Source organism: Ranitomeya variabilis, chromosome 5 (genome assembly GCF_051348905.1).
Source record: "Ranitomeya variabilis isolate aRanVar5 chromosome 5, aRanVar5.hap1, whole genome shotgun sequence".
In the NCBI taxonomy this organism is placed as follows: domain Eukaryota; kingdom Metazoa; phylum Chordata; class Amphibia; order Anura; family Dendrobatidae; genus Ranitomeya; species Ranitomeya variabilis.
This window is the reverse complement of record NC_135236.1, coordinates 655,215,551-655,359,729: the sequence shown is the minus strand read 5'-3', so window position 1 is coordinate 655,359,729 and position 144,179 is coordinate 655,215,551. Positions and strand designations below refer to the sequence as shown.

General features: G+C 45.2%; 3 protein-coding genes across 7 annotated transcripts; 2 read left to right on the top strand and 1 right to left on the bottom strand.

Annotated features, from left to right (window-relative positions):
* The first annotated feature begins 1,130 nt into the window (after window positions 1-1,130).
* IL12B (interleukin 12B) lies at window positions 1,131-17,818 on the top strand. 2 transcript variants are annotated; one of them, XM_077261299.1, is made up of 8 exons: window positions 1,131-1,215; window positions 3,815-3,899; window positions 4,500-4,760; window positions 7,971-8,082; window positions 8,385-8,578; window positions 13,254-13,408; window positions 14,284-14,409; window positions 16,731-17,818. In XM_077261299.1, exons 2-7 carry the CDS (start codon window positions 3,815-3,817, stop codon window positions 14,407-14,409), a joined length of 933 nt encoding a protein of 310 aa, XP_077117414.1. In that variant the 5' UTR covers window positions 1,131-1,215; the 3' UTR covers window positions 16,731-17,818. The 2 variants fall into 2 exon arrangements, with proteins under 2 accessions (XP_077117414.1, XP_077117413.1); XM_077261298.1 differs by having other exon boundaries at window positions 14,284-14,405; window positions 16,731-16,954.
* Window positions 17,819-56,425: 38,607 nt separating this feature from the next.
* Window positions 56,426-111,652, top strand: LOC143776737 (matrix metalloproteinase-21-like). 4 transcript variants are annotated; one of them, XM_077266438.1, is made up of 9 exons: window positions 56,426-56,442; window positions 59,076-59,171; window positions 96,274-96,569; window positions 101,880-102,528; window positions 105,771-105,910; window positions 106,102-106,243; window positions 106,523-106,780; window positions 108,450-108,622; window positions 109,679-111,652. In XM_077266438.1, the coding sequence occupies exons 3-9, from the start codon at window positions 96,399-96,401 to the stop codon at window positions 109,982-109,984; spliced, it is 1,839 nt and encodes a 612-aa protein (XP_077122553.1). In that variant the 5' UTR covers window positions 56,426-56,442; window positions 59,076-59,171; window positions 96,274-96,398; the 3' UTR covers window positions 109,985-111,652. The 4 variants fall into 4 exon arrangements, with proteins under 4 accessions (XP_077122553.1, XP_077122552.1, XP_077122554.1 ...); XM_077266439.1 differs by lacking the exon at window positions 56,426-56,442 and adding an exon at window positions 65,782-65,908; XM_077266437.1 differs by lacking the exon at window positions 56,426-56,442 and having other exon boundaries at window positions 58,864-59,171.
* A 2,425-nt stretch (window positions 111,653-114,077) lies between these two features.
* Window positions 114,078-134,647, bottom strand: UBLCP1 (ubiquitin like domain containing CTD phosphatase 1). The gene is made up of 10 exons (XM_077266435.1): window positions 134,292-134,647; window positions 131,292-131,383; window positions 130,275-130,360; window positions 126,789-126,904; window positions 126,437-126,535; window positions 125,319-125,356; window positions 123,578-123,676; window positions 116,554-116,670; window positions 114,845-114,972; window positions 114,078-114,571 (listed from the first exon to the last, which is right to left on the bottom strand). Exons 1-10 carry the CDS (start codon window positions 134,473-134,475, stop codon window positions 114,541-114,543), a joined length of 990 nt encoding a protein of 329 aa, XP_077122550.1. The 5' UTR covers window positions 134,476-134,647; the 3' UTR covers window positions 114,078-114,540.
* Window positions 134,648-144,179: the final 9,532 nt, after the last annotated feature.

The following is a 144,179-nucleotide window of genomic DNA, read 5'->3' as shown; positions in this document are numbered from 1 at the left end:
TAAGACTCTAGCATTAACTCATAACACCAGAGTGGCAATTTCCGCTCACAAGAGCTTTCCAGACACAGTAACGAAACAGCAGCTGTGAACAGGAACAAAATGCAAAAACACACAAGGACAAAAGTCCAACTTAGCTGGGAGTTGTCTAGTAGCAGGAACATGCACAGAAAGGCTTCTGATTACATTGTTGACCGGCATGAAACTGACAGAGGAGCAAGGTTATATAGCGACTCCCACATCCTGATAGGAGCAGGTGAACAGAGGGGATGATGCACACAAGTACAATTCCACAAGTGGCCACCGGGGGAGCCCAGAATCCAATTTCACAACAGTGACTATATGGTGGTATTAGTGCACTAAATGATGGTAATATTTGGTCATGATATGATGATATTAAAGAGTCACTGTTTGGTGGTATTGGTCATGAAATTGAGGTACTTTTTACAGTCACTGAATGACAGTACTGTATGGTGGTATTAGCAATGCACTCAATGGCGGTAATATTTGGTCACATGGTGGCATTTATCAGTCTCTTTGCGGAAATGTCATTGTGCATGAAATGGTGGTATTTTTCTGTAGTCAGTGAACGGCTTTATTAATACTACACCAAATGATGGTAATATTTGTTAATGGGCTTATGGAATTAATCACTGTATGGTAGTATTGATTTGTCACTGTTTTTCAGTATTATTCGTCAGGATCTGGTCTTATGTATTTTTCAGTGAATGTTGGTATCCCTATATGATGGCAATCTGTTGTCCTTGTATAGAGGTATTATTCAGGCACTGTATGTATGATTAATTAATGTTATACTAGTATGTATACAATGTCCTAGAAAGTCCCTAGTACAGAATATGACGTTTTATTCTAGGATGAAAAATGGAGGAGAATATTTAGTAAATCTACATGGGGCAGAAAGGTAATTCAGGTTTTTTTCCGGGCACACTCTAATATTCCAGCAAAAGTGTCAGCAAGAGGGTGAATGTCATTGCCTAGGTGAGGGTGTATTTGGTATCAGTGCCTTGGACTCATTGATCTTTCAAGAGGGCCTTAAAGAGGAAACAAAAAAAAAAGGGAATGCACTGTGACGTCAGTGTTACTATATAAACCAGAATACTTTACTGTCAAAAGCAGCGAGACCTCACCAAGAATACCCGCGAGTTACACAGGCGCTGTAATTGGAGGAAGTGCTCCAGGCTACGGACATAGGGAGAAGTAAGATACCGAGTGCCTTATTTATTACATATGCATGTCCTATGCAAAGTCAGTGAGAATCATTGCCCTGCGAAACGCCATAGACAGGTTACACACTGCGCTCTGCCTCATCCGAGCTCAGCTCTGCCACATCACAACCCATTCATTCAGTATAGCGCTTATATTTTATTTATAGTGCAACGTTCATTGCAGAGTTCTCCAAAGTACACTGAAAGGGAACTAGGATATGTGCCGTGTCCCATTCATTTGCTTTTAGCACCTGGCACCAAGTGCATATGCCTCGGGGGCTTTTAAAAGCACTCACTTTATGGTGCTATTATTTAGTAGCCACTCTATGGCGGTATTATTTATTAATCACTGTATGGTGGTATTATTAGTCATTGTTGTGGTATTATTTAGTACTCACTGCATGGTACTGTTATTGTTTACTCATTGCATGGTGGTATTATTGAGTAGTCACTCTATGGCGGTATTATTTAGTACTCACTGTATGGTGGTATTATTTATTAGTCATTGTTGTGTTATTATTTAGCATTCACTGTATGGTACTATTATTATTTACTCATTGCATGGTGGTATTATTGAGTAGTCACTCTATGACAGCATTATTTAGTACTCATTGTGTGGTGGTATTATTTATTAGTCACTGTTGTGGTATTATATTTAGTACCCACTGTATGGTACTATTATTGTGTACTCATTGTATGGTGGTATTATTTAGTAGTCACTATATAACAGTATTATTTAGTACTCACTGTATGGTGGTATTTTTTAGTAGTCACTATTGTGGTATTATGTAGTACATACTGTATGGTACTATTATTGTGTACTCATTGTATGGTGGTATTATTTAGTAGTCACTCTATGACAGTATTATTTACTAGTCACTGTATGGTACTATTATTGTGTACTCATTGTATGGTGGTATTATTTAGTAGTCACTCTATGATGGTATTATTTAGTTGTCACTCTATTGTGGTATTAATAGTACTCACTGTATGGTACTATTATTGTGTACTCATTGTATGGTGGTATTTAGTAGTCACTTTATGACAGTATTATTTAGGACTCACTGTATGGTGATATTATTTAATACTCACTATATGGTACTGTCATTGTGTTCTCATTGTATGGTGGTATTATTTAGTAGTCACTCTATTACAGTATTATTTAAGACTCACTGGTTATATTATTGAGAAATCGCTATTACGGTATTATCATATACTCACTGTATGGTGGTATTATTTCATTAAACCTCTATAATGGTATTATTGTTTACTCAATGTAAGTGGAATTATTTCGTAGTCACTATATGGTGGTATAATTTACTAGTCATTATGCAGTATGACGATATGATAGTGTACTCACTGTGTGACTGTATTATTTAGTCACTAGTTACTGTATTTTTTTTGTGCAGTTACTCTGTGTTGATGTTATCATGTACTCAGTGTATTGTGGTTTTATTTAGCAGTCACTCTAAGGTGGTATTATCATATACATTATTTAATAGTCACTCTATGATGGTAATATTGTGAACTCACTGTAGATGGTATTATTTAGTAGTCACTGTATGTTAGCATTATTTAATACTCACTGAATGGTGGTATGGTGGTATTATTGTTTACTCCTGGTAACACAGTGTACTCACTGTGTGTTGGTATTATTTATTTACTAGTCAGTGTATGGTGGTTTTTGTGTATTTACTCTGTGTTGATATTATCATGTACTCATTGTATGGTGGTATTATTTAGTAGTCACTCTATGACAGTATTATTTAGGACTCACTCTATAATTTACTAGTCATTAGACAGTATGATGATATGATAGTGTACTCACTGTATGACCGTATTATTTAGTCACTAGTTACTGTATGGTGGTTTTTGTGTAGTTACTCTGTGTAGATGTTATTATGTACTCATTGTATGGTGGTATTATTTAGTAGTCCTTCTAAGGTTGTATTAGCATATACTCACTATATGGTAGCATTATTCAATTGTCACTATATGGTGGTAATATTGTGAAATCACTGTAGGTGGTATTATTTAGTAGTCACTGTATGGTAGCAATATTTATTAGTCACTCTATGGTGGTGTTATTGTGTACTCACCATATAGTGATATTAATCATTTATTAATTGGGGAATCATTTTTTTTTGTTTGGCGGTAATACTTAGTTACTGCTTGGAAGTAATATTGATCAGGATATAATGTCATTATTAATATTTCAGTGTATGTTCAGTCACCTGTTGCGCTTGTAAAATGTTTTTTCTTTATATTTTCATTATCAATAAACTAATTCACTAATTTCAGCTTTCAATATAGCTAGGAAAGAGCTGGCAGGGCACGAAATCTTGGTGCATGGTGGCACCTGCAAGGCGATCTGTTGTGGCCAGAGTATATGGACACAGGGCTGGGACAGGGGGACAGCAGAGTGTAAGGTGTGGATGTATGGCCTGGCTATACCCTATACCCTTCTAATGGATAGATAGTCAGTCGAGCTCAGAGAATGTATACTATAATGTGGTCATCTAATTTAGATGCTGACAATTATTGTACCCCCTTACAATTTACTATACCTGGTCTCCTTATCTTCTTTGCAGATGGGGCACCTTTTACCAACACTCCTTTTACTTATATGTACAGATCTTCTACAGGCATCCAAGTATTTTCACTTAAAGGAAAAAAGTAAGTATATTGCAATATTTTTTATATTTTAATAACTTTAAGGACTTTCTTTACTTATATGCATGTATTTTGGGCTAAAAATCGTTTCTTGCAATTGCAAATATTTGCCTTCTACAGCCTCTGTGTTGCACTGTCTATTGTTGGCTGCAGAATGAGTTAACTGAGAATGTGTCAGTGAGTTCACTTTGAACCAGAAAATTATTACAGTTCCACATCTTTTGTTATACACATGTTTAATTCCTTTGTGTGCGCCTTTCCAAAATTGTGGGTGAATAACTTTGTTTCAAGCATGTGATGCCCGTTCAAAACTCACTAGTGGCAAGTAACAGGTGTGGGCAATATGAAAATCACACCTAAAACCAGGTAAAAAGGGGAGAAGCTGACTCAATCGTTCATAGAGAACTGTCTGAGGACTTGAGAAGCAAAATTGTTGAACAATATCAACAATCTCAAGGTTACAAGTCCATCTCCAGAATAATTGTTGGGGTGGGGGAGGAAGGGTGTGAAGATGCAGTTCCACATAAGTTCTTCTTTAGCTCTATATACTGTACACGGAGGGAGATTATGGATGATGGTACTACTCATTACTTTATTCCTCAGCTTTGATTGTAGAGGTTCAAAATTATAAAGGGGAAACTGTGACCCTGGAGTGCAATACTACTGCTTATACCAGTGCTGAACTCGACAGCAAAAAAATACACTGGAGCAGAAGAGGCCACACGGGCAAAACCCTGACTGTAGAAGTGAGCGAAAAGCCGGATGCAAAAAACTATACGTGCAAGCTGGAAAATGGTGGGATCATTGACTACACGCACATTGTGATACATCACCTGGATCACAGTTTTTACAAGAAAAGTCTCAGTAAGTGTGAAAGCCTTTCATGTTCCCATTCATTTACTGTATATGCATCATTATTAATGCACTGGAGAACTTACACTACTTTATGCAGGGGTGGAAAATTCGGATGGGCACAATCAGGAGGCAGGTGGGAAAACTTGGATGAGACACAGATAATAGGGGGCTGGTACTACCACATTCCCACCGACAGGAAATGTGTCGTCAGAATATGACCCTTTGTTGAGATCATCTTTTTAAATTAAATGTATTATTATTATTATTATTTGTTCAAATTTTGATAATTTTTTTTTTCAATTTTCATATATATAAAAAAAAATCTGAAATCTTTCAGTTTTTTCACTGGTGACTAGACCATATGCTATACTCATATTTCCTGCTCTGTACAGAAGACTTTTCAGCAGTCTCAATATCATTACAGACAGGATTACAATGACTGATAAGGCCTCTATATTAAGTAGATAACAGAGGATCCACCATTCACAATAGGTGATGTCACAGCTAACCTCCTGCCCCTGTACAATGACTGATAACACCTCTAAATACAGCAGATAACGCAGGATCCACCATTCACAATAGGTGATGTCACAGCTCACCTCCTCCTCCTGTATAATGACTGATAACACCTCTATATACAGTAGATAACACAGGATCCACCATTCACAATAGGTGATGTCACAGCTCACCTCCTGCCCCTGTACAATGACTGATAACACCTCTAAATACAGCAGATAACGCAGGATCCACTATTCACAATAGGTGATGTCACAGCTCACCTCCTCCTCCTGTACAATGACTGATAACACCTCTATATACAGGAGATAACACAGGATCCACCATTCACAATAGGTGATATCACAGCTCACCTCCTCCTCCTGTTCAATGACTGATAGCACCTCTATATACAGTAAATAACACAGGATCCACCATTCACAATAGGTGATATCACAGCTCACCTCCTCCCTCTGTACAATGACTGATAACACCTCTATATACAGTAAATAACACAGGATCCACCATTCACAATAGGTGATGTCACAGCTCACCTCCTCCTCCTGTACAATGACTGATAACACCTCTATATACAGTAAATAACACAGGATCCACCATTCACAATAGGTGATGTTACAGTTCACCTCCTCCTCCTGTACAATGACTGATATCACCTCTATATACAGTAGATAACGCAGGATCCACCATTCACAATAGGTGATGTCACAGCTCTCCTCCTCCTCCTGTACAATGACTGAAAACTCCTCTATATACAGTAAATAACACAGGATCCACCATTCGCAATAGGTGATGTCACAGCTCACCTTCTCCTCCTGTACAATGACTGATAACACCTCTATATACAGTAGATAACACAGGATCCACCATTCACAATAGGTGATGTCACAGCTCACCTCCTCCTCCTCCTGTACAATGACTGATAACACCTCTATATACAGTAGATAACACAGGATCCACCATTCACAATAGGTGATGTCACAGCTCACCTCCTCCTCCTGTACAATGACTGATAACACCTCTATATACAGTAGATAACACAGGATTCACCATTCACAATAGGTGATATCACAGCTCACCTCCTCCTCCTGTACAATGACTGATAACACCTCTATATACAGGAGATAACACAGGATCCACCATTCACAATAGGTGATATCACAGCTCACCTCCTCCTCCTGTACAATGACTGATAACACCTCCATATACAGTAGATAACACAGGATCCACCATTCACAATAGATGATGTCACAGCTCACCTCCTCCTGTACAATGACTGATAACACCTCTATATACAGTAGATAACACAGGATCCACCATTCACAATAGGTGATGTCACAGCTCACCTCCTCATCCTGTACAATGACTGATAACACCTCCATATACAGTAGATAACACAGGATCCACCATTCACAATAGGTGATGTCACAGCTCACCTCCTCCTCCTGTACAATGACTGATAACACCTCCATATACAGTAGATAACACAGGATCCACCATTCACAATAGGTGATATCACAGCTCACCTCCTCCTCCTGTACAATGACTGATAACACCTCCATATACAGTAGATAACACAGGATCCACCATTCACAATAGGTGATATCACAGCTCACCTCCTCCTCCTGTACAATGACTGATAACACCTCCATATACAGTAGATAACACAGGATCCACCATTCACAATAGGTGATGTCACAGCTCACCTCCTCCTCCTGTACAATGACTGATAACACCTCTATATACAGTAGATAACACAGGATCCACCATTCACAATAGGTGATATCACAGCTCACCTCCTCCTCCTGTACAATGACTGATAACACCTCCATATACAGTAGATAACACAGGATCCACCATTCACAATAGGTGATATCACAGCTCACCTCCTCCTCCTGTACAATGACTGATAACACCTCCATATACAGTAGATAACACAGGATCCACCATTCACAATAGGTGATGTCACAGCTCACCTCCTCCTCCTGTACAATGACTGATAACACCTCTATATACAGAAGATAACACAGGATCCACCATTCACAATAGGTGATGTCACAGCTCACCTCCTCCTCCTGTACAATGACTGATAACACCTCTATATACAGTAGATAACACAGGATCCACCATTCACAATAGGTGATGTCACAGCTCACCTCCTCCTCCTGTACAATGACTGATAACACCTCTATATACAGTAGATAACACAGGATCCACCATTCACAATAGGTGATGTCACAGCTCACCTCCCCCTCCTCCTGTACAATGACCTTTGCCAGATTAGAATATTTTATACTGAGGTGCAAGGAGGTTTTATTTTCATGGATTTCACAAGAATCGGTAAGAAATAACCTGTGACACGTCCCATTGTGTGCCATAATGAAGAGGTGTATTATTAACATACCTGCCAGTGCATCAAATGTGTCCAATAAAGGGGCCTGGCCCAGCAAAACCACTGCCGAAAGTGGACAATTTGGGGCTGTGTCTGTAGGGGTCCTGTGTGCCACATGCTGGAGCCGTGCACATAGCTTGCACTGTTTGCTGAGCCATATAATAAAAAAGGAGGTACATTTGTTATAACTGCGGACCCCAGAACCCTATAGATATCCTTCAGAGTGAGCTAAAAGCTTTGGGGTCTCTTAAGCACTTCCAGTCCCATGATGGTTCTGTAAGTTTAATTATTTTTAACTTTGTTTTTTTACCCAGAAGTGAAAAATCCAATAAGTTGTATCATGAAAAACTACAGCGGCCACTTCACCTGCTCATGGAATGGGACCAACGATCCGAATATTGAGTTCTTCTTTGAAGCCTTGAACAAGTAAGTTTGGAAAATATCCCCTATCTGGGGGATAGAGGACAACCTTACGATTGCGAGGGGTCCAATCGCTGGGATCTCTACTGATCCCAAGGACATACCGGCCCTAGTTTGCATTGTGACTGACCAGAGCAGTATTAAAGTTGTGGCGGCACATAGCACTATGTGGCGGCACTCTATGTGCCGTCATACATGCTTCCATAAACGACCCTGCCCTGTGCATGTAGTCTTGTAGGGGTTCCCTGCTTTTTTTCCCCCATTTTTGATCCCTTTTATGACATTTTATGACTTTCTTTGATTATTAGTGACAGCACAGTTGCCTGTGGGAGCATCGAGAAGCATACCACCGAGGGAAACCTGGTCCCCAGCTACACGGTGACATGCCATGACACTCACATATGCCGTTACTCAGAGGATCCCGGGTATTCTGTAACGCTGCACGTCTTGAATGTGACCACATATGAGCAATACAACCATTTCTTCACCTTGAGGAACATCAGTAAGTCCATTCACCTGGCCGATAACTTCACGGACCCACTGTAATGAAACTATAAACCGGGCGCTGAAGTTAGGAAAAAGGCAATTATTTTTACAAATACAGTCTCATAGTTTTCCATGGACCATGTCTGGTTTTGCAGCTCACTTGACTGTGGTTGGGTTGCAATACCAGGCAAAACCTTTGCAAAACAATGGCGCTGTTTCTAAAAACACGAATAAACAAGTCAGGGGGTGCCCTTCCTTAAAGCTGCCAACCAGAGAGTGCCCCTATTAACAGTACAGGATGAAGACTGCCTTTATTAACAGAAAGTGCTCCCATCAATTGTACATATTAGAGAGCCCCTCTATTAACAGTACACAGGAGACTGCGCCTACAAAAAATAAAAGCCAGAGAGTGTCCCTCTTAATAGTACAGATTTGCGAGCGCCCCTGTTAATATTACATATTAAAGAGTGTCCCTATTAAAAGTATATATGAGAGTGCCCTTATTAGTAGTGATGAGCGAATATACTCGTTACTCGAGATTTCTCGAGGGGGTCCTCCGAATATTTTTTAGTGCTCGGAGATTTCGTTTTTCTTGCCGGAGCTATAATTTACATCTGTTAGCCAGCATAAGTACATGTGGGGATTCCCTAGCAACCAGGCAACCCCCACATGTACTTATGCTGGCTAACAGATGTAAATCATTCAGCTGCCACAATGAAAACTAAATCTCCGAGCACAAAAAAATACTCGGAGGACCCCCTCGAGAAATCTCGAGTAATGAGTATATTCGCTCATCACTACTTATTAACAGTACATATTAGAGAGTGCCCCTATTATTAATATATATGAGAGAGTGCCCCTAGTAATAGTACAGTGGGGGAAATAAGTATTTGACCCCTTGCTGATTTTGTAAGTTCGCCCACTGACAAAGACTTGAACAATCTATAATTTTAAGGGTAGGTTAATTTTAACATTGAGAAATAGAATATCAAAAATAAAATCCAGAAAATCACATTGTATAAATTATATAAATTTATTAGCATTTTGCAGTGAGAAATAAGTATTTGATACCCTACCAACCATTAAGAGTTCTGGCTCCTACAGACCAGTTAGACGCTCCTAATCAACTCGTTACCTGCATTAAAGACTGCTTTCTTACATAGTCACCTTTATAAAAGACTCCTGTCCACAGACTCAATTAATCAGTCAGACTCTAACCTCTACAACATGGGCAAGACCAAATAGCTTAATGAGGATGTCAGGGACAAGATCACAGACCTGCACAAAGCTGGAATGGGCTACAAAACCATAAGTAAGACGCTGGGTGAGAAGGAGACAACTGCTGGTGCCATAGTAAGAAAATGGAAGAATTACAAAATGACTGTCAATTGACATCAATCTGGGGCACCATAAAAAATCTCACCTCGTGGGGTATCCTTCATCATGATGAAGGTGAGAGATCAGCCTAAAACTACACGGGGGAACTTGTTAATGATCTCAAGGCAGCTGGGACCACAGTCACCAAGAAAACCATTGGTAACACATTACACCGTAAGGGCTCATACTTACTTGTGCAAAATTCGGATGAGTCTCGCATGTTAATACCCGGCTGCTGGCACTCAGGTCGGAGTGTATGGCCGCATAGGAATACATGCAATATTCAACCTTTCCCTCACTTCCGGTATTTTTCCCTCCTCATTTAAGCATGCCATCATACATCCACTACTTAAAAAGCCCTCCCTCGATCAAAATTGTGCCGCTAATTATAGACCTGTCTCTAATCTTCCCTTCATCTCTAAACTCCTGGAACGCCTGGTCCACTCCCGTCTTACCCGCTATCTCTCAGATAATTCTCTTCTCGACCCTCTTCAATCTGGTTTCCGCTCTTTACACTCTACTGAAACTGCCCTCACTAAAGTCTCTAATGACCTACTAACAGCTAAATCTAATGGTCCCTACTCCATGCTAATTCTCTTGGATCTCTCTGCAGCATTTGACACTGTGGATCATCAGCTCCTCCTCACTATGCTCCGCTCCATCGGCCTCAAGGACACCGTTCTCTCTTGGTTCTCCTCCTATCTCTCTGGCCGATCCTTCACTGTTTGTTTTGCTGGTTCCTCCTCCTCTCACCTTCCCCTTACTGTTGGGGTTCCTCAAGGATCAGTCCTAGGCCCCCTCCTCTTCTCTTTGTATACTGCCCCTATTGGACAAACAATCAGTAGATTTGGTTTCCAGTACCATCTCTATGCTGACGACACCCAATTATATACCTCTTCTCCTGTTATCACGCCGACCTTTTTAGAAAACACCAGTGATTGTCTTACCGCTGTCTCTAACATCATGTCCTCCCTCTATCTGAAACTGAACCTGTCAAAAACTGAACTCCTCGTGTTCTCTCCCTCTACAAACCTACCTTTGCCTGACATTGCCATCTCTGTGTGCGGTTCCACCATTACTCCAAAGCAACATGCCCGCTGCCTTGGAGTCATCCTTGATTCCGAGCTTTCATTCACCCCCCACATCCGATCACTGGCTCGCTCTTCTTATCTGCATCTCAAAAACATTTCCAGAATTCGCCCTTTTCTTACTTTCGACTCTGCAAAAACTCTTACTGTCTCACTTATTCATTCTCGTCTGGACTATTGTAACTCTCTACTAATTGGCCTACCTTTTACCAGACTCTCCCCGCTCCAATCTGTCCTGAATGCTGCTGCCAGGATCATATTCCTCGCCAACCGTTACACCGATGCCTCTACCTTGTGCCAGTCATTACACTGGCTACCCATCCACTCCAGAATCCAGTACAAAACTACTACCCTCATCCACAAAGCACTCCATGGCTCAGCACCACCCTACATCTCCTCTCTGGTCTCAGTCTACCAACCTACCCGTGCCCTCCGCTCTGCTAATGACCTCAGGTTAGCATCCTCAATAATCAGAACCTCCCACTCCCGTCTCCAAGACTTTACACGTGCGGCGCCGATTCTTTGGAATGCACTACCTAGGTTAATACAATTAATCCCCAATCCCCACAGTTTTAAGCGTGCCCTAAAAACTCATTTGTTCAGATTGGCCTACCGCCTCAACGCATTAACCTAATTATCCCTGTGTGGCCTATTAATAAAAAAAAAACAAAAAAAAAAACATAATCACGTTCCTCCATCATGTTCTCATACACTTTATGCAGTTAATAGCCTCTGTGTCTGTACTGTTACATACTTAGGCAGTTAACTGGTTCATGCAGCTTTACATGAACACCCGAGCCTTACACTATGGCTGGTCCAAATAACTAAAGCAATTGTTACCATCCACCTCTCGTGTCTCCCCTTTTCCTCATAGATTGTAAGCTTGCGAGCAGGGCCCTCATTCCTACTGGTATCTGTTTTGAACTGTGATTTCTGTTATGCTGTAATGTCTATTGTCTGTATAAGTCCCCTCTATAAGTTGTAAAGCGCTGCGGAATATGTTGGCGCTATATAAATAAAATTATTATTATTATTATTATTACATGCAGCCGCACGCTCCGCTCCTCTGTGCCAGGTGCATTGCCGGGGTATTGCCGTGCGAGACTCATCCGAGTTTTGTGCAAGTGAGTATGAGCCCTAAAGGTTTAAAATCCTGCAGCACCCGCAAGGTGACCCTGCTCAAGAAGGCACATGCGCAGGCCTGTATGAAGTTTGCCAGTGAACACCTGGATGATTCTGTGAGTGATTGGGAGAAGGTGCTGTGGTCAGATGAGACAAAAAATGTGGTCATTGGCATTAACTCAACGCGCCATGTTTGGAGGAAGAGAAATGCTGCCTATGACCCAAAGAACACCATCCCCACTGTCAAGCATGGAGGTGGAAACATTATGTTTTGGAGGTGTTTCTCTGCTAAGGCCACAGGACTACTTCACCACATCAATGGGAGAATGGATGGAGCCATGTACCGTACAATCCTGAGTGACAACCTCCTTCCCTCCGCCAGGACATTAAAAATGGGTTGTGGCTGGGTCTTCCAGCAAGGCAATGACCCAAAACATACAGCGAAGGCAACAAAGGAGTGGCTAAAAAAGAAGCACTTTAAGGTCATGGAGTGGCCTAGCCAGTCTCCAGACTTTTATCCCATAGAAAACTTATGGAGAGAGATGAAGCTCCCAGTTGCAAAGCAACAGCCTCAAAATCTTAATGATTTAGAGATGATCTGCAAAGAGGAGTGGAGCAAAATTCCTCCTGACATGTGCGCAAACCTCATCATCAACTACAAAAAAACGTCTGACTGCTGTGCTTGCCAACAAGGGTTTTGCCACCAAGTATTAAGTCTTGTTTGCCAGAGGGAACAAATACTTTTTTCTCACGGCAAAATGCAAATAAATTTATACAATTTATACATTGTGATTTTCTGGATTTCATTTTTAATATTCTATCTCTCAATGTTAAAATTAACCTACCCCTAAAATTATAGACTGTTCATGTCTTTGTCAGTGGGCAAACTTACAAAATCCTTAAATACTTATTTCCCCCACTGTACATATTAGAGAGAGCCTTTAATAATAGTATATATTAGACAGTGTCCTATAAATTAGTGTCTACCAAAAAGTGACCACATCAGAGGCTGACACCAGACAGTGCCCTCATGAAACACTGCTGTCCAGACGCCGCTCTCCTTCTCCATAAATCACATTTACTTATTTGCTTTTTATCTTCTAGTAAAACCGGATCCGCCACAAAATCTCCACATCAATAAGACGGACAACAGCCTTTCCTTACAATGGAAGTATCCCAAAACTTGGTGCAACGCCCATTTATTCTATCCCCTCATTTTTAATGTCAAGGTGGAAAGAAAGGGCCCACATCAGGAAGAGGTAAGGCGAAAGTAGAGAAGGGCTTGTCCAGGATTACAAAAAAAGAGTTGTTGTTTTTTTATTTTCTTAGAATAGCGCCCCCTTGTCTATAGGTTGTGCCTGGTATTGCAGCTTGATATTAGGAGTAGTAAAAGTTACCTTTTATTTCCAGCTTTTATTTAGCTCCCAGAGTGAATAAATATTATACTTATACTGAATAATATTCTTCTTTTACTAACTTATCCATAAGTATAATAATAAAAGTATATATTTTCTACCTATCATTAGGATAGGTCATCAATATCTAATGGGTGAGAGTTTGATACCTTCGAACCCCACCGATCTGCTGTTTGCTGCTCTCACGGTGACCGGTTGTATAGTACTGTATGTGTATGGCACTGGGCTGAAATACCAGACACAACCACTACTAAAAGTGTGGCGCTGTACCATACAGCGTGTAATCATCGGGGGGTGTCCTGAACTTCCAGAAAGCCCTGGACTCTCCAAACAGCTGATCAGCGTGGTAACCAGAGTCAGAACCCAACAGATCTAAGTATAAGCCATTTCGACCAATATTACACTTGCCATTCTAAAAAAAGGGTTTTCCACCAGGTGTTTAAAAGACTTGAATAAGGCGGGGGTCACAGCTGTGAGATCCCCGCCATTAAGACATTCTTGGCATATCCTACCGATAGGCATTGATGAGTTTTTGGAGCAAAAACTATCCAAAATCCTCATCAAAAGCTCAGAACTCCTCAAAAACTTGGAGTTCCGCTCCAAAAACTTAACAAAAGGACTCAATGGAAAGACATCCTTAAAGATGGACTGTCTGGTGGATATTTTAGGCTCCATCTTTGATGAATTCCTAAACAATTTTATTCTGAATTACTCCTTAGAACTACCTGAATGTCCACCAGGAGGTCCTGCCCGTGGACTACAAGGACATTACACAGTTCTGTGTCCAAGCCAGGGACATGTTCCACGTTCACTCGTACTGGAGCAACTGGTCATGTTCCAAGTAGGTAAGACGTCTTCTGTATCCACGTCTGTGACTGCCAAAATCACTTCTTGAGCTGCTTTTCTTTTCAGTTGTTAAACTTCCATGTTTTAAGCTTTTGTGGGACAAGAAGATGCTTGAATTTTGCAGAGTTTTTTGGGGGAGTTTTAATAGCTGAAACTAAGAGGAAACTCTCCAAATCCTCTTCCAAATCTCAAAACTCCTCAAAACCCTTGGGTTTCTGCTCAGTTTCTGCTCCGAAAACTTGTAGAAATAAATTGAGTTTTCGAAGCAGTTTTGGGCTACATGCACACGACGTCTTTTCCAGGCATGCGCTTTAAAAAGTTCCTCATAAAATGAACATCTCAAAACTTCTCAAAAGCTTTGGGTTTCTGCTCCAAAAACTCATAGAAATAAATTGAGTTTGCGAAAAGTTTTCGAAGCAGTTTTGGGCTACATGCACACAACATAATGCACATGTCCCGACCTATGTTACGTCTTTTAACGTTTCGTGGTTTGAAAATACTGAATCAGCTAAAAGAAGAAATGTTCATTCTAAAGCCATAAAAGTCGTAACCGTTTTTTTTCTTAAAAAGGCTTCGACGGGGAAAATACATTGTGTGCACATAGTCTTGAGGAAGATTTTGGGTGCATTTACGCTGAGCCTTTTTGTTGACTTTTTGGAGAGGATTTGGAGAGCTTTGCTCCAAAAACCCAGCAAAAAAGACTCACCCAAAATCCTCCTGAAGGCTATGTGCACATGGCATATGTTAGAAGACTCTGAAATGTTTTAAAATTCTTTAAATAATTCAGTGTGGACTCTACTTTATGGTAGATCCTTTACTAATCCTCATTCTGGAAATGCTTGAATAAATTGAAACGTTGGTGTTACCATTTGATGAGCTGTGTCCCTCAGTGGTGACAATACCTGAGTAGGAACACACCAGTTTGACAAAAGGATGGTACCACCTATCTGTCAACGTATTCTTGTTTTTCCCGGAGGAGAAAGTGATAAGAAAAATGTTGCAGTACAAAGCTGCACTATTTCTTTTTTTACTATGTACGTAAGAACTAACAGGTAGTAAGTTGCTACCTATATGCCTGTTGTGCCCGGAGCCGATCTCTGCCGGCACAGAGTGGTCACTGCCAGCAATTCAGCAGCTTCTGCTGACATCATGTCGACAGACCAGCAATTTCTCTTCTGGGGTGACTGTTGACGTCATGCTGATTGACAGCCGGCTACCCTCTTCCTGACTGCGGGGAACCGGCTGTCAATCAGCATGATGTTGAGAGTCATGCTCTATCGACAGAGCAGCTCTGATGAGGAAGAGCTACTCTGTGGACGTGGAGCAGCTGAATCGCCGACAAGAGCTGTTGGTGACCACTTAGAGCTGGCCTGGGTAGATCAAGCAGATAGCTAACAACTACCTGCCTGTTTTTAGGCCAATAGTAAAAAGGTTTGTTATTCCAACTTATAGATGGGTTCCCAAGTGGGTCCTTAAACATCAGTTGGCCATATAGACAGGGGTTGTTCTTGTGAGGAACTTCTTTAATAAGTAGGTATTTTTACACTCAGACTGCATTACATTATGTCCATCCCAGAAAGGCTTGGACTGGCCCACGAGAGAGCAGGAGAATCCTCTGGTGGGCCGCTGTGCAGTAGTTGGCCACCATTCTCTTATATGATCAGTACTTGGCACTATATATATGAATCACTATGTACAAAGGTGGCATCTCATTCACTTACCAATCTACCCAGATCATTGTTATATAAATTTGTGATTGAGGATATTTTTACATTTGCATGTAGCTTAAAAGCGGAGCCCCGGAGTTGGTTACTGGTGGGCCCTTAGCACTCCAGTGTGAGATGGGACTGTAATACTGAAAGGTGGACCCCTGGAGTTGGTTACTGGTGGGCACTTGGCACCCCAGTGCGAGACGGGACTGTGATACTGAAAGGTGGGGCCCTAGAGTTGATTACTGGTGGGCACTTGGAACCCCAGTGCGAGACGGGACTGTGATACTGAAAAGTGGGCCCCTGGAGTTGGTACCCCAGTGCGAGACGGGACTGTGATATTGAATGGTGGGGTCCTGGAGTTGGTTACTGGTGGGCCTTTGGCACCCCAGTGCGAGATGGGACTGTAATACCGAAAAGTGGGGCCCTAGAGTTGATTACTGGTGGGCCCTTGGCACCTTAGTCTCACGCTGGTCACACATATGTTATATGGAGAGGGGGCATTAGAATACAACAGTTATTTGTATATATGTATCTGTGGGTTTAGCTTGTATATTTGCAGAGCGAGTACTAAAGCCGACTGTTTCATCTACTCTACCTTTAAATTATAGAAAGGAAGAAAACACCGGGAAGCAAAATAAGGAGAAGGATAAGAAGAACAAAAAGAAGAAAAAGAGCAAGAAGAAGCAAAATGCATCATAAACAACAATAACATAATAACCTAAAATCGAATGCGCACAAACTGCTTCATAACGTCCACCCATGACCTCGACACGTGTGACAGCACGTTGTTACAGGGACGTTCTGTTCTTCAAACTGTCTTCATATATTTTCACTATTTATTACTAATTTATATTAGAGGCGTTATTCCATAAACTACTTTATCCACGGGGTAGATGATAAATATATGATCACAGGTGGTTTGGCTGCTGATACCCCCAACAATACAGAGAGACCAAAGTCCCGTGTGTGAATGATGTGTTAGTGAGCATGTGCGATCACCTCTCACTACCGCACATGCTCAGTACCGTTCAATTTACACAGGAGACTCTGAGAGTCCCATTCACATGATTGGAGAGCGATCATACATTTATCCTACAGACAGGTGATGTATGCAATGGACAATCCTTTAAAGTTTCGCCTTTAATTTTCAATTCCAACTTTTTACTTTTAGGCCTCATTCACACATGAACAAATTGAATCAATAGAGCACAAAAAATACAACCAGTTTGCAACTAAAAATTCCTGGAACCGATGCAAAATCTATTCAAGTGCCCCCAAAGGTTTCTTTTTTATATATGGCAGTGATAGCTTTGTGTTTCCACCAGCACCAAGGGGCATCAAGGACTGGGTGCCCTTATAGCTTCACCCCTGCCTTCCCTTATTACTAAAATTACCAACATCTTATATGAAGAAGTAAAGTTATTATTTATAATCATTTTTTTTCTTAAATATTGGATTATCTGATTTAAGTCGTATTTTATATGTAATTTATGTGAAAGACATCTAAAGCTGAGCTGTGCTCTATAATTTTGTAAGGATATTCAGAATACTTTTCTACAGATTTTAGAAACTATTTATACACAATTTTGCTCTGGTTTAGCAAACATTCATGAAAAATTTAACAATTTAATAAAAAATAAAAAAAGGTTTTGTGCTATATAATTGTTTTTGTTGTATCAATAAAATGTAATTTAGCAACTTTTCTGTTTGGTGATTTATATTTTGCATAATACATATAAACGTACATGTTAGATCATACATATGGCGATTTTAATTCTACTATTGGGATAGTGAAATCCATTAATCATAGATGGCCAGTTGGTGCCATGAAACAGCTCACCCCGAAATTCTCCCAAAAAACAGATCAAACTGGTAGAAACTATACTAGTCCGATTTATTGCTTCTCCCTATAGTAACTGATAGTTGCTTCTCTACTTTGTCATGGATGGTCTGCTGAGCTCCCCATCAATCTTAAGAATGGAGCTCTGAATGAATGAAGGACTTCACTGTTTAACCACTACACAGTGATCCGAACTAATAACGGGGCCCTCTTGGTTGGGTCCACGGAGTGGCTGCAAGCCAGAAGTGAGAGCCTGAGGCAGGGATTGTCAAAAATAAACTGGGTTAGTGTTAGAAGGGTCAAAACTAGAGCAGAATCATAAGACAAAAGCATTGTCATTGGATTAAATACTAGAAGGATAAACAAAAAACAATGTCAGACAAGCCAGTATAGAAATCAGCAGGGATTAAAGTTCAGACGAGGTCCGAATCAGAGGCGGCACGTGTGCGTCATGGGACTGCTTACCACTGCATTTTAGAGGCCTGTTCTTGGGATTGGTGGTGGTCCAACCGCTGCATTTTAGAGTCCTGTTCTTGGGATTGGTGATGGTCCAACCGCTACATTTTAGAGTCCTGTTCTTGGGATTGGTGGTGGTCTAACCACTGCATTTTAGAGTCCTGTTCTTGGGATTGGTGGTGGTCCAGCCGCTGCATTTTAGAGTCCTGTTCTTGGGATTGGTGGTGGTCCAACCGCTGCATTTTAGAGTCCTGTTCTTGGGATTGGTGGTGGTCTAACCGCTGCATTTTAGAGCCCTGTTTTCGGGATTGGTGGTGGTCCAACCGTTACATTTTAGAGTCCTGTTCTTGGGATTGGTGGTGGTCTAACCGCTGCATTTTAGAGCCCTGTTCTTGGGATTGGTGGTGGTCCCACAATTAGATCCTCAACAATCCGGAAGTTACCACCTATTTTTTTATTTTTGATAACTTTAGATGTTGTGAATAACCCTATAAATCTATTGCTGGCTTTTATATAAAGCTTTTGACAGAACAACTCATTCCCATGAATTAATTCACCCTTCAGTGATTTTCTTGGAGACAAGCCAATGTTCTCCCGTAAACTTTACACGTGTGGCAGAACATAGGAGTTTGGATTACACAATTATGAATGAAATATGGCTGGAGTTGAAAACAGGAAGTGGAAAATTGGGAAATATTTCTATAATAAAGTCATACTGTCATATCTCTCTACTTCCTCCTTTGATGGCAGTCAAACAATGCGGCGGTGTAAAATAAATATTCATATATTGACACGTTGTATATTTACAATATACAACTATGGCCAATTCAGCTTTCATAGAAGTTAAAGAGACTGGAAAACCCCAATCTGCATAACTAAATTACATTATAGTCAGGGACTGGAGGGCAGAGGTATCTATGTAACCAAACAGGTCCTCCTACATATGTCAGACTTGCATGCCATCAAGGTGACCTCTCTTTATGCTCATTCGTATACCACAAAGAATAAACATAACATTAAAAATAAACATTATGATAGGTTGAATATTTTAATTGTTCTTTATATATTTATATGGTTAGCATGTTTTTTTTTTCTATACAGTACCAAATGAATAGGCAGGTGTACCAAAGCTGAATCCTATCCCAAATCTTACAAATATGCATAAAAAGGTGTGTTACCTTAAAGGAACACTAAAAAGACTCTAAAACTCAGACTTGATGATAACTTGTATAGCTTGTATGCTGTGGGCACTTACGGAGCCATTTATGATTGGCCGGCGGAGCATGTGACCCGGCCTGTCACTCTGCCCTCTCCGCCTGTGGGAGTACTGTCCTTTAAGCTGCTATGTGTACTCTGCACCCTCCCCTGTTTGAGTACTGTGTTTTAGGCCACTGTGTGTACTCTGCACCCCATGCCTGTGGGAGTACTGTCCTTTAAGCTTCTGTGTGTATGTAGAAATCGCAGGAACGTGGGATGTCATCATGGACAGGAGGCAGATTAAGAGTTAACAGGTTTATTTAACAATAAATGCTCTCCACGCAGGGAGTAGTGGGTTGCAGGGTGATGGTAGGAAATGGGGCAGAACGGGGAGAGTGGCAAGGTAGGTGAGGGACGAACGATAGTTCAGAAGTAAAGAGGTGAAACTTATCAGACTGTAATCTTCAGGTGCGCAGCGTCTCAGGGTTCAAACGGTGGCACCGACAACAGTGGCACGTGGCATCTTGGCGAAGTCTGTAGCAGGTGGGAATCCAACGGTGGCACTGATAACAGCGGTACGTGATGTCTCGGCAAAGTCTGTAGGAAGCAGGTAGATTTCCCGTGCTTACGGGTGTCTAGCATGGTACTGTGTCCAGTGTGGGGAACCGCCGGAATGACACTTCGCTCCGCGATGTGCGCAAGTCCTTGGTAGTGAGGCCCAGAAGCTCTCAAACTATAACCCCTGGAGAAGTCAGATCACACGTGTCTGGGCCGCTATTAACTAACACAGTCAAGGTGTAACTGATGGCCATGACTACCGGTCCCTTTCAAGCAGCACGCGCACGGCACTCTCCTTCCTGGAGCATCTGGCAACTGACTTTATGGGGGTAACCAGGCACGCACTGTACCTCTCCTTTTCTCTTGTCCCCGCTACACAGCTCTCTGCAGGCGACGGGCTCTCTCTCTATGTGGCCTGTCTCAGCGCCAGTACTCTCTGAGGGAAGGGGAGGCAGAGCATGCCGCTCGGCGCTCTGCGCGCTGCTCTGCATTCATGACAAACTTTCTTACAGCGCGCTTTCTGCTCTTATACCTTTGCTGCTGCACGCACTTTTCCCCACTCAGTCTCTGCTCCCCTTTGTCAGCAGGAAGCTCCGTTTTAGTAATGCTTCCCTCATGCAGCACAGGAAGGTCTGCCTCTCTCAGGCTTCCCAGCCCTTTCAGTTCCAGACCCAGCATGCAGGTACCCGCGGTCCGATCTATCTCTTTACATGTACTCTGTCCCCTCCACATGTGGGAGTACTGTCCATTAAGCTGCTATGTGTACTCTGCACCCTACCCTGTTTGAGTACTGTCTTTTAAGCCAATGTGTGTAATCTGCACCCTCGCCTGTGGGAGTACTGTCCTTTAAGCTGCTGTGTGTACTCTGCACCCTCCCCTGTGGGAGTACTGTCCTTTAAGCTGCTGTGTGTACTCTGCACCTTTCCCTGTGAGACTACTGTCCTTTAAGCTGCTGTGTGCACTCTGCACTCTCCCCTGTGGAAGTACTGTTCTTTCAGCTGCTGTGTGTAATCTGCACCCTCCACCTTTGGGGTACTGTTCTTTAAGTCGCTGTGTGTAAGCTGCACCCTCTGCCTATGGGAGTACTGTCCTTTAAGCCGCTGTGTGTACTCTGTTCCCTCCACCTGTGAGAGGACTGTCCTTTAAGCTGCTGTGTGTAATCTGCACCCTCCCTTGTGGGAGTACTATCCTTTAAGCTGCTGTGTGTAATCTGCACCCTCCCCTGTGGGAATACTGTTCTTTAAGCCGCTGTGTGTAATCTGCACCCTCCACCTTTGGGGTACTGTCCTTTAAGCCACTGTGTGTACTCTGCACCCTCCCCTGTGGGAGTACTGTCCTTTAAGCTGCTGTGTGTACTCTGCTCTCTCCGCCTGTGAGAGGACTGTCCTTTAAGCTGCTGTGTGTAATCTGCACCCTCCCCTGTGGGAGTACTATCCTTTAAGCCGCTGTTTGTAATCTGCACCCTCCCCTGTGGGAATACTGTCCTTTAAGCTGCTGTGTGTACTCTGCACCCTCCACCTGTGGGAGTACTATTCTTTAAGCCACTGAGTGTAATCTGCACCCCCGTCTGTGGGTGTACTGTGCCTTTAAGCTGCTGTGTGTACTTTGCCCCACCGCCTGTGGGAGTACTGTTACTTTAAGCCACTGTGTGTTTTATAGTAGTCTGAGCAATAAATAATTGGCATCGGTCATCTCATTGCTATTAGTGGGCCCCAAAAATACTTTTTCAGGCCTTGTGTGTTTTTTTGTACTAATTTTTTAAGTCAATATATAGCATCAGCTGTCTCATTGCCATTTCTAGGCCCCAAGAAGAATTTTTCTGAACTGGTGTGCATTTTTTTAGTAGCCTGGGAAATACAAATTTGGCATCAGTTGTCTCATTGCCATTTCTAGACACAAAAATAATATTTAGGATTGGAGTGTTTTCTAGTAGTCTGAGAAATAAATAGTTTCATTCTATCACTGTGTATATACGAATAGTTATTCAAAAAAGTTACTCTACTCTGTAGCTGTCTTCTTGTTAACAGTGTGTCTAAAAAAAAATTTCACTATACCTCTGTATTTGTAAGAGTTATAGCTATGCCTTTAAAAAAAACTTTGCATTTAAGCCTCTGCAACCCTGCCTCTGAGAATACTGTGCCAAAAAGCCTCTGTGTGAACTGTGCCAAAAAGCATTTAGGAGTACCGCCACAAAGCCTCTCTGTGTACTGTGTCAAAAAGCCTCTGGGAGTACTGTGTCAAAAAGCCTCTGGGAGTACTGTGCCAAAAAGCCTCTGGGAGTACTGTGCCTAAAAGCCTCTGAGAGTACTTTGTAAAAAATCCGCTAGGAGTAGTGTGCCAAAAAGTCTCTGGGAGTACTGTGTCAAAAAGCCACTGGGAGTGCTGTGTCAAAAAGCCTCTTGGAGTACGGTGCCAAAAAGCCTCTGGGAGTACTGTGCCTAAACGTCTCTGGGAGTACTGTGCCTAAAAGCCTCTGGGAGTACACTACCAAAAAGCTTCTCTGTGTTCTCTGCAGCTGTGTGTGTGAGAGTAGTGTGTCTAAAAAATAATCATACTCTGCCTCTGTGTCTGTACATATTGGGTGCCTAAAAAATAGTTGGGAGTGCTGTGCGTAAAAACAAATTTTTCTACTATGCAACCGTGTCTGTGGGAATACTGTGTGCGGCTGGTATATTTCTATATTCAGCCAAAGGTACGGACAAGTCCTGTGGGATCCAAAAATGGCTAATTCTAACATGAGCTTGCCCATGTTAGCTGTGGACAGGCGCATGCACCTGTCTGGGATCACACCTCTTGCCCTGCTAAAAACACATGTTCCAACAGTACACAGCAGGGCAGGCCAGCACCTCCAAGGCATAAAGGGCAAGCTGAGGCCATGTGTCCAATTTGGAGACCCAAAAGTTAAATGAGCCAGACCCATTAATCAGTATGTGGAGTCATATGGACACATACATATTCACCCAGCTGTTGAAACTGTCATGCTCATGGTTTCGATCCCATGTGCTTTTATTTTGTGGTCGGCTTTTCTTTCTGCCGAGCCACAGGAGGCACACCTTTTCTCTAAGTGTTTGGGTTCTGTTTTCTGGCTGAAGTCTTTCTAGCTTAACAGGTGTTTTCCTTTGACCACCTATCTCCTTTTGGGTGCAGCTCTATATTCTGTCACCCAGGGAGCATTTCCTGCTGGTGATAGATTCATTTAGATGTTCTGACATTGTATTGATGTTTTGAGACAGTCTGTGAGTTTTAAGCTAAGGATTTTCATATTGTTGTTTCCATGCTATACTTTAAATCTCTCTTCTGTTTTACTTTAGTAAGTAAGCTGTATATGCAGCGCCCCAGAGTCCTGGTCGTTGCAGTACTGTGGCTCCGCCGCTAAGGGGGGCTATGGTACGTCTGATGGCACTGAAGGAGTTCATCTGACCAGGTATCACATACACCAATACATTTCACAGTCTGGCCTCCAGGGGGAGCTAAGGGTACTATTCATTAGGCCACTCCTCACAGTCTGGTAAAACTGGGGGTTAGGCAGGAAGTTAGAGAGAACGCTGACTGGGTTGGAACCAGGCAACACCTTGTGGCAGAGGGTGTTGTAGGGGAAGATTCGGTAGGGTCCCTGTCAGGGGTGGGATCCTGACAGAGGCCTGGCAATCAGAGAGAAAGTTACGGGACCGCGCCTGCACTTGATAGCGGCGGTGCCCTAAGAAAGGACAAGAAGCGAGATTTATTGTGCTGAGTGAGAAACGAGATCAACGCAACAGGGAGAAATACCAGTAGGAGTCGTGCTGTTAGACCGAGGCAACATCCTACTGAGGCGTAAATAACCGGTGGCCGGAACGCCGAGGAAGTACAGAGCTCTAGGCATTACTTCAAACCAACGGCAGGACAGAGAGCTATAGGCTGGCTGTCTCACCTACATCACCTACGCAGACATAGGGGGCAACCTTTGGAGAGGGGCGACTCTAGGGTCCCGGAAGAGCTCCGAGCCTTCCCGTCATACGGGTGCGTCCTACCATAAAATCTGGGGGACGAGATTCAGAAGAACATCAGAATCGAGTTGTTGTGAGGGAACACGAGGAACAGACACAACAGTTGTGGGGACTATCCCGTAAGCACAGCAGGGGAGGACCACAACACACAAGCGCTAGAAGGAAGGCACAGATTTCCACCTGCAACGGGAACTCTGGAGGTGCCATCAGACCGGCCGGTCTCAAACAGCCCGGTTAACCGTATTCCGGATTGAGGATCCAGAATCCTTCAGTAAAGAGGTAAAGAGAATGCAACCTGGTGTCCTCGTTATTAACTGCGACCGGCACTACACCGCACCACTACCACCATCCACACCTATTATTTGGGCGCCCCTCAGCAGGGTCACGGACCGGGTCTAGCCACCGTGACAACCCCAGAACAGAGACTCAGAGGCCCGGTACCGGGTACCCCTCGGCCCTGCGGCAGTGGGGGCGCTGCAAACTTGGCGTCACGAAACAGGATCTACTTAAGCCTGAAGAATCAGGTCATGTGTGCCTTGGAACTGTGATTTATTATACTTGGACTGTGACTTATTGCAAAGACTGTGCTGTGCCACTTGCCGCCAAAATCTGCCGCCATTATAGCGCTGAGGAGAGCGCAGGAGAAGAAGAGGGGCGTGGAGTGGGCGTAGACAAGCTGGAGAGCGCGAAAGACAATGGCCGCCCAGTCTAAATATTGTTGCATCCTGAGGATGGGCCCGTCAACAGGGGAGATCCGCCTCCTGATCTTCTATGGCGGGCGGAGACCGAAGAAACGAAACTATGACTCAGATGAGGTGGGACTGGAGACCAGAGAAGGCCTGCAGAAAAGGATGGCCCCGCATCGACCCCCGTCACCAGAGGATTATTCTGATATGCCCCCGCTGGAGGATTTGGATCCGTGGGAGCAGTTGATGGGGCATCCTTTGCCTGCGCGGTCCCCAGCCCGTGTGCCTCCCCCAGGGGAATGGAGTGACGCCGGAGGAGTCACCCCAGGTAGGGGTACTGAGTGCCGCGACCCCCAGGGAGACCGCCTCACCTCTGCACCAGACCCGGCCGCCGCTGCGGCCACTGGTGCCCCAGCATTCCCGCCGCCTGGTCCTAAAGAACCAGGGGGGCCAGACATGGGGCCCTTCCCTTGGGGAGAATACAGGAGCCACCTGATTGCGGAGTTCCAGCGGGAAGTGGAGTGGGAGGCGCGTGGTGAGCTGCTGGAGGGCTCCCTGCCGAAGTGGGGCGTCGTAATTGTTTACCTGCCCCAGACAGGAAAAGGCTTCGTGCAGGAGATTGGAACAGCCCTGAGAGTCCGCATCACCCGGGATGAAGTGGAGCCCTGCCTGTGTGGAGACGGCGCCAAGTCCTTCCTGAAGCCGGGGGATGTGGTCACGTATCGCCGGCACCTAAAGGGGAGCAGCTGGTGGGCCCGGGATATGCAGCGCTGCACAGCCGTTCTGGCGGTATCCCGAACCGAGGGGGAGGAGCTTGCCGCTGAAGCCGCTGCTGCCGCCGCCGCCGCGAGCATCATCCATCGACCCACGCAGACACTCATCGCAGCGCACGACCTGGTCGTGCAGAAGACCCGAACCCACGGGGTACACCTGGCCGCGGGAGTAAACTTGGAGTCCAGCCTGTCCGGGCTGCAGAGGGCCACCTGCCAGGTAAAGCCTCGGTGGGGGCTGCCAGAAACTGAGTAATGAGTAAGCAAAAATGCTTTAATGATTGTAAATAAGTTAATTGTTTTCACCGTTTTGCTGCTAAAACCCGTCCAGGGTTAACTCTTAAAGGGATCCCTTTGTTGACCTGGGATCCCTATTGTTTTTGTCTATTTTCTAATTTTTGCACCAGTTATCAAGAACTGCTGAATCATGAACAATGCATGATACAAACTCCTTGTATATAGTTTGCACCTTCTTAAAGGTGCTCTCTACTGGTTTTATATAAAAGACGGACTCTTTGCGAAGATACAGTTCTTGGAACTTGCACTGGAGTCCTTGCTGCATACAGACTTGCGGCTTGAGAAGTTGCACTACCTTATAGAGACTTGGTCCCCTCTTAAAGGGGATGTTCACATCTTGCACTTATGTACAGTGTTGCCTTAAGATGGTTAGATGGCAATAATGTCTTGAAAGAAAAAGTAATGATGCTAATATGAAGAAGTTATATGTAGCCAACTAGTTGATTGTAAGAAATGTTTGATAATGTGTTAGAGAATGAGGACAGAAAGTGAACCCGTACGGGGTTAGTTAGTGAGTCCTCCTAGGAGCCATACAGAGATGGCTCAGTGATCTTAAACTGAAAGAAAAATGATATGTTCTATACTGTGTATAGTAGTGGAAGGACAGTAGGCCCGGGCGGAAAGGGGCGGTCCTGTAACAGAAAGGAGAGGCAGTAGGTCTGGAGCGGTTAGGACAGGCGGTCCTGCAGACTTAAAGTAGGAGAACGTAAAAATGTTCAGTAACCTTATAATGTGATTATAAGAAGGTCTTTAGTGGATTCAGCAGGTACGTCCTTAAAGGCAAAGTTGGATTAGTGTTCAAAATTTTGCACTTAGTAGAATACCCGGTTGGGTAAGAAAAGTTATTTATAGTAAAGTTATTTAAAAGTATTTAACCATGTTTGTAACGTTCAAGTGTCCTCACCTCCCATAAAGGGAAGCTCTGTTAAAAAGTTGACTTGTACTTGCATTTTCAAAATTGTATGTCTTTTTGCTGACATGTATTGTTGTTTTCTTCCCAGTCCAGGAGTACTGGATTTAACCGGGGGGGAGTGCAGCGCCCCAGAGTCCTGGTCGTTGCAGTACTGTGGCTCTGCCGCTAAGGGGGGCTATGGTACATCTGATGGCACTGAAGGAGTTCATCTGACCAGGTATCACATACACCAATACATTTCACAGTCTGGCCTCCAGGGGGAGCTAAGGGTACTATTCATTAGGCCACTCCTCACAGTCTGGTAAAACTGGGGGTTAGGCAGGAAGTTAGAGAGAACGCTGACTGGGTTGGAACCAGGCAACACCTTGTGGCAGAGGGTGTTGTAGGGGAAGATTCGGTAGGGTCCCTCTCAGGGGTGGGATCCTGACAGAGGCCTGGCAATCAGAGAGAAAGTTACGGGACCGCGCCTGCACTTGATAGCGGTGGTGCCCTAAGAAAGGACATGAAGCGAGATTTATTGTGCTGAGTGAGAAACGAGATCAACGCAACAGGGAGAAATACCAGTAGGAGTCGTGCTGTTAGACCGAGGCAACATCCTACTGAGGCGTAAATAACCGGTGGCCGGAATGCCGAGGAAGTACAGAGCTCTAGGCATTACTTCAAACCAATGGCAGGACAGAGAGCTATAGGCTGGCTGTCTCACCTACATCACCTACGCAGACATAGGGGGCAACCTTTGGAGAGGGGCGACTCTAGGGTCCCGGAAGAGCTCCGAGCCTTCCCGTCATACGGGTGCATCCTACCATAAAATCTGGGGGACGAGATTCAGAAGAACATCAGAATCAAGTTGTTGTGAGGGAACACGAGGAACAGACACAACAGTTGTGGGGACTATCCCGTAAGCACAGCAGGGGAGGACCACAACACACAAGCGCTAGAAGGAAGGCACAGATTTCCACCTGCAACGGGAACTCTGGAGGTGCCATCAGACCGGCCGGACTTGCGCAGCCCGGTTAACCGTATTCCGGACTGAGGACCCAGAAGCCTTCAGTAAAGAGGTAAAGAGACTGTAACCTTGTGTCCTCCTTATTAACTGCGACCGGCACTACACCGCACCACTACCACCATCCACACCTATTATTTGGGCGCCCCTCAGCAGGGTCACGGACCGGGTCTAGCCACCGTGACAACCCCAGAACAGAGACTCAGAGGCCCGGTACCGGGTACCCCTCGGCCCTGCGGCAGTGGGGGCGCTGCATATATTTGTTGAGAGCCAGGAAAAAAATGATTTGAATGCTTGATCTGATGACACTAGATGCCCAAATGGAAAATCTGACATCTGGACAATCTTAAACTTGTGCTCCCGTAATGGAACCCTTCCTGTCTGATCCTCCTCGGTACCATCGGGATCTGAAGTAGTGCTGTGGGTTCCTAGAACAGTGCATGCGGCACTTTGAAGTTTTCAGCCAGCAATTTTCCTGAGATCAGGCCAAGCTGGGAATCCTAACGCCCTACCTATCAGGAGATGCCCTGGCATGGCTCATTTTCCTGTGAGAGAAAGGCTCTCCTATCGCCTCGGACGGCAGGTCTTCCTGGTGGCCTTACGTATGGTCTTCGATGAGCTGAACCCAGAATATCCTGAAACAAACTTCCCTTTCCAGCTTCCAGGAACAGACCAGAAGGGTTGTGTGAGGAAGTCATCACGTCTGGTACTGTCCTGTCAAAGACCACCCATTCCCCAGCCTGTCGTGGCAGCTACCTTTGCAGAATCCGAAGGCCGACCATGTTTGGCAGGCTGAGCAGCAGCCAGAATTCAGTTGTAAGATGGGACTGCGGTATTGCTGAGGTTGTGCAGAACATCCTGAAGGTCTTTGTCCAGTGAAGCCTAAAAAACTCTTAAATCTTGCGCCAGTAGGAGAGGCTGCCCATTGCAGGAGTGTTCCCTCTCCACAAATTACTATGACTGTATCCATGGCAAGTGGAGTCCTCGGTTAGGTGGGAGAGTTCATGCTGCAAGCTGTGAATAGTCAGAGTCAGACTCCAGACCAGCAGATCCAGAATCCAGTGAGGATGATGTCAAGTGAAGGACGAGCTCCAAATAGTTGAGCTCCAAATAGGAGCGTTATACACAGAGATCGACTTCCATGTGCTGTCTGGTTTTACCATCCGTCATCAAGAGTCACTGTGTGCTGGTGTCTTCGAACAAAGAAAGTGGAGGCAATGTCCCCACACAGTTCTGGCAATTCTACCAATGATCTGCCCCCAGGAACCTCCCCGCCTCGTGGATGTGTCATCTTGTTGACCAGCCTGAATACTGATCCTATACAGGTATCTTCAGTCTCTAGTAGATCTGACGAAGAGACTGTCAAGGCGGTGGCATCTTTCAAGTCTCTTCAACCCACCAACCAGGCAGAGAAACTCTAGTCGGTCCTTGAATCCCCCGGGGTGGTAACTGATCTCAACGAAGGGAGAGAGACTTTCCAATGCCCAGTTGGTGAGAGATGTCACTTTTCTTTTAGTGTACAGAAAAAGTTGTGGTCTTGATGAGTAGTCGTGGGAGTCCGTGATGAGGTGTCGGCCTCCAACTCCTCCACAGAGAGTCCTTGCGGGTTTGAAGAAGAGGGGGCGTATCTTTAGTTCCCTGGTCCCGGTGTGGCCAGTCCTGTATCCAAACTCCCCTGCTCCCGGTGTGGCTAGTTCTGTATCTGAAGTCCCCTGGTCCCAGTGTGGCCAGTCCTGTATCCATCATCCTCTGGTCCTGCAGCGGCCAGTGCCTGAACTTGGTCCACCTGTCTGTGAGCGGCCAGTGCCTGAACATTGTCCCCCGGTCCTTCTGCGGCCAAACCCTGAACCAGTACCTTAGACCGGCGTGCCTGAACTAAGCCCTATATCAGTGTCAGCGTACCTGCAGTACCCTGCTCTGCCCAGATGTGTTACTTGGAGGCTACCTGTCGCACAAACCTGATCTCACCACTAGAGGCTCCAGTGAGCTACAAAGTAGCTGCTTAGTTACGCCTCTTTCTGGGTAGGCCTGGCCCTGTGGTACAGTGGGTCAACAAATCCACATGTGCCACGGTTGGGCAAAACACCCCACAATGCGATCAAGGAAATTTTATGGGTTATTTAGTTGTAGCCATGGGTCTTCGGGGAGACTCCAATTTGGACATTCACTATTAGGCCTCTGGATTTCTATAAAAAAAATCCTGTAGTGAGGTATTCACAGAAGTACATTAAAATGGCCACTCACTTGTTATACTGAGAGAAACCTGTCCCAGGAGCATGTAAGCAAGAGCAATAGGAAGTTCCACTGATGTGACCTGGAAACAGTTTGACAGAAAGTGGGACAGGTTATCTCCAAGTCACAGTAGTCACTCAGTATTCATAAATACAGAGTGGATAGCAGTGTGAGCAGCCTCTCCTTACCTCAGGACTCATGGTATCTCCAAAATTAGATCACAAAGACAGAGTAGACAGCAGTGAGCAGCCTCTTAGTACCAGCACTTCTGGTATCTCCAGTAATAGATCAGACAGATAGAGCGACAAGCAGTGTGAGCAGCCTCTTCTTACCTCAGCACCCACGGTATCTCCATAATGAGATCAGAAAGAGAGAGTGGATATTAGTGTGAGTCACCTCTTATTTTCTCAGCACCCATGATATCTCTAGAATTAGATCAGAAAAGAAGAGTGGACATCAGTATGAGAAGCCTCTTCAGCCTCAACATTCATGGTAACTCCAGCATTAGATCAGATAGACAGGGCGGACAGCAGTGTGAGCAGCCTCTTCTTACCTCAGAAACCTGGTACCTCCAAAATTCGATCAATAAAGACAGAGTGGACAGCAGTGTGAATGGCTTCCTTTTAACGGATCACCCATGCAGTGGCGTAACTACAAAGTTATGGGCCCCGGTGCGAACTTTCAAATGAGCCCATCCTCTCCATGCCAAAATATTTTCCACCCAAATTCACACTTTCCCTATTCATTTTGCACACTACAGCTTTGTTTCAATGTTGTATAGTCTGACCTCAGTGGCGTAACTATCCGGTGCCCCATCTTGGTATATATTTGTCTCCCGTACTGCCGTTGTTCTGTAACGTATAAAAGAAAATAAACCATTATACTCATCAGGGGCTTACATAGAAGTCATAGGGATCCATATAAGAAGTATAATGCACCCCCATAGTCCTCCATATAATATTATGAGAGTTGTGGGCCGATGCGGCCCACAGCCAGACCACCTATCTGGCATATTTCCAGATGACCAGTCTGATGTTGATTGAATGGAGCGGTGGTCATGGAATGAAGCAGCGGTCATTGAATGAAGCGGTGGTCTCTTGTGCACTACCGCTATACCAATGTCTATGGGACTGAATTAGGTAACCAATCACTCTCCATGGGCTGCCCTGTGTATGAGGACCCTTAGTCTAGAGATCAGTGGGAACCTTGCGATCCCACATATGTCACTGTGTGGAGGTCAGATACAGGTTACCATGGGCCCACCTTATTGAAACATCTAAAAGAGAATGAGTTACAATAAGTCATCCCCAGCCCAAGTGAGAAAGGTGGTGACGGTGGAAAGAGGAGCCTAGAACTCATCACCTACCACAAGACATAGAGCAATAGGGTCAGCATGCGCCAGGACCACCAGAGTGTGGCACACAGGGGCTTCATAAACATGGCATGAGGGCACCAGGCACTGGACCCAGGGGCTGCACTGCGCTGTGTGAGCAGCAGATGGCGCCCTCTCCGCTCTGTTCTCACCTGCCGAGTGTGGGAGCGTTAAGGTACCTTCACACTTAAAGGGAACCTGTCACCCCTAAAATGGCTGGTGAGGTAAGCTCACCGGCATCAGGGGCTTATCTACAGCATTCTGTAATGCTGTAGATAAGCCCCCGATGTTACCTGAAAGAGGAGAAAAAGACGTTAGATTATATTCATCCAGGGGCGGTCCCGGTGCGGTCAGGTCGGATGGGTGTCTCCGGTCCGCTCCGGCGCCTCCCATCTTCATTCCATGAAGTCCTCTTCGGGTCTTTACACCGCGGCTCCGGCGCAGGCGTACTTTGTCTGCCCTGTTGAGGGCAGAGCAAAGTACTGCAGTGCGCAGGCGCCGGAAAGGTCAGAGAGGCCCGGCGCCTGCGCACTGCAGTACTTTGCTGTGCCCTGAACAGGGCAGACAAAGTACGCCTGCGCCGGAGCCGCGGCGTAAAGACCCGAAGAGGACGTCATGGAATGAAGATGGGAGGTGCCGGAGCGGACCGGAGACACCCATTTGACCAGACCGCACCGGGACCGCCCCTGGGTGAGTATAATATAACCTCTTTTTCTCCTCTTTCAGGTAACATTGGGGGCTTATCTACAGCATTACAGAATGCTGTAGATAAGCCCCTGATGCCGGTGAGCTTACCTCACCAGCCATTTTGGGGGTGACAGGTTCCCTTTAACAACTTTCCAACGAGAACAACAGCGATCCGTGACGTTGCAGCGTCCTGGATAGCGATATCGTTGTGTTTGACACGCAGCAGCGATCTGGATCCCGCTGTGATATCGTTGGTCGGAGCTAGAAGGCCAGTACCTTATTACGTCGCTGCTCACCCGCTGTCATCGCTGGATCGGTGTGTGTGACACCGATCCAGTGATGTGTTCACTTGTAACCAGGGTAAACATCGGGTTACTAAGCGCAGGGCCGCGCTTAGTAACCCGTTATTTACCCTGGTTACCATTGTAAAAGTAAAAAAAAAACAGTACATGCTCACCTTCTGATGTCTGTCACGTCCCCCGGCGTCCACGCACTGCTGCAGGGAGCTTTCCCTGCACTGACTGTGTGAGCGCCTGCCGGCCGTAAAGCAGAGCACAGCGGTGACGTCACCGCTGTTACTGCCGGCGCCGCTGACACATTCAGTGCAGGGAAAGCTCTCTGCAGCAGCGCGTGGACGCCGGGGGACGTGACAGACTTCAGAAGGTGAGTATGTACTGGGTTTTTTTTTACTTTTACAATGGTAACCAGGGTAAATATCGGGTTACTAAGCGCGGCCCTGCACTTAGTAACCCGATGTTTACCCTGGTTACCCGGGTGCTGCAGGGGGACTTCGGCATCGTTGAAGACAGTTTCAACGATGCCAAAGTCTTTCCCCTGATCGTTGGTCACTGGAGAGAGCTGTCTGTGTGACAGCTCCCCAGCGAACACACAATGACTTACCAACGATCACGATCGCTGGTCGTGATCGTTGGTAAGTCGCTTAGTGTAATGGAACTTTTACACAACCTGTGTGTGCCCAGGAACAGAAACATTATAAGAGAAGTCACTGTAAGCCTGGACTCTTCATGTGCTGGAGGGCAGGTCTGTCTGTTGCCGTGCGGGAGGAAAAACCCGGACCGGCAACAGATTTTAACTTTTGCTGGGCTGGTGTTGGCATGCATCTGACCCGCCGGGCCCAGTCACAGTGGCAACCGTTGCGACTGTGATAGTTATGCCCTTGCACCCTTGGTAGCTCCAGTATTAGATCAGACAGATGTAGTGGAAATCCTATTCTTACCTCATCTGTTTTCTCCAGTAATAGATCAGATAGACAGGGTGAACAGCAGTGTGAGCAGCCTCTTCTTACCTCAGTACCCCATGTATCTCTAGTATTAGGTCAGATAGACAGGGAGGACAGCAGTGTGAGCAGCCTCTTCTTACCTCAGATCCCCTGGTATCTCCAGCATTAGATCAGGTAGACAGGGAGGACAGCAGTGTGAGAAGCCTCTTCTTACCTCAGTACCCCTGATATTTCCTGTATTGGATGAGGTGGACAAAGTGGACCACAGTGTTTGCAGCCTCTTCTTACCTCAGCTCCCCTGGTATCTCCAGTATTAGACCAGAAAGACAAGAAGGACAGCAGTGTGAGCAGCCGCTTCTTACCTCAGCAAGAAGAGGCTGTGTTGGATCAGATGGACATAGTAGACCCTTGATGTTTCAATGATGAAGAGGATGAACACAGATTTCCAGCATGGAGACAGGAAAAAGTTTACAGGAAGGCAGAGAAAATACGCTGTAGAACAGGAGGAAAGAACCTGAAGAATAAGAAGTAAGTTCTGGATAGAAGCTGTGCTGATCTACTGTATGAGCTATTGAAGGCAGCAGCACTCTGTATACACACAAGCCTGTATTACAGGGAGAGATACTCCGCTAATAGAAATATGTGAACCTCGGATCAGGTTGAAATTTTATAAGGTTAGCATTAATATATGTGAATCATTTTTTCAAGTCAAAGATGTCCGTCATAATCTTCAAGTTTTTCATTGAAAATTTATAGAAGTCTTGCAAACTCAAGAATTACCTATAGGTGGCAGCAAAACATGCTGACAAAAAAAAATCAGATTGTCTTGCTTTGTGTTCCCTACTCCAAGCGAAACAACTGTATGTATATAATTATTGGGATACAGGACGTCAGTTATGATTCATTGATTCTGTGAGGAGGTAGAAACAATAATTAAAACACTCTGACAAATTGACAAATAATGCATAAATTCAGATGCCATATTAATCCTTTAATTCTCTCCATATGTCAGTAGGAATGTTGCGCTTTGCTATGTAAGACATTTTAATATCTAATGTGCCTGCAAAAACGCAAGTACATTTCATACCTTATTGCAGGGAAAGCTGTGGAAATCTCATAAGTATGCTTGTCCTGATCACCCGTAATGTCACCAGCTTTATTGGCAGAGGTCTACCTTAACGGGGCTGTCCAGGGTTTAAATATTGACCTATCCTTAGGTTAAAATAAGCAATGATGCTAACCTGGGCTGCATTCCCTCTCTTCAGAGTGCCATGGGTGCTTCAAGAAAATTAAATATTTCCCCCAGAAAATTATTGCAATCACATATGTTTTGTTATACACATATTTATTTCCCTTGTGTGTATAGGAACAACACAAAAAAGAGGGGAAAAAAGGGAAAATTGAACACCATTTAAAAAATAGGCCGAATAAAATTGTTAGCTTAGCTTAATATTTGTTGCACACACTTTGGAATAAATAACTGCAATAAATCGCTTCGTATACCCATCAACGAGCTTCTTACACGTCTCAACTGGAATTTTAGATCACTCTTCTTTTGCAAACTGCTCCAGGTCTCACTTAGGTGAAGGCTCCTTCTCCCAACAGCAATTATAAGATCTCTCCACAGGTGATCAACGGGATTTAGATCCAGACTCATTGCTGCCACTTCAGAACTCTCCAGCGCTTTATTTTCATCCATTTTTGGGTGCTTCTTGAAGCATTGTCCTGCTGGAACACCCATGATCTAGGATGCAAAACCAGCTTTCTGACACTGAGCACTACATTGTTACCCAAAATCCTTTGGTAATCTTCAGATTTCATGATGCCTTACACACAGTCATGTCATCTAAAGGCATCCAGTGTCAGAGTCAGCAAAGCAACCTCAAAACATCTCTGAACTTCCACCATATTTGACTGTAGGTACTGTGTTCTTTTCTTTGTAGGCCTCATTCAATTTTCAGTAAACGGTAGAATGATGTGCTTTACCAAAAAGCTCTATCTTGATCTCATCTATTATGAGGCAGTGATGGATATTATATATAAGAGTTGTTACATGTCCCCCAGGATGTGTTTTGAAACATTCTGAACCTGATGGAGGGTGTTGTAATTACAGCCACAACTGTGGTTAGAATGCAAAATAAAAGTAACTAGGGGAATGGGTCAGGCTATATGACCAAGTCAGATTTAGGAAAACCTGACATGGGCTTTTATTTTTGGAGAGATCTGTAGAAAGGTAGTGGGACAGATGTCTCCTTCCAGTCCTGGGCTTGCAAATGTAAATGGCCACGATTCACATTTAAACCTGCAGGTAAGGGTTAGGTGCGTCAGTGTTAGATTTCAAGCAGCAGAGTGGTAGGTCCTGTGTAGGCCTGACTGTGTGAGATTGACCACAGACCAGAGCAAGAGACTAGAGCAAAGCCATTGCCTCACCCACGATTTATACGGTGATACCGGCGCCCACACAACAGACTGGATACGGACGTCCTGGCTGTGAACCGGATGATAAAGTTTTAATTTATTTTGTATGTTGCCAAACAAAGACGTTTACGTTGAACCTACTTAGGTCACTGTCTCATCATCATGCTGACATAAAAGCCGCTGCCTTGTCTACAAGACGCTTTCCTAGAAGGATTTTGGCTTACCCTTGTACACTTTGGCAAACTGCAGTCTAGCTTTTCTATGCCTCTGTGTTGTCAGTGGGGTCCTACACGCTGTGAGCGGTGATGTCAGCAAGGTTACTGCAACATCCGCTAGGGCCGTGGGGTATGGCTCTTAAATGGGTGGTCACGGCAGCGGTGACCCGGTCTGTGGCCCTGGGCGCGCAATTAAAGGGTTGGAGAAAAAAAAATGGATGATGGTGGAAATGGGAATAAAGTTTGTATAGGGAAAGGGGGATTGTACGTGACGCCACCTGAGGTGTTCGGCTGTAAATGGCTGACCCTGCTTAAGAAGACCACTGGGGCCGATGGTGATGCAGCTGGGATGGTTCTCCTCCCCACAGGTGGAGCGGGGCCTCAGGGCTACCGATGCAGTTCTGTAAGGGACTTGTGGGGTGCAGGACTGAGGGTCCAGGACTTAGGGTGCGGGAAAAACTAGAGGACACAAGGGATGCCGTTTCTTTACCTTTAATCCCAGGTTGAAGGTGCAGTCCAGGGCACAAGTCACAGCTGGTGATGGAGATCTGGGCAGCCTGGAAGTAATTCAGAGTCCCCTAGCCAGGTGGGGTTGGAGGCCTTCCTACTGCGCTGTTCTCTGGGTGCTTGGTGCTTTTAGCTCTCCTCAAGTCCCTCCCTCAGTCTGTCCACTAAGTGAAACACTACCTGCATGGCAGTCAGCTTGAGCCTGTTCCAGGTGTCACTCCCTCGTGGTGACTCCGGACTCTCGTATGCTGCTGTGCCTTTGAGTGTCAGCTGGGGCCAGGAGACCTGCAATCTCCTGTCCTCCAGATTTGATTGCGGGGTCTGAAGTTCCCACACAAACATGGACTCCGGTGTCCAGTCTTCTGCTCTTAGTCCTGGGCTGAGCTCAGTCGCAGCTCCAATCCCCCAGATTCTCCTCACTTCTTGCCTCTTCCTCCTTCACTGTCTGCTCTCTGACTGAAAACTGAAACTAAACTAACTAACTCCACCTCCAGGCCAGAATTTATAGAGAAGTTCCCCTGAAAACCGGGTTAGAGCTCCCCTTTCTGATCTGGAGTCAGGAAAGGTGTTGTATGCTGAAATTACCTGGAAAGGGGACTCCTCTTGCTTCCAGGCATGGCATCACCCCCCCTGAGGAAGGCAATGCCTGTTATGACCCCAATGGCGAGGGTCTCAGAAATATCAGCAAGTCTGCGAAGTACAAAAATCCAGCTCATAGGGCAGTGGTAACTGGGTTGACCATATATCTACTCCTAACGCCAACACTAGAAGTAGCCGGGGAACATGCCTACGTTGGTCGCTATATGTCTCGCGCCAGCCGGAGAGCTAACTACCCCTAGAAGAGGAAAACAAAGACCTCTCTTGCCTCCAGAGAAAGGACCCCAAAAGTAGGATACAAGCCCCCCACAAATAATAACGGTGAGGTAAGAGGAAATGACAAACACAGGGATGAACTAGGTTTAGCAAAGAGAGGCCCACTTACTAATAGCAGAATGTAGTAAGATAACTTATATGGTCAACAAAAACCCTATCAAAAATCCACACTGGAGATTCAAGAACCCCCGAACCGTCTAACGGCCCGGGGGGAGAACACCAGCCACCCTAGAGCTTCCAGCAAGGTCAGGATACAGATTATATACAAGCTGGACAGAAATGCAAACAAAAACAAAATAGCAAAAAGCAAGAAAGCGGACTTAGCTTAATCAAACAGGAACCAGGATCAGTAGACAAGAGCACTACAGATTAGCTCTGATATCAACGTTGCCAGGCATTGAACTGAAGGTCCAGGGAGCTTATATAGCAACACCCCTGACCTAACGACCCAGGTGAGCATACAAGGGATGAATGACATACCCAGAGTCAAATCACTAGTAGCCACTAGAGGGAGCCAAAAGGTAAATTCACAACAGTACCCCCCCCTTAGTGAGGGGTCACCGAACCCTCACCAAGACCACCAGGGCGATCAGGATGAGCGGCGTGAAAGGCACGAACTAAATCGGCCGCATGCACATCAGAGGCGACCACCCAGGAATTATCCTCCTGACCATAGCCCTTCCACTTGACCAGGTACTGAAGCCTCCGCCTGGAGAGACGAGAATCTAAGATCTTCTCCACCACGTACTCCAACTCGCCCTCAACCAACACCGGAGCAGGAGGCTCAGCAGAAGGAACCACAGGCACAACGTACCGCCGCAACAAGGACCTATGAAATACGTTGTGAATGGCAAACGACACCGGAAGATCCAGGCGAAAGGATACAGGATTAAGGATCTCCAATATCTTGTAAGGACCAATGAATCGAGGCTTAAATTTGGGAGAGGAGACCTTCATAGGAACAAATCGAGAAGACAGCCATACCAAATCCCCAACACGAAGTCGGGGACCCACACCGCGGCGGCGGTTGGCAAAACGCTGAGCCTTCTCCTGTGACAACTTCAGGTTGTCCACCACATGATTCCAGATCCGCTGCAACCTATCCACCACAGAATCCACTCCAGGACAGTCAGAAGGCTCCACATGTCCCGAGGAAAAACGAGGATGGAAACCAGAGTTGCAGAAAAATGGCGAAACCAAGGTGGCAGAACTAGCCCGATTATTAAGGGCAAATTCAGCCAACGGCAAGAAGGTCACCCAATCATCCTGATCAGAAGAGACAAAACACCTCAAATACGCCTCCAGAGTCTGATTAGTTCGTTCCGTTTGTCCGTTAGTCTGTGGATGAAAAGCGGACGAAAACGACAAATCAATGCCCATCCTACCACAAAAGGATCGCCAGAACCTGGAAACAAACTGGGATCCTCTGTCCGACACAATATTCTCAGGAATGCCGTGCAAACGAACCACGTTCTGGAAGAACACAGGAACCAGATCAGAAGAGGAAGGCAGCTTAGGCAAAGGAACCAGATGGACCATCTTGGAGAAACGATCACATATCACCCAGATGACAGACATGCCCTGAGACACCGGAAGATCCGAAATGAAATCCATAGAGATGTGTGTCCAAGGTCTCTTCGGGACAGGCAAGGGCAAGAGCAACCCGCTGGCACGAGAACAGCAAGGCTTAGCTCGAGCACAAGTACCACAGGACTGCACAAATGACCGCACATCCCTTGACAAGGAAGGCCACCAAAAGGACCTGGCCACCAGATCTCTGGTGCCAAAAATTCCCGGGTGCCCTGCCAACACTGAGGAATGAACCTCGGAAATGACTCTGCTGGTCCATTTAGCAGGCACAAACAATCTGTCAGGTGGACAAGAGTCAGGCCTACCAGCCTGAAATCTCTGCAACACACGTCGCAGATCTGGAGAAATAGCTGACAAGATAACTCCTTCCTTAAGAATACCCACAGGCTCAGCGACTCCAGGAGCATCAGGCACAAAGCTCCTAGACAGAGCATCGGCCTTCACATTCTTAGAACCTGGTAAATACGAGACCACAAAGTCAAAACGGGAGAAAAACAATGACCAGCGGGCCTGTCTAGGATTAAGGCGTTTAGCAGACTCGAGATACATCAGATTTTTGTGATCAGTCAAGACCACCACACGATGCTTAGCACCCTCGAGCCAATGACGCCACTCCTCAAATGCCCACTTCATGGCCAACAACTCCCGATTGCCCACATCATAATTTCGCTCTGCCGGCGAAAACTTCCTAGAGAAAAAGGCACAAGGTCTCATAGTAGAGCAACCAGGGCCTCTCTGCGACAAAACGGCCCCTGCCCCAATCTCCGAAGCATCCACCTCAACCTGAAAGGGAAGTGAGACGTCAGGCTGGCACAAAACAGGCGCCGAAGTAAACCGGCGTTTCAACTCCTGGAAAGCCTCCACGGCAGCAGGAGCCCAGTTAGCTACATCAGAGCCTTTCTTGGTCATATCCGTCAGCGGTTTAACAACGCTAGAGAAATTTGCGATAAAACGACGGTAGAAGTTAGCAAAACCCAAGAACTTCTGAAGACTCTTAACTGACGAGGGTTGAGTCCAATCATGAATAGCTCGGACCTTGACTGGATCCATCTCCACAGCAGAAGGGGAAAAAATGAACCCCAAAAAGGGAACCTTCTGTACACCAAAGAGACACTTTGAGCCTTTTACAAACAAAGAATTTTCACGCAAAATCTCAAAAACCATCCTGACCTGCTCCACATGCGAGTCCCAATCATCAGAAAAAAACAGAATATCATCCAGATAAACAATCAAAAATTTATCCAGATACTTCCGGAAAATGTCATGCATGAAGGACTGAAAAACTGAAGGTGCATTAGAGAGCCCAAATGGCATCACCAAGTACTCAAAATGACCTTCGGGCGTATTGAATGCGGTTTTCCATTCATCGCCCTGCCTAATGCGCACAAGGTTGTACGCACCATGAAGGTCTATCTTGGTGAACCACTTGGCACCTTTAATCCGGGCAAACAAGTCAGACAACAGCGGCAAAGGATACTGAAATTTGACAGTGATCTTATTTAAAAGCCGATAGTCAATACAAGGCCTCAAAGATCCGTCCTTTTTGGCCACAAAAAAGAATCCCGCACCAAGAGGGGAAGAAGAAGGACGGATATGCCCCTTCTCAAGAGACTCCTTGATATATGAACGCATCGCAGTATGTTCAGGTACCGACAGATTAAACAGTCTCCCCTTAGGAAACTTACTGCCAGGAATCAGATCAATTGCACAGTCACATTCTCTATGAGGAGGCAGTGCACTGGACTTAGACTCGCTGAAGACATCCTGATAATCAGACAAATACGCCGGAACTTCCGAAGGCGTAGAAGAAGCAATAGACAAGGGCAGGGAATCTCCATGAATTCCATGGCAGCCCCAACTAGACACTGACATAGCCTTCCAGTCCAAGACTGGATTATGGGTCTGTAACCATGGCAAACCCAAAACAACCAAATCATGCATTTTATGCAAAACAAGAAAACGTATTACCTCCCGATGTTCGGGAGTCATGCACATGGTAACCTGTGTCCAAAACTGCGGTTTATTTTTTGCCAATGGCGTAGAATCAATACCCCTAAGAGGGATAGGATTTTCCAATGGCTCAAGAACAAATCCGCAGCGCTTGGCAAATGACAGATCCATAAGGCTCAGGGCAGCACCTGAGTCCACAAACGCCATGACAGGATACGATGACAGTGAGCAAATCAAAGTTACAGATAGAATAAATTTAGGTTGCAAATTACCAATGGCGACCGGACTAACAACCTTAGTAAGACGTTTAGAGCATGCTGAGATAACATGTGTAGAATCACCACAGTAGTAACACAAGCCATTCTGGCGTCTATGAATTTTCCGCTCACTTCTAGTCAGGATTCTATCACATTGCATTAAATCAGGTGCCTGTTCAGACAACACCATGAGGGAATTTGCGGTTTTGCGCTCCCGCAACCGCCGGTCAATTTGAATTGCCAGGGCCATGGAATCATTCAGACCTGTGGGAATGGGAAAACCCACCATCACATTCTTAATGGCTTCAGAAAGGCCATTTCTAAAATTTGCAGCCAATGCACACTCGTTCCACTGGGTCAGCACGGACCATTTCCGAAATTTTTGGCAATACACTTCAGCCTCGTCCTGGCCCTGAGACATAGCCAGCAAGGCTTTTTCTGCCTGAATCTCAAGATTGGGTTCCTCATAAAGCAAACCGAGCGCCAGAAAAAACGCATCAATATCAGCCAATGCCGGATCTCCTGGCGCCAGCGAGAAAGCCCAATCCTGAGGGTCGCCCCGTAAAAAAGAAATAACAATTTTCACTTGCTGAGCAGAGTCTCCAGAGGAACAGGGTCTCAGGGACAAAAACAATTTACAATTATTCCTGAAATTTCTAAACTTAAATCGGTCCCCGGAAAACAGTTCAGGAATCGGTATCTTAGGTTCTGACATAGGATTTCTGGTAACATAATCTTGTATGCCCTGCACACGAGCAGCAAGCTGGTCCACACTTGTAATCAAGGTCTGGACATTCATGTCTGCAGCAATCACAAGCCACTCAGAGGTAAAGGGGAAAAGAAAAAAAAAATGAGAGAGAGAAAAAAAAAAACTCAGAACTTTCTTTCTTATAATCCCGCTTCTGCAATGCATTTAACATTTAATACTGGCCTGGCAAACTGTTATGACCCCAATGGCGAGGGTCTCAGAAATATCAGCAAGTCTGCGAAGTACAAAAATCCAGCTCATAGGGCAGTGGTAACTGGGTTGACCATATATCTACTCCTAACGCCAACACTAGAAGTAGCCGGGGAACATGCCTACGTTGGTCGCTATATGTCTCGCGCCAGCCGGAGAGCTAACTACCCCTAGAAGAGGAAAACAAAGACCTCTCTTGCCTCCAGAGAAAGGACCCCAAAAGTAGGATACAAGCCCCCCACAAATAATAACGGTGAGGTAAGAGGAAATGACAAACACAGGGATGAACTAGGTTTAGCAAAGAGAGGCCCACTTACTAATAGCAGAATGTAGTAAGATAACTTATATGGTCAACAAAAACCCTATCAAAAATCCACACTGGAGATTCAAGAACCCCCGAACCGTCTAACGGCCCGGGGGGAGAACACCAGCCACCCTAGAGCTTCCAGCAAGGTCAGGATACAGATTATATACAAGCTGGACAGAAATGCAAACAAAAACAAAATAGCAAAAAGCAAGAAAGCGGACTTAGCTTAATCAAACAGGAACCAGGATCAGTAGACAAGAGCACTACAGATTAGCTCTGATATCAACGTTGCCAGGCATTGAACTGAAGGTCCAGGGAGCTTATATAGCAACACCCCTGACCTAACGACCCAGGTGAGCATACAAGGGATGAATGACATACCCAGAGTCAAATCACTAGTAGCCACTAGAGGGAGCCAAAAGGTAAATTCACAACAAATGCCACTGTGGCAACCGGACTACTGGGGTGCCACATTACCACAGTTCATCGGCTATGAATTGCGATAACCTGAATGACATCAACGCTCATTGAAGCACAAGGATTCATATGCTACTGTCAATGGAAATATTAAAGTATTCAACCCATTCAGTGAAACATTGTAAATCCAAAATCTCCGTTTTTCAGTCACCGTGCCTCTTCAAAGAAATACAATAAAAAGCAAACGAGACGTTGTTTGCACTCCAGAATCATTGTAATGAAAATGTCAGCTCACCATGAAAAAGGTGCACCCTCACTCAGCTCCATCAATAAAAAATATTAAAAAGTTACAGGTCTTGGAAAATGATGACACAAGTCAAATTTTTCTATTTTTTTTTAGTTCAGAATTTTTTTCCACCATTTAAATAAAAAAAACTCTACAAAAATGGTAATGCTGTAATTGTACTGACCTGAAAAATTAAAAATAAAAGCAAACCCTAAACAATGAAGGCGGAATTGCATTTTTTCCACCGCACTTGGATTTTTTTCCTCATTTTTCAGAACATTATATGGTAAAATAAATGGTATTATTCAAAACTCGTCCAGTAAAAAACAAGCCTTCGTACGGCCATGTAGATGGAAAGATAAAAAAAGTTATGGCTTTTGGAAGAAAGGGGAGAAAAATTGTTGAGAAGGGATAAAAACCATCAATTTTATTTGCTCACCTGTAAGAGTGCCCTAGACCGCTGCCTAATGTACCTACCTTGACTTTAAGGTCTAAAAGGCCACAATGTGCTACAAGCTCTGGCAATCTTTATTGGAGTTGATGCATCGACACAAATTTAGCGGAAGTTACTGATAATGGTATGCATGTGGTGAGTGTCAGACTGGGGTGCCAAGGACCCACCAGTAACCAACTCCAGGGCCCCACAAATTTATATACCATTGAACTGGGTAGATTGATAAATGAATTAGATGCCGCCTTTGTCTGTACATAGTAATTCAAGTATATTGAGCCAAGTACTGCTCATATAAGAGGGTGGTGGCCGACTCATGCACAGCGGCCCACCGGAGGATTCTCCTGTTCTCCTGTGGTCCAGTCCAAGCATGCATTTGGTTCTCCACTTACGGAAAAACTCCCAACATGTCCTATCAGCCTTTGTGCCTACCCAGCAGTAGCAAAGCTACAACCCATAGAATATGGCTCCTCATCTGCATGCTAAGGGTGAGAGATGTCATTTTCAACACCTGTTTGGGGCACACTGCTTTATATAAAACCAGCTGTGCTGTATCCAAGCTCTTTTCGGTAGAGGTGAGCAAACCCAAACTTTTAGGTTCGTTCTGGACAGTCATTGCCTGGTGCTAAATGCTGAAAACGGACTTCTCCGGAAGTCCGTTGCAATGTTAGGATTTCTGGGGGAAGTCAAGAGAGAGAAGTTTCCAGCTCAAAAGTTTAGGTCCACATTGTTTTCAATGGGGATCGGGTTCTGGTTCAAGTTCGATAGTGAAATAATTATGAAATAAAGATCGGGTTAGGTTCTAGAACCCAAACATCCACGGGACCGCTCATCCCTACTTATCAGTTGTTATTAGCATATGAGTATATTTGTAGGAAATATCATATAAACTTTATAGACGAGAAGAGCGGCGTCATTTATTTTACATCTTTTATTCTGAAGATATGAGAAAGTTTTTTAATAAATGATTCCTAATAGCTATTTCCCGGCAGCAGGGATCTTATAAGCTGAAAAAAGGGAGTAAGTAAATATATGAGAAAATGGCTTTTTTTTTGCAATTTTTTAACGTAGTGGTGCAGTTCACAAAGAACATCTGGAATCATTTATATTATCACAATGAGTTACCATAGCAAACAGTAATCAATCAGAATCAAGACGTCACCCTGTCACTGAAAGACATTTATAAAGAGCAGGCTCCCTGAAAAATGAAAGTTTTAGAATGGATGTGCACATATTCCATGTAATGCAGAGCAAACATGGGGTCAGCTCTTAGAACTTGGACCTGGATCAATAGATACATGATTCAGGCCTTGATTCATTATTTGTGCTTTTTAAGTGACTTTTTTTTCTCTTGTCTTGTGGTATTGGTTGACATTTTTGCGTCATAGTCTTCAAAAGGATGCATGGCGGTTGATGATTTTGATCAAAACCAATGTTTTTTCTTCTTTTTTTTTTGCCTTTTTTTGTCATTTTGCTCTTTTTTTGCTTTTTTTGCCTTCATGCTCTTTTTTTGTAAAGAAAAAGGTCACGTGACCCTTTAACATGTTGTGTGTTAATCTTCAACTGAGAAAAAAGAGGAAAAAAAAGATTTTGAACTTCAATATAGTAGTGGAATCTGATTGCGCAAAAGTTTTGTGACATTTTACAAATTCACATTTTATGAATAAGGCTAAAACATCTGGATAAAGAAAACTATGGGAAAATAGAAACTTACCATCTCACCTTCATGTGGCTCTTGTAAGTCCTGCATACAGTAGTGTGGTGTGACAAAAACGATGAGGAAATGTTGCAACATTTTTTTTTTGATCATTCCAAGTACAAACATAGTCCCCAAGGTAGTGATCCATCATGTTTCTTTTTGGGCTAGTATCGTTATAAGGTCTCCTCTCTAATGCCCCCATGCCACGTATTGACAGCAATTTCACATTCATGGAAAATTTTAAAATGGTGTGGTAGTGTCTTTAAAGTTGAAACATCGGCCAATGTCATGGCCGCGCCAATGTCTTTCACATGGTCTCTGACTCTAATTCTGACTACCTTAGCGACTATAGTCCTCCAGGGGAAAAAAGAAACAATCAGGTTTGCGCCTTTCCTGTACCACCCGCCACTTGCCTTTTGTCTTTCTTTTCCCTTGTATATAATATGAAATATTTTTCTTTCTTAATGTTTTATTTTTTGTTGATAATTGTGTATTTTTTTTTATTTTTTTTTACTGGTTTCCCTTCTCCCTGACAGCTTACCCTGTTTAGATGTCATTTGGAAATAGCCATTTATTTGAAATCAGGGAAGACGTGGGATTTTGGTGAAAATACTATTGAATGCTGCATTGTTTGATGTAAACTGCACAATGGGGGAAGATAAAGAATACTAAAAATAATGTGACACCGGGAAGAATTTTCTTAATGCTAAATGACTAATATGGACTTTGTATGTGTCTCACCTTGCGTTATAATTCTCTGTATATGTGCCATACCACTGTAATATCTATTTCTTCTATAATGATTTCTGAACATTCGAACCATTATTTCTGTCTAAGTGCCTGTGACTATGATGTGCGCATGCCTTCATTGTTGAATGGCTGCTCCCACAGGTTATTGTCAGTTATCTTTGGAGGACAGGGATGCAGGGTCATTGAACAATTGATGTTAGCTAATATGTTGATTACCCATGTCTATGCATCTTGTTGTCCTGCAAAACAGTGGAGGGCAAACTATGCAGATTGATTACATACTCAAACAATGAGAGTTAATCTTATCCCACTTCCCCCCTGATCTGTTGATGATGACCTGAACCACAGATGTGGGTATAAAATAGGATTTCTATCCTTCTGCAAAAAGAGAAGAGTCTCTACAGAACAACAGCCAAGGCACCATGGCACTATCAAGAGGAACACAGTTCCCCCATGGAAGTGTTCAGAGAAGCCAGGTTGGGACCCTCCGGTCACCTAGACCTATGGAGATGTTCGAAGAAGCCAAGTTGGGACCCTCCGGTCACCTAGCTACGTGCCTCAATGGATTGTCAGCTTCCTAAGCTTGTCATTACCTCCTCTCTGTGGGTGTCTGCCTAAAGTGGGGTGCCAGTGGTGGGGATATTTGGCCCTGGAAGCCCCGAAGTCACAGCTGCTCTATTGTGAGAGAGTCAGCCAAAGGGTGAGATTCTAATTTGAACCATCTTGGGTAGTTGCTTGGACTGTGCTTTATGTTATTGTTTGTTGGTGGTTCAATAAACTATTGCCACGCTGTTTTGCCCACACCCTGTGTTGTCTGAGCAGTATTCTGCCCACAGAAAGAAGAGCATGGGGAATTTCAATGGGATGAGCCCTGGTCCATGCAGGGTCGGGCCAACGGGAAAGATTCCCCATTAACCCACATGTCTCCTCACAGTGAGACATTCACTACTCTAAAAAGAAAGAAAAAGTCTCTTGGCGCAGTCTCTGATCCGCAGCAATACTGATCAGACCACTGCAGCAATGGGAAGACCACGGATGCTCAGCGCAGGACGCTGCACACACGAAGATAGCACAAAAAAGTGAGCAACAAATTCACTTGGGAGTGGGAGATTGGAGGACTGGAATAGGGATTGGGGAACTGCTGCTGCTGATGTGATCACAGATCAGTCACACAGCAGCCGGCACACAACACAGCAGGAGTTCGCAGCACAGGAGGTAGATTGCAGCACCAGGAGGCACAGACCAGGAGATGGCAGGAGGCACAGCACAGGAGATGGCAGGAGGCACAGCACAGGAGATGGCAGGAGGCACAGCACAGGAGATGGAAGGAGGCACAGCACAGGAGATGGCAGCAGGCACAGCACAGGAGATGGCAGGAGGCACAGCACAGAAGATGGCAGGAGGCACAGCACAGGAGATGGCAGGAGGCACAGCACAGGAGTTGACAGGAGGCACAGCACAGGAGATAGCAGGAGGCACACTGCAGAAGAAGGCAAGAGGCACAGCACAGGAGATGGCAGGAGGCACAGCACAGGAGATGGCAGGAGGCACAGCACAGGAGATGGCTGGAGGCACAGCACAGGAGAAGGCAGGAGGCACAGCTCAGGAGATGGCAGCACCAGGAGGCACAGCACACGAGTTGGCAGGAGGCACAGCAGAGGAGATGGCAGGAGGCACAGCACAGGAGATGGCAGCACCAGGAGGCACAGCACAGGAGATGGCAGGAGGCACAGCACAGGAGATGGAAGGAGGCACAGCACAGGAGATGGCAGGAGGCACAGCACAGGAGATGGCTGGAGGCACAGCACAGGAGATGGCAGGAGGCACAGCTCAGGAGATGGCAGCACCAGGAGGCACAGCACACGAGTTGGCAGGAGGCACAGCAGAGGAGATGGCAGGAGGAACAGCACAGGAGATGGCAGGAGGCACAGCATAGGAGATGGCAGGAGGCACACCGCAGGAGATGGCAGGAGGCACAGCACAGGAGATGACAGGAGGCACAGAATAGGAGGTTGCAGGAGGCACAGCACAGGAGATTGCGGGAGGCACAGCACAGGAGATGGCAGGAGGCACAGCACAGGAGATGGCAGGAGACACAGCACAGGAGATGGCAGGAGACACAGCACAGGAGATGGCAGGAGGCACAGCACAGGAGATGGCAGGAGGCACAGCACAGGAGATGGCAGGAAGCACAGCAGAGGAGATGGCTGGAAACAGCACAGGAGATGGCAGGAGGCACAGCACAGGAGATGGTAGGAGGCAAAGCACAGGAGATGGCAGGAGGCACAGCACAGGAGATGGCAGGAGGCACAGCACAGGAGATGGCAGGAAGCACAGCACAGGAGATGGCAGGAGGCACAGCACAGGAGATGGCAGCACCAGGAGGCACAGCACAGGTGATGGCAGGAGGCACAGCAGAGGAGATGGCAGGAGGCACAGCACAGGAGATTGGAGCACCAGGAGGCACAGCACAGGTGATGGCAGGAGGCACAGCACAGGAGATGGCAGGAGGCACACCACAGGGGATGGCAGGAGGCACAGCACAGGAGATTGCAGCACCAGGAGGCACAGCACAGGAGATGGCAGGAGGCACAGCACAGGAGATGGCAGGAGGCACAGCACAGGAGATGGCAAGAGGCACAGCACAGGAGATGGCAGGAGGCACAGCACAGGAGATGGCAGGAGGCACAGCACAGGAGATGACAGGAGGCACAGCACAGGAAATGGCAGGAGGCACAGCACAGGAGATGGCAGGAGGCAGAGCACAGGAGATGGCAGGAGGCACAGCACAGGAGATGGCAGGAGGCACAGCACAGGAGATGGCAGGAGGCACAGCACAGGAGATGGCTGGAAACACAGCACAGGAGATGGCAGGAGGCACAGCACAGGAGATGGCAGGAGGCACAGCACAGGAGATGGTAGGAGGCACAGCACAGGAGATGGCAGGAGGCACAGCACAGTAGATTGCAGCACCAGGAGGCACAGCAGAGGAGATGGCAGGAGGCTCAGCAGAGGAGATGGCAGGAGGCACAGCACAGGAGATGGCAGGAGGCACAGCACAGGAGATGGCAGGAGGCACAGCACAGGAGATAGCAGGAGGCACAGCACAGGAGATGGTCAGAGACACAGATTGCAGGAGGATCACACTGGCCACCAATGATGCTCTCTCAGGGTAACACAGAGGTGTTTCACAACCACTCTGCACGCCAACTCTGAGTAAAAGATGGCGTACAGAGTAGGGAACGATATTTTAGATTAACCCCTTTAGCGCTGAAGAGTCAGAAACTATTGTTCAGCCAATCAGCCCCAAAGGGGTTAAACAGGAGTGGTGAAGTCGAGATCACCCCACCCATTGTGACTGCTGTGATTGGTGCTGTGTCAGACAGCACCGATAACACCATGTCACGTTTGTTTTTTTAAAAAAACTTTATTGTCACCTTGCTGTGGTTGGCTGGTCAGAATTGACCTCGATGCAGCACGGTGACCGGATATAGCGGCGTCGTATATATACGGCGCTTTGCGGGAATGCAGCTCCTGCAGAGCAGTATATATACGACGCATGTCAGGAAAGGGCTAAATAATTTTTATTCCTTGACTTCTAGAGTTCCCCACTTGTATAAAGAGATTAGGCGATTGTTAGGTGTTATACCATGTATTATTTCCAATATTAATTATTTCTTGAATATTCATTCAATTTTACTGTAGTTATATAAGCAGTAAATATGTATGTGAAGATAAGGGATTACTCTGCATCTCCATAGAGGTTCCAGTGTGTATAACACCAGCAGTGTAGAGGTCAGCAGTAATGGAGTGAGTTGTAAACTGTCCGCGTGTTTTCTCCCACCTGGATAGATGAACTCCCTGGTGAGATTATAAATCTGGAACCCCCCTCTTTTTCGCCTCAGAGAGCGGCTCCTGTCACAGAAACATTACAGTAAATTATAGCCATTGGGAGAGGTCCACCCTCCCTGCTCACGAGCTGGCAGCTGTATCATAGGAATTCTAGGATGCTGCTGAGAGGGATGTAAACTCCGGGCGGCAGGTTCATCTGCGTTATATCAAAATCAGAAATACTACATTTCGTGATTTGATAGCACAGTGCATAACCTGTCGCAAATATTACCCTTGGCTAAATCATGGCATAATAATGTAAAAGTAGAATTTTCCCAATATATGCGACGTGGTTTGATCCCTCAGTCCATGGTGTCCAGTGCTTTATTTTCGGCTTTCCTGGTATCCAGTGCTTTTTTTCTCCCAGTTCCTGCTTTATTTTCTCACTTCTTGGTGTCCAGTGCTTTATTTTCTCACTTCATGGTGTCCAGTGCTTTATTTTCTCACTTCTTGGTGTCCAGTGCTTTATTTTCTCACTTCTTGGTGTCCAGTGCTTTATTTTCTCACTTCTTCGTGTACAGTGCTTTAATCTCACAGTCCCTTGTGTGACTGTCTAGTGTTTTATTCTCCCAGTTCCTGGTGTCTATTGCTTTATTTACCTAGTCCAATGCTTTATTCTTCCAGTACCTTGCATCCAGTGCTGTAGTGTCACAGTCCTTGGTGTCAAGTGCTTTATCTTCCCAGTTCCAGGTGTCCAGAGCTTCAATCTTCCAGCTTCTGGTGTGCAGTACTTTAATCTCACAGTCCCTAGTGCACAGTGCTTTGTTTTCCCAGTCCATGGTGTCCAGTTATTAATTCTTCCAGTCCCTGGTGTCCAGTGCTTTATTCTTACCCCTCTGGTGTCTAAGGCTTTCTTCTTCCAGTCTCTTGGGATGCTTTCATCCAATGCTTTTATTTCGTAGTCCCTGGTATATAGTCCTGATGTCCAGTGTTGTATTCTCCTAATCCCTGGAACCCAGTGCTTTAACCTTCCAGTCCCTGGTGTCCAGTGTTTTATTCTCGTCATAACTGATGTTCATTGCTTTATTGTCCTGGTCCCTGGTGTTCAGAGCTTTCTTCTCATAGTCCTTGGTATCAATGCTTTCATTTCCCAGTCCCTGATATCCATAACCTTTTTCAGCAGAGAATAGAAAAGAATGCGGCAACACTCACCGGACCTGTGATTCAGACTTTTCCTTTTATTGAAGAAACTGTGAACACATCTTCACGGCACGGGGGAGACAACAAACAAGTGAGGTGAGCGGGGAGAGGACGACGGCCGTTTCACGCCAACACCGGCGCTTCCACGGGTCCACACTGGGAGGAAGTGACGCCAGGAGAGGTAAGTGTGAAACACCACCCCCCCACAGCGCCAGTCACAATCAGCGTGAGCAACATCAGGTGCTAGTTAAAATACGATTAAAAGCATAAATATAAACATAAAACAGGGGCAAATACATTAAACATAGTATACCTTCACCCCTGAAGTAACGAAATGGAAATCCAATGGAATATAGATATCACAAACGAATAATCATTTCAATTAACACTGAGATTGTCCGATATGCATATTTACAAACAAAAAATATTTTTTCAAACGACATCTACAGGTATTCGGGCAAATTTCAATATGGTAACGCCAAAAGAACTATAATTAAACCCCATTCCTCTATCCATTTATCCGTATATGCAGCTAGCTGACAAAAAATAAATAAATAAAACCGGACTATTATCTCATATATAGGCTTGCTCTCTGTTAATAACAAATCGAAATAACAATATTATGGCGATTGCTTTTACCCATGTCTTTCACAAGAACACTGACATATCAGTTTTCTCATTCAAGCCAGCCGGTCCTGTAGCTTTAGTCCTCATAATCCATTTGGCTTCCCGCTGTAGCAACAATTTCTGCAAGTCTCCTCCCTGTTTAGGCAGGAAGACTTTTTCAATACCTTCAAAAGTTAGTACATTGGGATTACCTCCATGACATTCTTGGATATGCTGGATCAACCTAGGAACGCCTTTTCCCGAATAAATGGACTTATAGTGTTCCCTGAAACGAACATAAAGTTTCCTTATTGTTCTCCCAATGTAGAACCTCTTGCAGGGACAGAAAACTACATATACTACATAGTCTGTTTTACATGTAATCAATTGTTTAACACTATGTGTACAGGGGCCAATATTCAATACAGCATCCTGAACATGGAAACCACAAAACCGGCATTGTCCACATCGGTAATTCCCCTTTGGAGTCATCCGTTCCAACCAAGTGGCTTTGTTGTCAGTTATACGATTTCTGACAAGCACATCCCTCCCTCTTTTACTCCGTCTATTGCAAATAAGGGGTCCGCCAGCAGCTATGTCGGCCAGATCCCTATCTCTTTCCAAAATATGCCAATGTTTCCTTATTACAGATCTAATTTCTCTGTCCATAGAGCTATATTGGAAACAAAAGTTGAAACGTCGAGGCGGGCTATGACTAGCATGTGTAGTATTAGAGTGGGTATTGACCTGTTCTATAGCATTCATTAAGATGTGCTCCGGATATCCTCTGTCACGAAACCGTTGACACAATTCTTTTGACTGTTCGTGAAAGCCTTTAGAGGTGTTATTTACTCTTTTTGTCCTCAGTAGCTGACTATAAGGCAATGACCTTTTAACATGGGGGGGATGGAAACTGTCAAAGTGTAAAAGTGAGTTAATAGCAGTTGGTTTTCGGAAAACGGACGCACACAACTTGTCCTCCTGAATATTGATGGCTACGTCCAAGAATTCTAGTCTTTCACCGCCAAAATTGGAAGTGAAAGACATGCCCATAATATTTTTTGTATTCAAAAAATCGACAAATTGAACAAATTCAGCCTCAGTTCCGTCCCAAATCAAGAACACATCATCGACATATCTTAAATATACTCTGATGTGCTCTAGAAAGGTATTCAGACTAGAATACACATAGTCCTCCTCAAACACCGCCATGAAGAGATTGGCGAAAGTACATGCAGCCGGGGTCCAATCTCTTCACGGATGCGGTATCTTAAGAAAGGATAAGAAGCGAGGTTTATTGTGGAGAAGTGAGAAACGAGATCACAGCACAAAGGCGAAAGAACCAGTAGGAGTCGTGCCCCGAGATCGGCAACATCCTACTGAGGCGCGTAGCCGTTGGCCGGAATGCCGAGGAAGTGTTGGGCTCCACGCATTACTTCAAACCAACGGCAGGGCAATTAATTATAGGTTGGCTGCCTCACCTAAATCACCTAATGAAGACAACGGAGGCAATTGTGGGAGAGGGGCGTCTCTAGGGTCCCTATAAAATAACTCCAGGCCTACCCCGTCATACGGGTGCGTCCTATCCATATCATCTGGGGGACGGGGAGAAAGAACAAAAACATACACGACAGTTGTGAGGACTATCCCGTGGTGCTCAGCAGGGAAGTACTACAACACCCAGGCGCTAGTAGGTAGGCACTGATTTCCACCTGCAAAGGGAACTCTGGATGTGCCTTCGGACCGGCCGGTCTCAGCCAGCCCAGTTAACAGTGCTCTGGATTGCGGATACCGAAGCCTTCAGTAAAGAGGTAAAGAGACTGCAACCCTGTGTCCTCATTATTTACTGCGACCTACACCACCACCTACACCTTTTATTGGGCGCCCCTTAGCAGGACCACGGACCGGGTCAGGCCACCGTGACATCCTCAGAACTGATAGACCCGGTACCGAGTACCCCGCCGTCCTGCGTCTGGGGGCCGCTCCAACTACCCTGGGCAAGGACTTCTCTCCTCCACTGATTCTGTCGGTAGCCATTTTCTACGACAACATACGTTTCATTGAACCGGCCTACCTGGACTATGACAACATACGTTTCATTGAATTGGCCTACCTGGACTTTGGTTTTGCAGGAAATTTTATTCAACAGGCTGTTGTGAAGCGGTATCAGATCCCCATCCAACGTCTACAGGATCCATTGGTGGTATCATCCGTGGATGGGAGACCTCTAGCCGGGGCCATGCTTTTCGTTTCTGGAACTTCAGATAGGAATGTTGCTCTTGTTGAGGATCTCTCTTTATGTACTTTCTGGTCTTTCCCATCCCTTGCTCCTGGGCCTGCCAAGGCTACGTAAACACTAGCTTGTCTTGGACTGGAGATCCAGAGAAGTACTCTGTTGGGGCCAGGCCTGTCATGAGATGTTTTGTCCCCATTCGATCTGCCTGACATGTTACTCCATCAAATCTACCTGTCTTGCCTCCCACTTATTGGACTTACATTGATGTCTTCAATAAAAAGAAGCATAGACATTACCACCGCACAGGCCGTACGATTGAACAATTAATCTCCTTCCTGGTTCTACTCCTCCTCGAAGTCGTATCTACCCTTTGTCCCAGGCTTAGACTAGAGCCATGTCCGAGTATATCAAAGGGAATCTGGAGATATGATTTATCCAGATGTCATCCTCTCCGGCTGTAGCAGGATTCTTCTTTGTAAAGAAAAAGGATGGCTCACTTCGTCCCTGTATAGACTATAGGGGTCTCAATCAGATTACGGTAAAAAATAGGAATCCTCTGCCTCTTATATCGGAGCTGTTTGATCGTCTCATAGGTTCCAGAGTCTTCACTAAACTTGCCCTGCAAGGAGCATATAACTAGATCTGAATACGAAAGGGGGACGAATGGAAGACCGCCTATAACAACTGGGATGGCCATTATGAGTATCATGTAATTCCCTTTGGAGTGGTGAATGATATCATTCGGTACCTTCTCTACTTGTGCGTGGTGGTGTGCATGGAAGATATATTAGTGTTCTCACCCGACTTGCCCATACACAGGACGGATGTTCGCCGGGTTCTGCAGAGACTGAGGAAGAACTGTTTATATGTCAAGTTTGAAAAATGTGTCCTCGAGCAAACTTCTCTTACGTTCCTTGGTGGCATCATTTCTGAGACGGGTTTAAGGATGGATCCCGAGAAGGTATTCACCGTCCTGAAGTGGCCTTGTCCTGACGTTCTGAAGGCAATCCAGTGGTTCCTTGGATTCTCTAACTAATACTGCCAGTTCTTTCCACATTTCTCCTCTCATACTGCTCCAATCTCTGCCTTGACCCACAAAGGAGGTAATCCCAGGGTGCGGAAAGTTCCTTTGTCTCCTTAATACAGGCTTTCGCCTCCGCTCCAGTACTGCACTGACCGGACCACAATAAGCAATTCTTCTTGGAGGTGGATGCCTCTTCCTCCAGTGCCGGAATCGTCCTCACCCAGAAGTCTCCTACCGGTCGTATGGTTACCTGCGGCTTCTTATCTAAAGCCTTCTCAGCTAAAGAAAGTAACTACTCAGTAGGTGATCAAGAACTATTGGCGATAAAACTGACTCTGGAGGAGTGGCGCTATTTGCTTGAAGGAGCAATGCATCCAGTAATTATCTACACTGATAATAACCTAGTCTATTTGCAATCTACACAGTGACTAAATCTGCATCAAGCCAGGTAGTCACTGTTCTTTGCCCGTTTTGATTTTATTCTTAATTTTCGTCCGGCAGACGAGAACATCAAGGTGGATGCACTCTCTAGGTTTTTTCTGTCTTCTGACCAGGAGGAAGAACTTCAGCATATCAATGAGTCTTCCAAATAGTCACTGTCGCTCTGGAGAACCTGTGCTGGGATCCATCTAGAAAAACTTTTGTCGTAGAATTAGACAGGAAATGGGTCCTTCAGTGGGGTCACTCCTCCAAATTGGCTAGTCACACCAGTCAGAAAAAAACAGCTCTTCTCATTTGATGGCATTATTGGTGGCCTTCCATGCTCAAGGATATTGCGGATTTTGTTTTGGCCTGTCCCTCCTGTGCTCAGAATAAGACTCCAAAGCAACTTCCGACTGGCCAATTACTTCCTCTCCTTTTACCATCAGTTCCCTAACAGCACATCGCGAGGTATTTCTTTACCGATCTTCCAGTATCGGCTGGATTACCCGTCATTGGGGGGGTGGTGAATCACTTCTATAAAAAACCCCATTTTACTCCCCTGGCCGGCCTCCTGTCTGCTCTGGTGCTTGCTGAGAAGGTCATTCAACAGATCTTCCATCTCCATGGTTTTCCTCTACAAATAGTCTCTGACAGATGCGTCCAGTTTACATCTCGCTTCTGGAGGGCTACCTGTAAACTACTAAATGTCACCTTGGGCTTCTTTTCAGCCTATCACCCACAATCCAATGGCCAGGTAGAATGGGTCAACCAGATCCTGACCCACTATCTGCGGCACTTCATCAATGTTCACCATAGTGATAGGGCCAAACAACTGCCTTGGGCCAAATTCTCTTATAACAATCATCAAATGAAAGGTTTCCGTTCTGCTAGATGAACTGAGATGTATATTCTGGTGTAATGATTGAAAAGGTAGTGGTATATTCAACGCGTTTCAAAGTACAAAATTACTTCTTCCTCAGGATTGACCACATATCATTTCATTTGATGTCTAATGGTCACTGACTGACCCGTGGATCCGCTGCAGCTGATGCTCACATTCCATGCTTTTTTAACAGATACATCAGGTTAGTTTAATCTAAGTAATACCTATTTTGTATATGGGATAAGACCCTATTTGCTCTGATTTCTCCTACAGTCCTTTGATCATATAACAATCATGTGAGTGAATCCTCAGTCAAATTCACATTTTACGTGGTGCATGGTCAATACCCCAATTTTCCATTCCATGTCTACTTCCACCTATATTCCAGCTGCTGAAACTCTCCTCAAAGACTTCTCTAAGATCTGGGAAGACACTAAAGGCTGAGTCACACATAACGATATCGTTAACGATATTGTTGCAACGTCACGCTTTTGGTGACGTAGCAATGATCCCGCTAACGATCTTGTTATGTGTGACAGCGACCAACGATCAGGCCCCTGCTGAGAGATCGTTGGTCATTGGGGAATGATCAGGACCATTTTTTGGTCGCTGATCACCCGCTGTCATCGCTGGATCGGCATGTGTGATGCCGATCCAGCGATGTGTTCACTTGTAACCAGGGTAAATATCGGGTTACTAAGCGCAGGGCCGCGCTTAGTAACCCGATATTTACCCTGGTTACCATTGTAAATGTTAAAAAAAACCAGTACATACTCACATTCTGATGTGTGCCACGTCCCCCGGCGTCCACAGGGTTAAAACTGCTTTCGGCAGGAGCGCTGCTAATGCACGCGCTGCTGCCGAGAGCTTCCCTGCACTGACTGTGTCAGCGCCGGCCGTAAAGCAGAGCACTGACGGCGCTGACACATTAAGTGCAGGGAAGCTCTCAACAGCAGCGCGTGCATTAGCAGCGCTCTTGCCGAAAGCAGTTTTAACCCTGTGGACGCCGGCGGGGGACGTGACAGACATCAGAATGTGAGTATGTAGTGTTTTTTTTTTTTACTTTTACAATGGTAACCAAGGTAAATATCAGGTTACTAAGCGTGGCCCTGCACTTAGTAACCCAATGTTTACCCTGGTTACCCGGGTGCTGCAGGGGGACTTCGGCATCGTTGAAGACAGTTTCAACGATGCCGAAGTCGTTCCCCTGATCGTTTTTCGCTGGAGAGAGCTGTCTGCGTGACAGCTCCCCAGCGACCACACAACGACTTACCAACGATCACGGCCAGGTCGTATCACTGGTCGTGATCGTTGGTAAGTCGTTTAGTGTGACTCCAGCTTAAGACTTCCTTAACAGAGATCTTCCGAATGGATGAAGAGACACGTTGTCAAGAGACATCTGGACCCGCCTCTCTTTCATCCTGGGGATAAAGTTTGGCTCTCTTCTAAGTATATCCATCTCAAGATCTCCTCGTGTAAATTAGGTTCTCGCTTTATCTGTCTGTTCGAAGTTCTCAAACAGATAAATCTGATGGGAGGTGCCTGAGCAATGTGATTAGTTTGTTCCCAGCATGCTTGCTAGCTCTGTGGTCCCCAGTACCTACCAGAATCCGCTAGTTCCGCTAGTATCTGCACGTATCTATCCGTACAAAGTTATTTTTGCCTTGTTCTTGCCTGACCTTGCTTGTGAGGTCCAGTGTACCTGCCTGTGCCCACCTGTACACTATATGTACCCGCCTGCACCCACCAGTATACCAGCCATACCAGTCTGCTCCTGCCTGTGCTCACCTGTATAACAGTCATACCCATCAGCACCAGCATGTGCCCACCTGTATTCAAGCCATGCCTGCCTTCCCTTGCCTGTGCCCACCTTTATACCAGCCATACCAGCCTGCACCTGCCTGTGTCCACCTGTATTCCTGCTTTCCCTGCCTGCACCACCCAGTGTATGCCTGTCTACCAGCCGTGCCCGCCAGCACCTGCCGCTCCAGAGTTCATGCCGTGCCTGCCTGTACCAGCTGAGTTTCCCTTCTTGGACATTCTAGCGTCCTGTCTTTTGGAGACCAGCTACCATGCATCCAAGGTCAGTCCTGCTGTAGCACCTAGTTATGCCCCTCAAGGCTTTCCTCGGAGCATGACACAGTGGTTCCACCACTCCCGCTACATTAACAGGATCTTCTATGTTGAATCGAATGGAACTGACCTGGCGCTACCTGTAGATAGGTGCGGTGCTGTTTTTGGCACAAAACAGCCATGTTTTTCTAATTCTGAATAACCCCTAATTAACAAAAAAAAGAAGGAACTAATAAAAATATATGAAACTCTGATACTTGGTTTGAGTGATTGACGGTGGTCTCAGATTCTCGCCCCTGAAAAAATGTACTTAAACTAAGTATATAAGATATCAAAAAGTATTTAAAAAAATATCCTTAAACTAGCTTTTTAAATACAATGAAAAAAAGTGCTTTATATATAAATAATAATAATATTTCAAATGAGTAATATAAAAATTACGATAAGTGAATCTAACAAAAAAAGTTTTTTAAATACAATGAAAAAATGTGGCTTGAATAATAATAATAATATTTCAAATGAGCAATAAAAAAAATATAATAAGTGAATCCAACGAAAAAAAAGATAAAAATACAACCATTGACCTAATCAAACACCCAGTTTAAGTAAACTGTTCTTGGCTACATTCCCGCATATTACGGCAAGGAAGAAAAAGTAGGTTTGAAAAAACAAAAATAAACCCACATGATTTAAAAATGGCTGAGTGTGGGAGGAGCAGAAGAGACACAGCTGTTGGGAGTTCAAGATTCTTTTATTTTCCAGCACGGTCGTCATTATCGCTACATAGACTACGTGAAGCTTAGCCGTCTCATTGTCTACAAAGCAGAGGAAATAGTATAAACAAGCCACAACGAAAAGGTAATTTATTTCTATAAATCACACATATTAGACCAAATCTGTCCCGATCTCTTGGCAACTAACTGTAAAACTTCAGCTAAGAACTTTTATAGAAGTTGGTAATTTTCTAATTTACATTGTGAAATCCATTGTGAAAAATGAAAAACTTGAATTTTTTTTTTCTCTTAAAATTCGTGAACAATATTTGTAAAGACTGTTCCGTTCTGTAGAACTGCATGCTAGGAGAGGCTGCTAAAGAAAATATTTAAAAAATTAATTGACAGAATCGTAGCTCTGATCTGATCTACTCGTACATTCAATTATAATATATTAATTTCTAACCTATTTTTGTCTTCTTTTTTATAAATTAGTTTTGTACTGTATAACATTATGTGTTGTTTTAGTTTCTGACTTTGAATTATACAGATTAAATATCTTAATTACAAATGTTTTTTTCATAGATTTTAACAATGTCTTATTCTATATTTTAGATTTTTTCAATAGTTTTTTTTTTCAATTCATTGTTTTTCCAAATGTTCTTATTTCTTTCTAATTTTTTATTGGTTTTATTATCATTTTTAATTATTTCTTAGTTGATTATGTGCCTCTATGCTTTCAAAAATGTTGTTAAAAACTCTATTTTTTTTTGTTAAGCTAAAGCCATTGTCTGTTCGTGGAACAGATTAAAATGCATTAGGGAAAGAGAAAAAAATTCAAATCTTATATGCTATGTGTATAGGTTGTTTACCACCTAGAAAAGAGAAGAAATCTCTGAGTATTTGTATAGATATACAATTGGCTTAATGTTTTTTTTCTACTTTGGAAGATTATAGCTAGGAACTAGAAGGAGGTTGACTACTATGGCTGTCCCCATTCTTCAAGATCCCAGACCCTGATCTATATAATGTTGTCAGATCAGGGCATACCTTTAAGTGGAAGATCGTGGACCATAGTTATCATTCAAGAAACGTAACCACTGTCTTAGGCTATAAACATCACAAAGACATTTCACAGTCAGTCTGAGACGTCTTAGAGTTTAGCTAAAGTTTTATTCCAGAAGAGAGACATTCTGGGAGAAAACAGAGACTTATTAAAATTCTAAAATTTCCAGGATACAAGGATATTTACATAAAGGGACATTTGCCCAAAGTATACTACACAACTTGAGACATACAAGGAAACGTCCATGCATTTTAGTGGCCTGCACCAACCACTGAAAGAGTAGTGATGAGCGAATGTGCTCGGATAAGGTGTTCTTCGAGCATGCTCGGGTGCTCACCGAGTGACTTCGGTGTGTTCGAATACTATGTTCGGTTCCCCGCTGTTGCATGTCTCGCAGCTGTTCGACAGCTGCAACACATGCAGTGACTGCCTAACAAACAGGCAACGTCTGCATGTGTTGCGGCTGTCGAACAGCCGTGGGGACTCAAACATATTTTTCGAGCCTTGGTTAGCACCCGAGCATGGTGAAATAACTCCTTATCCGAGAAAGTCCACTCATCGCTAATAAAAAGTAATTGCACTTTCAAAAAACTTTTCAAATGTCGTAGTGAACTTTTGAATGATGAGATTCTGGGTGCTGAGGCCAACACCAATCTCTAAAAACAAAGATGCAGAAGCTCACCTTAACTGAAGGTGAACTAAGTAGAAAATCCATGAGTTTATCTCCATCTAACCCTATACAACCGGGGGCGGAATTGTGCCTCTTTATGTTCAGCATTTTGGTAAGGTATCATCACCAAGACCCCCAACGGTCATACCTTCTGACATATAGTTAGGACATGTCAAAACTTTTTGAAAGTACAGTTACTCTTTTAAGTTACCCAGTACTTTTGGCAATGCTAGAATACTACAAGGGTTGGAAATGATCGGCTTACCTCCATAGGAACACGTACTCTTTGTAGCTACTCTCTATGAGGGTTATTGACAAGAGTTGCTGCAAATCAGTTCATAGGAGCCGGTCCATTGATTTTGTCAATAATTTGTGGTCATTGTACGGCAGCCCTGAGAATTGTTTTCAACCAGACGGCATCCATGGCTCTCTTTTTTGTCGCAACGCCATCACACATCAACCCAGGCAGGCTGATCAAAAGAAGAGCCATGGATACCGTTAGGTAGAAGCCGGTTCTCAGAACTCCTGTCCAGCAGCCACAGATTACTGACCTGGGTCTTGTGCATTCATATCAATTGATACATCTGAAATGGGGATCCCATATGTCAAGCCAGATATCCCTAAAAAGACATTTGAAAATTGGATTTTCCATTAAGATAACCCCTTTAAATGATGTTCAATTTTTGCATTACATCAACTGAAGCTGTAGGAGATAGTTGCACCCTGGCAGTTTTTGGTCGGCTCGCAAGGTGTCATTCGATGCATGCCTATAGAGATAAATGCTAAGAGGCACAGTATTTGACATTTGTATTTGCTGAGCAGGTAGAAGTGAATCCGACCTTCAGTCTGAAAGTCAGAGGCAGGAAAATTGTCGAGAACTTGTCTACCTCAGCTGTTTAATGATAGACTTCAGTTGGCCATCAACCAGATCTTGGAATATACTTATAGGATGTGACAATGGTGTAGAAAGAATTTTCCGTGTCATTACCCTCAGTAAATACCATACTGGGATATTCCCATTTAAGTATTTCGCATAGAATACAATTTTCTAATACATTTTACTCATCAATATCCCATGGTGTTTGTTTCCATTCAATAAGAACCTTCATATTTTACTAAAAATCTGCCCTGGTTATGTGATGGACACACAACTTAATTGGTCATTTCACGACTCCACTCTGACACTATACCAGCCCTATGTCAGTGTGACCATCACTTGACCAGGACAGATCTATAGCTAGGTTTGATTGCAATTATGCCTTTACTGATGCCTTCTTGTGTGGCCTTTGTTAACCTTGGTACTCTTACAGTTACACGCAGGGGCGTACCGTACATACTATTTGGGCAACCTGTGCAACCACACAAGGGCCCGAGAGGTAAGGAGGCCAACGTGGAGCTTCAAAGCTGGTGGAATTTTTAATTCTGTTGAATTATTGGAAAAAGGGCCCATATAATTTTCCTGCACAAGGGCCATCTTCTGTATGTATCCACGAGTGGCTAGACCCCATATACTGGAGTGTTGCCCAAGGGATTTTTTACTGCCCTGATTTAGCTGCAGCTCGGAATGCCACAGTGGTAGTGGGAATCTTTTGTCATGGAAAGAATGGATCAGATAAGTCGCACCCCCTTGCAAACAAAAAAAATACAAAAGTGTAGCAAACGATCAAATCCTCTGCCAAGCCTTCTGTGTGGTTGTGCCAAGGACATGTTTGCCAACTCTGCTAGACTCCCAAAAGACTTGGCAATTATCCCAGGTGCAAAAGAAGTTTCACAGAGAACAGTTCCTTCAAAAGGTTTTCTCACATTAGTCGAAGATACTTTGCATTCAGATGGAGTCCAGCAGCACAAAACATATTCAGGAGTTATAAAGTAGGATTTGTGCCTGACCCGGTTGCTCAGTAGTCAGCAATGTTGCTCTGCAGCGCTGGGGTCCTGGGTTCAAATCCCACTAAGGACAACATCTGCCAGGAATATGTTCTTCCCTTGGGTTTCCTCCAGGTTCTCCTGTTTCCTCCCACACTCCAAAGACACACTGATAGGGAATTTAGATTGCAAACCTCAATGGGGACAGCGATGATAATGCGCTGCTGAATATGATAACGCTATATAAGCAATGGATAATAACATTAATAAATAAAAGGGCTCTACTTATGCAAAGAAGTCACAATTTATACATGTGCTTTAGGACCCTCTGACCTATATGTACAACCCTGATCTCTTCATTTCCTTCTAGCTTATTAGTTCATTGGCGTAGCATATGTAACATGGCCTTCGGCGGTAGCTGTGGGTGAGGTACTCGTCTTCCACACCCTGGCACACTACAGGAGAACGGAGGTCTTGGCTGGGTGTGTGGACTTTATCTGTGGTGCGTTAACTTCAGCTGACCAGGACCAGAGGTTGAGTTCAATGAGGGAGACCACCGCTCAAAAATAAACAGTCTTTTATAAAAAAAAACAAACTTATGAGGAAGTATGTATAGTAGATAGCGAGTGCAAAACTTTGTGGACAATTCTGTTAGAATGTATGACATTTTCATATCCATTCCGTCCCTTCCTGAGCTCAGGGACTTTCCTAGTCCTCAGCAACAGCACCACTAACCGGTAAACAAGAGTCCTAGTTCTCAACCCGCGGTTCCGCATACTTTTCCCCCTTAGGGGAGCTTCTTTTGCCACTATGGTCTTTACTTAGCTTCTATGCTTGCTGACGCTTTGTAACTGCCACACAGGGCACTGCCTCTTCGTCCTGCTCTCCTTCTCAGCACTGCTCCATCACTTGACTGTCAGATAAGGCTACTTTCACACTAGCGTTAACTGCATTCCGTCACAATGCGTCGTTTTGACGAAAAAACGCATCCTGCAAAAGTGTTTGCAGGATGCGTTTTTTCGCCATTGATTAACATTAAGCGACGCATTGTGACGGATTGCCACACGTCGCACCCGTCGTGCGACGGATGCGTCGTGCAGTGGCGGACCGTCGGGAGCAAAAAACGCTACATGTAATGTTTTTTGCTCACGACGGTCCGCTTTTTCCGACCGCGCATGCGCGGCCGGAACTCCGCCCCCACCTCCCCGCGCTTCCCCGCACCTCACAATGAGGCAGCGGATGCGCTGGAAAAATGCATCCGCTGCCCCCGTTGTGCGGCGGAGACCACGCTAGCGTCCGGAACGTCAGCCCGACGCACAGCGACGGGCCGAGCCCGACGCTAGTGTGAAAGTAGCCTTACTCTACTCAGGTTCACGCTATCCATTGTCTTGGTGTCCACTCACGTTGGAGACACTCAATTCATGCATCTCTGCTGACTAATCAGACCAGAGGTCTGACCTCATTGCATTCTGATCACTAAATGTTGCCATTTAAATGCCCCTGTGAATCTCTAACAGCAACATTTAAATGTACTGGCTCCCAATGGCCTCCGCGATGCGATTGTGGGAAACCGATGGGTTACTGAAAGCCCCCGTAACTGCCACGTTAGTGTTCCTGTGAAGCTGAGCCACAGGCTGGGCTTCATAGGTGAATTGTGTTTTCAATATACACTGCTCAAAAAATAAAGGGAACACTAAAATACCACATCCTAGATATCTCTGAGTGAAATATTCCAGTTGAAAATTTTTATTCATTGCATAGTGGAATGTGTTCAGAATAATAAAACATAACAATTATTAATGTAAATCAAAATTAATATCCCATGGAGGTCTGGATTTGGAATGATACTCAAAATCAAAGTGGAAAATCAAATTACAGGCTGATCCAACTTCAGTGGAAATGCCACATGTCAAGGAAAAGATGCTCAGTATTGTGTGTGGCCTCCACGTGCCTGTGTGATCTCCCTACTGTACAATGCCTGGGCATGCTCCTGATGAGGCGGCAGATGGTCTCCTGAGGGATCTCCTCCCAGACCTGGACTAACGCATCCGCCAACTCCTGGACAGTCTGTTGCAACGTGACATTGGTGGATGGAGGAGACATGATGTCCCAGATGTGCTCAATCGGATTCAGGTCTGGGGAACAGGCGGGCCAGTCCATAGCTTCAATGCCTTCATCTTGCAGGAACTGCTGACACACTCCAGCCACATGAGGTCTGGCATTGTCCTGCATTAGGAGGAGCCCAGGCCAACCGCACCAGCATATGGTCTCACAAGGGGTCTGAGGATCTCATCTCGGTACCTATTGGCAGTCAGGCTACCTCTGGCGAGCACATGGAGGACTGTGCAGCCCTCCAAAGAAATGCCACCCCACACCATTACTGACCCACTGCCAAACCGGTCATGCTGAAGGATGTTGCAGGCAGCAGATCGCTCTCCACGGCGTCTCCAGACTCTGTCACGTCAGTCACATGTGCTCAGTGTGAACCTGCTTTCATCTGTGAAGAGTACAGGGTGAATTTGCCAATCCTGGTGCTCTGTGGCAAATGCCAAGCGTCTTGCACGGTGTTGATAATTCAAGATCTAATAAGATTTAAACCGGAAACCAAACACAGAAAGGATAAAAATCGAAAGGCCAGAATTGCCTTTTTTGCTGAGACAATAAAAAGCATTCAAAATGTCATATGTGCCCCAAAATGGTGTAAATCATATCAGCTCTACACACAAAAAACAAGCCCTCATACAGTTCAATGGATGGAAAAATTTTACAAATCTCAGAAAATGGCAAAACAAATGTTTTTCTTTCAACAAATTTAAAATAATAAAAAATTATATTACCATATTGACTTTGCAGAGGAAGTGAACTTGCTCTGCTCATAATCCACTTCTAAAGCCCCCATACACTTTAGATAGCTGACATCCGAGCTATTATTTAACTGATCGTTTGACCAACAGGTACTAATCCTGACTCCTCCGTAAACAGGAGCGCTGCTTTGTTCTCTATGAGAGAGCCACTGCCAGACTTCTCTAGCAATGGCTAATCCCAGCAAGTAAAACAAAATGACAAACATTTGCTCAGTACTAGTGTATCCTATGTAATTTGGCTATAGCCTGACCTTTCTGCCTCCTGCTTGTGATAGGTTTCTTCTTGTTACAGGAAACAGTCAAAGGAGACAGGATGAAGCTGCATCTCATAGGATAAACTGGATATTCTGGATTCAGCACTCACTCACAGGATAGGATAGACAGTCAGTCTAAGTTAGGGGAGTTTTAAAACGCTGGAGGTAATCATTTAATTGTTACTATACTTCTGCTCTCTTGTACAAAGCACAAGTGATATCTTCAGAAGCTTGTATTGCACTGGTTGTCTGACTGTGATCACATGATACTGTTGCCCATAATGAAGGAGGGAAATGTGTGGATGCTACTGAGCTGCAATAAAACACATCAGATACATAAGTGAGCATTGCAAGGGCAAAAAACAAGGCTGGAGTGCTACTTTAAGCTCACCAGTTCTGTGATTAGTGGCTTGCTTATTTCTGCCTCATTTCTTAAAGAAGTTTGCAGATTAAAGTAAACAAGTCTTTACAATTCTAGCAGCCTGCACTTTGGCAAAAGACAGAAGCTCATGTGATTACTGATCTTGGCAGATGAACCTGCATCTAGAATGATTTACAGGTTTGAGGAATGCTGGACTGTTCCAGGAGAGAAGTTTGGGGCAGGCTGGCACATCCCTAGAACACGGTGCAGCAGATCTCATGGAAGCTTACCTGCTTACCTTATAAATCAATAGATGATCAAGAGAAGGTACCACACATGGAGACCACGAGCCAGAAAATAGAAAACAGGTCAGGAACATAAAATAGGACATTTAAAAAAATGTCTTATAATTTACTTTTATTCCAAAGTTTGGTTTAATCTACTCAAATTTGCAGGTTTTCTTCCCTTGTGCTCCTTATTGCTGCATACTCCACTTTGTAGAGATAGGCAAGAAGAGTGGAGAAAGTGACAATTGATTTCAGCACATTTCTAATTTTCACTTTTCAAGTCTTATTGGTCAAGCAAACGAAAGCTGGCAATACACATTAGGAAAATGGCTACAGTACCCGTCCAGTATAGCCATGGCTTGCCAACTATTGAGACACAACCCTCAGCAGTAAATGTTTGGGAAAAGCTGTGCTTAATTTCAGCATCATATATTTTTTGTTTTCAGGACACAATTCCTCCATTTTCCAACTCTGTTTGACCAAACTGAGTGTACATGTGTACAGGGGAGCGAGGATAGATACAGGTCCTTCTCAAAAAATTAGCATATAGTGTTAAATTTCATTATTTACCATAATGTAATGATTACAATTAAACTTTCATATATTATAGATTCATTATCCACCAACTGAAATTTGTCAGGTCTTTTATTGTTTTAATACTGATGATTTTGGCATACAACTCCTGATAACCCAAAAAACCTGTCTCAATAAATTAGCATATTTCACCCGACCAATCAAATAAAAGTGTTTTTTAATACCAAACAAAAAAAACATCAAATAATAATGTTCAGTTATGCACTCAATACTTGGTCGGGAATCCTTTGGCAGAAATGACTGCTTCAATGCGGCGTGGCATGGAGGCAATCAGCCTGTGACACTGCTGAGATGTTATGGAGGCCCAGGATGCTTCAATAGCGGCCTTAAGCTCATCCAGAGTGTTGGGTCTTGCGTCTCTCAACTTTCTCTTCACAATATCCCACAGATTCTCTATGGGGTTCAGGTCAGGAGAGTTGGCAGGCCAATTGAGCACAGTAATACCATGGTCAGTAAACCATTTTCCAGTGGTTTTGGCACTGTGAGCAGGTGCCAGGTCGTGCTGAAAAATGAAATCTTCATCTCCATAAAGCATTTCAGCCGATGGAAGCATGAAGTGCTCCAAAATCTCCTGATAGCTAGCTGCATTGACCCTGCCCTTGATGAAACACAGTGGACCAACACCAGCAGCTGACATGGCACCCCACACCATCACTGACTGTGGGTACTTGACACTGGACTTCAGGCATTTTGGCATTTCCTTCTCCCCAGTCTTCCTCCAGAATCTGGCACCTTGATTTCCGAATGACATGCAAAATTTGCTTTCATCAGAAAAAAGTACTTGGGACCACTTAGCAACAGTCCAGTGCTGCTTCTCTGTAGCCCATTTCCTGCACACGCCTGTGCACGGTGGCTCTGGATGTTTCCACACCAGACTCAGTCCACTGCTTCCTCAGGTTCCCCAAGGTCTGGAATCGGTCCTTCTCCACAATCTTCCTCAGGGTCCGGTCACCTCTTCTCGTTGTACAGCGTTTTCTGCCACATTGTTTCCTTCCAACAGACTTACCATTGAGGTGCCTTGATACAGCACTCTGGGAACAGCCTATTTGTTGAGAAATTTCTTTCTGGGTCTTACCCTCTTGCTTGAGGGTGTCAATGATGGCCTTCTTGACATCTGTCAGGTCGCTAGTCTTACCCATGATGGGGGTTTTGAGTAATGAACCAGGCAGGGAGTTTTTAAAAGCCTCAGGTATCTTTTGCATGTGTTTAGAGTTAATTAGTTGATTCAGAAGATTAGGGTAATAGGTCGTTTAGAGAACCTTTTCTTGATATGCTAATTTATTGAGACAGGTTTTTTGGGTTATCAGGAGTTGTAGGCCAAAATCATCAGTATTAAAACAATAAAAGACCTGACAAATTTCAGTTGGTGGATAATGAATCTATAATATATGAAAGTTTAATTGTAATCATTACATTATGGTAAATAATGAAATTTAACACTATATGCTAATTTTTTGAGAAGGACCTGTAGCTGTTGGCCAAACTGAGCGTATATGTGTACAGGGGAGCGAGGATAGATAGCTGTTGGCCAAACTGAGCGTACATGTCTACAGGGGAGCGAGGATAAATAGCTGTTGGCCAAACTGAGGGTATGTGTGTACAGGGGAGCGTGGAAAGATAGCTGTTGGCCAAACAGAGCGTATATGTGTACAGGGGAGCGAGAAGAGATAGCTGTTGGCCAAACTGAGCATACATGTGTACAGGGGAGCGAGGATAGATAGCTGTTGGCCAAAGTGAGCGTATATGTGTACAGGGGAGCGAGAAGAGATAGCTGTTGGACAAGCTGAGCGTACATATGTACAGGGGAGCAAGGATAGATAGTTGTTGGACAAATTGAGCATATATGTGTACAGGGGAGTAAGGTTAGATAGCTGTTGGCCAAAGTGAGCGTACATGTGTACAGGGGAGCGAGGTTAGATAGCTGTTGGCCAAACTGAGCGTACATGTGTACAGGGGAGCGAGGTTAGATAGCTGTTGGCCAAACTGAGCGTATATGTGTACAGGGGAGCGAGGATAGATAGCTGTTGGCCAAACTGAGCGTACATGTGTTCAGGGGAGCGAGAAGAGATAGCTGTTGGACAAGCTGAGCGTACATGTGTACAGGGGAGTGAGGATAGATAGCTGTTGGCCAAAGTGAGCGTATATGTGTACAGGGAAGCGAGAAGAAATAGCTGTTGGCCAAACTGAGCGTATATGTGTACAGGGGAGCGAGGATAGATAGCTGTTGGCCAAACTGAGCGTACATGTCTACAGGGGAGCGAGGATAAATAGCTGTTGGCCAAACTGAGTGTACATGTCTACAGGGGAGCGAGGATAAATAGCTGTTGGCCAAACTGAGGGTATATGTGTACAGGGGAGCGAGGATAGATAGCTGTTGGCCAAACTGAGCACATATGTGTACAGGGGAGCGAGGATAGATAGCTGTTAGCCAAAGTGAGCGTACATGTCTACAGGGGAGCGAGGATAGATAGCTGTTGGCCAAACTGAGTGTACATGTGTACAGGGGAGCGAGGATAAATAGCTGCTGGCCAAACTGAGCGTACATGTGTACAGGGGAACGAGAAGAGATAGCTGTTGGACAAGCTGAGCATACATGTGTACAGGTGAGCGAGGATAGATAGCTGTTGGCCAAACTGAGCATATATGTGTACAGGGGAGTGAGAAGAGATAGCTGTTGGCCAAAGTCAGCGTAGATGTGTACAGGGGAGCAAGGATAGATAGCTGTTGGCCAAACTGAGCGTATATGTGTACGGGGGAGCTAGAAGAGATAGCTGTTGGCCAAAGTGAGCGTACATGTCTACAGGGGAGCGAGGATAGATAGCTGTTGGCCAAACTGAGTGTAGATGTGTACAGGGGAGCGAGGATAGATAGCTGTTGGACAAGCAGAGCTACATGTGCACAGGGGAACGAGAAGAGATAACTGTTGGACAAACTGAGCGTAAATGTGTACAGGGGAGCGAGAAGAGATAGCTGTTGACCAAACTGAGCGTAAATGTGTACAGGGGAACGAGAAGAGATAACTGTTGGCCAAACTGAGCGTATATGTGTACAGGGGAGCGAGAAGAGATAGCTCTTGACCAAACTGAACATCACTGTGTACAAGGGATTAAGGCGAGAGAATTATTGGCCAAAATGAAGGTACCGAACATGGGTACAGGGGAGCAATGAGAGACAACTGTTGGCCAAACTAAGAGTAAGGCCAGAGTCATATTAGCATATTGCATCCGATGCAAGAGCATTGGATGCGATATGCTAATGACCCTTGGCTCCAGCTCTGCTGAGAGCTGGAGCCGAGTGTCATGCTACTGTTCTCCGAGCCTCTCACACAGAGCAGATCGGAGCACAGCTGCGGAGGAGGTGGAGAAATGAATTTCTCCATCTCCTCCATTGCCGGGGTCAGCATATAATGCACATCACTCGGATGATATCCGAGTGATGTGCATTGTCTCAGTCGCACCCATAGGCTTATATGGGTGCGAGTGAGCTGAGACTCAGCCGAGTGTCGGTGACAATCACTCGCACGTACTATACTATATATATACTATACTATAATCATTTCACTTGCACGTACTATACGGCCGAGGAAAAAATGGTGATGGGAGCTGCCCCATAGAGGAATATTGGTCCGAGTGCTATGCGATGTTTTATTGCATAGCACTCGTCCATATTCCTCTCTAGTGTGACTCTGGCCTAATTGTGTACAGGGGATTGAGAAGAGAAAGCTGTTGACCAAACTGAAGGTGCATGTGGAGCGCACCCCAGAGCCATAGGGTACTTGGAACCGGGCCGGTTCTTAAAGGGATGTGTCACGGTGGCAGTGACCCGGTCTGTGGCTCTGGGCGTCCAATACAAGGGGAATAAAGTTTATGAAAGTGTTCATGACGCCACCTGTGGTATTCGGTCAGGGATGACCGACGCTGCATAATGGGGTCCACTGGGGTGATATTATGGCAGCAGGTATGGTATGGCTTCCCACAGGTGAAGCTGTGTTCCCAGGGCTCCCGGTGTATACATAAAGGTGGTAGATGGTGTAGCAAGAAACGAAGGACACGGGGTTGCAGTCTCTTTACCCTTTTACTGTAGAATTCAGGCAGCCACAGTCCGGGGTACCAGATCACGGGTGCTGGTGTGGTCCAGCCGGCTTGGAAGCGATTCAGGAATCCCCCTAACCAGGTGGGGTTGGAAGCCTTCCTCTATGCGCTGTGTTGTAGTCCCTTGCTGCCTTAGGCCTCTCACAAGGTCCTCGCATGCTCTCTGTCCCCCTTTAGGTAGAGCACTAACCCGCATGACGGGTTTCTCGAACCTTTTTACAGGATCTCTATCACGACCCCGGCCCTATGCGATACTGTGTCTTCAGGTGTTTATGGTGGACAGGTGACTTGAAATCCAGCTGTCCGCCTGTTTCTGCCGTGGGGCATGAAGTTACCCCAAAACCTCGGTCTTCTGGCTACCGGTATCTGCGCTTCAGCTTGGAGGGAGCCCAATCGCAGCTCTCCTCCAGTTCCTCACTCTCCTTTGCTTCTTTTTCTCCTTCACGCTCTCTACAACTTATTCTGCTTCCTTTTCTTTCTTTCCAGGAGATGCAGCACCTCATGTGGCTGCACATCCCCTCTCTTCTTCTCTCAGGCTGCCTGCCTCAGACTGCTGTCTGGCACCAACTAACTACTTTCCCTCCAGCCAGAATATATATAGAGGAGCCACCCACAAACTGGATCAGAAGAACATGTTGCATGTTTGTGATTACCTGCTAAAAGCGATCCTTCCCTGCGTCCAAGCATGACATCACTCTCCCCATGAGAAAATCAGTGCCACTGTAACAACCAGGAACCTGGGGTGTTACACATGTGTACAGGGGTTTGAGGATACAGAGCTGTTGGACAAGCTGAACGTACATGTGTACAGGAGAGTAAGGCAAGAGAATTATTGACCAAACTGAGCATATATGTTGTGAAGGATGACACCGGAAAGATCATGCAGAATCCCACCACTGCAACCACATGTGATGAACCCACACCTCCCCACCCCACCTGACGTCACTGTTATGTCAGACGGATCATGTAATGTGGTCTCTCCACTTTCACCAACGTGACGTTCTTCACCCCATGGAGACACATAAGGTCACCTTGGTACAATTTTACATAGATGTCTCCTGTCCACACCAGCCCAAGGAAGCACAGGAAGTGAGAGGATGTGGCCCCCGCAGTCACTGATATGGCCCACCCTCGCTCACAAGCCTAACATTCTGAGATGCCCCTTTCACTAGCACCAGTGAAACAGAACGCTGACAGATGGGTAGGGCTACCATCAGTTCCTCATTAGACATAAGCCAGGTCTGTTAACGGGATCATATCGGGCCAGAAACCAGCGCCGGTAGCATGGAAAGTTAAACCAAGAAATGGATGCATGGACTCGTGGATCGAGATAAAAAAGTATCCCAAGGTTAAATTATATGTTCAATAGCCTTAAGGGCACACTAGACAATACACTATATTCACAATGGTTGTACATATACAATGGTTTGTATGCAAATACAGATAGTGGTAGGACAAAAGATATAAGCAGAATATTTGGGTCATTACCAGTAGATGAAAGGCCTGGCTTTCAGGGGAGAGGCTCCCACATGGGAGGCTTGTGGTCATCTCTGTTCCTTGACTTTTCCCCATGCGATATGTCATCATGACCTCCCCAGAGAAAAAGCAATAGGCCATGCTTTACATGGGCATTTAACCCATTTGGGTCACTCCCCTCCTGCCCTATGGACTGAACCTAAGTTCCCTCCCCTTGCCACTCCAAAACCTAATATGTGTCATAACGCCTTAATGCACAGTCCTAGGGAGGCAGTTGTTTGCTCCATTGGATCCAGCTGGGCCCTGCTATGCATTAAGACCAAACACAGGTTTGCTACCTGGTTTCTACTTGCTGTTCTATACATCTCCATACCAATGGGTGTTAGAATGGGTCTAAACCCATGCGGGCGTTTACCTTGTTCTGGGGATCTCCGAAATATACATGATGTATGGCTAGGACATATAGTATCCCCATAATTCCTTATGGAATTATGTTTCTGGAATGTTCTAGAAGGTGAATGCAGCTTCAGCAGGACTCTATATTGCAAGCAATCCTTTGTCCTGCTCTGAGCTGGTCAAGGTATGAGATCAGTTACTCACAGCCTTTGAGGCTTGGCTCCCCTGCTGATTTAGGGGGCTTTGAGAATGTGGGCTTCCTGCTGAGCCCGGTTTCCTGTCAGTGATGGACAGAAGGGGTTTTTATAACCGCATGCCAAAAAAGATACAAATGATTGCCTTGAAATTATATCTATAATATTCTTCACACATGTGTACAGGGGAGCAATGAGAGACAACTGTTGGCCAAACTGAGCGTACATGTGTGCAGGGGAAGGAGGCAAGATAAGTTGGCCAAACTGAGCATACATGTGTTCAGGAGGGCAAGAGGAGATAGCCGTTGGCAAAAATGAACACAATGCTGGGGATTCTAGCAGAGGAGCACATTGTAATCAGCCTGTTTTTGGTTACCAAGAGTCTTGTTTTTTCTGGATCAATTCAGAAAACGAAACCTCAAAAAGGGCAGGGCTTACTAAAACCTAGTCGTTTGGAGAGACTTTGCAGACATTTCTGGAGGCAATTAATTTTTGCAGTGAGAATATTAACATACAGTGGCATGTAAAAGTTTTGGCACCCCTAATCAAAATTACTGTTATTGTGAACAGATAAGCAAGTTCAAGATAAAATAGTCTCTAAAAAGCCTAACGTTAAATATTATACATTTCCCTTGTATTTTAAGGGAAAAAAGTATTTTTTTTTTCCGTTTAAAAATTACAAAAGGGAAAATGAGCTGAAGCAAAAGTTTGGGCGCCCTTTGAGATTTGTATGCTCAGATAACTTTGGCCAAGGTTTCAGACCCTAATTAGTCTGTTAGCATTATGGCTTGTTCACTATCATTGTTAGGAAATGCCAGGTGATGCTAATTTCCCAGTTTTATAAAAACCCAGCCTCCTCTAATCTTGTGTCAAAAAAGAGCAGCCCTGGGTTCTTCTAAGCAGCTGCCTAGAACTCTAAAAATGAAAATGGTGGTGACCCACAAAGCAGGAGCAGGCTATAAGAAGATAGCAAAGCGTTATCAAGTTGCTCTTTCCTCAGTTAGAACTGTAATTAAGAAATGGCAGTTAACAGGAAGAGTGGAGGTCAAAATAAGGTCTTGAAGACCAAGAAAATTTCAGTGAGAGCTGCTTGTAGGATTACTAGAGATGCAAATCAGAACTCCCGCTTGACTGCCACAGAGCTTCAGAAAGATTTAGAAGACTCTGCAGTTGTGGTACATTGTTCTACTGTTCAGAGACACCTGCACAAATATGGCATTCATGGAAGAGTCATCAGAAGAAAGCCTCTCCTGCTTCCTCATCATAGAATTCAGAGTCAGAAGTATGCAAAAGAACATCTAAACAAACCTGATGCATTTTGGAAGCAAGTTTTGTGGACTGATGAGGTTAAAATAGAACTCTTTGGCTGCAATGTTCAAAGACATGTGTGGAGAAAAAAGGGCACAGAATTTCAGGAAAAGAACATCTTACCAACCATTAAGCATGGGGGTGGATCAATCATGCTTTGGGGTTGTGTTGCAGCTAATGGTACGGGGAACCTTTCACGGGTAGAGGAAAGAATGGATTCAATACAATTTCAACAAATTCTTGATGCAAACAAAGCTGGAGTTGAAAAGAGGATGGCTCCTACAAATGGATAATGAATGATCCTAATCACACATTAAAATCCACAATAGACGACCTCAAAAGGCACAAGCTGAAGTATTTACAATGTCCCTTACAGTCCCTTTATCTGAACATCTTTGAAAATCTGTGGTTAGACCTCATAATAGCAGAGCATGCAAGACGACCCAGGAATCTCACAGAACTGGATGAAGAATGAATGAGAAAATCCCTCAAACGAATTGAAAGACTCAAACAAAAAGGAGTGGAGGTTCCACAATCACCACCTACAAATGGGCAGTTCCCGACAGGTTGGGATGAATCCAGAGCGCGGAATAAGACTTCCCTAATTTGCTATTGCAAATGTTGGTAACTATGTGTTGATTCTTATGCTTATTATCAGGGGAACCTTCTTTCAAAAAGTATTGTACAAAGTGGACAATTCCTTTGAGCTGTTTATTACTAATGTTCTTGTGCTAATAACTATTCCCAAAGCAATAGACTTGTCTTTGTGCCCCATTCCGTGTAACATGGGTGGTTTTCTGGGCTTAAAATAGATACTTTGTATCAACAAAGACGATTCTTTAATTTTTATTAGAAGACATTCCACTTCTCGCAGTGCCAGCTCAGATTATTTCCTGCTAAAAATTCTCTAGTTTGTAAACAGATATGGGCATGGTGCTTGTGGTATCAAAGACACCGATAAATGTGACTCATCTGCTTCCAATTCACAAATACCAGGGGTTCTTATGTGTTTTGTTAAATAGAAATACAGGTACAGTGGCTGAATTAATACATACAGTGCCTCGAAAAAGTATTCATACTCTATATCACTGCAGACTTGTGAATCCTCGCAGTGTGCAGTGTACTCGTTGTCAGGATCCACACACTACTTACCCTGGGGCCTGGTGAGCAGTAGCACAAGAGGGGGGGCTCGGACTGGGTTTGGGCCCCCCTCTTTGCTTCTTCATATCCGGCACTATATAACACTAAGGTGATGGCGGCCCTGATACATAGTATGATGCCCCTACACCTCCCTATATACGGCATGATGGTTCCACAGCTCCCCTATACACAGTATGATTGGCCCACAGGTCCTCTATGCACAGTATAATGGTCCCACAGTTCCATATAAGCAGGATAATTCCTCCACAGCTTCCCAATTTACAGTATAATGAGCTCACAGCTCCTCTATACACAGTATAGTGGGCCAAGAGCTCCCCATTTACAGTATTATGGTCCCACAGCTCCCCTGTACACAGTATAATGCCCCCACAGCTCCCCTATTTACTGTATGGTGGGCCCACAGCTCCCCTATAAACAGTACGTTGTCAGAACAGCTTCCCCAAAACACAGCATAATGGTCCACAAACTATTTAATGGTCCTCACAGCAGCCCACAAACTGTATAATCTCCCTCACATTAACTCCCAAAATATATATTGGCCCATAAAGTAGTCCCCACAGTTTATTACTGTCCCCCACAGTAGCTTCCACAATAGGCCCCGACAGTTTGACAGCACCACACAGTACCTCCCATACTGTATAAAGGTCCCCACAGTGTATGATGGCCCTCACAATAGTCCCCACCCTATATGATGGCTCCCACAATAACTTCCACACAGTATAAAGGCCCCCACACTGTATAATGGCCCCACAGTAGCCCTCAAACTGTCTATTGGCCTCCGGATTAGCTCCCACAATGTATAATGGCCGATGCATTAGCTTTCACGCTGTAGAAGGGCTCTGGCATTAGGTCCCATGCTACCATTAATGTCAATATTTTGTGTGCCTGCAAAAAATTTCAAGCACTGCCTTAACTCTCTTTGGCAATGAGTTTAATAGAGCTTCACAGGTTGCCACTGGAATCCTCTTCCACTGCTCCATGACGACATTAAGAAGCTGGTGGATGTTAGAGACTTTGTGCTCCTCCACCTTCTATTTGAAGATGCCCCACAAATGCTCAATAGGGTTTAGATCTTCAGACATGCTTGGCCAGTCAGTCACTAAACTCTCAGTTTCTTTACCAAGGCAGTGGTCGTCTTGTAGATATGTTTGGGTTCGTTATCATGTTGGAATACTGCCAGTTTCAGAAGGGAGGGGATTATGCTCTGCTTCAGTATGTCACAGTACATGTTAGCATTCATTGTTCCCTCAATTAATTATATCTCCCCACAGTCGGCAGCATTCATGCAGCCCCAAACCGTGACACCCCACCATGCTTGACTGTAGGCAAGACACACTTGTCTTTGTACTCCTCACCTGGTTGCTGCCCCACACGATTCACATCATCTGAATTAAATAAAGTTTATCTTGGTCTCTTCAGACCACAGTACTTGGTTCCAGTAATCCATGTTCATAGTCTACTTGTCTTCAGCAAACTGTTTGAGGGCTTTCTTGTGCATCATCTTTAGATCTGGGATGACAGCCATGTAGACGAATGTGATACATTGTGCCGTGTAAGGTCTGAGCACTGACAGGCCGAGCCCCCACCCCCGTAAGCTCGGCAGCACTCATACGTCTATTTTGAAAAGACAACCTTTGGATATGACGCTGAGCACGTTCACTCAACTTCTTTGGTCGACCATGGTGAGGCCTGTTCTGAGTGGAACCTGTCTTGTTAAATGTCTGTATGGTCTTGGCCACCATGCTGCAGCTCAGTTTCAGGGTGTTGGCGTTCTTCTTATAGCCTAGGCCATCTTTATGTAGCAACAATTATTTTTTTCATATCCTCAGATAGCTCTTTGCCATGAGGAGCCATGTTGAACTTTCACTGACCAGTATGAGAGTGTGAGAGCCGTAACACAAAATGTTACACACTGACTCTCAATTCATACCTGAGACCTTGTAACACTAATGAGTCGTAAGACACCGGTGAGGGAAAATGGCTAATTGGGCACAATTTGGCCATTTTGACTTAGGGGTGTACTCAATTTTGTTGCCAGTGGTTTAGAAATTAATGACTGTAGTTGTAATCAAATGACCGACTGCTAGCAGCACCGGAGAATCCTGACAGCTCTCTGTTATGACCCCAATGGCGAGGGTCTCAGAGGAACGTGGAAGTCTGCAGAATACAAAAATCCAGCTCATAGGGCAGTGGTAACTGGGTTGACCATATATCTACTCCTAACGCCAACACTAGAAGTAGCCGGGGATCATTCCTACGTTGATTCTAGATGACACGCGCCAGCCGGAGAATCTAGCTACCCCTAGTAGAGGAAAACAAAGACCTTTCTTGCCTCCAGAGAAGGGGACCCCAAAGCTGGATAGAAGCCCCCCACAAATAATGACGGTGAGGTAAGAGGAAATGACAAACACAAAAATGAACCAGGTTTAGCACAGAGAGGCCCGCTTACTGATAGCAGAATAAAGAAAGGTAACTTATATGGTCAACAAAAACCCTATCAAAATCCACACTGGAAATTCAAGAACCCCCGAACCGTCTAACGGTCCGGGGGGAGAACACCAGCCCCCTAGAGCTTCCAGCAAAGGTCAGGATATAGATTTGGAACAAGCTGGACAAAAATACAAAACCAAAACAAATAGCAAAAAGCAAAAGGCAGACTTAGCTGATATAACTGGAACCAGGATCAGTAGACAAGAGCACAGCAGACTAGCTCTGATAACTACGTTGCCAGGCATTGAACTGAAGGTCCAGGGAGCTTAAATAGCAACACCCCTAACTAACGACCCAGGTGCGGATAAAAGGAATGACAGAAAAACCAGAGTCAAAAAACTAGTAACCACTAGAGGGAGCAAAAAGCAAATTCACAACAGCTCTCACTGTGCATGATGTGAGGATTCACAAGTCTGCAGTCATTAAGAGTGATTGCAGAGATGAGTTCCAAGCCTGGACATAGTTTGCAGTCCGCTCAGCATCCTGGTAGCTTTTCTCTGAACTTGCTCCAGTTTGTTCATGTCTTTTCTAAACTGTGGTGCCCCGATCTGGACACTGTAGTCCAGATGAGGCCTGACCAAGGAGGAGTAGAGGGGATTAATTACTCTATACTTCTCTGAATACATCCTAGAACTGTGTTTGCCTTTTTTGCTGCTGCATCACACGGTTGACTCATGTGCAGTTTGTATGCAGTTAGTATGCCCAAGCCTTTTTCACACGTGCTGTTGCTTAGTTCTATTCCTCCCATTCCTTAGCTGTAATTTTTGTTTTTCTTTCCCAGGAGTAGAATCTTGCATTTCTCCCTGTTAAATATCTTTGTATTAGTTGCTGCCCATTGTTCAAGCTTATCTAAAACTATATACACAAAACGTTAGAATATTTTTTTAATTAAATCTATATACACAAAATGCATGTGACTTGAGTTATCATGATACACAAGAAATGCAGTTACAAAGAGTTCAATGACCAATGAAGTCCTGCTATATCTGTCATTGTTAGTCCTGTGCACTATTGCTTTCAGCAGGCAGTGAGTATATATATAAATCACTAGTAATTAAAGTAGGTGGCACACTGTTTATATAAACCTGTGTGTAAAAACAACATAAAAAGGTAAAATCACTCAACTGATAGTAACCTGGTCATATGCCCATAATAAATCACTATAAGTAATTGGCTGTTCTGGAACGAGGCAAACTCCATGTTCTCTGCCACTGACATCAGTCATCTTTGTTTTCATGAGTAGTAAATTAATAGACATAATTTATCAAGCCTTCGTGCAATATATTCTCCAGGCAGTACGAGGAAAAGAGCGCTCGGGTGTGGAGCCGCACGGGATAACCTTGTTTATTTCAGCAGCACTTTCTTGGTTTTCATCATTTATTTTAAGTTGCTTATACATCACCAACATATTCCACAGCGGTGTACAGACACTGGGGGAAATTTACCTTGTGACTTACAAAATTGCAAATTTGGCGTATGTTTATTTTGGCCCAAAATGAAAAAAAAAATTCAATTTTCCTGCCCTTAATGACATCACTCCCCATTTTTTCTAAGTGGAAATTTATACAAATTATAGAAAACAATTTTAACCAACCTTGGATGGCCAAGATTTGAATTCTGGCTCACAGACGGACAAAGACGTTTTTAGTCTCCCCGTAGACTTTTTGGGTTTTCCTTCAACTTCTTTATCTAGATTGTAGAATCTTCTAAGACACCAGAAAAAAATTCAGGTCACTTCTTTTTGTCTTTTGAAGCCGTAAGTGGTCAAACGGTGATCAACAGACTGGACATATGAACAGCAAATCGTGTTGACGTAGAAATATATGTGTTCAATCTTTGGAGCATTTTTAGGGCGTTTTTTCATCCTGGAATTTGCCTGAAAAAGATGTGTGCATATAACCTTAGGATTCTAATCTCTTGGCCAGAGAAGTGAGGAGCAGTTACAATGAGCGTCTCTCTTTCTGGAGGACCTGCCCTGTCCTGTATTATATAGACAACTTTGATTTAAAAAAAAAAAAAAAAAATTGAGTTAAATACTTTGTCCAAAAAAATCCCTGAGATCGCTTGATTCTGCTGCCTTTTTTTGTTTTGCGTCGAGTCGCTCCATTGCAGAGATATTCACATTTATTGCTTTAGGAGCACAGTATGTGAAATCTCTGCAGACCAACTGGGCGTTTCTACATTGGGCACGAGCACTTTCACCACTCCCTCCCAGATACTGCCAATCACAGCTCGGCAGCTGATCTAACAGTCTAGCAGTCTATAATGCTGCCGAGCTGTGATTGGCAGCTCTGGGAACAGGTGAAAAACTCAGAGAAGACTGTGAAACAACAAACAGGTGGCCTGCAAAACAGAGATTTCACATACTGTACTTCTGAAGAAACAAATGGAAGTATCTCTGCAATGTAGTGATGCAGTGCAAGACTTATTGTCATGCTTACCAACAGATCACAGCTAATGAGTGTTCCCCCATGGAAAAACGTTGTGATCAGTTTTTTGTCAACAAGTGAAGAATCTCTTTAACCTGCCAGATATGTATGTTTTTGGAGAAGTAGTAAACATTTCCATTGGTGGCTATTCCCTTACACGTAACTTCTTAAACGTTTTCAAACAGAATTACTAAAAATATTTGGGAACAATGTGCAGCAATATACACAATCAATCTATGGCCTTAGGTCGGAGCAGAATGGTCTACTTGACCTTACTTTTTGTTGTCTTGTTGGTAAACTTGGCTCTAAATCAATGGTGTCATGTTTTCCTGCCATTGTTTGTCCTTTCTGGTTTGGACTACTTCTTTTGGTTCTGTCTTGGCAAACTCTAAGGAGACAATGCAAGTTTCAGGCCGTCTTGGAGGTGACCATCCTTGTTAGAACAAAGTGTGGACCAGAAGGTGGTTCTGCTCTCACCTTTTAATCTTTTCTGGTATGCCACCAGAGATTCTTTGCCATTGTCACCACTCTTGGACATTTTGACTCCAGTGATGCACACAAACTACACAATGTAGAAGCCTGCTATTGTCCCTTTCTTGGGATGTTTTGGTCATTACTCAAACACTTCCCCAAAACACCACCCTATATCTAAGTAACCTTCTTCAGTAGTTTACATAATCAAAGACAGTAGGTAGATACTTTTACGGTGACACTTCTCTCGAATCTACTAAGCCCTGTGCAGCTTCAGCATTTGCACATTGATTTGTCTTCTCTAAGGTTGGCCTAAGTCCACTAGAGCTAGTCACCGTAATGGCCCACCATATGTCTACACTAACAGAAGCTTTTAACTGCATCCTAAACTACAGTATATTATCATTGTGCAGAAAGGTTTGGGAACTACGCTCCAAATTTGGCTATTTTCATGGTCTCCAGAGTAGCGTGGGTTGCCAGCACCCGAAGTAAGGCAAGTAGTTTTTATGCCCTAACTTGTGAAGCTTTAGAACTCCCTGAGAACCTTCTAAAAGTATACAGTATTGTATTTTAAGAAAATACCCCATGTAAAATGTATGTAATTCATGTAATACAATACTGCCATCTTGGTACTTCCAGTCCTCTATAATACGGCTCCGAGTGTTCGTAGACCCTCCCTGACCCAACCCGTCCCTGCCTGCGGCTGCCTTCCTCCCTAGATTGTTATCTTAGTGTTCCTGTCTCTGTTTCATATACAAAAAGTGCAGCAGGAGAGTTGACTTTGTGACTTTGTGATCAGCTCAGTGGCACAGTGATGCGAATCCTTCAAAAATTGTGTCATTACCATAATTTGCCCTCTTCATCTTCCCCCAAAAAATGCAGACAGACTGTGCCCCTGAAAACAGTAGTGCCAGATATTCAGTGCCTATAAAATGATAATAGTGCACGATCTAGTAAATGTTTCATCCTTTGTACCTTAAACAGTAAGTGTCACCTTTTGTGCCCCACACAATAATAATGTCGTAGTGCCCCCTTTATAATACACACATTAATCATGCCACCTTTGTGTCATTTAGGGTAAAAGTGCCCCCTTTGTGTCATGCACGGAAATAATGCCGCCACACATAAAAGCACCACAAATGTGCCCACTAGACAGTAGTAATGTGGCCTGTGTGTCTCATATAAAATAATAATGACTCCTTAGAAATTAATAGTGTGTGCCTCCCTTAAGTTAAGGAACGAATGCCTACTGTGTGCCCCCTTCAAGTTATAATCCCTTGAGTGTCCCCTTCAAGTAATATTGCCCCATTCAAGTATTAATAAGTGTTCCCTTATAATAATAATGCCATCATAGTGCCCGTTCATGCAATAATGTCGCATGAGTGCCCGGTCAAGTAATAATTCCAAGAGCGTCACCTTCAAGTAATGTTGCCTTCTTCTAGTATTAATACTCACTAAGTTCCCTTAAAGTAATAATGCTCTCAGAGTTCCCCCTTCAAGTAATATTTCCCCAGAGTGCCTGTGGCTCCTTGCTCTACCACAAGATTGATCTCTAATGGTGCCATTTTGATACCGATATTATTCCAATTAGCCAGTAACAAAACTTTCTGCCCCTCGCGATTTTTTCTCTGGGTGCAACTGCCCCTGTAGCCCCCCACACTACCTCACTGCTGGTTAGGTATATGTTTTTCCATCCCCTGTGCCATGTATTGTTTCTAACAAGTATATGTCAGATTTACATATCACATATCTCTCCTTTCTCAGAGTAAATCAGCCCCGTCTTCTAGCAGTCAGACATTATTTCTCAAAGTAATGACCCCGAACTAATGGCGAGGACATCGCTAAGGAAGAATGTCATTGCACGGCCGAGCACGCATCTTCTATAAAATGAACCGGTTGCGCACACGTCATGGCACTTGCGTTTACACAAGAGTTACACATAAGGATTTGCTTCATTTGTTGGAATGGATTATTTAGCTCAGTTTCGGTTTATCTCACTGACAGACCCATCCTATCCTAACGAGGACCAGATTCAGTGACTCTTTATATCTAGTAGGACTTGCCTCTCATATATGGTACAAGACCCTGGAAACATTGGTGGCATTTGAAAACCATTTTGAAGAGCCAAGGTATAGGTGAGTTGGCCGGGTTTGTACAGACAGAATAGTATAGTAGCTGGGTCATAACTGGTACTTGCGATCTCCACTACCGGTGTCCTAGGTCCTCAACTTGGGTTATATGTACTTGTACTCGATTTTCTCTCCGGTGCCAAGCACAAACTGGTAGTAGACCCAGGACCAAGGTTGGAAGCTGAAGATCTACTGAAAAACCCCATAAGTCTAATCCAACAATGACTTATTGCTTGAATCCTTTTGTCCGTAGGTGGTCTAAAGGGATTCCGGACTCTAGACAAATTATCACTCAGAATAAAAATGTATTGAGTGAAGAGTCAAGGTAGAGGTGAGTTGGCCGGTTTTGTACAGATACAATAGTATAGTAGCAGGGTCATAACTGGTACTTGCGGATCTCCACTACAGGTGTCCTAGGTCCTCAACTTGGGTTATATGTACTTGTACCCGATTTTCTCTCCGGTGCCAAGCACAAACTGGTAGTAGACCCAGGACCAAGGTTGGAAGCTGAAGATCTACTGAAAAACCCCATAAGTCTAATCCAACAATGACTTATTGCTTGAATCCTTCTGTCCGTAGGTGGTCTAAAAGGATTCCGGACTCCAGACAAATTATCACTCAGAATAAAAATGTATTGAGTGCCAAGAAAAGTATATTATCCCGAAAGCTGGTTCCAATAATTTACCTCCCTCAGCACGTCTGAGTTCATCCAGCTTGGCCCCAAAACAATAGTATTAACCTACATTTACCATTTATCCTATAATATACGTCAGGCACACGAAGGGAGTATTGGAATATACGCAGAGGCTTTCCACCCATGTCAAACACACTTTAATAATTCATTTAAAAGAAAAAAAAAATCATTCTTCATATAAAAAAAATAAACACAACAGAAATTTCTTGGAAAATACAGAATGTGGCTCACGCGTTTCACTATCAAAGTTTTTGGCATCATTAAATAAATATCTATTCTTTGGTGCCAGGGAGTGTGGATTCCATAGTATAATATAACAGCTTGAGTTCAACCTTGTGTGGACCCCCAAAGTATTCCAAGATTTAACTTCATTCCAAAATCACCTGCTGGTCCATTTTTCTTAGGGGTTATAAAAAAAGGTATCTGATGGGTCAATTGGAGGACACTTATTGTAATCTTAGGAGTCGGTCACAAGTCACCATGGATGGTCCACCATTGGAGACATTTGATTTTCTCTGACTTAAATGCATGAACTTTTGGATAACAATCATTTTTAGAAATTGAGAAAAATGTTGCACCACTTACCTTCTGTAGCCGATGTGTTGCACTGTCTAAATTAAGATATAATCACCTGCCGGCACTTACCAGCATCCAACGTAGAGGCCACTCCATGGTTTGGGTTTACAGGAAGTCATCACCGGTCAAAGCGATAGCAGGACCGTTGGTACCTTGATGGGTCGCCGCATTCAAGTAAATTCCACAGCATGTAATCGGTGACTTCATTAATAGCATGGTGTGGAAATCATCAATCACAGGTCCTGGAGGTCCTGCTGCTGCTTTGAAGGTTGACGACTTCCTTCTGGGGTAAACGCGGACCACAGAGCAGCCTGCATTGAATCCCGGTAAGTGCCAGGAGATGAGTCTAGCTTCCTTTGTTGTTAGCATACCAAGCCCCAAAAAGCCTTTCAGTGAAAAAAAAATTGTCCCCATAAGCGGAAGACCCTGGTAACGTAACACACATACAGTACATGGTAAAATCTTTTACCTCAGATGTTTAACATCCAAAACATCAACATGTCTCACTTCCCTCCGTTATATCTTCACCTCAGTCAGCACCTACTGTACTCAGCAGATTATATTTCCTAAATCCCCTGGACCTTAGAAAATATTACAAATGCTATAAATCACCTACCCTCATCTCTACTTATTAGAAACCAGGATTGGTAACTACTCCAAATTCCCATAAAAATCCAGCAAAGATCAGGTAGATGAATGGATCACGAAACCTCCAGCACTGGATGATGCATGTTCCATTGGGACCACGTCTTAGACTTAAATATTTCTCTGTCCGTACGCAATTCACAAATTATTTTACTGGCCAAGGGTCACAAACTTTCAGGCAAAGACATTCTTCAAGCTTGGAGCAGAATCAGGACATACATAGAAAGTCACAATTAAAGGGGAACATTCATTGTATTTTTTAAATTTAGTCTGCGTACCTTCTCCAGTTGCAGCGTCTCCACTGATTCTGGGACAGTTTTTCTTTTTCTTCTTTTTGCGCCCCTCTGTTCCAGAGTTATGTCCTCCGGAAGTAACCTTCAGCCTGCCGTTGTAAGTGAGGATGAGGATGGAGCCGTGACTTCGTGCTCAGCCACAGCTAACTGTATCACCGAACGTTCTGAGGATGCCGATACTGTTAATAGAATTTCAATTGATGTGGCCCACGGCCGGTCCGGCCCATCTAACATTTGCCAGAAATGCCAGATGGCCAGTCCGGCCCTGTACTACTTTAAAAAAGGTTAAGCCTGAAGAAGGACTGTGTCCTAAATGTTGCTACTGATATCTTAAGAAACCTTTATGATATAAATAAAGGTCTACCGTTATTCCATATAGTTTTGAAAATTGTTTTCTGATACAAGATTTCCTATGGAGGATTTCTGTGGCCAGAAGGATACCACTGATAATATCATACAGTAGAACTTATTCGGCACGCATGTGTCACCACCCGCTCAGTGTAGATTCGAGGGACATAACGCTATGCCTCACTTTATCTAGTCTGCCTATTAAGACCTGACAGATTTGGTGCAATCAATTCCATACATCTGGATGGGGTTATTTTTGCCGAATGCACATGGATTTCTGAATGGGACCATCACAACAATTTTTTAAACTAATCTACAAAGTGTGAAAATACCAGTAAAGTGACTGGTAGAGTCTCTTTTGTTGACCTGACTTCTTCTTAAATTCTTAGACTTTTGGACTTCTGAAGGTCAGTCCTTTTGGAGACCTTCAGTCGAAAAATTATTTGGCTGAGTAAGGGGTTTGTATAAAATAAGGGAATGTCTTGTTGGCACTCATGTTCATAGGTTGGATCAGGTATTGTAGAGCAGAACTATTACAGGGTTTATCCCACCAACTTTTGTGGCCTCCTTGCAATATCATACATCACCAATGGACAAGATTGGCAACGTCCTCTTTGCCAATATCCGACAATCTCTTTTAGTTATGCTTTTCTTCTCTCCTGTATTTTCCTTTGTATCACTCTGGAATATACACTACATGGATAAAAGTATCGGGACATCCACATATAGAAGATTTTATGACGTCTCATTCTACATCCATAGACATCAATATGGAGTCGGTCCCTTTACATTTACAACAAATTCCACTCCTCTTGGAAGACTTTCTACTAGATTTTGGTGGTGTCTGTGGGAATTTTTGCCCCTTCATCCAGGAGAGGATGAGAGAAGAGATCGGGCCCACAATCTCCGTTTCAGGTCATCCCAAAGGTGTCGGATGGGATTGAGGTCCGGGCTCTGTGCGGCCGGTCAGGTTCTTCCACCAAACTCCCCAACCATGTCTTTATGGATCTTGTAGTCTAGGCACAGTCAAGTGGAGCAAAAATGGGCCTTCTCAGAACTATTTCCACAAAGTTGGAAGCTACAATTGTCAAAAATGTCTTTTAAACAGAAGTATGAAACTTTCTCTTAACTGGAACTAAGGGGCTAAGGCCAATCCCTGAGAAACAAGCCCGTAGCACTATCCCTCCCCCATCAAACTGTACAGTGGGCACAATGCAGTCAGGCGGGTAACGTTCTCCTGGCATTCACCAAACCTAGACTCCTCCATCAGATGCTAGAAAGAGAAGTGTGATCCGTCACTGCACAGAACACATTTGCACTTTGGTGGCTGCTTTACACCACACCTTCTGACACTTGGCATTGTGCTTGGTGACATAAGGCTCCATGAAGCTGCTCGGCAATAACTGACATGGTGCAGCGGTGGCTCCTACAGGGCCTCACTGGTATCAGTGGGCTCTTTACGACTAGCCATTTTAACACATATCAGTAAAGGTAGCTGGCATGGCAAGAGGCCTGATGTTATACACCGGGGTAAGAGGACAGATGTTATACAATGAGGGGCAAGTGGGTGGATGTTATGCACTGGGGGGGCGAGGGGGTGGATGTTATACAATAGGGGCAAGGGGACAGATGTTATACACTGTGGGCGAGTGGGCAGATATTATACACTGGGGGGCAAGGGGGCAGATATTATACACTGGGGGCAAGGGGACAGATGTTATACACTGGGGTGAGGGGGCAGATGTTATAAAATAGGAGCAAGGGGACAGATGTTATACAATGTGGGCGAATGGGCGGATGTTATACACTGGGGGGCAAGGGGGCAGATATCATACACTGGGGGCAAGGGGACAGATGCTATACGCCGGGGCGAGGGGGTGGATGTTATACATAGGGGAGGGAGGGGATAGACGCTATACACTGGGGGCGAGGGGACAGATGTTATACACTGGGGGTGAGGGGGTGGATGTTATACTTCGGAGAGCGAGGGGGCAGATGTTATACACTGGTGGCGAGGGGGTGGATGTTATACACAGGGGAGCGAGGGGACAGATGTTATACACCAGGGGCGAGGGGACAGATCTTATACACTGGGGGTGAGGGGGTGGATGTTATACACCAGGGAGCAAGGGGACAGATGTTATACACCGGGGCGAGGGGACAGATGTTGTACACCAGGGGCGAGGGGGCAGATGTTATACACTAGGGGGCGAGGGGACAGATGTTATACACCGGGGAGCGAGGGGACAGATGTTATACACTGGGGGGTGAGGGGGTGGATGTTATACAGTGGGGAGCGAGAGAACAGATGTTATACACTGTGGTCAAGGGGGCGGATGTTATACACCAGGGCGAAGGGACAGATGTTATATACTGGGGGCGAGGGGGTGAATGTTATACACCAGGGGCGAGAGAGCGGATGCTTTACCCTGGGATGAGGGGGGGTGGATGTTATGCACCAGGGGCGAGGGGGCGGATGTTATACATGGGGCAAGAGGACAGATGTTATACACTGGGGTGTGAGGGGGTGTTATACACCGGGGGCGAGGGAACAGATGTTATACACACGGGAGTGAGGGGACAGATGTTGTACACTGGGGTGTGAGGGGGTGAATGTTATACACCAGGGGCGAGAGAGCGGATGCTTTAGCCCGGGACGAGGGGGGCGGATGTTATACACCAGGGGCGAGGAGGGGGCGGATGTTATACATTGGGGCAAGAGGACAGATGTTATACACTGGGGTGTGAGGGGGTGATTATTATACACTCGGGACGAGGGGACAGATGTTATGCACACGGGAGTGAGGGGACAGATGTGGTACACTGTGGGTTGAGGGGGTGAATGTTATGCACCAGGGGCGAGAGGACAGATGTTATACACTGGGGGGTGAGGGGACAGATGTTGTACACTGGGGAGCGAGGGGACAGATGTTGTACACTGGGGAGCGACTGGACAGATGTTATACACTTTGGGAGGAATAGTCTCAGAATGTGAAACCGAAATTCAATGATTAAGAGCTGTGCACCAACACTTTTGTCCATGTTCTGTATCCACTCTTTAGTCTAGTAAGACTCACTGTTCCGTGCCATCAGTTCACATAGGATAAGACGGAGGTCACGGTGGACATTGTCCTATTCCCATCATGGCAGGTTAATATTTCCAAGTAGTTGACATTATGAGTGATCAGTCCAGAGATCCTGGTAGCTGATGTCTGAAAACAGCCAGGACCATCCAGCTGTAGACAAGTAGCCTGAGTGCAGAGGTACATAATTAGGTTTTTTTGGCATTCCTTGCCCCATTCATTATAGACTAACAGCTTGTATGACAGCTCAGATGAAAGTTGATGATTTATGCCTGGGCGGGATCATACACATCCCTGCTCCGACCATGTTAAAGAAGACCAGTCAGTGGGCTGCAGACTAACATCCGACACTTACACAAGGAGAATCTCCGCAAGTGAGTACAACCTGACCCAACCGAAATTAGGCTGAAGCGTGCTCGGTCTTTGCTATCCTAATGCTAGTCCCCATCCAGCTTTCTGAGAGGAAAACTTTTCTTCTAAGATCTGTAAAGAACTCGCTTTAGCATCTTGAGTAACTTTAATTTGAGTTTTACTTTACTTATTTGTTCTATACGGTAACTTTATATTTATCAGATCTAAAGAAATTGAATGAATGTGTTTCTTCATTTTTTTGTGCTTTTTTTTTGTTTTGGTATTTATGTGTATGTTGTTTTTTTGCTTTTTTTTGTTATTGGTATTTTTGTACTGTGTATGTTGTTTTTTTGCTTTTTTTGTTATTGGTATATATGTACTGTGTATGTTGTTGTTTTTTTGCTTTTTTTGTAATTGGTATATATGTACTGTGTAGGTTGTTGTTTTTTGCTTTTTTTGTTATTGGTATTTATGTACTGTGTATGTTGTTGTTTTTTTGCTTTTTTTGTTATTGGTATCTATGTACTGTGTATGTTGTTTTTTGTTTTCTTTTTTTTTTGTTATTGGTATCTATGTAGTGTATGTTGTTTTTTAGCACCAGACTATAGCGCATATTAAAAGGGTTTCCAAGTGTATAAAGGAAAGACTGTGATAAATCTTAAAAATAACGAAAAATATAAAACAGAGTACATCCAGCCGAAAAAGTCAAATAAGTGTAGGTCATTCGGCTGGATCATAGAATAAGCTGGCCCTAATCCCACTTTTCTGCACAAGGGACTGAGACTGAGTCTTACTCCACTTTTCGGACCCCCACCACTTTTTATATCTCTTTTAGGGTTTATGCAATTGTATTGAGTGTTTGTTTAAAGGGATATTTCCAACTTGACAAGTTATCACCTATCTACAGATTGCCGATTGCTAGGGTTCCAACCATTGAAATCTCCATGCCCATTTAGAATAGCAGGGTGGCCGCGATGCACGTCACCGATCCAATCATTTCTATGGGACTGCCGAAGTATCAGAGACAATGACATAGACTATGAATGAAGAGGTGACGCATGTGACCCCCATTCTGATTGGGTATTTCTATGGCCCGTTCTTGGGAACCTTGCTTTCGGAAAACCAAGGATCAGCAAACTGTAGATAGGGGATAACTTTCAATCTTGGATGTAACCCTTTAAGTGAATGTTTAGTTATTGGTGTATTTGTTTTGCATTGTGATAATATTTTGTATAATGAAGTTTGCATTTTAAATTTTATTTAATGACATTTACCCTAAAGGGGTTTTCCTAAAAATGCAAGTAACTTGCTGATCGCTGGGGGTCTGGGTGTTGCAATCCTAATAACGGGGGTCTGCGATAAGGTCTCCGAGTCCTGTCTTGGATGGAGCAAAGGTGCACATGCTCGATCTCTGCTCCATTCATTGTCTATGGGACTGAAAGAGATAGACAAGTACAGCATAATTTCCAGCAGTCCTATAGACAATGAATGGAGTGGAGGGCGAGCATTTTAAGCTGTGTACCAATCTCTGGGTTCCGGAGCCACATTCACAGGATAACTTTTGGGTCCCTACTGTTGGATAGGGAATAACTTGCAATTTTGAGAAAACTCCTTTAAAGGATTTGTCTACCCATTTGAAAGGTCCCCTGACAATATACTGATCAGAGGGGGTACTACTACCAGAAACTTTGACCGCATCCTAATGCCGATGCCAGGGAAGGTAGCTAGTTGGTCCTTATTGAAATTAAGGGGAATCTGTCAGTAGGATCAAACCATTGTCCATATGGGCATGTAGGTCATAGGGAGCTGAATAAAATGATACCTTGATATCTGCGATCTCATGTGTTATTCCAGAGAAATCCACGTTTTTCTTAATATGTAAATGAGCTGTTAAGATCTATGGGTTGGATATAGATCTCCCCGAGAATCTGCCTCTAGAGCTTATTTTAAAAGAAGGGGCTTTACTAAAGACATGTAATGACTGACAGTCTGCTCTCCTGATCTATGTGTCTCACACTGGTAAAGCCCCCTTTCATTTAAAATAATCTCTGGAGGCAGAGTCTCAGGGAGATCTATGTCTGGCCCATAGATCTTAACAACAGCTCATTTACATATTAAGAAAAATGTGGATTTCTCTGGAATAAGACATCGAATCTCAAATAATAAGGTATCATTTTATTCAGCTTCCTAGGACCTACATGACCACATCGACGGCTTAGGAGGGTTGGTCGTACTGACAGATTCTCTTTAACCCCTTTCTGACCTCGGATGGGATAGTACATCCAAGGTCAGATCCCGTGCTTTGATGTGGGCTCCGGCAATGAGCCCACATCAAAGCCGGGACATGTCAGCTGTTTTGTACAGCTGACATGTGCATGCAATAGCGGCGAGTGGAGTCGTGATCCACCCACCGCTATTAACTAGTTAATCCGGCCGGTAATGAGCTCATCTCCGACCCCCGTCACATGATCGGGGGTCAGCGATGCGTCGCCGTAACAACCAGAGGTCTCCTTGAGACTTCTATGGTTACTGATGCCGGTTTGCTGTGAGCGCCACCCTGTGGTCGGCACTCATAGCAAGCCTGTAATTCTACTACATAGAGGCGATCTATGCTTCGCCTCTATGTAGCAAAGCCAACCAAGTTGTGCCAGCTTCCAGCCTCCCATGGAGGCTATTGAAGCATGGCAAAAGTAAAAAAAATAAAGGTTAAAAAAATATGAAATAAATAAAAAAATATATAAAAGTTTAAATCACCCCCCTTTCGCCCCATTCAAAATAAAACCATAAAAATAAAATCAAATATACACATATTTGGTATCTCCGCGTTCAGAATTCCCCAATCTATCAATAGAAAAAAAGGATTAACCTGATCGCTAAATGGCGTAGCGAGAAACAAATTCGAAAAGCCAGAATTACGTTTTTTTTGTCTCCGCGACATTGCATTAAAATGCAATAATGGGCGATCAAAAGACAATGACGTAAGCCGATGGGACACAAAAGTAGTTACAGAAGAACAGCATTACACTATATAAAAACACATAATAGGAAGAACAGATCTGCCAGCAGCAGCTTGCTGACAGTTTCCATATCCATAGTTTCTACCTTTATCAACTTTTCTTTAAAAAGTAAATAAAACAAATGAAAAGATGAAAAAAAACAAAGGGTCTCTTCATTAGGAAACATTAGACATGACTCAGATGCCTGCAGGAAGGGTTATCTAAAAACAATGTGGCAAAAAGTATAAAAATGGTGGGAGAAGGGAGTGGGGTGTCTGAACATTATCATAAAGTAAGACATCTTGTTTAAAATAGAGGATAAAAGTATAAAAGAAAATTGTCATAATCATTGATCATTCAGCACATTAAGGACAGGAAGAAAGAATGGCAGGAATTTAGCAGCAGCTACCTAAAATCCTTCATAATGGTGCTAATGTGGGTGTTTTAACATTCTGCTCACTTCAAAGCCTAATATCGAAGAACAATGTTGTGTCTGATGGGTCTAGGGGAAGGGAAATACCTAGATAAAAACCTAGCGATCACCCATAGTAGTCTGCAGCACTATTCTTGCTGACAAAAGTACCAGGACCCAAACCCATCAGTAATATCCCCTTTCATACAAAATAAATTCTGAGGGAGATCTGTGTTTGACCCATAGATCTTAACAGCTAATTTACATATTAAGAAAAAAAAAGTATCCTATTAAGAAACTTCAGCACCAGAACATTCATTAAAATAGGAATACAGAACCAGGACTACCATCAGTGCATGAATACAGCATTAGAACCACCTTGAGTACAGGAAAATAGCATTGAAACCACCATTTTTACAAGAAAAATTCAGCACCAGAACGTCCATCAAAACAGGAATACAGCATCAGGACTACCAACAGTATGAATACAGCACTAGAAAAACCATCAGTACAGGAATATAGAACCAAAACCACATCAGTACAAGAATACACCAGAACCACCAGAATCACTATCAGTGCATGAATACATCACCAGAAACCCGTCAGTACATAATCACCGCACCACCATCAGTAAACGAATGCTACACCAGACCCACCATCAATACATGAATACTGCACCAGAACCATTACAGAGTCTACCCTTATGAACTATAACCTGGACATCATTCATCATTATGAACTATAGTCTCCACACCATCCACTCTTATGAATTATGGCCTTCACAACATCTCTCTTAAGAACTATGGCCTAAACACTGTCTGCCCTTTTGAAATATAATCTCTCCACTGTTTTCCCTTATGAACTGTAACCTATGCACTGTCTGCAATTTTGAACAATAACCTCCACACTGTCCACCCTTATGATTTATAACCTTCACACTATCCGCCCTTCTAAACCATAACCTCCACACTGTCTGCCCTTATGAACTATAACTGTCCTAGTGTCCTTCTTTATGAACTATAACCTCCGCACTATACTCCCTTATGAACTATAACCTCCACACTATTCTCCCTTATAAACTATAATGGATAACGGCCACACTATCCTCTATTACGAACGATAGTTGCCACAATGTCTGCCCTTATGAACTATAACTGCCAAACTGTCAACTTTTGTGAATTATAACATCCGCCCTGTCCGCTCATGTGAACTATGATAAAACGTTATCACCGCTTATGAGCTATAACCTCCACTCTGTCCCCACTTAATGCTGTCCTCTTTCTACTGTTTCCCTAAAAGCTGTCCCTATCTCCACATTGCCCCTCACCTTGCCCTGTCCAGTCTGTTCCCATCGTCAGTGTGTCCCCTCACACCCACCCTCTCTATACTCTGCTCCACTTCTTTAAACTGTGCCTCAATTCTATACTTCCCCCTTTCTAGACTACCTAATTTCTATATTGTGCCTCCTTGCTGTTCTGTTCCCTTTAAACACTTTGCCTCCTCTGTATACTAACCTTCTTTATAATGCCCCTCTGTATACTGTGCACCCCCTCTCTATACTGCCCTGCCCACCTCACATTACCACTCTCTATACTATTCTTCCTTTCTATACTCTAACTCTATACTGTCTCCCCACACTGCGCCTCTCAACAAGGTACCCCCTCTTTTTACTCCTCCCTCTCTATACTGTGCCTTCTTTCTATACTTCCCCTCTTTATACTGTGCTCCATTTCTACACTGCTGCTCTCTGTACTATGCCTCCTCCCTATAAAGTCCCCTTTCTATACTGTGCCCTCACCATCCCCTCTCCTTGCTTATAGTAAATATCCATTGAATCTTCACCTCCATAGAGCGCTTACCTTTCTCGCTGTCTTCGCCTCCTCTGCGGCGCTGTGGTGACGTCAGCAGCTGAGGACGCCCATGGGGGCGGAGAGCTGTTTAGTGCTTTTCTTCCACTGCTGTAGTGCCGGAGTGCCGCTCATATCTTTAATTCATTTGAGTCTGAAGGATGCAAATGCAATTGAATGCAAAAAAGCAAGGAAGCAGTTGACTCTCATGGCAGAAGTTTGCGCTCAGTGATCATACTTCTTCTCTCTATATAGTGCTCACTGAGCGCTATCTAATCTGGAAAAGAGGCAGTAACTGCTCCTACCCTAGCCTTATGTGGGGCCCAACTTGTTAGATGGCAGTAGCCTTAAAGGGAACTTATCAGTCGATTCATTGAAGCCACTTACATTTTGTCTTTGAAACACTCCAACGTTTCAGAAAGAAATGTAGTTTGAAGGTCTGGGGACCATAGGCAGAGACCCCACTGGTTTGGCACCATCCTGGGCCAGCTTCTCCCAGCACCACTCCAGGTGATTGGCAGATCTCTGCCATTTGTTAGTGAGGGACCTGTCAATCAACTGCAACAATGTTGGGAAAACCCAACTAGTCTCGTCTCTGCTGATGGTGACCAGACAAATCTTCAAACTATGTTTTTTTCTGAAAAGCCGGAGTTCTTCAGAATAAAACATACATGACTGCAATTGTGTAAAAAATAATAGTTATAATAATAAATTTTATTTCTATAGCACCAACATATTCCCCAGAACTTTTCCGCAACAATAAGATATTCTATCACACACTGAACTATGGTGGTCTACTGCTAGGATCAGGCTCGGACTGGCCCACGGTGGAACAGGTGAATCTCCCGGTGGGCCGCTCCACCCTCCCAACTGAGTAGTACTTATCAAAATACACTTGACTCACTATGTACAAACAAAGGCAGTATCACGGGGTCCTTCTCCGATACCACACAATCAACAGAGCGAGGGATGTGTGAACAATCCCAAGACCTTTATTATAGGCAAAACGAAAAGGTCCATAAACAATCCACCACACTGAGGATACAATAGTCCAGAACACAAATGCAGGTTAGTAACAGGATAAAATGTCCAAGCAGATGAGAGTCCAGCAGACAGAGGATACAAAATCCATATGCTTCCCTTTCTCTCTGACGTGCTGTGTTCACACCATCCTCACCACACAGGAACACCCAGCCCCCTCCTTATGTCCAGGGGTAGTCGGACAGGATGGGGTGGTTTTCAGGCCTCCCAGACCTGACAAAGGTGCCTCAGGGATTAAGGCACTACAGGGGGTCATCAAGAGGCATAGAGGCATAGATACAGTCAGGCTGCAGATAGTATGTGAGCTAATCCAATTGTCAGCCTTTTGGAAGGTAATTGAGACTCTAGACAACATGGGGAATACACGGAATGATACAGGGCAACAAGAGAACACTATGAAAATCAGTAAAGTATAAATATACACAAAATGATACCCACATAACATATCACATCATCACAGGCAGCATCTCTTCATTTAACTTTTACCCAATATATTATCATATACATGTGTGTATGAATGTAATGTAGTATTTGCAGATAGCTGAGCAGTGCGTCCACAGAGTTGATATTACTAGTGGGCCATTGGAATGCCAGTCCGGCACTGGGTAAGACCACCATCATCTGTCATAATAAAGGAACCGTAGCACTGTGGGAGTGTCCTGAACCATCAGATTTTTTTCCTGACACTGCACCACTTCTGTCCTGGCACGCTGAAGGTATTACTTAAAGAGTGATATGTGGGGGTGGGGTCTGAACAGTTCGATCACTTGCTTTGATAAGAATACCCCTTGAAACATATGTATTGGTTAAGACGGGTATAACAGAGTCATTCTCTCTTTCTTTTTTTTTTTTTACAGATTTGACATATATCGAGTTTTGAAGAATTGATAAACTTGATAGAACGAAGAGGAACCTTTCCTGACACTACAAGAAATTGTAACGCTGATCACATGAAAACAGAAGACGATCTGGTACAACTGGTATGGAGCAAGTTGTTAGCCTGAAAACTGTGTTGATCCTGATTTCTGCCCCCTGCCTCCTATTCATAAAGGGGACCGGAGCAGAAAAACTCTTCCACAGCAGGGACCATTCTGACCTTGAGTTACAAAATCACCCACAAGCGGAAGCAATTCTGAGCCCGGAGGCTGCGCAGGTATGGTTGTCTGGTACTGCAGCTTATTCTTGAGTTTAAAGGGTTTTTCCACTTTTAGGAAATGGTCCCCAAACAATAACATACTAGTAAAAAAACAACTCATAGAAGTGACATGGATGGGAAGAATTTCTCAAACATTTTTTTAGTGATTCTTTTAGGAGGATTTTGGAGCGGATCTACTCTAAAATTACTCAAAAAAAACTGCGGGTGCGGGTGGACATAGCTTTAGTGATGGGAACAGTTCACCTTCGTTTCCACCCTGTACAGGAAGATTACATAGGCCGTTTCTAGTTATCCCCATATAGGATATTTAGAGCATATTGAAAATATATCATAGGAATGTCTGGGGGGAGAGGTTCCAAGGCTTGAGAAGCCAAAAAAGAGATAACAGTGGGTCCATTTGTGCCTCCACATAATAACAGTGCACCCTTTCTGCATGCACATTGTAATAATAGCCCTTTTGTGCCCTTTATACCTCCACACAGGAATAGTGCCCCTTTGGGCTTCCACATGATAATAGTGCCTCTGTGAGATGGGGCTAGGAAGGTAGTCATGGCTGAGGGGAATCCCTGGATCACACCCTGGCCCCCTCTCTCTATATAGTAATGTCTCTTCCTCTGCATACCTGGATACTGCCTCTCTGCGCCATCAGGGTCCCTCTGGGTGGTATTGGGCTCCTTACAAGCGGTTTCACCATAACTGAGACACAGTCCAGTTTAACTTCAACATCAACAGCTTTACTCAGCACATCCAGGACGTTTCCAGTATCATCAACAGGCTTCACAACAGGCGACATTCTCTCTGTCCCTTTCCTTCTCTGCCTCTCACTAAGATTGCTTCCGGGACGAACCCTACCTTTCGGTCCCTCAGCGCCTCTCTGTCCAGATTCCTTGCCTCGTGTGGGGGTGTCGTCAGCCGCTTCGCCCCGGATCTAAGAACCGCTGCCCACGCAAAAATCTGCCACATGATGAGCGATCTGCCCGTACGGCTTAGCCTCCTTCTTAGCAAGTGCCATCCCAGTAATACTGTATCTGCTAGCACTGCTGCTGTTGTTTCCCCTAGATGAGAACTGGACCCCGGAATGTTATAGGCTGGGTCCCATACTTTTCTAACATTGCGTGGCACGGTGTCGCCCTGGGCTACCCAGCCCACATGAGCTACACAGGTACCCGGCCCCGACTGACTACACCAGGAAGCCCTCAGTATATTGCCCCTCCTACGTTAACTATTACAGTGCTGTTTCCTGAGACTATTATGTACCCCATCTTGTGGATAAACTTGGGTACTGCACTTTCCCTATATATTACATGCATATTATACATAAGACATCAATAACATTAAATATACACACAGTGGCATTGCAAAACTACCTAAAGGGGTTGGGGATAAAGTGTTACCTATGTTACAACCCCTTACACCTCCACATGGTAATAGTGGCCCTTTTGCCTCTATATAGTAACCGTGCTTCCTTTGTGCCTCCACACAATAATAGTGACCCATGCTTGCCTCCACATGACAACAGTACCCCTATTTGTGCTTCCATATAGTTTTCCCCCATGTCGCGTCTGTGTCAATAAAAAAAAATGAAACTTAGATTCAGCTTACTCTGTTTCCATGATGAGCAATGGCTTCCTTGGTCTTCCTCCTCCCTGATGTCCTTCAGTGTTCCAGATCCCTGATAGGTCACAGGCCTAATGTAGTCTGTGGCCTACCAATCTAAGTGGCAGACCTGAGAGCAGATGGCTCCCTGCTCCACCAAATTTTTCAACAGGATCAGTATCTTGAGGATGCGGATACAATTGAGAACGCTCACTGTCCAGGAGTTTTGACAACTCCTCTTGGAGTCTGAGAGGTCTCCTCTATTTCTGAGATCCACTTGGATGCTTTCTGAAGCCTACCAGAGTAAGTGGCAGACCCGAGAGCAGATGGCTCCCTGCTCCACCAAATTTTTCAACAGGAACGGTATCTTGAAGATGCGAATACAATTGAGAATCCTCACTGTCCAGGAGTTTTGCCAACTCCTCTTGGAGTCTAAGAGGTCTCCTCTATTTCTGAGAGCCACTTGGGTGTTTTCTGCAGTCTGGGAGCAGATGGCTCCCTGCTCCACCAAATTTTTCAACTGGATTCGTGTCTTGAGAATTGAACACGTTTCTTGTCTGGGAGTTTTGCCAACTCCTCCGGGAGTCTGAGAGGTCTTCCATATTTCTAGGAGCCTCTTGAATGTTCCAGGAGAGTTGGGAAGTATGCTATAACTTGCCTCTTCCCTGACACCTTCAGACTTCTACTATAACCCTTGAATGTCCTTTTGGAGCTGTCAAAGCCTCTTCAATGCTGCTTTCCCGGAGGCTTTGGAGGCACCTGAGAGTTGACTACTCTTCCAGGAAGTCTTACCTTCTTTTTCCTGGAGCCTCTCAGATGTTTCAAGAGTACTGGCATATATGCTAAAATACCACCACCAAAAGCTGCTGGGGGTTAGCGGATTACCTGTCTCTATATCCTGTAGGGAGATTACTTCATTTAAGGTCAAAGAAGAATGTAATCCCTAACAGCCTTAGACTAAGGGTACTGTCACACAGTGGCACTTTTGTCGCTACGATGGTACGATCCGTGACGTTCCAGCGATATCCATACGATATCGATGTGTCTGACACGCAGCAGCGATCAGGAACCCTGCTGAGAATCGTACGTCGTAGCAGATCGTTTGGAACTTTCTTTCGTCGCTGGATCTCCCGCTGTCATCGCTGGATCGTTGTGTGTGACACCGATCCAGCGATGCGTTCTCTTGTAACCAGGGTAAACATCGGGTTACTAAGCGCAGGGCCGCGCTTAGTAACCCGATGTTTACCGTGGTTACAAGCGTAAAAGTAAAAAAAAACAAACAGTACATACTCACATTCCGGTGTCTGTCCCCCGGCGTCTCAGCTTCTCTGCACTGTGAGCGCCGGCCAGCCGGAAAGCGAGCACAGCGGTGACGTCACCGCTGTGCTTTCCGGCTGGCGCAGACACAGTGGAGAGAAGCAGAACGCCGGGGGACAGACACCGGAATGTGAGTATGTACTGTTTGTTTTTTTTTACTTTTACGCTGGTAACCACGGTAAACATCGGGTTACTAAGCGCGGCCCTGCGCTTAGTAACCCGATGTTTACCCTGGTTACCCGGGGACCTCGGCATCGTTGGTCGCTGGAGAGCGGTCTGTGTGACAGCTCTCCAGCGACCACACAACCACTTACCAATGATCACGGCCAGGTCGTATCGCAGGTCGTGATCGTTGGTAAATCGTATAGTGTGACAGTACCCTAAGAAAGACCAAAAATAAAGTGAGAAAAATAAATTGCATATATATATATGCAATTATATATATATGCAATATATATATAATATATATATATATATATATATATATATATATATATATATATATATATATATATATATAAATAATTTTTCTCAATTTATTTTTTGTCTTTCTAATAGCATCTGAGGAAAACCATGAGCTGGGAAGCAGTGTAAACATCCTCGAAGCACATCACCACCAAGCACTTAGTGTGTACACAGCGCAGGGAGGGCCAAGCATATTTCATGTAGGTTTGGCTGTAACAAATATTTCTCACACTTCCACAGTAATGATGATTGAGAGCCATAATCTCCATTAGGCCACCCAGACCACGGTGAGGTGTATTTATGCGTGCTCAGAATATATGATCAGGAAGCAATGCACGACTATATGTAAATATCTGTGCTATTCAGGGCAACTTTATCAAATTCAGATAGTTAATACAGATAACAAACTCAACATTTATGAATCTGCTGGTATCTTGGTTGCTTTTTAAAATGCCTGAGGTCATAGGTTTCTGAAGTTCATGCTGCTTCAGCATCTGGAGATTCCCTGAAGACTATATTTTTAAATTGTACAGTTTTGTGATTCTGATTTTTGGAAAACCTCTTGAGATTATTTGGTTCTAATTGTGCTAATCCAGTTGGCATAGAAATTCTTACATGTGGTCTAAAAAAAAATTAGCTCTCCCCAAAAGGGTTAAAACTTTAATCTGCATATTTTTCTCAGAGAGCATTACCTGTAAAACTCCATATATCAGTTGGATCTCCATAACGAGATCCAGTACTCCTCCCGAGAGGAGACATCTCATCCAGAAATACTCAAACAGTTGTCTACAGATGGGTGTATCCGGCTTCCCGAAATACCTACTCATGTTTCAAAGTTTGTTAAAGGCTTATTCCCAACATTTAAGGCTATTGACTATCCACAGCTTGCATAGGTGACCCACACCGATCCTAACAATGGAGCTCGAAACCGCTCCATGAAAATGGAACAGTGCACATTTCAGAACCCCATTCTCTGAATTGGGAAAGATCTTAGCTCTCCAATTAGAAAGTTAGCACCTATCCTGTGTTAGATGGGAATAAACTCTTAAGAAACATTGAAAAACAAGAAAGAATCTCAACAAACCCATCTGGAGACATCTGTATTCTTTCTCCTTGCCAGTACAGATTGGGTCTTCGTTGACTGGTTCGTACTCTCGAGAGGTATGGGTTTTCCCTTTGGGAGATCAATTTTAAAACTCCTTTCTCTGGACTAATAAGCTCCTCAGCATTTGGATCCCAAAGTTATCACTTATCACCTAGATGGGTCAGATACTGCCTTACTGGATTGCTACCTATAACTGGTACCAGAGAGGCACATCTTCTCCTCAAAGTTGCTGCCAAAATGCTGCCCCCTGCAACCAGAGAAGCTTCTTGCCAAAGATAAAGTTTCAACCACGCGAATTTATGGTGAATCTATGGTTATGTATGAAGTATATCATATGACAATTAGGGTCTGTGCACACAACCTCTTTTTCAAGCCGATTTAGCTCCTAAAACCATTTAAAGCACTAATTAAATGCTCAAATGCATTTTACACTCTAAAAAAGCTCTCTGCTTTAAAGCTGAAGACACAGAAGATGCCGAGGTGTCTTTTTGAGCATTTTGCTAAAGTTTTTGCTTCAAAAAAAAGCTTGTGAATTCTTCAATGTTGAAAAGAGTAGAGAAACATCTGAAAAACACCAGTAAAATGACGCACCAAATTGATGGAAAAATGCTTGACAAAAATGTCGGTGGTCAAAATTGTTTAAAAAAGTTCAGGAAATGACAAAAAAACCCCACTAAATAAGAAGCTTCAAGGGAACACGGCATTATCTTCCTCTTGAAAAACTCAGTGGGTTTGCTCGCCTGATAATGATGTTGTGTGCACACACCCTTAGATATAAAAAAACCTATACCAGTTCTGATATCTTTATTTTTGTTTTTCAATAGCAATACCTCGTGAAATATGGATGGGTGACACCGGTAAATTGGGAGGAGCAAGCATTTGGAGACACTCCTGAACTTGACTCAGCCCCACAAGATGTTTTGCAGCTCATATCAGAAGGGGAATCAGCAGAACGGGATATTTTCAGGTCTTCTACTAAGACTGAAATCAGTCCGGCTTTTTCAGAGTCTTTGAAAAAATTTCAAGAGGCCAATGGACTGAATGGGACTGGAATCCTGGACAACCCAACTAAACTGGCCATGAACAAGCCCCGCTGCGGAGTTCCCGATATAAAAGCACCATCGAAACGTAAAAACGCAACCTTGAGTCTCTTGGCTACGAATGAAACTCATCATGATTCCTCACACACAGGAAACATTCGAGGGAAAAGAAATGTTTTATCCCAAATAGTCGACCACTTTAGAAGAAAACGGGATGATAGAGAAGTGGAGGAAAATGAAAATCCGATGAGTATTTCCAAGAGAACGTTGAAGTGGAGACTCATGGGGGAAGGATACAGCATGCAACTGACTATCGAACAACAGAGAGGAATACTCAACACTGCTTTCCGCATGTGGAGTGAGGTGATCCCACTGCAGTTCGAAGAGGACCTCACTGGAGAAGACATAGACATTAGAGTTGGCTTCGGCACAGGCAAGTTAAACCTCTTCCCCCTTCATTTCGCAATGTATGAGTTGACAAGACTGAATAATTTTAGATCATTTATCACAGAGGTCCACAAGTAGTACTATAACCTAAGGTCATTTTCTAGGATTGTTTTTGATGGTTCTTCCTTCGGCTAGGGTCACACAACCATATTTTCCCTCATCTGAGAAAATTGGGTCGATTATGCTAATCACACCTGATCACAGTGTGATCCAATTTTCTTGGATTAGGAGAAGATGGAAAACATTTTTTTCTCCATTCTGTTCGTCCGTTAAAATCAATGTCATCCGAGTGTGGTCCGATTTTTACCACAGACTCACTGACTTGCATGGCCAAGTGCGATCCATATATTGGATCAAACTTGGGTATGCATTGATTTTTTTCCTCAGACAGACTCGGTCCAAGGAAAACATCAGAAATGTGGATGGCCCCATAGAATAACATGGAGACTCGTTAAGCTATTACGGCCATCTGCACGAGCCCATAGGGATAGGCCATGAATGTGTGATTAATATATGATTTAGGGTTTCTCCTCCATCCCTCCCTGGACCTTGCCTCCGTCCGCGCAGCTGTGCCCGGTCTTACGATTTAGCTCATTCAAGTACTTTCTAAACATGAATAGGGTTCCCAAATGGCGAGACCCATTGATGGCCTAATCCATGGTAAAGACCATCCAAAACAACATGGCTGTCAGCGTTAGAAAACCAAAAGTACTGCCACAGCAACCATGGCAGATCATAAAGCCCCTCCATCTTGTCTTAATTGACATAAGATTAAATAGCGTTATAGGATAATTTCTTTCAAATAACATGGAGTATCAGATACTGCTTATTTTTTGTAAATTTACATTTTATACATTAGTCCAGGAGACATGGAGAAAGCAAAGATCATAGGCCTCGTCCATCAAAAGGAAAACCGGCTTTGTTGCCCATGGCAACCAATCACAGCACAACTTTCATTTCATAAACAGCAGTGGTAAAATGAAAGCTGGGCTCTGATTGGTTGCTACGGGTAACAAAGACAGTTTTCTTCTTAGATACTTTTGATATAGATCTGCCACCATGTTTTACTATTTTGCTTGATCCGGGCTGAAGCTCTTTCTCATCTGTGAGCAAAGCCAGATGTGAAATCTAATAAAGGGTTATTCCTGTAATGAAAACTTATCACCTGCCCAAAGAATAAGTGATAAACTGTGGACGTCTGACCACTGGAAATCAGAGAAGTAGTCACACATGCATGCCATAGTCGCTGACTATGGGACTGCTGGAGACAGTCCAGTAATATCACATGGCTTTTTTTGTCAGTCCCATAAAGAATGAATAGTGCGGTGTCTCCCATTCGGGAGGGTTGTTTCAGAGCCCCGCTCTCAGGATTTTATGGGGTTTTTATCTTTTATTAGTAAAGCTAAGCCTAAAAACGTTAAAACTAAATTCGCATTTTTCTAAATTGTTAAAGGGGATCTGTACTGATCTCTTGGCAGAATGTTATAGAGTAAAATGAATTTGCTGATATGGCTTTTTGGGGAAAAAAATTTAGAATAGCTTGTGATATATTCATTTTAATTCCTGCTCATTCTGAGCTTAAGAGTCCAGTGGGCGGGACTAATTAGTGAGTGACAGCCTTCCTTCTGTACGTGTGCATAGGACTGCCCACAGGACTCCTGTCAATTGCTGTATAGGACTGCCCACCAGACTCCTGTCAATCACTGTATAGCACTACCCACCGGACTCCTATGAATCATTGTATAGGACTGCCCACCAGACTCCTATCCTTGTATAGGACTTCCCACCAGACTCCTATCATTGTATAGGACTTCCCACCAGACTCCTATCAATCAGTATGCAGGACTGCCCAACAAACTCCTGTCAATCACTGTATAGTACTACCTACCGGACTCCTATCAATCACTGCATAGTACTTCCCAACAGACTCTTATCAATCACTTTACTGGCCTGCCCACCGGACTCTTGTGAATCATTGTATAGGCCTGACCATCTGACTCCTGTCAATCACTGTATAGGTCTGCCCACCGGACTCCTATCAATCACTGTATAGGAATGACCACCGGACTTCTATCAATCACTGGATAGGAATGACCACCGGACTTCTATCAATTACTGTATAGGAATGACCACCGGACTTCTATCAATCACTGTATAGGCCTGACCATTGGACTCCTATCAATCACTGTATAGGACTGACCACCGGACTTCTATCAATCACTGTATAGGTCTGACCACCGGACTTCTATCAATCACTGTATAGGTCTGCCCACCGTACTCCTATCAGTCACTGTATAGGAATGACCATTGGACTCCTATCAATCACTATGAATAATTCATTGTCCTAGGTGATTGCTTGGCTACTAAGCCGTCATGTTAGTCCCAGACCTCTGCCAGACGTAGCTTCAATTAAGTGTGGTTGGTTTTCTCTGTGCCTAGTGTTTTGGTTGATGATCTTTCATTGCCTGACCTTGGACCTCGGTCTGACCATCCGTTTAACTCCTTTGTTCTGATCTTCTATCTCTCTGGTATTTTGACCTCGGATCTTTACTTGACTACGCCTTTGTCCCTTCCCTCTGTTTATGACATACCCTCCTGGTTTTTGGCCTCAGACTCCTTGACCTTCCCGAATCATAGAGCTTGTCTATGAGAAGTGACTCAGCGTCACAGTTGCCCACCGGACTCCTGTCAATCACTGCATAGGACTGACTACCGGACCCCTGTCAATCACTTTATAGAACAGCCCACTGGAGCAAGGATTAAAATGAAAAACCTGGAAAAAATGTAAACAAAATTCAAGTAGCACATGTCATGGCAGACAATGTATTGCAGGTCTGGCATCAGCACCAAATAGTCCTGGGGAGAGGCCAGAGCTTATTGGCTTTGGTGGGGGGTATGGAAAACCTATAGTGATCTGATTAACTATGCTAAACACTTGTCAAGCATAAGGTGGGGGAGACAGGGGATGAATGCTAATTTTATCATCTAAGGGTCTTCATATACCTGGATCTGCCATGTTTGTCCACTAGTCTAGTCAACTCTGAACTTGTACCCCTTCCTCAAAAAGCCTACCTGAGGCTTAGTGATCTTTATCTTAGTGACCTTTACTTGGGAAATCCAAATCTGACGACTGGAAAAGTTGACCTGATTAAATAAATATTTTAGAATTTTCAAATTAATGATCAATATTGTTTTTTTTTTGTTTGTGTTTTATTTTTTTTTTAACAGGACAGCACCTTGGTTGCTCCCAAGCTTTCGATGGTGTCGGACAGCAGTTTGCCCACGCCTGGTATCTGGGAGACATTCATTTTGATGATGATGAACATTTTGTTGGGCCAAGCAGCGAGCAAGGAATCAGCCTTTTAAAGGTAAGTCTTGGAAGGTGCATGTTGTCCTAGATTGTTTTAGGATGGAGGCGAGTGAAGAACGTTCTTGGAAAAGGTGACAATTAGTAGGATGGTTCCAAGGTCATTGATCCATTCCTGGCACTGATGATCATTAGTAGGCATTACTGGAGAAATAGGGATGACGTACTGTTGTATTTGTTCTTTTGTTATAGGTTGCAGTTCATGAAATTGGACATGCTCTTGGTCTACCCCATATCAGTCGCTTAGGATCAGTCATGCAGCCAAACTATACTCCTCAGGGGAAGCACTTTGAGCTAGACTGGGAAGACAGAAAAACTGTTCAGAAAAAATATGGTAATTGCAGAAGTTTCCTATTGGTCAATGTCTAACATGTCTATCAATGGTTTGCATGAAACTTTTCTCAGAGGCAACTGGGTCCCAATGCATAATCTATAAAGGGTTCTGCTCCTACAATGTAGGATTTATGATCCTGATGTCTCCTTAAGTGGCAATGGAGCTTTTGAACCTCCTCAAGCCTTGTTTTGCCAACAAATAGCCTTGGACATGTTCTTTTGTTCTGAAGCTTCTACAAACAATCTATGGGTTGGTTAATCGGTGTCTTTCTCACGCTAGGGACCTGCGATGGAAGCTTTAGCACCGTCTTCGATTGGGTGAGGAAAGAACGGAATTCAAGAGGGGACGTTTTCTACAGATTCAACACCTACTTCTTTAAGACCGGCTGGTACTGGATGTACGAAAACAAGAGTAACAGAACTAGGTTTGGAGACCCTCTTCCCATCAAGACAGGCTGGAAAGGTGTCCCGGAAAACAACATTGACGCTTACGTTCACGTCTGGACTTGGAATATCGATGCACAATATTTTTTTAAAGGTATGAATAGTTATCTAGCGACTAGGTGTATACAGGCATCTAATTTTTTCATGGGCAGATATGACTGGATCATGCATGGTCGAAGCTCCAAGGCCTACAAATCATTAAGACTATGGAGCGAAAGGGTGTGAAAATCTCACATTCTTTCCCCATAAAAGAGAAAATAGTCACAAATTATGGCAAATGGCTTTTGTAATTTAGGATCCCTAGTTACAATTCTATATTAGGTGATTCGGAGATAATTGAGTATTTTTGTTTATGAACCCTCTATACTGACCATAGTGGAGAGTAGCTACAAAGAGGAGGACCTGTCAGTGAATTACATTGTTTAGTTTCCCCTGAGGTTATTAACTTACCTCAGGGAATCTAAGAATAAAGGATTGATTTTAGTGGATAATAATTAACCCCTATACGTCCAAACCTGGGTCTGCACTTGTAGAACGAGCACTCTTATTATTGCCGATTTCTCCTGTAACTGTGGCTGGTCTTAGCCCTAGTTACAGGGGAATTTCCGCCTCCTGCCTGCATAGCATACCTGATTGGGTCTCCTAGGACCCAGGAGCTCCTGCTCCCTCTCTACACCCAATGATCCCATGATCACTGTGAGTGCTTTCTAATCTGGATACACAAACACTGGTTCAGCGTGTATATACAGGGGATTGAGAAGGTAAACATGGTAACAAACCATGTTTCTATTCTCCGAGAGTAGTCTGGCTGTGTCTCGCGCTCCCACAGCTGCACAATGTCATGTGAGTTGTTTACTTTGCACTGACATTTTAGAACGTCACTGCAAAGTAAAGAGTGGCCTGCCTGCACATTTAAAGTCTATGGGCCGTTAAGAAGTGGTTAAGCAGGAAACATCAGGCAGGATAACGTTTCTTAAAAACTTTTAATTCTGAAAGCAATTGTGAGCCCCTATACAGGCATCACCTGACCCAAATACCCTTAACCCTTTCTTAGCTGAGCAGGGTATCTTTACTAGACAAGAATTTTTCGTTCTGACCCCGAGGATGTCAATTTTGTGATAACACTCGTCAGGCTACTTCATACCCCCAATTCACCTTCTTCATTCCTTTTTTTTTTAATATTCACTTTGGTCATTTTTAATTAAACATTTATTCATCTATTGTTGTATTATTTGTTAGTATACTTTGTTTCATTTACTATCTTGGACCTTCACACATTGCACTGATTCTTTCTGCACTTTGCCACTCTCTACAGTATACCATATCCTGTATTTTCTACACCAGGGTCTGCCTCGTTATATGGCGAGATAGGTGGTATTTTTCACCTCGACAGTTAGAGTGGCATTTTTTATGGGTCCTGTATTTTGCTTTATGCTATTATTCACTTTTTTTTTTTTAATATCACATCAATTGTTTGTATTTATTTATCTCAAACTCCAGGGCCGTTGTTAATAAATCTCGTCTCGGTTTGTACCCATTTATCATTATTTAGTGTTCCTAGTGTTTTGTTTGCTACATTGGTTTGTATATCACCTATTTTTTTTTTACATACTTCATGGTGGGTGCCCGCATTCTGTTTTTCTAAATCATTGGTTCTTCTATGGCAGGCCAAAAACTAACAAAAAAAAAAAAGGTGGATTTGTGACATGGTGAATACCAACTCTCGGAGAGATTTCATCCCAGTTATTTTTTGTCTTTGGAAGGTACACAAGTTTGGCGTTATGACCCCGAGAACGATATGGCGTATACTGAAGACTGGAAAAAAAACAAGTATCCTCATCTCATTTCGGACGCCTTTCCAGGAGCCCCAAGTCCTGTGGACGCAGCTTTTTTTGACAAGAAGGACCGTCTTATCTACTTCTTCAGAGGAAACAATGTAAGTGATCTATGAAGCCCCCTACACATACAGCAGTGATACTGACAGGTTTCCTTTAAAAGATACAAAGTTATCTGTCTGCATCCACCACTAGAGGGAGCTCAGGAGCTTACTGCATACTGTGTCATTCAGTACAATATATGCAGAGAGCTCCCTCTAGTGGTGGCTGCAGGTAATATGTATGTGTATGCAAGGGACCTGGAGTTCTGCATCAGGATGACCACGATCCTGCAAATAATACCGATATTTTGCACCTCTTTAGAAGAAAATTAATGTAAATGGACACTTTACGAGAACAGCAGCACCTTCCCGTAGTGGAAGCATGTGGAAATTGTAGATATTATAGGAGGGTTTCCAGGATTTTGCAGAGAAAATGTTCTAAAATAAAGAAATAACTAGATGCGTAATCCCTTGCGGCTCTTATGATCTCCGCCGCTCCTGACCATCATTAATATAACCAGTACATTGGCCGAATCTCAGCACTGAAGCCAGTGATTGGCTGCAGCGTTCACGTGAACAATAGACAAGATGTCAGCACTGTGAGAGTCAACATAAAAGTAATGGGTATTTCTTTATTTTAGAACATCCCCTACCCAGGACATTTGTCAACATATTGGAAAACCTCTTTACGGAGTCTGATATGTATAACCTTCCCTCGTGAAGGGGACAGGCAGCCAAAATTGTATTGGTTAAAGGGATGATAATACAGTCTATTCTTAGGATAGCGGGGAAACCCTCTCCAATCAAGTGATTAATGACAGAACAAAAGATAGCGCCGCACATTGTGTAGTGGCCATAAAAGGTACTGCAAGCTCGTTCTCATACAAGTAAATGGGAGAGCTTGCAGTACCTCTTATGGCCACTGCAATATGTATGGCGCCATTGCATCTTCAATCAGCTGATCGGTGCAGATGCCAGGAGTTCAATCTCCACCGATCTGATAACGATCACCTATCCTCAATAAATAAATTAAATATAATATATATACATATTTTAACACTTTAATAACTTTCCAAACCCCCAGAAAAGAAACCTAATTCCCGCCATTTATTCTAGGTAACGGCCTTTAGCATCGAGAAGAACAAGGTGAACGATAACTTCCCGAAGCGAATACTGGATGTCTTCCCAGCGGTGGACCCCTCGGACCATCCAGGTGGATACATCGATGCCATCTACTACTCCTACACCTACCAAACCACCTACTTCATCAAAGACAGTTACTACTGGAAAATGGTAAAAGATCAGGACCGACAAGTCAACTCGTCACTGCCGATCAACGGACTATGGCCCCGGAAGAAGATCAACTCCAAGTGGTACGACATCTGTGACGTCCACCCGTCTGTTCTCTTCAATGGGACCTAGGCCCGGGAGGTTTCTCCTGCTCGGTCATTAGTGAAAATGTCGCAGTCCAGTGTTTATTATTACATTCCAGCCCCTCCGACGCTTCGCTATGTACCAGGACCGCGGAGAGAACAGGGGGCCGAGCAGTCGCGGCCTCGAATACTGATCCGCTGCGTAATGTAACGTCTATGTAACTGGTAACCGTGTACAATGTGGACTTTCCACAGCTCCAGTGCTTCATGGCTTGTCCCATATCTAAATATTACATAAAAAAATGAAAGAAAACACAATAGGACTTGTAACAGAAAGGTCACGAAAGCAGAAAAAAAAAATATGGCTGCAAGTACAGGAGGTATCACAAGTTAAAACCGCCTTTGGTGCACATAGTCTAATATGTCCCTATTCTCCTGCTCTGTAACTTGCCATTGATTTTTTTTTTTTCAGTGGGCAGTTCTTATTCATTAGCATTCTACCAGCACTATGTGAACTGGAACTTCCTTTTTGATACGTCCAAGCACGCATTGCACCTGCCATTGTCCAATGGCTTCAGCCCAAAACTAAAAATCTGCCTCTCTGCTATGCCTGTATGCAGTCTGACAGAGGAGGCGGCAGCAGAGGAAAAGACCTGCCGATATTTCCTGTAATAGACAAAGACCCGCCCCCACTTACTGCCATAGAGACAAAGATACGCCCCCACTTACTGCCAAAGACCCGCCCCCACTTACTGTAAGCGACAAAGACCCACCCCCACTTACTGCCATAGAGACAAAGACCCGCCCCCACTTACTGCCATAGACAAAGATCTGCCCCCACTTACTGCCATAGACAATGACCCGCCCCCACTTACTGCAATAGACAGACCCGCCCCCACTTACTGCAATAGACAGACCCGCCCCCACTTACTGCAAGAGACAAAGACCCGCCCTCACTTACTGCAATAGAGACAAAGACCCGCCCCCACTTACTGCAATACAAAGACCCACCCCCACTTACTGCAATAGACAGACCCACCCCCACTTTCTGCAAGAGACAAAGACCCACCCCCACTTACTGCAATAGAGACAAAGACCCGCCCCCACTTACTGCAAGACAAAGACCCACCCCCACTTACTGCAATAGACAAAGACCCACCCCCACTTACTGTAAGCGACAAAGACCTGTCCCAACTTTCTATGGAGAAAAAGACCCACCCCCACTTACTAGAGGCATAGAGAACCCACCCACCCCCACTTACTAGAGGCTGGAGAACCAGCAAAAGAAATGGCCTTTGGTTTATATGAAATGGGATTTTTAAAAAAATTTTTATTGTTTTGTTTATAATCGGTAACATAAAAGTGAATTGCGTGTCTATGGCAACTCTAACATTGACGAGAATAAGAATACGGAAGTGTTGTCATAAGGATAGAGCAGTAGTGCAGCCTCAGGCTTTGGACGTTTGCTGCTAGGATTTGAGTAGTAGGTATGTAGAAGACCCCCTTAACCTTAAAGGGGTATGCCCATCTCCAAGAGCCTATCCCAATGTGTTTTAGATGTAATAATATCAGCAAATTCCTCCAATTAGAAATGTAGTACAGTTCTTCTGATTCTCTATGTCGCTTACCCCATGTGCAGGGCATTGCAGTAGCTTAGGTATCCATAGATATGACTCATATAGTAACAGTTAGTTCTTAGAGGTCGTAACCATGGATACCTAAGCTATGGCAATGCCCTGCACATGAGGTAAGCGACTTAGCTTATCAGAAGAACTATACTATATTTCTAATTGGAGGTTTTTGCTAATAATATTATTACACCTACTACATATTGGGATAGGATCTTGGAGATGAGAATACCCCTTTATTATTATATTTATTTAACCCTTTTTCTTCCCGAATATTTATGTTATGGTATATTTCTGAACAGTAATAGGAGTAGATTGCTTTTTACGGACCTGCACATCGTAGATTACACCATAATTAGTTATATTAGGACGGCATCCCGACAAAGACACAGCATGCCCTTAATGGTTCGTCCGGCGGGGCTGTTTGTGCGGCTTTTATTATTATATTTTTTTTTTTTACTATATCCGCTCTTATGATAAGATTCCTTCCATAATGCTACCAGTCGTTATACATTGTACGATCTCAATCATGTGAATAAAGAGATTCATTACTTCACTACGTGGCTGTTTTATTGTGCACACCATCTAAAAACCCTTTTTACAGAGGCCGACTAATTTGTATGGGAGCAAAGAAGGATTGGGCATGTTGGATTTCAACATGCCCAATCCTTAAATTCTTCCAGATGAGCTGCTGCCGGAAATGTTTGGCAGCAGCTTAATCCTGTGGCTCCATTGAGTATATCTGAGCTGAGCGTGTATGGAGGAGGGAATGACTGAACATGGGTCTGGCTGACAGGTATGTTAAGGATATGGCAAGTATTGACATCCTCATACACAACAGAATGTGGACTGATCCTGCCAAAATGGGGGCTTTGGTTGTTTTTATATAAGGGGAGCCCCAACTTACTCTCTTTGTCTATTAGAGAAGGGTCCATTTAAAAGGACGATCCTTTTGCTGACAAGAGAGATAAGCGGCTGTCAGAAATGTCTGCTTTTTTCTCATCTCTCCATTGAAAACGAATGAATTTTAGGTGTCGGGACCCCTGGACAACAATGTACTAAATGATCAAACCAGTGTCAGTGTCAGATTTCCCCAGAAGGGAAAGGTGTAGTACGGGCGTATAATTTCACTGATCTATCCTTAACATAGGTCATCAGTATCACATTGGTGGGGGTCCGGTACCCAACAGATCATCATCAATATCAGACTGGTGGGGGTCTAGTAACTCGGCACCCAACCGATAATCATCGGTATCAGATGGGTGGGGGTCCGTTACCCCAGCACCCGACTGGTCATCATCAGTATCAGATTGGTGGGAATCCAGTCATCCAGGTATGCCGGTCGATCATCAGCAATATCAGATGGGTGGGGACCGGAACCTCGGCACCCGACTGATCATCATCAGTATCAGATGGGTGGGGGTCTGGTACCCCGGCCGATCATCAGCAATATAAGATTGGTGGGGGCAGATACCCAGGCACCCGACCGATCATCACTAATATCAGATGTGTGGGGGTCCGGTACCCCGGCACCCGACTGATCATCATCAATATCAGATGGGTGGGGGTCCGGTACCAGACAGATCATCATCAATATCAGATGATTGAAGGTCCGGTACCCCGACACCCGACCGAACATCATTAATATCACATTGGTGGGGGTCCAATACCCCGGCCGATCATCATCAATATCAGACGTGTGGGGTTCCGGTACCCTGGCCGATCATGATCAATATCAGATGTGTGGGGTTCTGGTCCCCCGGCCGATCATCATCGATATCAGATAGGTGGGGTTCCAGTACCACGGCCGATCATCATATCAGATAGGTGGGGTTCCGATACCACGGCCGATCATCATCGATATCAGATGTGGGGGGTTCCGGTACCCCGGCCGATCATCATCGATATCAGATGTGGGGGGTTCCGGTACCCCGGCCGATCATCATCGATATCAGATGTGTGGGGGTCCGGTACCCCGGCCGATCATCATCAATATCAGATAGGTGGGGTTCCGGTACCACGGCCGATCATCATCAATATCAGATGTGTGGGGGTCCGGTACCCCGGCCGATCATCATCAATATCAGATGTGTGGGGTTCCGGTACCACGGTCGATCATCATCAATATCAGATGTGTGGGGGTCCGGTACCCCGGCCGATCATCATCAATATCAGATAGGTGGGGTTCCGGTACCACGGCCGATCATCATCAATATCAGATGTGTGGGGGTCCGGTACCCCGGCCGATCATCATCAATATCAGATGTGTGGGGTTCCGGTACCACGGTCGATCATCATCAATATCAGATGTGTGGGGTTCCGGTACCACGGCACCCGACCGATCAGCTGTTCTCTCCTCTGGTAAACAGTAACCAGCACGGCTCCGTTCGAGGTGCTGAATTTTCCCGCTCAGCTCATATGTAACAGCATGCCATTCTGCAGTGCCGGACTATCAGACTTTCTGGATTACTGGGCTGGATTGTACTTCTTACAGACAGAATCAGAATAAATAAAACTGATTTAAGGCCGTATGTTTTATTTGCATGATGTTCTCATTGGCATATCCCCAACGCTTTTCTGGGGTTGTCCTCGGTAAATGGTGGAACGTTGATCTGATCTGTAACTTAAAAACAACTCGTATAGAAAACTACACGATGGAAGCTAAAAAACAAAAAAGAAAAACCTCCAATCTCTGAGCGGTTTATATAAAAAATATAAATAAATGATCAATACTTGATCATAACACAGAAAGCTCTGTGCACGGCGTCTGAATACTCCCATCATTGGTAAACCTGGGGGGGAAGGGGGCAAATTAAAATTTATCGAAATGCCTTGTGGATCGCTATAAACTAGGGGATGGAAAAAAAATAAGGACAAAAGACGCAACGTGAAACATTCAAGTTTTACTCCGCTGTTTGTCCGTGCCGCCCGCCCCGGATTCAAGTCTCCGGACGTGAAGCTCTTCATCGAAGACTATCTACGATTGACCTTGTTTTTTCGAGAGATATCTGTAAAAAAATGAAAAGAAGATGGAGACGAGGGGAATTCTAAGTCATAAATCTGATGGGTGGGATCCTGCAGAATGTAAACTGTGGCAAGACAACTTCAAGGCGTCAGATCATTTGTTTTCCCTGGAGATAAGAGGTGCCAGAAGCATCTCACTGCAGCTAGGAAATAGTCCCCGGCCAAGCCAAACATCGTGAGTGGTTATCAGGGGTCTACGGTGCGGGGGGGCTTCATACATACACGTACTGTAGGCAGGACGACGGACTGACACTTACTTCTCCCAGTGTTTGTGGTTCAGATCCGAAAGGTCTTCTAGTTTAGCAATTTCTTTAAGGTACTCGGAAAGCTTCAGGAGTTCTTTGTCTTTATCCCGATTCAAATGTGCTTTCATGAAAGGTCGGATCTGTGAAGAGAGAGAATAGATATTACAGACGGATAGAAATGAGACAGAGAAACAGATATGAGAAAGAAAGGAAAGAAAAGAAAGAAAAGAAAGAAAAGAAAGAAAAGAAAGAAAAGAAAGAAAAGAAAGAAAAGAAAGAAAAGAAAGAAAAGAAAGAAAAGAAAGAAAAGAAAGAAAAGAAAGAAAAGAAAGAAAAGAAAGAAAAGAAAGAAAAGAAAGAAAAGAAAGAAAAGAAAGAAAAGAAGAAAAAAAGAAATGAAAGAAAAAAAGAAAGAAAAGAAGAAAAGAAAGAAAAAAGAAATGAAAGAAAGAAAAAAAAGAGAAAAGAAAAAAGAAAGATCGAAAGAAAGAAGAAAACAGAAATAAAGAAAAAGAGAGAAAACGAAATGGAATTAAAAAAAAAGTACTCCATAATGGGCTTAAATCCTGCCAAATACAGATAGATAGACATGAGATAGAGAAACAGATAATAGATATAATAGATAGATAATAGAACGATAGATGATAGATAGATAGATAGATAGATAGATAGATAGATAGATAGATAGATAGATAGATAGATGGATAGAACTAACATATCTGATCAGAGAATCCGCTTTTTTTCTCTGCCAGAACCGATCATTCTTAATTCCCGGGTAAAATGTGTTTTCAGAGAAGACATTACTGTGAGCGGAGATGACAGTTGGTGCTGATAAGATTCTATGTAGACGGATGAAGGAGGAGGATGAGGAGGAGGATGAGGAGGGGCGTTCTGACACTTGCTCCTCCCTCTTACTCCCGGCTCCATAGAATTCTATCAGCACCCCCTGTCATCTCCTACCTCAGTAATGTCTTCACTGAATAGAGATTTTACGCCTGAACTGTCGGAGAAAGAAGCAGATTTCTCGGATCAGATACATTACAGAGTTTATATTACACAGTTGCTTATTTCCATGTGCGCTATTGATCTATGAAATATAAATTAACACGACAATTAGTCTTTTAGCGTTCGTGACTTCAGATTGAGGTTTCCTTGAGGACGAGGTCATGATCTAAACATGCCAATCACAGATGGACGTCTGCCGTGGTCTGTGCCGTGGTCTGACCTTCCAATGATGGAATGCAGATCTGTCATTGACCATAACCGACAGATCCCAACAGTGATGGAAAAATATCCAAAATGGAAGATTCGAGTTTTTTGACAGATATCCACCATTAGATCTGGCACCAGTCAAGGCGCCGATGTCAGCAGAACCAGAAATCTTTAGTTTCTCGTCAGCTTAAAGAGCGACTAAACTTTTCAAGAATGTTTGATCAGTGGGGTCCAGGGTACTGAGACCCCCAAAGAACACTCAATCCACAGGACAGAAGTGCTCCTCCTAGGTACAGGCATCACTGAGCACTTCTGCCCCTTGGTTTTCTGGGAGAAGACCCCCATGACCAACAGTAGTGAAACATGGCCTATAGCATATGAAAAAAAATGATGGAGCAGTTTAGTTACCCTTTAAGTCACGAATACGGGTAATATGTTACCGTACCCAAGGGGTGAGTGACACTGACATCGGACTACACATCCCAGCATCCTGTGACACTTTCACTAACCTTTAGGCCATTCTGTGGATTCATCAGGAAATTCCGCCCAATGTCGTCAAACATGATGGTATTCTTCTTACTGTAGGAGTCTCCGTATTTGCCCCATATCACCCCGAGCGGCTTCACCTAACGAAACATACCAGTCATCAACATAAGGGCACTTATAAATGTGACTCGAGATTGGCAGAGCACCCAGCACCGAAAAGTTAAAATTGTTTCACAATCGACTTAACGCGTTTCAAGCCGGCTCCTAATGAAGCTGTAAGAGTCGACCAGAAATGCGCGGTGACATTGTGGTATAAAAGGGGTTCTCCGTGTAACAACACTGAAAACGTATCCACAAGGTAGGTGCTAAATGTATGATTTGATTAGTGGGGGGGGGGGATGCTGATGTCTGGGACCCTCACCGATCCCCATTATAAAAGGAGAGGTAGTGTCCTTACATTACCCCCACTTAATTCGTGGTCTACGGTAGCGATGGTTCCCATAACTCCATAGAAGTGATGGTGACACATTGTTCTGGTGGTCCCCAAAAGTTGGCCCCACCGCCACATAACATAGCAATTCTCAGTTTTACTTTTTTTCCTTCCCTTCTTCCCAGAGCCACAAGCTTTTTATTTTTCAGTCCACATAGCCGTATGAGGGCTTGTTTTTTTACGGGATGAGTTGTACTTTTGAACGACACCTTTTATTCTACCGCATAGTGTACTGGAAAACGGGGAACGAAAATTCTGTGTGTTGAAAATGCAAAAAATAAAGTGCAATTTTATTCGTTTTTATTCCCCATATTTGCTACATGATAAACCTGAGATGGTAATATGATTCTCCAGGTCAGTAAGAGTGCGCAGATACCAAACATGGATATGTTTTATTTAAGTAGTGAAAAAAACTACATTTTTTTTTTTACTTTCGCTGCAATTTTTCGAGACCCGGAACATTTTCATTTTTTCAGAATATGGGGCTTTTATTGCATTTTTACTGCAGGGCAAAAAATCGGTATTAGTCTTACCGGTAATTATGTTTCCAGGAGTCCATACTGACAGCACATTGGAGGACGTCCTCCTCCTCCTTGCAGGGACAGGAACACACGAGAGTTTAAATATCCGGCTCCACCCACCAGACCTCAGTGTTGTAGCAAGAACCAATCATGGAATAATGCAAATAAAATATTTTAATGACGGAATCATAATATGAAACAGTACATAGTCACAAAATCCGGATATACCTGAGAATATTACTTTAATGGGGGGGAACTACCGGTGCTGTCAGTATGGACTCCTGGAAACATAATTACCGGTAAGACTAATACCGATTTTCCAGGACGTCCCAACTGACAGCACATTGGAGAGTACCAAAGCATCTCCTCAGGGTGGGATTACTGCTTGGAGGACTTTCCTCCCAAAGGCCGTGTGCTGACCGGATGTAACGTCAAGTTTATAGTGTTTACAAAAAGTGTCAGCCCTGGCCCATGTTGCGGCGTTACAGATCTGTTCTACAGAGGCTCCAGCGCGCTCCGCCCAGGAGGCGGACACGCCACGAGTAGAATGGGCTTTTAAGCCTAAAGGAGGTGACATACCTTCTGACTGATAAGCGTCTGTGATCACATCTGTGATCCAACGGGAAATTGAGGCCTTAGAGGCTTTCTTCCCCTTATTTTTACCCCCGAACAGAATAAAAAGATTTGGATCGGTACGCCAAGAGTCTGTGGCCTTTAGGTAATCCAAAACCCCTTGTCTAACGTCTAGTGAATGGAGGGCCCTCTCTTTCTCATTAGCAGGGTTATTACAAAATGAGGGAAGGATTACTTCCTGATTCCTGTTTTTAATAGAGGCTACTTTTGGAATAAAGGCTGGATCTAATCTCAGGACTAGACTATCTTCCCTAATCTGCAGATAAGGGTCTCTAACACATAGAGCCTGAATTTCTCCAACCCTCTTGGCCGTAGTTATCGCCACTAGAAAGGCCGTTTTACGAGTGAGGATAGAAATGGGCATACTATCCCCTGAGGCATAAACACCTTTACATAGTGCTCTAAGAACCAAGTTAAGGTCCCAGGATGGTGATAACTGCCTAATAGTGGGACGCATTCTCTGAGTGGCCCGAATAAACCTCGTTATCCATGGGTGAGATGCCAAAGGATAGTCCAGGAATGAACTCAGCGCAGACACCTGGACTTTTAAAGTGCTGGGTCGAAGACCCAAGTTAAACCCTTTTTGTAAAAAGTCTAAGATACCAGGGATGTCCAGAGAGCCTGATAAGACGTTGGACCTGCCACTTTCGAGACAAAAACGCTTCCAGATTTTTTGATAAATGGCTGAGGTAACTGGTTTCCTACTACCCTGGATAGTAGATATGACCTGGTCTGACAAGCCTTTTGACTTTAGGATGTCCCTCTCAGGATCCAGGCTGAAAGACGGAGTTTGCTTGGGTCTGGGTGATACACTGGACCTTGATGGATGACTCTCCCTTTGGTAGGTAATTCGACTGGATTGTCGATTGCTAATGTCCCCAACACCGGGAACCAGCTTCGTCTCGGCCAATACGGGACGATCAAGATGACCGTCGCCTGATCTTCCCTGATTTTTCGAAGTACCGCTGGAATTAATGCCAGGGGTGGGAATGCATATGACAGCGGTTGGTCCCATTGTTGACTTAGGGCATCTACCCCTTCTGGTAGATCCGAGGGGTTCAGGGAGAAGAATCTTGGGATTTTCGCATTTCTTTTGCTCGCGAATAGGTCGATGTTGGGGGTTCCCCATTTGCGACATAATTTCTGGAAGATGCTTTGTTCCAATTCCCACTCTGTTGGACACAGGTTCCGTCTGCTTAAGTAGTCCGCAATCACATTCTGGGAACCTTCTAGGTGGATGGCTGTAATGGATAGCACGTTGTCTTCTGCCCACCTGAAGATCACCTCTGCTAGATCCTGCAGTGGTTGATAATTTGGACCTCCCTGGTGGTTCAGGAATGAGACTGTTGTTACGTTGTCGGAAAAGATTCTTACGTGGCGATCTGAGAGTATTGGCTGATTGTGCTTCAATGCTTGCCATACCGCGTAGATTTCTCTGAAGTTGGATGATCTGCTTTTTATGCTTTCTGGCCACTTGCCCTGCAAGATTCTGCCCTGCAGATGAGCTCCCCAGCCCCAAGCGCTGGCGTCCGTAGTGATAACTACGTAAGGAGAGGTGACCCACAGAACTCCCACCTTCAGGTTTTCTGATCGTGTCCACCAGACAAGAGATCTTCTTGTCAGACCGTTCAGCTTCAATGGAGCCTCTAGGGAAGACTGGTGGCGATCCCAGGTTGACAAAATCTGTTTCTGGAGATGTCTTGAATGTGACTGCGCCCACCTGACGGATGGTATGCAGGCAGTCATTAGGCCTAGAACCTTCATAGCCATTCTTATGGTAACTTGATGTTCCAATAGATACCAGACCTGAGTCTGAATTATCCTTCTCCTGACTCCGGGTAATAGAGATATTCTGCGTCTGGAGTCCAGGTGCACCCCCAGGAAGGTCTTTCTTCGTTCTGGTAAAAGATCTGATTTTTTCCAGTTTAGTACCCAGCCAAGATGCTCCATTAGAGCGATAGTCCGCTCTCTGTGATCTTCCAGGAGCTTTACGGAATCTGCCACTAGAAGGAAGTCGTCCAGGTACGGAATTATTATGATGCCCTGTTTCCTCAGGAAGGCCACCATTTCCGCTACGAGTTTGGTAAAGACGCGAGGAGCGGAAGCCAAGCCGAAAGGGAGGCCTTGAAACTGATAGTGGCAGGTCCGAGTTGCCAGAGTTACGGCAAATCTCAGCAGTTTCTGGGATGATGGGTGTATTGGGACCTGGTAGTAGGCCCTTTTTAGGTCTATAGTACACATGACCGCGTTCTGGTTTATAAGCGGGATTGCGGAACGAATGGATTCCATGCGGAACCTTCTGTATCTCACCCATGAATTCAAAGGCTTTAGATTTATAATTGTGCGGGTGTCGCCTGATGGTCGTGTAACCGTGAAAAGGGAAGAGTAGTGGCCTCGCCCCAACTCTGACTGAGGAACAGGAATTATTACTTCTGTCCTGATCATGTCCTGTAGGTCTTTTAGCATGGCCGAATCTGGTTTGACTATCGTAGGTGTAATGTATCTTTCTGGGGGAGGAGAGTACAGTTCTATGCTGTAACCTTCGGAAACAGTGCTGAGAATCCAGTGATTCTCGGTAATCTGTGCCCAATTTCCTGCGAACATGCGGAGCCTCCCCCCAATGAGAGTGGCGTCATAGAGATTTATTTTTATAGGATGGGCTAAAGAAAGATCCCCTGTTCCTATTACTCTGTCCACGGGAGCCTCTGTAGGATCCTCTGCTGGACCGACCCTGACTTTTAGGGTCGAACTGCTTTCTGGAGAAGTAACCTCTCCGAAAGGGCTGGGGGCGTTTAGGTTTGTCCTCCGGAAAACCTTTCTTCTTATCGGATGCTGACTCAAGAATAGAGTCTAAGGCCGGTCCAAACACCCTCTGTCCTGAAAAAGGTATAGAGCAGAGTTTGGATTTAGAAGCGTTATCGCCAGACCAAGACCTAAGCCACACCGCCCTCCTAGCTGCATTAGATAGTGAGCTATTACGGGCTGAAAATCTGACCGATTCAGCTGTCATATCAGATAGGAAGGCCATTGCAGACTTCATAATGGGGAAGGAGTGCAAAATATCCGATCTGGGGGTCTTATTAGATAGCTGCTCTTCTAGTTGCCCCATCCATAAATACATAGATCTGGCCACCGAAGTGGCTGCTATGTTTGTACTAATCAAAGCTGCAGAAGCCTCCCAGGCCCTTTTCAGAAGGATGTCAGCCTTCCTATCCATAGGGTCCCGAAGACTGGAGGAGTCTTCGAAGGGTATTGCAGTCTTTTTGGCGACCTTTGCTACAGGAACGTCAATTTTAGGGATCTCTTCCCATAGCTTGACTTCCTCCGGATTGAACGGGAGGCGACTTTTGAAGTCACGGGATAGCACTAGCCGGCGCTCAGCCTCCTTCCATTCCTCTAGGACCATGGCTTTAATATGGTCACTGATGGGAAACACAGTCTGATTTCGAGCGACCAGTCCCCCGAACATCAAGTCCTGCCTGGACTGTGGTTTAGAAGAATCTTCGATTTGCATCGTATTTCTGACGGCCTGGACAAGTTCATCTGTCTCCTCACTCTACGGGAATCTCTCCTTCCTCTCCTGATAGTGAATCCCTGAGCTCGGGACCTTCATCAGAAGAATACTCTGGCTCCCCCTGAACTTCCTCCTTCCTGGGCCGCTTGCGACCAGCTATGGGACTGGCCGGCCGAGCATGCGAAAGGCTAGATATAGAAGCCTGCACCTCTTCTCGTATAAGGGATCTCATCTCGGAGAACATTGATGACCGTGGCAGGGGGAGCAGCGGGGTTTCCCTTATCCTAGCAATATAAGATAGGGAATAATAGGCTATAGAGAGCGAGGAGTCTTTTAGAAATACAGAGGGTGTACTGCCCAGGGCAGGCTTACCCCTTCCTCGTCGATTCTGTCTTCCATAGCTGGATCCTGAAGCAGACGATGCAGTCACTGATGCAGGTGCTGGGCGCTAGAGCAGAAGCGACCGCTCTGTCAGCGTTCTCCTCGTGGAGCGTCTGCTTTCCCCGCTCACAGACCGCCACCGGAAGTGACGTTTCGCCGGCTCCCTGAGACCGGAAATGACGCGGCTCCCCAGACCCGGAAGTGCCGCCTAGCTGTAGCGCCTCCAGGCCGCGCTCTCGCCGATGGAGGTCTGCCTGGATCGTTACCGCGTCCTGAACCGAGAGCCCCCCCGCGGGGGGAGCGGTTCAATCCCGGAGCATTGTCCCACTCCGGGCCTTTGGGGTAGAGGGACTCCCCACCGGGGAGTTTCGACCCTGAGCCGCTTGACAGGGGGAAGGATTGGAGGACCGCTCGATCCCCCTGAGCTCGGTAAGCTGCTGCTTCTCTACGTGTGTCCCTCCGTGTAGGGACAGGAAAAACACTGAGGTCTGGTGGGTGGAGCCGGATATTTAAACTCTCGTGTGTTCCTGTCCCTGCAAGGAGGAGGAGGACGTCCTCCAATGTGCTGTCAGTTGGGACGTCCTGGAAAAAGGTAATTCTAGAGTCTTTTTTTTCTCATTCCGTCGCTTACCGATCGGATTAATTTAATATTTTGCTAGATGAAACTTTTACGAACGCAGCGATACCAAATGTGTATTTTTTTTTAATTTGTTTTATTTTTTAATGGGAAAAAAGGGGGTGATTTGAACTAGTGCTAAATTTATTCCCCCCCCCCCCCCCCCAATTTTTTTTTCACTTCATACTATAATTTGTTATTTTCCTTTGGGGAAGTGAAGCTGCGATCGTCTGGTCGCCTCTACTATATACAGCAGGGCATCAGCACTTCTATCACTATCTATGAACACCAGCCATGGGCCGGCTTTCCCAGTAGGATCGCAATGACAGGCACGGGGGTCATCAGCAGAGTGTCTTTGACGTGCTCAAAATACATGTTCGAGTGCCCGCGACTTCATGTCTCGTGGCTGTTTGAGGCCGCGGGGACTCAAACATTTTTTGACACTCGATTAGCACCCGAGCATGCTCAGATAACACCTTATCCCAGCATATTTGCTCATCACTAATTGCCTAGGAGACCGACCACCTCTGCTGTCCAGCTTGTAAGCATTGCGGGGATTAGGAGGTAACAGCACCCTCCAGCGATCCTGGCCAGCTTCTGAGCAGTATTTACAAGCTCACTAGTAAAGAGCACTGCACTGTTTGGGTGACTAGTGGTCGGTCTCCAAGGCAACAAACTGTAAACAAAAGAACAGTGTTTATATCCCTTGAACAGCTGAAAGTTTTGATGGCCATTATGTATCGGGAAAAAAAAATAAAAAATATTCTGGGACATAGGTGGTTTTTAAAGCCATTGGATGTGAGAGTGAAACGCGTCGACAACACGGGTAATTATTATTATTGGCGAGGAGAGGACATCACGAGGTGTCACCCGAAGCCTGACATGAGCTTACCGCAATGAGGCCTCTCCTGGGTGTGTGCACTGTGATCATGGCCGCGCTGTCCAACATGAAAGTGATCTTGTAATTGGCGTTTGTACTGACGCCCAACTCCTAGAGGAAAGAAAAGGAGAGAAATGTCTAAAAGCTAAATTACCAATCAGAAAACAAGTCAGGTTCTTCGAAAAATGCATCAAAACGTTCTCACCGCGCCAAATAAATGACACCGTTATTGGTAGCGATGTGTCACCTAATTGTACCCCCCGGGAGTTCCCAGCTGTATGACTGGAGGGGGTCTGACCTCCAAGATCTCCACCGATCCTGAGAATGAAGTTAGGTCGTTCCCCTAAGGGTATGTTTCCACGTTCAGTAAACGCTGCGAGTTTGACGCTGCGCAGCGCTGCAGCGTCAAACACGCAGCGTCCAGATGTTCCAGCATAGTGGAGGGGATTTGATGAAATCCCATCTCCACTATGCGTGGAAACCCGCACGCGGCGGCCCTGCGACTCCGGACATGCTGCGCGTCTTTTCAGATCGCAGCATGCCCGTACACCTTGCGGGGACGCAGCGTCCCCGCAAGACATATCACAGGGCCCTATGGGAGAGAGCGATCATCCCGGATGTGAAGAGTTAACACATCCGGCATGATCGCGTCCCATTAAGGGGGCGGGGCTTAGCGCCGAGCGGCTTCGCCGCTGCGGCGATACCACCGGCCATCCTGATCGTGGAAACATACCCTAACACTGATTTTATCCGATCGCTCGCTGTGCAGGGCACTGATCTGTTGGGTTAGCATAGATGACCAGGAGCACAGCTGGGCAGGAGAAGCTCCTGGATGCAGTTTGCTATAAAGAAAAACAAAATGAGCCTTACTCACCCTTCCCAGGTCCCAGACAAGAGTCCCGCTTTCTGTTGTTCTATGCAGCTATGCCAATCAATGAGCTCGGGGGCTTTGTCTGAGTAGGTGCTGCCAATCGCTGTGACGTCAGCGCCGTAGACAATAACAGAAGCCAGAAGCAGCGGCAGACACTTAGTCCAGGACCCGGGGAGAGTGAGTAAAGCGCATTTTGTTTTCTCAATGCAAGCCAGGAAACAAAAAGGTTTTCCAAAACTAGAAAACGTCTTTTAACTTGGGAGGAGATCACGATAAATCGGCCGTTTGGTCGCGTTCACTTTCAGGATGGTCCAGAGGTTGGTCCGCCAGCAATCCAGAAGTAACAGCATATCCTATTGATATGGATGGGAAGTCTCTCTTAACTTCGGACTGGACTTTTACCCATTTTAGCACAGTAGTGATGGAGTGTAGCTAAAAACTGGACGTGATGATTGCAGTCTGCGGCGATACCAAACCACTTCACGACCAGCTCTATCCTCACCTACTGTATTCTCACCCATTCCTTGTAGATTGTGAGCCTTCGCGGGCAGGGTCCTCTCTCCTCCTGTACCGGTGGTGACTTGTATTGTTCAAGATTATTGTACTTGTTTTTATTATGTATACCCCTCCTCACATGTAAAGCGCCATGGAATAAATGGCGCTATGATAACAATAATAACAATAATAATGGTGCCCTTCTACAGCACAAAAGGCAGAGACGTTATCAGAGTTCACCGGCACCAAAGGTAGATGCCGGCTGTGTGATACAGCCGGCACCCGCCATCTATGGAGCGTCTCCGGCGCTCTGCTCCTATGCGCACATCTTTGGTATTAGGGCAGTTGTCGTACATCACACATCTGACATAGCGCGCTGCTGCTCACCTTCATTTTGGCTTCTATCCATTTCATGCTGGTTGCCGCTATAAAAAGAAGATAGACGGTCATTATCAAAGTCCAGGAGAAACCCCCTACTTCAAGACCGGCCATTATGGGTTTTTCCCTCTCTTCCTTCCACCAGTCATAACTTTTTCATTTTTCCCATCCATGAGGGCCTGTTTTTTTTTGCGAGACAAGTTGTAGTTTTTGGCGACACCATTCATTTTACCATTACTGTACTCAAAAATGGGTAAAAAATTCCAGGTGGGATGAAAGGGTGAAAAAAAGGCCATTGTGGGGGGCATAGTTGTTACACCGTTCATTCTATGATTCTCCCAGGCAGTGCAATTACAGCAATACCAAGCCTGCATAGTAAGGACCCAAAAAATAAAATCAGAAGTATAAAAACATATATATATTTTTTTCTTTATATATATTTTTTTTAACATATACACATGTGTATTCTTTTTTTATCAGATATTTATTATGTACAGTATACTCCGTTCTAATATATATATATATATTTATTTATTTACAAAAAAAGGAACAGCACAAATCCTTTACTTATCTTCGGGTGCAAAGCCCTCAGACAGCCCGTCCACTGGTTGTCTCTAGTCCATATACTTCAAAAAAAAAAAAACAGGCAGCACTCCATATTCTTTGTGATAATATGCAGGATTTATTCAGACCCACATGTCTGTGCGACGTTCCGGCTCTAAATGAGCCTTTCTATATATTACAGTTGAGCTCAAAAGTTTACATACCCGGCAGAATTTTTGCTTTCTTGGCCTTTTTTTCCAGAGAATATGGATGATAACACCAAAACTTTTCTTTTTCTCCACTCATGGTTAGTGGTTGGGTGAAGCCACTTATTATCAAACTGCTGTGTTTTCGCTTCGTAAATCATAATGACAACCCAAACCATCCAAATGACCCTGATCAAAAGTTCACATACCCCATTTCTTTATACCGTGTATTGTCCCTGATCAAAATGGCTCGGAGCAGTGATCGGAGCTCAGCTCCGCTCGCTGCCGTCACAGACAGATGCCGGCTGTGTAACGTAGCTGGCATCTACCCCAGTGCATCTACTTGAAATATAAAAGTTGTAGCCTTGAGTTACTTACACCATATTACAATATCGTAGTCTTCATAGGCCGAGGTAAGAAATTCATGCAGGTACGGCCTCATGAGCTCCAATCCGGTTTCTGCACATGATCGATGGTCTATAACAATGAAGGAGAACAGAACATCAGGACCAAAGCTGCGATCACTTCAGTAGGGAATGGGCTTTTTCGCATTTGTCTCATACAATGTAGATTATACGCCGCCCTCCGGGGGAATGCCGCATGTGATCTCATGGTTGGTTTTTTACTAAAGACTTGTGGCCAGCACCATCGGACTCCATGGTATACACGGCACCGTACGGCTCTGGACTACCGGGCCTTACTAGCCAAGAAGCGAGGGTGACATACTGACCGAACAGCGTGTAGTCTACGTCTAGCACCAGCAGCTTTTTCCCTTCTCTCGGGGGATTTAGGACCTCCACCTTGTAGTCTTTGACACGACGGGAAATCTTTGCCAGATTTTCTTCTCTGAAAACAATGACAGGTGACTGGATCATCTCACTGTTAAAGGGACGGTCCAGTACTCAATCGCATCCTCATACACTGACGCCATTACGGAGACAAAGACGTGCAGTCTCCCAGCCAATCAGCAGTCACTAATGAGCTTCACTTCCTTCCTATGAACCTCAGACGTGTGATCCCAACTGCCCAATAGTGACCGCTGATTGGCTGCAGGGTCCCGGAGACCCGGCACCGACATCGCTGGAAAGGGGCCGAGTATAGGGTATTTTTCTCTTCCATTGGGGAATGCAGTATTTAAAATGGAGAAGTTAAAGTTTGTTTGTTTTTTACTTAATTGCACGTACTTGGGGCTAAAAATCATCTTTACCATTGGGTTTCACTAAACATTTTGCGCTGTTCTGCTTTTACATTCTCCTTCATCCCCGGCCATACTCAACTTTGATGAGATCTGCGGTCATACGTCAGAAAGAGACGGACAAAAGCGGTACACGCCATCCTAGGAGGCTCACTGACAGGTCCTCGGTTAACTCATTCTGCAGCCAGCAATAATCAGTGCAACACAAAAGGCTAAAACAGGCAAACGGTGCACAATATTTAATGAAACTCAATGGTAAGAATTATTACTAGCCTAAAACTGTTGCATGGAAGTAAAAAAAAAAAAAAAAAGAAATATACACTGTGTTCCAAATTATTCTGCACAAAGAGTTTAGGAGTGATAAGGTTAGAATTTTTTGTTTGTTATTTTAACTCATTGATGGTGATGTGTGTCAGGGCTCTTGATAGCACTGAAAGCAATTGCAGATACCTGTGCACATTAGTTTGGCAGGTGTGTCCAAATAAAGGCAAGACTACTTAAGAAGGCTGTTCCACATTATTGAGCAGCCTACACTTTTGGCCAAAATGGCAAAGAAAAAGGATGTGTCGGCTGCTGAGAAGCAACAAATTGTGGAGTATTTAGGTCAAGGCATGACTACAATCAACATTGCCAAGACACTTCATCGTGATCATCGCACAATCAAGAAGTATGTAGCTGATTCCCAGCACACACACGTGTGCGTGCTGATAAGGAAAAATTGAGGACTCTTTCCAACAGGCAATTGCGTAAGGTTAAAAGAGCAGCTGCAAAAATGCCTTGTCATAGCAGCAGACAAGTTTTTGAAGCTGCTGGTGCCTCCAACGTCCCCAGAACAACAAGATGCAGGGTCCTCCAGAGGTTTGCAGCTGTGCGTAAGCCATCCTGTCGACCACCTCTATCCACTGCACACAAGCAGAATCAGCTCCAGTGGGCCAAACGATACATGAAGACTGACTTCCAAACGGTTTTGTTCACCGATGAGTGCCGTGCAACGCTCGATGGTCCAGATGTATGGAGAGGAGGATGGCTGGTTGATGGACACCCCATGAAAACACGGCTAAAGCGCCAACAAGGAGGAGGTGGAGTAATGTTTTGGGCTGGAATCATGGGGAGAGAGATTGTCGGCCCCTTTATGATCCCTGAAGGGGTAAAGATGAACTCCATAATCTATGTGGAGTTTCTAAAACAACACTTCCTGCCATGGTTCAAGAGGAAGAACCGTGCTTTCTGCAGCAAGATCATTTTCATGCATGATAATGCACCGTCTCATGCTGCAAAAAACACATCTGCATCTCTGGCTGCTATGGGCATAAAAGAGGACAAACTTATGGTGTGGCCACCATCTTCCCCTGACCTCAACCCCATTGAGAACCTCTGGAGCATCATAAAAAGGAGTGTCTATGATGGCGGGAGGCAGTTCACATCTAAGCAACAGCTCTGGGAGGGGATTCTGTCCACATGCAAAACAAATGAAGCAGAAACCATCCAAAAACTGACAAATTCAATGGACGAGAGAGTTCAGAAGCGTCTTTCGAACAAGGGGTCCTATGTGCAAATGTAACATCACCTAGAATAAAGTTTTCACTTGAAAACTGTTTGAGTTCATTTTGTAATAAGCTGATAATGCTATAACTTCACAATTCACCATTTTTTTGTTCAAAATAAAAAAAAAAAAGGTTGAAAACTCTGCTGTGCACAATAATTTGGAACATGCATTTTGAGTGTTTATTTTTATTTTTTCAAAGATACTGTTTTCATAGGCAGTTTGTTCCAAAACATTGCAATTATACTAGAATAGTAGATGACTGGAAAATAACAATGACTGCAATTCAGATAGGTAATTTAGAGAAAATATGAGGAAATATTATTTGCATAATAATTTGTCTCCGAAAGTGAGCAACCGCTTTACGACCTTTGACGTACATTTACGTCAATGGTCGTGTCCCTGCCTCTGATGCGGGTTCACACGCCGAGCTCGCATCTTTCCCTGCACATGATGGCTCATTTAGTCAGCCATCACCTGCCTTTAACAGCGGCGGGTGTTAACAAGTTAAATGCCGCTGACAGTCACTGACAGTGGGCTTTAACATGCGCTGGCAGGAAGAGCGTCATTGATCACGTCCATTGGCGAGCCTGTCACATGATCGCGGGTCGTTGATGACTTGCCACGACTGACGGGGGTCTGCTGATGACCCCTGTACCTGTCATTACGATCCTCCTGTGAACGCTGGCGTTCATAGGAGACCGTGATTTTAGCTATACATAGCAGTGCATCAGTATTGCACAGGCGATCAAAGGATCGCAGCTTCAAGTCCTCTGAGGGGTCTAACAAATACACTAAAGTTAACATCACCCTCAATAAAAATTTAAAAAATAAAAAAAATAAATTAAAAAAATTTGCTATCACCGCACTCGTAAGAGTCCGATCTATCAAAACATGGAACAAATTAATCCGAGAATTATGGTTTTTTTGGCAGCTGCAACAATGCAATAAAAACATCACATATATCACAAAATGGTCTCAATGAAAACGTCAGTCAGGGTACAAAAAATAAGCCCTCGCCTAGCACCAGATCCCCAAAAATCAAATCGGTATGGGTCTCGGAAAATGGTGACATTATTTGTTTTTCTTACAAATTTGTGAATTTTTTTTTTCACCACTGAAATAATATAACAATCTGTATATGTTTGGTAACAGCGTCTTCGTACTGACCTTGAGAGTCACATCGCTGGGTCAATTTTACCGTATTGTGAACATAAGAAATAATAATTAAAAAAAAATAATAATAATAATTGTGGAATTGCACTTTTTTAGCAATTTTAATGCGCTTGGAATTTTTTTTTCACGCTTTGGATTCATTCAAAAGTAGAACTCGTCTCTCAAAATAAAACAAGCTACGGGTTGGAAAAAATCAAAATAATAAATAAAAAAAGTTATGGCTCTTGGAATAGGGGGAGGAAAAGAAAATGAAAGCACAAAAGTGAAAAACCGCAAGGGGTTAAGCCACTGCCGGGACTCACCGATTTTCCACCTCCACGACCTCCTCCTCGATGTCGAAGTCATTCACGACGTCATCATTGTCTGGTGGTGGAGCCAGAACGTCCTCCTGCAATAAAACCATGGAAAGAATGTAGATCGGGAGAAGTTGGAGAAGGATCGCTCTGATGTTGTGCCTGAGAAGTGGACAAGCAGCGATCAGAGCCAGGTCTGATCTCTGCTGCTGGAGGCTGATGCTGGCTGTACAACGCTGCCGACATCTGCTCTGTATAGTGCAGGCTCAGCTCCTGAGCCAGTACAATCCCTTTAAATGGCACTGTCGACATCCAGCGGTGGCATTTAAGTGATATCCATCCATCTGTGATGTGATCACTGACTGCAAGGAGTGAAGCCCCCATGACTGCCATCTTGGTACTCCCGTAAAGCCCAGCCATAGGCAATCAAAAATGTGTATTTACCCCAAAATGGTATCAAGAAAAAAAGCCTGCTCGCTATTCCTAAAAAAAAAAAAACACCCCAAAACCCTCACAACTAGGGATGAGCGGACCCACGGAAGTTTGGACTTCACCTGGAACTAAGAACATTAAAACGAACTTCTGGGAAAAGTTCCGGGTTCGCTCATCTGTACTCATAACCGCTCCATTCACATAAAAAATAAATAAGTAATTATAGAAACTTGTATTTTAGCCACACAATAAAAATAAAATAATAATAATACATTTCAAAAAACAAGCAAACAAAAAAAAAACCACGTACGTGCTTTTGCTATGGTTGTAATCATACCAACCTGCGTAAAAATTATAAAGGCGGAATCGCGTATTTTTTTTCCTAATTTTACCAATTTTTTGTGCCCTGTTTTACTGTAAAAATTAATGGTATCCTACAAGAAAACGCACTCTCGTACATCTAAAATTGATGGAATTTTTTTTTTTTTTTTTTTAAGTCGTAGCTCTTACATAAAGGGGATGAGAAAAAAAGAAAAAAAAATTGCCGGGTCATCAAGGGGTTAAATACAGAAGTATAAAGTGGACTGCAGTTACCAGACTCTCTTCCCGGGTTCCCATCATCATGATCTTGGTGTTTGGTTTCAATTTCAGGACCCCGAGCTTCATGCTGTTATCCGCCGGTTTGCCTGTAATGTATAATAGTCAGTATAAGGCGAGTGTCCCCCGATTCCTCCACAGGAACAATAACCCCCAATCTCCCCCCATTGATGTCCGCCGGTTGACATGTTCCCCTATATGGCAGCAGTACAGTCAGGGCTTTACCTGATTACTGTACAGCTCAGATCATATGTGATAGGTGGGAAAGAAATGTTGGAAAATGCGCTGAATCGTGATTTCAGCTCTGGGGGAAAAAAAAATGGGTGTTCAGATGGGCAGTGACCCCTGGGTTTAGGGTTGGAAAGAAGCAGCTGGTCCAAGAAAGGCATTGTGAAATTGGATCATGAAAGCTGGTTGGGTGAGGGCGATGTTCTTGCTTGGAGGGGCTCCGACCCACAGACCCCCTGGCTTGGAGGTGCATCAACCACCAGCTCAAGGGAGGCTGACCCGGAGACCACCCCCCGGCTGGGAGTAGCACTGACCCGATACCCCCCCGGATCGACCCGGAGACCTCCCCTGGCTCAGTGGGGCGCCGACCCGGAGACCTCCCCTGGCTCAGTGGGGCGCCGACCCGGAGACCTCCCCTGGCTCAGTGGGGCGCCGACCCGGAGACCTCCCCTGGCTCAGTGGGGCGCCGACCCGGAGACCTCCCCTGGCTCAGTGGGGCGCCGACCCGGAGACCTCCCCTGGCTCAGTGGGGCGCCGACCCGGAGACCTCCCCTGGCTCAGTGGGGCGCCGACCCGGAGACCTCCCCTGGCTCAGTGGGGCGCCGACCCGGAGACCTCCCCTGGCTCAGTGGGGCGCCGACCCGGAGACCTCCCCTGGCTCAGTGGGGCGCCGACCCGGAGACCTCCCCTGGCTCAGTGGGGCGCCGACCCGGAGACCTCCCCTGGCTCAGTGGGGCGCCGACCCGGAGACCTCCCCTGGCTCAGTGGGGCGCCGACCCGGAGACCTCCCCTGGCTCAGTGGGGCGCCGACCCGGAGACCTCCCCTGGCTCAGTGGGGCGCCGACCCGGAGACCTCCCCTGGCTCAGTGGGGCGCCGACCCGGAGACCTCCCCTGGCTCAGTGGGGCGCCGACCCGGAGACCTCCCCTGGCTCAGTGGGGCGCCGACCCGGAGACCTCCCCTGGCTCAGTGGGGCGCCGACCCGGAGACCTCCCCTGGCTCAGTGGGGCGCCGACCCGGAGACCTCCCCTGGCTCAGTGGGGCGCCGACCCGGAGACCTCCCCTGGCTCAGTGGGGCGCCGACCCGGAGACCTCCCCTGGCTCAGTGGGGCGCCGACCCGGAGACCTCCCCTGGCTCAGTGGGGCGCCGACCCGGAGACCTCCCCTGGCTCAGTGGGGCGCCGACCCGGAGACCTCCCCTGGCTCAGTGGGGCGCCGACCCGGAGACCTCCCCTGGCTCAGTGGGGCGCCGACCCGGAGACCTCCCCTGGCTCAGTGGGGCGCCGACCCGGAGACCTCCCCTGGCTCAGTGGGGCGCCGACCCGGAGACCTCCCCTGGCTCAGTGGGGCGCCGACCCGGAGACCTCCCCTGGCTCAGTGGGGCGCCGACCCGGAGACCTCCCCTGGCTCAGTGGGGCGCCGACCCGGAGACCTCCCCTGGCTCAGTGGGGCGCCGACCCGGAGACCTCCCCTGGCTCAGTGGGGCGCCGACCCGGAGACCTCCCCTGGCTCAGTGGGGCGCCGACCCGGAGACCTCCCCTGGCTCAGTGGGGCGCCGACCCGGAGACCTCCCCTGGCTCAGTGGGGCGCCGACCCGGAGACCTCCCCTGGCTCAGTGGGGCGCCGACCCGGAGACCTCCCCTGGCTCAGTGGGGCGCCGACCCGGAGACCTCCCCTGGCTCAGTGGGGCGCCGACCCGGAGACCTCCCCTGGCTCAGTGGGGCGCCGACCCGGAGACCTCCCCTGGCTCAGTGGGGCGCCGACCCGGAGACCTCCCCTGGCTCAGTGGGGCGCCGACCCGGAGACCTCCCCTGGCTCGGTGGGGCGCCGACCCGGAGACCTCCCCTGGCTCGGAGGGGCGCCGACCCGGAGACCTCCCCTGGCTCGGAGGGGCGCCGACCCGGAGACCTCCCCTGGCTCGGAGGGGCGCCGACCCGGAGACCTCCCCTGGCTCGGAGGGGCGCCGACCCGGAGACCTCCCCTGGCTCGGAGGGGCGCCGACCCGGAGACCTCCCCTGGCTCGGAGGGGCGCCGACCCGGAGACCTCCCCTGGCTCGGAGGGGCGCCGACCCGGAGACCTCCCCTGGCTCGGAGGGGCGCCGACCCGGAGACCTCCCCTGGCTCGGTGGGGCGCCGACCCGGAGACCTCCCCTGGCTCAGTGGGGCGCCGACCCGGAGACCTCCCCTGGCTCAGTGGGGCGCCGACCCGGAGACCTCCCCTGGCTCAGTGGGGCGCCGACCCGGAGACCTCCCCTGGCTCAGTGGGGCGCCGACCCGGAGACCTCCCCTGGCTCAGTGGGGCACCGACCCGGAGACCTCCCCTGGCTCAGTGGGGCGCCGACCCGGAGACCTCCCCTGGCTCAGTGGGGCGCCGACCCGGAGACCTCCCCTGGCTCAGTGGGGCGCCGACCCGGAGACCTCCCCTGGCTCGGAGGGGCGCCGACCCGGAGACCTCCCCTGGCTCAGTGGGGCGCCGACCCGGAGACCTCCCCTGGCTCAGTGGGGCGCCGACCCGGAGACCTCCCCTGGCTCAGTGGGGCGCCGACCCGGAGACCTCCCCTGGCTCAGTGGGGCGCCGACCCGGAGACCTCCCCTGGCTCAGTGGGGCGCCGACCCGGGACCCTTGTTTGACAGCACCAAGCCTGTGCCCCTGGTCTGTAGTGTGTGTAACATGTGACTTTGTGCCTCCGCTCCCAGCACCCCCACTCTGCAGATCAGTGGGGGCCACACAATGGGGCGGCGCTAGGACCCGGTCAGGACCTCGTCTCACCCTTGTACTTCAGGCCCAGCAGTTTCTGGCGCTCCGGCAGGACCCCGGTGAGGCTCTTGAGGGAATGCTTGAGATCCATCACCGTGTCCTCCTCCGACAGCGCGGACAGCGGGAACTCCTGGCCGCCCCATTTGATGATCAATGATAAGGTCATCGCCTTGGAGTCGGGGATGCCGGCCGCCATGTGAGCCGACGTCCTGCACCGGGGGGTGGCGCTACACCATGGGAGCCGGGCTGCTATACACCCGCAACGGTCACTGCCATAAAAGAGCCGGCACGGACACAACAACACAGCGCGGCAGACCGGAAATGACGTGTGAGAACGTGCGACTGCGTCACTGGCTGCAGTGCCTGGTCGTCATGGCTACACTTCCCGAAACTGCCGGCTGTTACTACGTGACGTCACGTGCCCCAGCCCTAATCCCTGGCTTCTGCTGACTGTGGCTCTGGTCCAATCCAGTGTCCTTGCAGCCTGTAATAACCACCAATCAGAGGCCAGCTTTCATTTTTCCAGTGGAACTTTTTAAATAAAAGGTGAACTTTGGTTGGTGTGAAGCAATGGTCATACAGATATAGCATGTGAGGGGGTGTCACTGGCAATGGTCAGGCTGACCCCAGATGTTTAACCCCTCAATGACCCCCATTACCTATATTTACGGCATAGGTCATGTATGGAGGCGGCTCGGGAGATGCCGGTTGTGTTGTAAACGACGCAAAAATGGTAGTCTGAGGACGTACATGTAGCTGAAATGTATTGAGGTGCAGAGACCCACCGGCTCCCTGCACTGCAGTACATTCCCCGGACTATTGGAAGCTGGCAGGTGAAGAAATAGGACATTATACCAGGAAGGGGCCCAAGAAATAGGCCATTATACGAGGAAGGGCCGCAAGAAATAGGCCATTATACCAGGAAGGGGCCAAGGATGGAAGGATATTATACCAGGAAGGGGCATAGAGTGGGGGATATTATACCAGGAAAGAGCTCAAGATGTGGGATATTATACCAAGAAGGGACCTAGATTGGGAGATATTATACCATAACGGGGCCTAGGATGGTGGACATATACTAGGATGGGGGATATTATACCAGAAAGGGGTGTAGGATGGTGCACATTTACTAGGATGCGGGATATTATACCAGGAAGGAGCTTAGGATGAGGAATATTATACCATAAAGGGCCTAGGATAGGGGATATTATACCAGGAAGGGACCTAGATTGGGAGATATTATACCATAAAGGGGCCTAGGATGGGGTATATTATACTAAGAAGGGCCTGGGATGGGGATATTATACCATAAAGGGGCCTAGGATGGTGGACATATACTAGGAAGGGGCCTAGGATGGGGAATTTTATACTATAAAGTGGACTACGGTGGGAGATATTATACCAGGAAGGGTCTCAAACATGAGAGATGATATACCAGGAAGGGGCCTAGGATGGGGAATATTATACTAGGAAGGGGTCTAGGATGGGGGATATTACACCAGGAAGGGGCCTAGGATGGGGGATATTATACCATGAAGGGGCCTAGGATGGGGGATATTATACCAGGAAGGGGCCTAGGATTGGGAATATTATACTAGGAAGCGGTCTAGGATAGGGGATATTATACTAGGAAGCGGTCTAGGATAGGGGATATTATACTAGGAAGGGGTCTAGGATGGGGGATATTATACCAGGAAGGGGTCTAGGATGGGGGATATTATACCATAAAGGGGCCTAGGATGGGGAATATTATACCAGGAAGGAGCCTAGGATAGGGGATATTATACCAGGAAGGGACCTATGATAGGGAATATTATACTAGGAAGGGGTCTAGGATGGGGAATATTATACCATAAAGGAGCCTAGGATGGGGAATATTATACTAGGAAGGGGTCTAGGATGGGGGATATTATGCCAGGAAGGGGCCTAGGATGGGGAATATTATACTAGGAAGGGGTCTAGGATGGGGGATATTATACCAGGAAGGGGCCTAGGATGGGGAATATTATACTAGAAAGGGGTCTAGGATGGGGGATATTATACCAGGATGGGGGCTATTATACCATGAAGGGGCCTAGGATGGGGGATATTATACCAGGAAGGGGCCTAGGATTGGGAATACTATACTAGGAAGGGGTCTAGGATGGGGGATATTATACCAGGATGGGGTCTAGGATGGGGGATATTATACCATAAAGGGGCCTAGGATGGGGAATATTATATCAGGAAGGGGCCTAGGATAGGGGACATTTTTACTGGAAAGGGCCAGGATGGGGGGACATTATACCAGGAAAGGGCTGGAGTCCATTTGTGAAATATAAATGGGCAACCACAATGACAAACATTAAAAAAAACAAATATACTTTAAAAGGGGAAAAAAAATAAAAAACAAGGATAAAACAAATAATGAAAAATAGACAAAAAATACCAAAGTGTTTCACAACCATGGCAGGTCAAACTTTAAAGGGAACCTGTCACCCCCAAAATCGATGGCGAGCTAAGCCCACCGGCATCAGGGGCTTATCTACAGCATTCTGTAATGCTGTAGATAAGCCCCCGATGTATCCTAAAAGATGAGAAAAAGAGGTTAGATTATACTCACCTGGGCGGGCGGTCTGGTCCGATGGGCGTCACGGTCCGGGGCCTCCCATCTTCATAGGATGACGTCCTCTTCTGGTCTTCACGCTGCGGCTCCGGCGCAGGTGAACTTTGTCTGCCCTGTTGAGGGCAGAGCAAAGTACTGCAGTGCGCAGGGAAAGGTCAGAGAGGCCCAGCGCCTGCGCACTGCAGTACTTTGCTCTGCCCTCAACAGGGCAGACAAAGTTCACCTGCGCCGGAGCCGCAGCGTGAAGACCAGAAGAGGACGTCATCCTATGAAGATGGGAGGCCCCGGACCGCGACGCCCATCGGACCAGACCGCCCGCCCAGGTGAGTATAATCTAACCTCTTTTTCTCATCTTTTAGGATACATCGGGGGCTTATCTACAGCTTTACAGAATGCATTACAGAATGCTGTAGATAAGCCCCTGATGTTGGTGGGCTTACCTCACCCTCGATTTTGGGGGTGACAGATTCCCTTTAAGCCCAGAAATAGATGCAATGTTTGCGGTATTTATTTACATCACCCCATTGTAGCGTCATAACCGTCATGAGACGATGATGTTCCTTGGTGTTGACTCTGAGTTCCAGAGTTTTGCAGTTTTTGTGCACGTCGGCAGACAATGCGCCCTCTTGAGGAAACCCATTGTGGTCAGAGCAGATTCATCTCGCACCATGTTGAATCCATCTTGTGTGATGCGGATGACGCCTTTCCATATCTCGAGTAGTTTTATGGGAGTCAGATATTTGGGGGGAAAGTTAGGCTCCGTTCCCACGTTGGTGAGTTTTTCTTACGCAGCGTATTTTTGAAAAAAAGGCAATTTTACTAGGACTCTTTTTCCACAAAAATTTATTTTTGCACTCAATTCCTAAACCAGGTTCTCCATTTTGAAGAATGTGGCAAAAAAAAAAATCAATCACAAGACAAAAAAAAAAACCTAAACTGAGTTAAAAAGAGTAATAAGCTGCAAATGATGAATCTGAGCCTTTAAAGCTTCGTCCACATGTGAGTGCACTTTCTGGTTATTTTCTAGCCACAATGGAGCACACGAGCTCCGCTGACTGATCTCATGCCAGGGACTATTTCATAACTTTCAGCACGACCTGTTTTACCTTGGCTGTTACATAACCCATGTGCCAAAAACGTCAGAGACGCCAATCATTTACTAAGATTTTACTATCCACAATGTCTGAGTGACGTGTCACTTATTGGAGCCTGTCACGAATCCCACCGTGCTGCCACCAATGTCACGGATCGTGGTGACCTTTGGCCAGCACACGGCTATCACATGTGCAGGGGGGCTTAGTTATCCCTCCACTGCTACAATGTGATGAAAACACAAACAAGGCTATTGACCTATCAATTTACCGCAGGAGATTATTTTAGTTATCCCACTGCTGCTACAACATAACACAAACTGCAGGGATTTATGTATATCCCGCTTTTCGGTGCCGCTTCGGAACTTGCAGCTCTCCGGCGCCCCCCTTACCCTCAGGTCAGTCAGGGAACTACACCTGGGATAATTAGTCGCCGGACGGGCCCCATCACTGTGGACTGGCTAGCAAGCACGCTGCAGTGAGGGAATTCTAAATGCTCAGGCCGCATCCAGACAATAGCTTATAAAACCCCGTTCCGTCGCTGCCAGCGGCACCCACCTAGCCCAGAACACACTTCGCTGCCACCAGCTCAGATTTCTCACAGAGAGGGGTATGAGCCAACCCAAATTAGTAGCGTAATTAACTTCAGAAGACTAGGATACGTTTTAGAGCAAGGGAACGAAATTAGTAAATATTATAACTTTTACTCCATAAAGAAATTAGGCAGTGTTTATAAAAGGTATATCAAGATTTTACAATATGAGACCATTTAAAGTATGTACAGCAATTATAAAAAAAAAACATGTATTAAAGAAAGATAAAATTCACATTTGCTTAGATCATTTCAGCTAACCATGCTGGTAGGCGGATCCAGACATCACAGTGCTTGACCAAGAATCTTCATGGATTAAGGTCCCAGGCAAGAATGAAGGCTGAGTGGAGTGCAGTCACTTATACCTGCAGGCTTGTGTCATCACTAAAGGGGCTGGTTTACCTTCACCCTCCCCTCTCCTCAAAGTTACAGATTGTACCAGCAATACTTATAATTCTCATATCTTGGCTTCAGAACATGGCAGAGTCACAGCACCCCCATCATTCATCTTATATTAAAATTTGCTTTCTAATGATACTGCACTCGGACTAGTTGGTCCACACGGTTCAGGAGAAATCCACACTTTGCACTCATTGTGTTTAGCTACTAGCACTTACCGTGATTGACAGATCTACTGATGGGAATTCGCAATATGTACTCCGTAGTTTTCTAGCCCAAATCGGTGGCCCAATATCTTACTATAATAGAACAAAGAACCTCATGTCTTTTGAGAGAGATTAGACCAGTTTCAGCTGGTACTAGATGGGAGAATTGTCTATTGCAGCTACAGAGGTCGTAAACATTCTTGTGGTGGAAGGGAATGAGAATTTTAGGATTCAGACACACACACAGCAGCAGAAGCAAAGAGAGAAGGGGTCAGAGCCCACAGCGTGCGTGATAACAGGGAAAATTAAAAATCCTACTCCATTTTATACATTATCGTGACACCTCCCCCTTTTGGTCTGCGCTACGGAGGCAGAACCCCTTGGTATGCCTCCATGTGCACCTCAGCAGGTTCACCCCGGCGGGACAACCCATCTGCATTGCCATGCTCCCTGCCCGTTTTGTGTTCGATGGTGAAGTCAAACTGCTGGAGGGCAAGGCTCCAGCGTAGCAACCTTCCGTTGGTTCCACACATGGCGTTCAGCCAGCTCAGAGGGTTGTGGTCAGTCACCACTGTGAAGGTGCGATCGTACAAGTAGGGCGGCAAGCACTGCAGGGCCCAGACTATGGCCAGCCACTCCATCTCGATGGTGGAGTAGGCCACTTCCCTTGGCCGAAGTTTCCTGCTCAGGTAAAACACGGGGTGCTCTTGGTCCTCCGAGTCAACCTGGCTGAGCACAGCACCGAGGCCAAACTCGCTGGCATCGGTCTGCACCAAGAACGGTAGACTGCTTTCAACACAAGGGCATTGCACAGTGCTGTTTTCAACGCCTGGAAGGCCCACTCACAGCCTTCGTTCCAGTTGACGATGTGGGGTAGCGTCTTCCTGGTGAGGTCCGTCAAGGGTTTTGCCAGGCTACTATAGTGCGGTATGAAGCGCCTATAGTACCCTGCGGTGCCCAGGAAGGACATCACCTGTTTCTTGGTCCTGGGGGTGGGCCAGTTCACGGTCGCTCCCACTTTCTCAGCTTCTGGCTTTAGGGTGCCCCCGCCTACCCGGTGCCCTAGGTAGTGGACCTAACTCATGCCCATCTGGCACTTTCCCGGCTTGATAGTCAGTCCGGCTCAGTGAATTCGCCTGAGCACCTCCTTGAGATGCTGCAGGTGTTCATCCCAGGAGGATCTGAAGATGGCAATGTTATCCAAATACGCCACCGCGTACTTCTCCAGTCCTTCAAGCAGGTGGTTGACCATCAGCTAGAAAGGGGCACGGGCATGACCGTGGACTCGTACAGTCCGAAGGGTGTGATAAAGGCGGACTTCTCCTGCGCCTCAGGGCTCAGGGGAATCTGCCAGTATCCTCGACTCAGATCCATGATGGTCAGATATTTTGCTCCAGCTAACCTCTCAAGCAGCTCCTCGATGCGTGGCATTGGGTGCCCGGCAGAGGCTGTGATGGCGTTGAGCCCCCTGTAGTTCATGCAGAATCGGGTGTTCCGATCCTTCTTTGGCACGAGGACTACAGGTGAGGCCCACACGCTCTTTGACCGTTGAATCACCCCCAGCTGTAACATCTCATCGATCTCCAGGCGCATAACCTGCTGCACCTGGCCGAAGATTTGATAGGGTGTTTGCCGTAGTGGGGCATGATTCCCGGTGTTCACCTCGTGGACTGCTAACTCAGTCCTTCCAGGTCGGTTGGAGAACACATCCCGGAAGGGTTCCAGCTTGGTCCACAACTGCAACCGCTGGAGTTTGGTTAGTGAGGTGTTGTAATACTATTGTAGGAACTCAAGGATTCTGATAGCATGGGGCAATGAACAGACAGAGACGGGTTTCTTTAGTGCAAATAGTGTATTTGTACAACAGCAATAACACCCAAAACAATATACTGATAACCCACAGTGTCCTGAAATGAAACGAGTCCTTGAAACATATACAGCAAATCGGCAGAGTTCTTAAGGCAGAGTCCTCAGCAAGGTGAATGTGATAGGTGACGTGGTGCAGATCCAAACACTGTCGGGTACACAGAAAGAGTCAAATCCAGGTATGAAGTAAACACAGGGAAGTCCAGAACAAGTCCACAAGTTCATCCCAGGTGCAGCATGAACACGGGTAAGTTCAGAAACAGGTTCACCTTAAAGAATTATACTGGTGTTGTTTCCAACAGCTCCCACCGGGGGGAGTAAATGAAGGATTAAGTAGCAACACACAGTCCCGAAACAAAGTTCCAAAAACACAGTTCTTACCAGAAGGAGTGAACCGAGGGTTAAGTTCCAAGTCAGCAGACTAATGATAACATAGAGAGTGTAGCTTACAAATGCAGGAAATGTCCAGAGCCAGAGGTAGAGACACACTCAGAACCAGCAGCTGAGCTGAAGGAGAACAGAATCAGAATACTCCAGCAAAGAGGCTGACACCTGACCCGGGTTTTAAACAAACGAACAGGAAGTAGGGCAGACAAAAACAGCAAACTCCATCTTAACAAAGGGCAAAATCATTCACAAGGTGACTTAGAAAACCCGGAATACTGACATTACTCCCCCCCTAGAAACGGCCTCAGGACGAACCTGGACCAGGCTTGTCTGGGTATCTACGATGAAATTGAGCAATCTTCAGGGGAGCATTGATGTTACTTACTAGTTCCCAAGAATCATTTTCAGGAGAGTAACCCTGCCAACTAACTAGATACTGAAGCCGGTTTCTATGAAGTCTTGAATTGATAATGTCCTATACCACAAATTGTTCTTCGCCATCAACCAACACTGGTGGAGGAGGAGGTACGATACATCCCTGAAATGTGTTAAGAGAGACCGGTTTTAATAAAGAAACATGAAAGGGTGTACCTTTAGAGTTCGTGGCAGCTTCAGCCGACAAGCACCAGAGCTCACAATCCCGGTGATCTTGAATGGACCGATGAACTTCTGTCCCAGTTTCTGCGAAGGAACACCCAATTTTAGATTCTTGGTGGACAACCAAACCAAGTCTCCTACCTTATACATGGGTGCCGGTTTCCGGAATCTATCGGCCGACTTCTTGTAACGCTCCTTTGCTGCGGTCAGGGAGTCTTTAAAAACTTCAAGATTACGCTGCAACACCGCCACTCTGTCTTGAACTGCCTGTACCGAAGTAGCAACCGGAGACCTAGGCAAAATATTTGGATGATATCCCAGATTGGCGAAAAAAGGCGTTACCTTTGTGGAACTGCTCTGTGAGTTGTTATACGAAAATTCCGCTAGTGGAAGTAGCTTCAGCTAATCATCCTGCAAATTACTGACGTAACAGTGTAGATATTGCTCCAAGGTTTGATTGGTCCGTTCAGTCTGCCCGTTGGTCTGAGGGTGGTATGCAGAAGACAAGCAAACATTAATGTGGAGCGCAGAACAAAATCCTTTCCAAAACCTGGAGGTAAATTGTATTCCCCGGTCAGAGATGATCTCATCTGGTACCCCATGCAGCCGTAAAACATTCTGGATAACCAGATCCACTGTCTCTGTAGCTGAGGGTAGACCGGTGCAAGGAATAAAATGAGCAGCCTTCGTTAAACGTTCCACTACCACCAAAATGGTATTTTTACCGCCAGAGATGGGTAACTCCACAATAAAGTCCATCAAAATAGACCCCCAAGGGCGAGATGGTACGGGTAGTGGCTTAAGAAGGCCAGTAGGTGAAACACGAGGAACCTTGTACCGGGCACAAACCTCACAAGAGCGGACAGTCATTCACATCCTTCAAGCAGGTAGGCCACCAGAAAAAACGACTTAAAAATTCCTGCGTCTTCTGTACCCCCCGATGACCAGCCAATACGGAGTCATGGACCAATTTGAGAATTCGAAGTCTCACAGCCTCAGGGACATAAATACAGCGATCTCTAAGCCATACACCATTCTGAAAGACAAGATTCACATTGTCAGGTGGAGCAGCAAGAAATACGTCACCATCATAGGCCAGCTTGATCTCCTCCCACAAGTCCCGGTCCTGGAGCACTCCTATGAAATTGGCATCAGACAAGATGGTCTTAGACGGGGTCCCAGGCACGGAGTCCATCTTGTGGATTCGGGATAGTGCATCAGCTTTCCCATTACATGAACCTGGGCGGTACGAGATGATAAAATCAAACTGGTTCAAGAACAAACTCCACCTAGCTTGTCGAGGGGAAAGACATCTGGCGGACTTAAGGAATTCCAAATTACGGTGATCTGTGAGCACCACTACCTGTTGAGTTGCTCCCTGCAAATGGTGTCTCCATTCCTTAAAGGCGGAAATGATTGCCAAAAGTTCCTTATCTGCAATATCATAATTCAGTTCAGCAGATGATAACCTGCGAGAAAAGAAGGCACACGGGTGCAGCAAACCTTTGTCTCCGGTTTGTTGTGAGAGGATTGCTCCCAGTGCACAGTCAGAAGCATCCACCTCCACGACAAAAGGCAGTGCAGGATCCGGGTGCATCAATATCGGAGCCGTGGTAAAACAAACCTTGAGGCGATCAAAGGCTTCCTGGGCTTGCGAAGACCATACAAACTTCTTCCCCTTCTTAGTAAGGAGAGTGATGGAACGGACAATTTCTGAAAAATTCCGGATAAAACGCCTATAAAAGGTAGCAAAACCAATGAATCGTTGAACCTCTTTGATGTTTCCTGGTACCGGCCAATCCATGATCGCCTGGATCTTGCTGGACTCCATGTTCAATCCCTGAGGAGAAATAACATAGCCTAAAAATTGAATCTTGGAGCAATGAAATTCACACTTTTCGAGTTTGATGTACAAATGATTATCTCTCAAACGTCTGAGCACGGTCTTGACATGTTCCTGTAGTGAATCAGAGAAAATCAAGATGTCATCCAGGTAAATTACTACATAATGATCCAGTAAATCCCTGAAGATATCGTTGGCTAAGTGTTGGAAAGCAGCAGGAGCGTTACAGAGTCCGAATGGCATCACTAAATATTCAAAATGTCCATAACGACATCTGAAAGCTGTCTTCCATTCGTCTCCGGGACGTATACGGA

Coding starts and splice junctions, on each gene's coding strand:
- LOC143776737 (XM_077266438.1), top strand. CDS start 96,399: ATGGAGCAAGTTGTTAGCCTGAAAACTGTGTTGATCCTGATTTCTGCC. Junction 102,529..105,770: donor TAGAGTTGGCTTCGGCACAG/GCAAGTTAAACC, acceptor TTTTTTTAACAG/GACAGCACCTTGGTTGCTCC. Junction 106,781..108,449: donor TGCACAATATTTTTTTAAAG/GTATGAATAGTT, acceptor TGTCTTTGGAAG/GTACACAAGTTTGGCGTTAT.
- IL12B (XM_077261298.1), top strand. CDS start 3,815: ATGGGGCACCTTTTACCAACACTCCTTTTACTTATATGTACAGATCTT. Junction 4,761..7,970: donor TTTTTACAAGAAAAGTCTCA/GTAAGTGTGAAA, acceptor TTTTTTACCCAG/AAGTGAAAAATCCAATAAGT. Junction 8,083..8,384: donor TTCTTTGAAGCCTTGAACAA/GTAAGTTTGGAA, acceptor TTTGATTATTAG/TGACAGCACAGTTGCCTGTG.
- UBLCP1 (XM_077266435.1), bottom strand. CDS start 134,475: ATGGCGGCCGGCATCCCCGACTCCAAGGCGATGACCTTATCATTGATC. Junction 123,677..125,318: donor GGATAGAAGCCAAAATGAAG/GTGAGCAGCAGC, acceptor TCTTTCCTCTAG/GAGTTGGGCGTCAGTACAAA. Junction 114,572..114,844: donor AACCACAAACACTGGGAGAA/GTAAGTGTCAGT, acceptor ATTTTTTTACAG/ATATCTCTCGAAAAAACAAG.